Source organism: Poromitra crassiceps (assembly GCF_964638095.1).
Source record: "Poromitra crassiceps genome assembly, chromosome: 25".
Taxonomy (NCBI): domain Eukaryota; kingdom Metazoa; phylum Chordata; class Actinopteri; order Beryciformes; family Melamphaidae; genus Poromitra; species Poromitra crassiceps.
Window position 1 is genome coordinate 2,199,918 of NC_139649.1, and position 144,179 is coordinate 2,344,096.

The following is a 144,179-nucleotide window of genomic DNA, read 5'->3' on the forward strand; positions in this document are numbered from 1 at the left end:
ACAAGGTAACGGTCGCTACGGCAACTCGACCGTCTGACTTGCTGACAACCGTTGCCGGGGCAACCACAGTAAACAGGATGATGACGGGGGAAAAAAGCTTCCTTTTCATTCTGCCTTTTTTAGGCAATGTAACAACTCATGATGTGATAACACAACAACATGTCCTTCTAGGGATGCACGTTGCACCATATTGGATTATTTTGCTGATAAATGATATGTCGATATTTTCCAACTCTTTTGGCTGATTACCGATTTCCACCTAATTTCAGAGAACATCAAGTCTGTAGTGGAATGAACACATTATTATACCTCCTCTTATCGTGATCATGGCCCACTGGCATTTTCTCGTGTTACTACAGAATGCGTTGTTACAGGTTGGCCTTTTTCCCCCGCTTTCAAATCTGAGACATCTGTCGCTGTGTGTCGAGAGACTGGGGAGCAAGATGGCTGGCGGCCTCCAGACGAACCCCGGTGACCTCAACCTGTCCAGACGAACCCCGGTGACCTCAACCTGTCCAGCTGGTCTCTGCTCTGCTCTCTAAAGGAATCTGGCCTAACTTCCAACTCAGCAGTGCCTGAAAGAATGACTTGTCAGTTGGGAAGTGCGGAGTAAGGTCAGGACCCCGCCCCCGCGCGCGCCCGCGCTCGCCGTTCATCTGTGATTGTATCGACTCCTGCCATTTTGTTTTTATTATTCTGTCGTGTTTTAATTTGCTCTCCTCAAATTGAAGGAGCTCTGTGATTCGTTGAGTTGTGCCATATGTATCCCTGTGCCTACAGAAATCATAATGTTGTTTTGTATCATTGTGTTGACCGACTACAGTACAGTCTCTAACCACTAGGGCGGCCTGCCGCTGCCACACGAGCAGACGGCGAGTTAAAGGATAATGCTGGTGGGGTTTGAGGCCAAGGTCTTCTCTGTGTCACATGACACTTTTCCACCACATAGTACCATCTCATCTCACCTCGCCTCCACCCGCTTTATGTAGTACCTTGGTTTTCCACTGCAGGTAGTCTCTCCCCTCAATGTGCTCCACCCACCACAACTGCTTCAATCATGATCGCTACTTGAGGTGAGTAGAGATGAACCATGCGGTCGAAAAGTGCCAATAGTTTTTATTCTGGACCTGTAGATTGAAAATCTCAGTCTTCATCATTAGTGAAGTTCATTACGAATCGGACAGACAAACCTTTCAGCTGAGCGGCTAACTTCACTTCATGGGATGACTGATCTTCTTTCAGAAGAAAGCGTCTTTCCATCCAGTTAACCAGCCTGACTGAACTGACATCTGCAATAGGCTCTGATCTTTGGTGCCAAGTGATGATGTACAACAAGTGGTGACATCATCAGCTGATACCAAAGGTTAGCCAATAGCAGGTGTCGTTCATTCAGTCACTCACTCACTCAGTTACTCAGTCAGTCAGTCAGTGACAGACATTTGTGTTTATAGGGCTGTCCCCACTGTTGCAGTCCAGCCAAAAAACAACTCAATTGTGAGTTTCTTTCTTTTTTGGATCTCACAATTCTGCCTTTATTTCTCACAATTCTGAGTTTTCTGATCGACAAAGCCAAACTCAGAATTCTGATCAATAAAGTGAGAATTTAGTGTTTTATTGTGGCGGGGATGGGCTTACATAATGCTATCCGCCTATGATTAAAACGTGCCGTATGCTAAAGCGTTAGCATGCAGACAGAGACACAGAGAGGATGTTGGTGTCAGAGCGATGGGACAACCTCCCGATCGGACTCCTCCCACATCACAAACGGCTGATTTTTATGGCTCCGAAATTCTGTTTTAAATGACTTTGCTTTCTCCTCACAACACGTTTTTCTTTTGTTATTCAGTGCAATCGTGATCCAATCAAATGCCACCGTGTTTTCTTCTTGTTTCCTTGTTGAATGTCAGAATGTTTCTCTGCAGCACTTTATCTCTGAGGGGAAGAAGGTTCCAATCATCACTTGTTGCTGTGAGTTTGAACCATTGGCTGTATACAAGATGGCCGTCGCGTCGCCACTTCCTACCGCTATGCAAAAGTGAAGACAAAATATCTCGTTTCCGCTAGCGGCCATCTTGCTTGTGTGACATCATTTGGAGGCGGAGTCTGTGCAGTAGAGTCGGTCGGTGGTGTGACTCCCCACGGGACACGTCCCCTCAGCCATCGCGCCCGTCTGACGGAGGTTTGAGAGTGGCTGTCACGGCTGTCAATCATGATGTCACACCCCCCTTTTTATATCATCAAATACTTATCAGAAAAAATAGCACTTGAACATAATCAGCATGATAAGAATAATAATAATAATAATTATTATTATTATTAGCATGATAAGAACTACCTATAATGATAGAAACCATCTTTGGAGAGAATGTATTTGATGTGCACTTAGATTTTTTTTTTTTTTTTTGCTCATGTCCCATCCGCTAACATGGAGGGGGCGGGACATACGAGCTACACTGCAGCCAGCCACCAGGGAGCGATCAAGATATTTTGGCTTCACTTTTGAGGAGCTGTCATGACGTCCACATTTTATACAGTCAATGGTTAAAACCCCAATGGACAATAAAAAAAACGTTGGGATTAACGAGAAAATACGCAGTCTTCTATCGTGAAAAACGTGTTTTCTTTTGGAGGTACGTGGTTTTCTAACTGACGACAGTGATGAGCTCCCTGTGTTTCATTATGGTCGATCCATTGTTATTCCTACCTGCACAGACAGGAAGCAGAACCCTGCACAGACAGGAAGCAGAAACCTGCACAGACAGGAAGCAGAAACCTGCACAGACAGGAAGCAGAACCCTGCACAGACAGAGTTTGGCCATGTTGATGTTTTGGATGACATGAATCCATCTTTACAGCAATTCTCATGCTGCGTTCCACAGATGTTGGAAAGTTGGGGATTCCAACTTCCTACTAGGAAAAAAGCCTTATGAAACCAGAGGAAATATTCAAGTTGGACACTTTTTTCCTCCTTGTTTTGACTGATACTGAGGGAACTTTCCCATGCACATTTCTTTAAGTGTTCCCATGCTTTAGGCCGTAATGTAAGACACGTAGTCTTACTGAGTTTTTATAGTTTTATCTCACCTGAAGATTGTCTGTCCTGTCAGCTCTTTGAAAGACTTTTAATTGACAGAGAAATGGATGTTAGAAACCCTCCTCTTGTGGTTGGGGGACTGGTTTAAATGTTCAACCTATTTTTCATTCACAAATGTTGAGATTGAACATATCTGTGGTTTGCAGAAACACAACAAGCCAACATTTTCTTGTGGTGATGGCTGGTTTCCTGCTGAAGTGTAAACTTGGGGAACACTTTCAATTACAATTTTCTTTTGTAGGTTTAATTGATGCAGTCAGTTTGACACTAAACATAAAAGGCATATATATATATATACCATAAAAACTGTCTTTACAGGAACAAGTCCATACGAAGTTGACCGCACACTCCAGGTCAACTTCGTATGGACTTGTTCCTGTAAAGAATGTTTTTTATGGTATTTTGATCCTGCTTGCTGTGACCAGCACCTCCCTGCTTGGATTGTGCACGAGTACTTTTCCCTTGATATATATATACGGTATATATATATATATATATATTAGAAGGATTAATATCAGCTGCTGCATAGGGAACAGTATTTTACTTTAGGCAAACTAAACCTGCCATGTTCCTCTCCTGGATTTCAGAGCTGGATTGTGATCATAACCATTGAATTTCCTACTTTGAATGGAGCACAGCATCTACAGAAGATCATGCTCCAACCTGGATGAACTCTGTCTGTGTATGGACAGCCCAAAAACGTAGTTTCACAAAAGCGTTTTTAAAATTGTTACACGGTAACAACTCGCTTTGGATAAAAGTGTCTGCTAAATTACATAATGGAATGTAATAATAACCGTAGTTGTTTTCGTTGCCTGAACATAAGCAGACTTATTTTATTTGCGTCATTGTGACATTTGTTTTCAAATTTACGTTGAGACTCAAACATTTTAGAGCCGGTTCTGTGACACAACGTTTTGTGCTGTGTACCAGCGTTGCTGACACAGCTGTTTTGGAGTTGCCGTTGGTCTGGGGAACCAATGGGAGTCATGCTCATGCTGTCTGCTCTGTTGGATCCTGCACTTGGACTCCTCTATTCCAGTTTCCATCTTTTCCCGTCACCCACGCTCTGACAGAAAAAGCCTATCTGTGTTGATATAGATAGACCAGAGCAGAGGTTTTCAAATTGGGAGGCGGGCCTTCCCAGGGGAGTACAGGCAGTTTCAGGGGAGGCTCAGTGAATAGAAGTGAAAATTAGTAATCAAAATGAGATCACATAGAATAGCCTAAATGTGTATGTTTTGGTTAAAAGGATAATTCAGATATCCAGAAGTTTTGGGGAATTTTACAGTTTTCCCCACTTTCCCAGAGTCAGAAACAAATCAATGCCTTCAGACAACCCTTTTCTTATGGTGTAGTCTGAAGTATGTCAAACAATTGTTGTGTCTATGGGATCAAATAATATAATCATGATCCCATGTATGATCCCATGAATTGAGTGAGGGGGATCCAACCTTTTTCCAAGCTTTGTCTGGGGGGGAGGCCCACAGTCTCAGACTTTGAAAACCCCTGGACTAGAGTGACAGTCATGCCCTCTTTGGGGTTTCCCATGGGGCCTAGGGAGTGAACTCCCCCCATAGATATTTCTTAAAATGCTCATAAAAAGAGTTGTATTTGGTCAAACCAAGCAATTCAGCTATACTCAAAATCAGGAGAGAAACATAGAACATTTCACTCTGACCAAAACTTAAAAGAAAACGGTCCAGTTAGAGAAACTTAGAGAAAACTTAGTCCATTTTTTTTCTTTACGAATGTTTATTATTATTATTATTTTAATAGTTTTTATTTTTTATTTTTAGGTGAGATACCTTTATAACCATCCCAGGGTTGCTCTCACCTGCACAATCCGTTTCATTTGTTGCTTTGTATTTTTGATGTTTTATTGTGCAAATATATAAACGAATCGCTTGGTTTGACCAAGTACAACTTTTCATAGAGATTTTAAGAAAAGTCCATTTAAAAAAATGAATGGGGAAATTCTCTCCCGAGGCTCCATGGGTATTCTCACGATGGCCAGACTTTGGCAGTCTATTTGGTTGTTTGCACACTGTTGTCTGTTTTTAAAGGTCCATCTGAACTAGCCTGGGTAAACCCAGCCCCCACGTGACCTGCTCTCTCAGTTCCCAGTCACTAGCTACCTTGTGACTGTAAGCAGGGTGAGCCTGAGAGCAGGTCACTGGGGGCTGGGTTTACCCAGGCTACATCTGAACATCTGCAGTTTGTAAGTTCTGATGATAAGTTATGATGATGATGATGATGATGATATTATTATTAGAATTATTTTTCTCCAGAGGTGGGGACTCAAGTCACATGACTTGGACTTAAAAACCTAATTGCTCGAGTCTAGACTTGCTGCATGAAGAGAAGACTTGAGACTGGGCTTTGGTTTTGGTGACTTGGGACTTGACTCTGACTCGTACTTTGATGACTTGACTTAAGATCTTGTGTTTGTGTAAATGACTTAGATTGAAAGTGTGGAGGTTTGTTCCAGCAGACAAATTTAAATTCTGTTTTCTGAATTTGTATGGAATGATTGAATTTATTGAAGTTGAAACTGATTATAGAAATCGAACTTGTGATGCTCTTACCAAGTTTTTATCCCATTAAAACCATATTATTGCATTGAAAAGTCTTAGATATTTAGTTTTCTTTAAAATATTACATTGATACTGGACTCTTCTTGATTTGTTATGACTTGATTGCTGTTCTACAGATTTGAGACTTGGCATTAATGACTTGGACTTGACTTACAGTAATCTACATTTAGACGAGACTGACCTGGGACTGGAGAAAAGCGGACTTGGCCTCACCTCTGCATGCTCTGATCCAAACGGTCGGAGAGCTGGAGACTCTGGAGCGGACTCATGTCGAACCGGATGAGCTTGTGGAAGCTTGGGATGTTCCTTGAATGTGAATGACATAAATGTGTTGAGAGTGAGACGTCGCTGCTGCTTGCTGTCTTTGTCCAAAGTCTCAGCACAAACACTAGAGGGCGTCACTGCTTTTTCACACAGCATGAAGGATTCTGATTAAAAACATTGTGTTTGAAAAACACAAAGCGAAAAGGCTTATCTCCATTGTAGACCTCTGGGAAAGGGAGTGGGGTAGGTTACGGTGAGCCAGAGGCTCGCAGCAACAGACACTTAATTTGAATATTTCTGCATACTGGTGTCCCTATACATTCTTGGAATTACATCAGTTGGGGGGTAATCTAAGACTTGTGGATTCAATGATCCCAATTATATTAATATATGATGTTAGTCCCCATAGTAGCCATTTCATTATAGTGAGACAATTTTTTTAAACTTGACTTCACTGTATAAATTGAGCTATTGAGACCTCTAGGATAATCACAGCCTCATGAAACTTTACAAACACAAACTAGACACATTCAGGGGATATATAGCTTTCCAGGTATATAACAATAAGGGGGTTTCAGAACAATTTCCGTACAGAAATCTCCAAATGTCAAAGGTTTTTGAAACCGAATCACAGCATGATATTTTCCTATGGTGTTCCCCAAAGTCTTGGTGTCTTGATGTGGTGGTACTCCCCCCTTTTTTAATCAATTCTCGAATGGTCAAAAATGGATCAATCTTGCACGAAATCTGTCTAACAAATGGTATCAACCCCCCAAAAATTATTTTAACTTATGAGATAAAAGTGAGCATGCCATCATAGCTAGTTATAACCAGGTTATGACTAATTAATCCTAGAATCGTCTGTGCCCAAGATGACGGCCTCCGATGTCTTGTTTTGTCCACAACATAAAGATATTCAGTTTACTGTCATAGAGGAGTAAAGAAAGCAGAAAATATTCACATTTAAGAAGGTGCAATCAGAATTTTCTTGACTTAAAAATGACACCGATTAATTATCAAAAAAGTTGGTGATTAATTTAATAGTTGACAACTAATCGATTATTACTACTGTACTGTGAAGTCAAACTTTGACTTCACAGTACAGTAGTAATAATCGTTTTTTTACTGTCAAAGGAACAAAACCAACAACAATCAGGTATAAAGGGCAGATTTATATAGTGCTCATAGCGCGTTAAAATACAAGATAAGTTAACAAAATCTGGTTAAAAGGTTAATAAAAGTGAATCATCAATATATAGCTGCTGTGTGTCTGTCAGTCCAGACAGCAGCAGCAGAGCTAGGAAGCTGAAATTGAGGTCAGGCATCTATTTTAGAAATAAGTCATGCTTTTCTTTTTCTGCAAAAGAACTTGTCACAGCTACTTTTTTTAACCCGTTTTAGACTATGGTGATGCTTTATATGAATGGCTGTTCCACCTCACTACATAATATGCTGCCTTGACACTGCAGGGAGTATTTATTACAGATTATAGATCACTTACCCATAGGGGTGTCACAATATATCGTCCCACGAAATTTCGCGATAGTAAAACGTCACGATATGTATCGTTGAGATGAAATCTCATATCGTAAAAAAAAAAAAAACCTTTTTTTTTTTTTTTTTTTTTTAAATAGACAAAGAAACGTCTTTGTTTGTTGAAGTTCAATGTGTGGAAAGTAGTTCAGTTGAACAAGTCTCTGAAGAGACACATGAGAAGTTATACAGGAGAGAAACCATTCAATTGAGTTTCTGGCAAAACTGTTTACTTGACAGGAAAAATTGAAGATGCATAAAAAATAGACTAAGAAAAGTCTTGTTGTTTGAGTTTGAAGAAAAACTGAAGATGCATAATGAGAATTTATACTGCTGAGAAACCTTTTAGTTCAAAGTAAATCTAAGTGACGGTGTAACTCATTCTATTTCAAGATAAGCCTTATCTCCAATCTCATGTTTTTTCTAGTTGTTATTGTAATAACAATTTCCCACAACAGCATGTTTTGTATTTGTGCATTTCAAATAAAATACTACTTTTCCAGTCATATATTGTCATTATTCAAGTTTAAAAAAATATTGTTAAAATCGTATCGTATCGTATCGTTATCGTGAACCCAGTATCGTGATACGTATCGTATCGTGAACTGAGTGTATCGTGACACCCCTACTTACCCATCATTGCACTCTATGCTAAGGTAAACTGGCCATCCTTGACTGCCCGCAGGCTGCATCATTGGTACATCCTCACTTATAAAGCAAAGCTCCCTCTTTACATCAAACCATCCTACAGTTTAAAGTCACAGGACTATTTATGTGCTTCAGTACCCAGAACTCACACTGAGTTTGGGAAAAGGGCCTTCATGTTCTCTGCTGCCTCTGCCTGGAATGGACTTCAAAAAAACTCTGAAATTGCAGGACCTCATCACCATTTCTGATTTTAAAACTCAAATCAGACAGTTTAAAGAATGAGATGGGACAACGTCAATGCTTCTCTCTCCGTATAATGTGTCATATTTATATTTAATTTTTTATTAAGTTGACCTCTCCTCACCAACCCCTCGCAAAGTCCCCCGTTCCCTGTTCCCTCTCTCTTACCCTACCTTTTTACCCTCCAATCCAGTCCGTCCTCTGCAACTCCATCACTGTCTGCTTTGGGTCTGCCACCAAACAGAACAAGCACAGACTGCAACGGATGTTCAGGACTGCGGAAAGAATCATTGGCGCAAACCTGCCCTCCATCCAGGACGTGTACTCCTCCAGAGTCAAAGAACGGGCAGGAAAGATCATTAAAGACCACCTCACCCTGCACATGACCCTCTGGTATGGTATGGCTACGTGGACATGACCCTCTGGCATAGACGGATTATGACATGACGGGCCCCTGGGCCTGGATGCATAATGGGCCCCCCTCACAGTGCACATACGCACGATTAAGGCCAGAATAATACACTCACCTGCATCTCAACAGGATTTACAGCACAGCCACCTGAACACTCAAAGCCAACAGCACAATAACAAGAAATAAACTCATCTGTATCTAACACAGGATTTACAGTGCAGGCACACTCAATTAAAGCCAAAAGCACAATAACCCTCTAATTGTCCATAAACTTCTGGAACATTTTGTCAAAAATATAGCGTTGGCCCTAAATACTGTAACATCCCCACACATCCCCTCAGCAGTTGAAAAAACTGGTGCTGGACTAAAAGAGACTCAAAGTAAAGAAAGGAATCTCCGCATCAGTATATTGAATAACTAAGTAGCCTATTTACTGTAGTTTCGTAGTGTACAGTTATTATAAAGTGTTCCTGAAAAATATTGTTTCTCAGTAGTAAGGCACTAGAGAAATACACTGATGAGTGAACAGTGTGACCACATGCCCTGCTCTCCTACATAAAGCATCTTATTTAACCATTCAACTTCCTGTGTAATACCTTGTCACTACTGTATACAAGGTGACCATTAAGACACAGTCAGTCACAGTTTCTGGGTTGATTTGTCTTACTACCTGGTTGTGTGGCAGGGTGAGACCTAGCCAACTGAAACTACGATATGGAGACTCTTGAGACTGAGTGTGTGTGTGTGTGTGTGTGTGTGTGTGGGTGTGTGTGTCTATGTGCTATCTGTGCACACAGGCAGGCTGTGTGTGTCATAATATCCTGGGGGTGATGAGAAGTAGATAGAGGAAGGAGAAGAGGCCCCAAAGTGTCACAACTCATTTACCAAACGATCTCCTTTCTTTCTCATCCACCCTTCCTCTTTTTAATTTCAAGACTTCTGCTTGAAACTCTCCCCCGTCCGTTCATACTTGCGTTTGCTACCATCCTCTCCTCCCTTCCTCCTCTCACCTTTTCTTTTGCACCACAGCTTTCAAAATGTATTAAACATGGGTCATTTACAGCAGGGCGATGTGGGAATGTAGGACTTTAATCATGAGAGAGATAACGAGGAAAAGAGTGGAAGAGAGATACAAAGTATGGAGACAAGATAGGTGGGTTTTTATCCTCATCTAGACAGGCAGGCTGTGTGTGTCATAATATCCTGGGGGGGGGGGGGGGGGTGAGAAGTAGATAGAGGAAGAGGAAGAGGCCCCAAAGTGTCACAAGTCATTTATCAAACAATCTCCTTTCTTTGCTACTTCTTCTCATCCACCCTTCCTCTTTTTAATTTCAAGACTTCTGCTTGAAACTCTCCCCCGTCCGTTCATACTTGCGTTTGCTACCATCCTCTCCTCCCTTCCTCCTCTCACCTTTTCTTTTGCACCACAGCTGCCCCTTCTCCCAATATCCAATCAGCTAAGGACATCTGTTTCTCCTGATCTGCTGAGCCAATCACCTAAGCAGTGGTGGTGGTATATAGAGCCCTTGTTAGTATGTCATTACTCACATTTGTGCCATCATCCTCAGCTGCTGTTCATTATCACTGGAGCAGTTGAGCACAAGATGGAGAAGCTTGGCCTGGGGTTGGACAACAAGAGCAGCAATGCTGCAGCCGCGGCCACCCAGAGCCCTGGAGACTCTCGCCGCCTCAGGATCCAGCGAGGCATCCAGTACCTGGTGCACACCTGCCAGTGTCGAAACGCCAACTGCTCTCTGTCGTCCTGCCAGAAGATGAAATGCGTCGTTCAGCACACGAAAGACTGCGAAAGGAAAACCAAAGGAGGCTGCCCCATCTGCAAGGAGCTCATCGCTCTGTGCTGCTACCACGCCAAGCACTGTCAGGAGAACAAGTGCCCAGTCCCATTCTGCCTGAAAATCAAGCACAAACTCCGACAGCAGCAGCTGCAGCACCGGCTCCAACAGGCCCAGATGCTGAGGAGGAGGGTAGCCAGCATGCAGAGAGTGGGCCAGCCACCTCCTGGAGGAGCTCCTGGGGGCAACGGGGGCTTACCCTCTCCTGGAGCCAACAACAGCGGAGCAACTGGCCCCGGTACCCCTACATCTGTGGGGACGCAGACTCCCAGCCCGCAGACACCCACTGTGGGTGTGAAAGTGGTTTTCACCGTTTGGTGATCCTCAGGTTGTGGAAAATAATAATGACGCTGTAATAAGGCCTATGTGAAACCAGAATTGCTCAACCAGTTTGTTTTTGGGAAAATATGGAAAACGTGATACTATGTCAAACTGATGTTCTATGGGTCATTCCACTTGGGGATGGGCTATTAATCAAATGTGCTAATGTTCTAAATGTCCTCAATGTGTCTTGAGAAAAACATTGTTACTGGCCAAAGTCAGGGTGACCTTGGCTCATGTACAAACTGATGGAGCTGCGTTCCCCCTTGTTCCTGGTAAACACATTCCATCAGTTGTTGTGACTATAGTATATAAATGACAGCCACACCATGTAAGAGCGTTCTTTCTCTCCCTCGTCTGATGAGACGTGTCAAGCAGATGAAGCTACCAATAAAACTTGGACAAAGAGACCGGGTCATCTTGTTATTCGTTTTGTTTATTTAGGCTGCATGCGTTTTCAAGAATTGCTTTACATAGCCCCCCCCCCCCCCCCCCCCCAATGCACTCATAGTTCTGTAGCAATCATTTCAACATTTCTACACAGCAAACAAGCTGGTTTAAAGATGTGATCGAAGCTGCTGTGTAATGGTGAGGGCAGAGAGAGAGAGAGGAACTCTGTTAATTGTGACTTCATCCATAGGCTAATTAGTGTATATCTATGTTTTAATTTGTGTGTTTAATTTTGTATCGATCATCACAGTGTATGTTTTAATGCGTGGCTCTTAGAGCTAACAGAGATCAGAAAGAAAGGGGAGTTAGAAACACGCTCTTCTCTCTCTCTCCTCTTGAAGTGCCATTGAGCAAGTGTGTGTTTGTGTGTGTGTGTGTGTGTGTGTGTGTGTGTGTGTGTGTGTGTGTGTGTGTGTGTGTGTGTGTGTGTGTGTGTGTGTGTGTGTTTGTGTTAGAGAGAGAGTGGATGGAAAGCAGGTGGAGGAAAAGTAGGCACTAAGTGTTGAAAGTAGTATGAAATCAACAAGGTGTGGATCAGTTTTGGAATCTGTTGACCTGTTCCAAGTTGGTGTGTGTGACCAACTGTTTTAGTGGAGTTGCTATTGTTGCATTGTGCAGCTTCAATAAAAGTATTTTTGTCAACGTGCCTCTGTATGTATTGAATTATAGACAAAGTGTTTGTGTGTAGTGTATAGCTTGAGTTGTGTTTGTAGGTGTCATTTTGATATGAATTTTGCTCGTCCAGATATGCACAAAATAGAATCACATAAACAAACATCAAAACAAACATTGAAGCAAAGGAAGACAAAAATCTCGACCTCACTCATTTCTAAACCCTGGCTACGGCCCTGGTATTCACCATGGAATAGGTCTTAACCCAAGAGAACCAAACCCCAAAGTGGGGTCCGGGGACCCCCAGGGGTCTTTGAGGGGGTTCCAGGGGGTCCCCAGCAAAAAAGGCAGAATCATTTATTTCCACTATAATTCCACCCCCAAGTGATGACAGAATGTATGACTTTTGGCCATGCGTTTCATACACTTTCTGTAGCCCAATAAAACATCTAAAAGCAAAAATCTTATCGGATGGGGGCCCCTGGGACAAAATATAAAATGTCTAATTTGTGTAGGTGGTGGTTTACCTGAAAAGGTTTGAGAACCCCTTCAAAATACATCTATTAGGCTATTAAAATGGCAGTGGTTTGGGGGTCCCCATGTAAGATGACGCTCAGGGGTCCAACAATGTTCAGAAAGGGCCCTGCAGAGGCTGAGGAAGACGCATCATTTGGGGAGCGCACCCTCCTCCCCCCAGTTGAATTCATTGATGATTTTGGACTAATCGGTGGGAAAAGGCGAATCATTCCCGGTGCGCAGGTGATTACAGTAGCCATGCACGTCCCGCACGGAGACAGAAGTCATCAAAGTAACATAGACGGATTATGACATGACGGGCCCCTGGGCCTGGATGCATAATGGGCCCCCCTCACAGTGCACATACGCACGATTAAGGCCAGAATAATACACTCACCTGCATCTCAACAGGATTTACAGCACAGCCACCTGAACACTCAAAGCCAACAGCACAATAACAAGAAATAAACTCATCTGTATCTAACACAGGATTTACAGTGCAGGCACACTCAATTAAAGCCAAAAGCACAATAACCCTCTAATTGTCCATAAACTTCTGGAACATTTTGTCAAAAATATAGCGTTGGCCCTAAATACTGTAACATCCCCACACATCCCCTCAGCAGTTGAAAAAACTGGTGCTGGACTAAAAGAGACTCAAAGTAAAGAAAGGAATCTCCGCATCAGTATATTGAATAACTAAGGAGCCTATTTACTGTAGTTTCGTAGTGTACAGTTATTATAAAGTGTTCCTGAAAAATATTGTTTCTCAGTAGTAAGGCACTAGAGAAATACACTGAGGAGTGAACAGTGTGACCACATGCCCTGCTCTCCTACATAAAGCATCTTATTTAACCATTCAACTTCCTGTGTAATACCTTGTCACTACTGTATACAAGGTGACCATTAAGACACAGTCAGTCACAGTTTCTGGGTTGATTTGTCTTACTACCTGGTTGTGTGCCAGGGTGAGACCTAGCCAACTGAAACTACGATATGGAGACTCTTGAGACTGAGTGTGTGTGTGTGTGTGTGTGTGTCCATGTGCTATCTGTGCACACAGGCAGGCTGTGTGTGTCATAATATCCTGGGGGGGGGGGGGGGGGTGAGAAGTAGATAGAGGAAGGGGAAGAGGCCCCAAAGTGTCACAACTCATTTACCAAACAATCTCCTTTCTTTGCTACTTCTTCTCATCCACCCTTCCTCTTTTTAATTTCAAGACTTCTGCTTGAAACTCTCCCCCGTCCGTTCATACTTGCGTTTGCTACCATCCTCTCCTCCCTTCCTCCTCTCACCTTTTCTTTTGCACCACAGCTTTCAAAATGTATTAAACATGGGTAATTTACAGCAGGGCGATGTGGGAATGTAGGACTTTAATCATGAGAGAGATAACGAGGAAAAGAGTGGAAGAGAGATACAAAGTATGGAGACAAGATAGGTGGGTTTTTATCCTCATCTAGACAGGCAGGCTGTGTGTGTCATAATATCCTGGGGGGGGGGGGGGGGTGAGAAGTAGATAGAGGAAGGGGAAGAGGCCCCAAAGTGTCACAAGTCATTTATCAAACAATCTCCTTTCTTTGCTACTTCTTCTCATCCACCCTTCCTCTTTTTAATTTCAAGACTTCTGCTTGAAACTCTCCCCCGTCCGTTCATACTTGCGTTTGCTACCATCCTCTCCTCCCTTCCTCCTCTCACCTTTTCTTTTGCACCACAGCTGCCCCTTCTCCATTTCCCAATATCCAATCAGCTAAGGACATCTGTTTCTCCTGATCTGCTGAGCCAATCACCTAAGCAGTGGTGGTGGTATATAGATCCTTTGCTAGTATGTCATTACTCACATTTGTGCCATCATCCTCAGCTGCTGTTCATTATCACTGGAGCAGTTGAGCACAAGATGGAGAATCTTGGCCTGGGGTTGGACAAGAAGAGCAGCAATGCTGCAGCCGCGGCCACCCAGAGCCCTGGAGACTCTCGCCGCCTCAGGATCCAGCGCTGCATCCAGTACCTGGTGCACACCTGCCAGTGTCGAAACGCCAACTGCTCTCTGTCGTCCTGCCAGAAGATGAAATGCGTCGTTCAGCACACGAAAGACTGCGAAAGGAAAACCAAAGGAGGCTGCCCCATCTGCAAGGAGCACATCGCTCTGTGCTGCTACCACGCCAAGCACTGTCAGGAGAACAAGTGCCCAGTCCCATTCTGCCTGTACATCAAGCACAAACTCCGACAGCAGCAGCTGCAGCACCGGCTCCAACAGGCCCAGATGCTGAGGAGGAGGGTAGCCAGCATGCAGAGAGTGGGCCAGCCACCTCCTGGAGGAGCTCCTGGGGGCAACGGGGGCTTACCCTCTCCTGGAGCCAACAACAGCGGGGCAACTGGCCCCGGTACCCCTACATCTGTGGGGACGCAGACTCCCAGCCCGCAGACACCCACTGTGGGTGTGAAAGTGGTTTTCACCGTTTGCTGATCCTCAGGTTGTGGAAAATAATAATGACGCTGTAATAAGGCCTATGTGAAACCAGAATTGCTCAACCAGTTTGTTTTTGGGAAAATATGGAAAACGTGATACTATGTCAAACTGATGTTCTATGGGTCATTCCACTTGGGGATGGGCTATTAATCAAATGTGCTAATGTTCTAAATGTCCTCAATGTGTCTTGAGAAAAACATTGTTACTGGCCAAAGTCAGGGTGACCTTGGCTCATGTACAAACTGATGGAGCTGCGTTCCCCCTTGTTCCTGGTAAACACATTCCATCAGTTGTTGTGACTATAGTGTATAAATGACAGCCACACCAGGTAAGAGCGTTCTTTCTCTCCCTCGTCTGATGAGACGTGTCAAGATGAAGCTACCAATAAAACTTGGACAAAGAGACCTGGTCATCTTGTTATTCGTGTTGTTTATTTAGGCTGCATGCGTTTTCAAGAATTGCTTTACATAGCCCCCCCCCCCCCAATGCACTCATAGTTCTGTAGCAATCATTTCAACATTTCTACACAGCAAACAAGCTGGTTTAAAGATGTGATCGAAGCTGCTGTGTAATGGTGAGGGCAGAGAGAGAGAGAGGAACTCTGTTAATTGTGACTTCATCCATAGGCTAATTAGTGTATATCTATGTTTTAATTTGTGTGTTTAATTTTGTATCGATCATCACAGTGTATGTTTTAATGCGTGGCTCTTAGAGCTAACAGAGATCAGAAAGAAAGGGGAGTTAGAAACACGCTCTTCTCTCTCTCTCCTCTTGAAGTGCCATTGAGCAAGTGTGTGTTTGTGTGTGTGTTTGTGTGTGTGTGTGTGTGTTTGTGTTAGAGAGAGAGTGGATGGAAAGCAGGTGGAGGAAAAGTAGGCACTAAGTGTTGAAAGTAGTATGAAATCAACAAGGTGCGGATCAGTTTTGGAATCTGTTGACCTGTTCCAAGTTGGTGTGTGTGACCAACTGTTTTAGTGGAGTTGCTATTGTTGCATTGTGCAGCTTCAATAAAAGTATTTTTGTCAACGTGTCTCTGTATGTATTGAATTATAGATCAAGTGTTTGTGTGTAGTGTACAGCTTGAGTTGTGTTTGTAGGTGTCATTTTGATATGAATTTTGCTCGTCCAGATATGCACAAAATAGAATCACATAAACAAACATCAAAACAAACATTGAAGCAAAGGAAGACAAAAATCTCGACCTCACTCATTTCTAAACCCTGGCTACGGCCCTGGTATTCACCATGGAATAGGTCTTAACCCAAGAGAACCAAACCCCACTTTGGTTCTCAAAGTGGGGTCCGGGGACCCCCAGGGGTCTTTGAGGGGGTTCCAGGGGGTCCCCAGCAAAAAAGGCAGAATCATTTATTTCCACTATAATTCCACCCCCAAGTGATGACAGAATGTATGACTTTTGGCCATGCGTTTCATACACTTTCTGTAGCCCAATAAAACATCTAAAAGCAAAAATCTTATCGGATGGGGGCCCCTGGGACAAAATATAAAATGTCTAATTTGTGTAGGTGGTGGTTTACCTGAAAAGGTTTGAGAACCCCTTCAAAATACATCTATTAGGCTATTAAAATGGCAGTGGTTTGGGGGTCCCCATGTAAGATGACGCTCAGGGGTCCAACAATGTTCAGAAAGGGCCCTGCAGAGGCTGAAGAAGACGCATCATTTGGGGAGCGCACCCTCCTCCCCCCAGTTGAATTCATTGATGATTTTGGACTAATCGGTGGGAAAAGGCGCATCATTCCCGGTGCGCAGGTGATTACAGTAGCCATGCACATCCCGCACGGAGACAGAAGTCATCAAAGTAACATAGACGGATTATGACATGACGGGCCCCTGGGCCTGGATGCATAATGGGCCCCCCTCACAGTGCACATACGCACGATTAAGGCCAGAATAATACACTCACCTGCATCTCAACAGGATTTACAGCACAGCCACCTGAACACTCAAAGCCAACAGCACAATAACAAGGAATAAACTCATCTGTATCTAACACAGGATTTACAGTGCAGGCACACTCAATTAAAGCCAAAAGCACAATAACCCTCTAATTGTCCATAAACTTCTGGAACATTTTGTCAAAAATATAGCGTTGGCCCTAAATACTGTAACATCCCCACACATCCCCCCAGCAGTTGAAAAAACTGGTGCTGGACTAAAAGAGACTCAAAGTAAAGAAAGGAATGTCCGCATCAGTATATTGAATAACTAAGTAGCCTATTTACTGTAGTTTCGTAGTGTACAGTTATTATAAAGTGTTCCTGAAAAATATTGTTTCTCAGTAGTAAGGCACTAGAGAAATACACTGATGAGTGAACAGTGTGACCACATGCCCTGCTCTCCTACATAAAGCATCTTATTTAACCATTCAACTTCCTGTGTAATACCTTGTCACTACTGTATACAAGGTGACTATTAAGACACAGTCAGTCACAGTTTCTGGGTTGATTTGTCTTACTACCTGGTTGTGTGCCAGGGTGAGACCTAGCCAACTGAAACTACGATATGGAGACTCTTGAGACTGAGTGTGTGTGTGTGTGTCCATGTGCTATCTGTGCACACAGGCAGGCTGTGTGTGTCATAATATCCTGGGGGTGATGAGAAGTAGATAGAGGAAGGGGAAGAGGCCCCAAAGTGTCACAACTCATTTACCAAACAATCTCCTTTCTTTGCTACTTCTTCTCATCCACCCTTCCTCTTTTTAATTTCAAGACTTCTGCTTGAAACTCTCCCCCGTCCGTTCATACTTGCGTTTGCTACCATCCTCTCCTCCCTTCCTCCTCTCACCTTTTCTTTTGCACCACAGCTTTCAAAATGTATTAAACATGGGTCCTTTACAGCAGGGCGATGTGGGAATGTAGGACTTTAATCATGAGAGAGATAACGAGGAAAAGAGTGGAAGAGAGATACAAAGTATGGAGACAAGATAGGTGGGTTTTTATCCTCATCTAGACTTGGACAACTATTTGGAAAACCATATCAGTGGTGTAAAGGATCAGTTCATCCCAGGCCTGGGCAAGAGACACGGTGGCCCTGTGAAGAGGCTCTGGGTTATGGGCCCCCTGAGCTCTTGGGCCCCTGGGCCTGCCCGGTAGGCCCGTTCACTAATACATCCCTGCCCTCTGGTATGGTATGGCTACCGTGCACAAAAACAACCAGACACAAGAACAGTTTCTTCCCACAGGCCATCATCACTCTGATGAACACTTAAACCAGTCACTTGATCACTTAATTTGAACATTTCTCTGTACACTTGAATCACTTTACCTGTTACACCTACCTCATGCACATAATACCCCCCGAAACAGACACACACACACACGCGTGAGCAGAGGACAGGTCACAGATGGCGTCGCTGAGGAGTTTTGTGCGCTGTGGACGGGTACGGCTCACTTATGACATCAGTGATGTCATAAGAGCTAGGCATTGTGACATAATCAGTGATGTCATAAGAGCAATTGTGATGTCATCAGTGTCCGAGCTGCATACGAGCCCGCACATAGGCTATATAAAGGAGCAAGCCACACAGCGGTTGAGCCCACTGATGATGTTATAGGCGTTGTGCCATCACTCGAGCAATTGTGGTTTTTGGTTACACACTTGAGCAATTGTGACATCACTGATGATGTCATAGACATTGTGACATCAGTGTGATGTCATCAGTGAGTGCAGGCGAAGCCACGCAGCAGCCAAGCTGCAGGGCCAGCTTGGCAAGCTGCAGGGTAGGCACAGCGGGCGAGCCTAGGAATCATGTATGACATCACCAATGACATCATCACAACTATGACATCACCAATGAGATCACGGGTGCACCTGCCGTGATGACACGCTACAGTGACATCATCATTGGGTCGCTGGCTATAGAGACAGTCCGCATGTATGGGAACGCCCACAAAATGTTAAACGGCTGGTGCGCGAGTGGGGTAAAACCGCCGATATATCTCATGGGCTGACTCACCAAAAGACGGTGCTGCGGCTCTAAACTACATGTTTGGGGGTTCTAGAGCAGAACACAAGACGTCTGCTCAGATGTGCGTTTACTGCGGTGGTTAAATCCCCGATCGTGTCTGCCTGGGCTGGGCTATCAGCTAAATTCTAACTTTGCTGAATGGATAGAACGGGGGAATTTACCCCACCCTGACCCTGCCCCCAGGCTAACCCAGCGTCTATTGTGGGCGTTCCTAGAGCCTGTATGGGCGTTCCCAGACATGTGGACTGTCTCTCTCTCTCTATATATATGTATATATATATAGGCTATATATTCCATGTAAGAAACTCATTGAACACACTGAACTTAGGTTTCACTTTTATTTCAATTTATATTATTTGAAATTAATATTTCAAATTTTCCAAAAATGTTATTAACCACAGTCATCTTTTCCATGACAATTCCGTAAACAACAATGTCCCTGAGAGAAGTGTTAAAACCAGTCATGACGTCATGATGTCCATACAGCTTCCCAAGTCAGAAAAAAATCTGAAGCTCATTTCGTCCTTGGAGTGTTTTTTCAAAGCGTTTACACTCTTTCCGCCTACGTCACCAGAGAACCGCCGCGATTGGCTCGCCACAGTGACACGTTCAAACGGCTATCTTGATTGGCTGAAATCTCCCCCTGTCGCCAGCTAGTTCCCGCCCCCTCGCCAGACAGCACAGCAGAGGACAGGTCAAAGATGGCGTCGCTGAGGAGTTTTGTGCGCTGTGGACGGGTACGGCTCACTCTGCTATCTGTTTTAAACCCACTTCACCGTGTCAGTGTCTGTCAGTAACCTGTCTGTCTCTGCAGGAGGCCGTGTCGGTGGTCCTGAGGCGGGAAATCCACAGAAGTGCGCCGGCCTCTGTCCAGGTCTGTCTGCAGTACTACTCCCCTGTCGTTAGCATTAGCAGTGCTGGCTGGCTAACTGAGAGCTCGCTAACCTCACAGCAGCAGCTCATGCATGGTTTGACTTGTCAAGGGCAGTTTATAATGAGAGGCAGAGTGATGCGTGTTTTACTCAAGTTACAGCTGTAGTGGTTGTTTTAGGAGCGCTGGTTATTGATCACGTCAGGCTGTGAGCGCGAGCTGCGGGATCAGGTGTTCTGTCTGTGCTACTCCTCCTCCCACCCAGAGCCTGCTGCTACCTGTCCAGATGTGCGGTCTGGCGGCTCTGCGCATGCTCAGTAACAACAAGACATCATGTCTGATGCTGTAGCAGGCTCACTTTTAAAGCCAGAGTGAAGTTTGACATTTTCAAAGGGGTCCCATGACCTCTGACCTCAAGATATCTGAGTGAAAAGGGGTTCTATCGGTACCCACAAGTCTCCCTTTACAGATAAGGTAGCATTTTTCGACAGGGTAGCATAGATTGATAGCACACCGGGCTCAGATGACTACTTGTCCGGCTAGCTTCCAGTCCCCATCCAGTCTCTATTAAACCAAAACAGGTGTTATGCCGAATCCTGCATCCCGCCGAGAATTGCATCCCCACCATATATAGAGGGGCAAAGTGAACATCACTTCCTGCTTTTCTCCCTGTACCAGCGCTGAAAATATATGAATGGCGGTGAACAGAGAATAACGTTACTTTTTTGATCCCGTTTGAATTGTGCCACGGTTGCCAACGTTAATTTTGTTTATGTTGTCAAGTTAAAAACCGTCTATAAGACACTTTAGGGTCAACCACTGTTACCAGTTAATATTTTGGGCTGTTTTGACTTGACATTGAGAATATTATAAATCTATTGCCACTTCAAACCAAAGACCAAGGTCAGATCAGGGTTACTTGAGGTCAGATCAGGGTTACTTGAGTTGACCTACGCCGGTTAAATCCATCGGCTCACGTGAACTCACATTCTGTTTGGTTCTGCGAACCCGTCTGAACTCCGGCCAAGGCCAGACGTTTTCAGAACCCACAACGTGGATGGGCCAATTAGGGACCTGCGGTGTAGTTGACATTGTAACCGGCCAATCAGGAACGCCGCTGGCAAAACAGTAATGGCGGCCTCCAGGGCTCTCAGGCTCCAGCAGTAACACAGCCGTAAATGCAGTTATTGCAGAAATAGACTCAATTAAACACGAACAGGAGTATGCAACAGCTGAGATTCTCGGCGCAAAAGACGTTTTCGCCGTTCTTCCGACTGGATTTGGATTTGACTGGATCCGACGCTGATTGGCTGAAGGACTGGATACTTCCACCCACTGAAATGACTGCACAGCGCAGAGTCCAGTCCGGACGGATTCACAGAACCAAACAGAACGTGAGTTCATGGATCCGGATGGTTTTAACCAGGCTAGAGTTTACCCATGTTCAACCCTTCATTTCCTGGGAGAGATGCAGAACTATTAAATCAGGCTGGAAATGGGTGGTCCCCCATGTTGTTCAGCTGTCGCTCACCACGCCTCCTAAACACAGCGTTTCACTGTGTGGTGATCATTAGGGTGGGAACGGTCAAAACAAAGACCAAAACAATGCCGATAGCAGCACTGAACGGCTTATTGATACTGCTGGTACCGACCCATCAGGAACCGGTATCAATTAAATACCGGTGCTCGGTACCCATCCCTAGTGACATTTCTGTCACTGAAAATTAAGTGTGCGTGTGTGTGCGTGTGCGTGGGTGTGTGTGCGCGCGTGTGGGTGTGTGTGCGTGTGCGTGGGTGTGTGTGTGTGTGTGTGTGTGTGTGTGTGTAGGTGACAGTTCGCGATGCTCTGAACCAGGCGATGGATGAGGAGCTGGAGCGGGATGAGCGCGTCTTCTTGCTGGGAGAGGAGGTGGCCCAGTATGATGGAGCCTACAAGGTACACACACACACACACACACACACACACACACACACATTACGACAGAGCCTACAAGGTACACACACACACACAGTTCGAGCCTACAAGGTACACACTCACACACACACACACACACACACACACACACACACACACACACACACACAGTACAACAGAGCCTACAAGGTAGACAGACAGACTTGACACACACAGTACGAGGGAGCCAAGGTCAGCACAACCATGGTGATGAACTTTATTCATAATCGGCATTCAGCCTGAAAATACATTCATTGTGTGCGTGTGTGTGTGCGCAGGTGAGCCGGGGTCTGTGGAAGAAGTATGGAGACAAACGCGTCATGGACACTCCCATCACAGAGGTGAGAGCCCACACAGCATCTCTCACAACTCACATCCACTTCAGCTCACCACCAGCATGTCTCATGTTCATTATTTCTATTTTTATTTTAGAGCTGCAATGATTACAACTTTTTAATAATTGTTTAGACATTATTATTATTATTACGATTATTAGTATTTTATATACCGTAAATTCCGGACTATAAGACGCACCGGTGTATAAGCCGCGGGACCAAAATTGACTATTTTTTTCTTCTATAAGCCGCACCGGTCTATAAGCCGCGGGTGTTTTGATGTTTAATTACCATATGAAAGGGTTCGTGCACAGAGAGGAATGTCGGGAAAGCGATGGCTGTTTGGGGAAGCTCCCATTTATTAACATTTCAACAAAACAAAACAAAAGTCAGGTCACTAATCCCCAGACAAAATCACACAACAATAGGCTATATGTGCAGCAAACCTGTAACCAGAGAAGTCAAGTCACTAATGCTCGTCTTCCTCTTCTTCCTGCGTACTGAAACCACCAAAGTCCTCATCTTCAGTGTCGGAAACGAACAGGTTCAGGGTGGCTTCGTCAACCACTCTCCTCTCTCCTTCATTGTCACTCAAAACCAACGAACTCCTCTTCATCTATAGCTGTGTTTCCATTACAGTTTTTCGCAAAAGAATTGCGATATTTCTACAACTTCGACAATGTACAATTGCGACTTGTAGGCGTTTCCATTGAAGTTGCGTTTGAGTGATTCCCCGTTGCAGCAGCTGCCACAGTGATTACGCACGGGGATCTGCCCCATATCCCGTCCCCTGCATGCTCAAATCCAACCAATGGTCAATGGAAATCCCAACATGAAGTTACAATGCATATAAACGAGCCTGATTATCAATTCAAAAGAAAATGAGTCGCAAAATGTTGCTGGCTGCGTGAATGCAGTCAGCGCGACAGGCAGAGGAAAAAAGGTAGCCTAATAGCCTACAACTGGTCCGATTTAGAGATGGAGGGGGGAAAAGGCTGATTTGGTTCTATAATTGCACCTGAAACGTGTGCAATGTATTAGCCTACTCACAGTCACTGTATTCACTTCAGACAGCACCACCGCACCAGTGTGTGCTTTTCATCCTCTCATCTCGCCGCTGTGCCAAATGCGCGCACACAGGCGCCATTACACTTTTGCGATAAACTGCTATATCGACACGTCTGAAAAACCACCTCATGATCATCTACTGCTCGTTCTCATGCTGTCGAGAACGAGCAAAGCTTTTTTTTGGTGAAAGAATCCTCCAGGGCGCTTCTTGTTAACAGTCCGAGTGAGTGGCAGGTCGAACGTCAAAGGCACTTCATCCATATTTATGATCTGCTCCGGTTCGATGGAATATTCCTTGATCTTCCTTTGTGTGAATTCGCCGAAGTTTGTGATTTTCTCCTGGTAGTCGGGGGAGGGAGTTGATGGGCTTGTGGCCGTTTGCTTACCGTAATTACCATATGTAAGTGGTCACGCACAGAGGGGATTGTCGGGAGAGATGGCTGTTTGAGGAAGCTCCCATTTACCGTATTACCGTAACATTTCAACAAAACAACATAACACAACACCACCGTTGTTTATTTTTACAGTGCACACAGTGTCCGCGGTGTGGTGAAAAGAGGGCAAGAGAGGAAATTAAAACAGAAGTGGATTTATAGTTAGAAAGAGTGCTAAAAAAGAGAGATTTTTTTTTTTTTTTTTTTTTTTCTGAAAAAATCCATAGATAAGACGCACCGTTATATAAGCCGCAGGGGCCAAAAAACGGGAAAAAAGCCGCGGCTTATAGTCCGGAATTTACGGTATATATAATTTATCTATTTTATTTTATTTTTAATGATCACGTTACAGCTTCTTCAGTGTTTCCCATACATAAAGGAATTTGTGGCGGGCCGCCACAATAATATTTTGACCGCCACAATAAGATGTTGACCCCAAAAAAAAAAAAAAAAAAATTTTTTTTTTTTTTTTTTTTTTTTACAGTGCACCTGAACGCAACATGCAAGATATCCGCTGAATAAGTGTCCAATAAATGTTCATGTCATTCTGGCCAATACTTCTGTTATAGCATTTCAGTCTGGAATATGGAATATCTTTCAATAATCTATGATTTAGCTGCTAAATTGTCAAATACCGCCATCTGCTCACTACCCAGGCACTTATGTATGTACTTAACCCAACTAACTTCACCTAACTAACTATCCGGTGTGCACAACACTGTCAGCCTAAACTCCGGCTGACACCCCAAAAACCTACAATCCGCTACAGAAAAATGTATATTGTTTGTTTATTAACTGGCCCCTCGCCTTCTATCATTTCACCAAAGTGGCAAAGCAAGTTGAGTATCCCTGACCTATAGGGAGAAATTTAGTTTGTCATTGTAAACCCACAGCACAGTAATGATGACATGTTCTTCATAGATCTAGCCTTTTAATTTTGCTCTTAAGCTTTCTCAAAGTACACCAAATTCATGCATTTTACTTTAAAATGTTTGAAAAAAATCTCGCGGGGGGGCATGCCCCCGCACCCCCTTAGGGGGTCTGCGGTCCCCCACCACAAATTCTCAAAATCCTGTGGGAAACACTGTTCTTAAATGTGAATATTTTCTGGTTTCTTGAGTCTTTTATGGCAGTAAACTGATTATCTCTGGGTTGGTCAGGACAAAAGAAGACATTTGAGGACGTCATCTTGGGCTTAAAAAAAAATTGATCGTCATTTTTCACCACTTTGTAACATTTTATAGACCAAACAACTAATCGATCAATCGAGAAAATTTATTGATAATGAAAATAATGGTTAGTTTCAGCCCTTGTGTTCGAGCATCACACAGATCAGCTTTTCTCTTAGGTAAATACATGCATGTTCAGAATGTCTCCACCTGTCTGTCTCTCACCTGTCTGTCTCACCTGTCTCTCTCACCTGTCTGTCTGTCTCACCTGTCTGCTCTGTGTTCTGTGTAGATGGGCTTCGCTGGCATCGCCGTGGGAGCTGCCATGGTGAGTCACTGAGTCATTTTAATTTTTTTATTTTTTATGTAAACTTTATTTGGGGTTGCCCTTGAGAGCAAGCTCTCATTTTCAAGGGTGCCCTGTTAGAGTAAAACCTTTATATAAAAGTTACAAAATTACAGGCAGACAAGATATAGACAAACAATCAAAACGAGAAGATAAAACCACATCAAGGAAAACAAGAGCCCTCCCTGTGCAGGGTACCCTCTAGGAGCACGCTAAACCCGGGTTTCTCAACTGGTGGGTAGGGGACCCAAACGTGGGTCGCGGGGCCGTTTTGAGTGGGTCGTGGATGCCCGTGGGGGGAGAAAAGAAGTAGAAAATAGCTCCAAATATCCCCTATAACTGTTGTTGTCTCCACTCACTGCTCTGCCTTAATGTAGCACAGAGAAAGCACAGAGCCTCGGTGACTGAAGCAGTGGCTGCCTGTCACTACTTGAACGGCGCAAAACAAATAACGTTAACGTTTCCGGACCCGACCGTCGCTGCTGGAAAACAATCTAGAGGAAACGCTGACAATGATTATGGAGTGATCTTTACGGGGATCTGTACCAAACAAAGATATTTTCTTAAGTCTGTAGAATATGATGTGTAGGCCACGACATCTCTGTAGCACCACAATATTGACAAGGGTATTTTGACACACATTTAGCTTTTAACAAATAATTGCGATTTGGAAGTTGCAGTCGGCCATATTGCGATGTCGAGAAACTTGTGATTAATTGTTCAGCCCGAGTTCTCACCCCGAATCTGGATCCAGAAGCATCAGTGCTTTGGGAATTCTGCAGCGAGTCTATTCTCCTATGTAACTGTCATGTCTCTCTCTCTCTCTCTCTCTCTCTCTCTCCGTGTCTCCAGGCCGGCCTGAGGCCCATCTGTGAATTCATGACCTTCAACTTCTCCATGCAAGCCATCGACCAGGTGATCAACTCAGCAGCTAAGACCTGCTACATGTCAGCCGGTCTGCAGTCTGTGCCCATCGTCTTCAGAGGGCCCAACGGAGCCTCTGCCGGCGTCGCTGCCCAGCACTCGCAGTGCTTCGCTGCATGGTGGGTACAGCTTCAGCAACACTGACCTGACAACAGGCAGGCAGGCAGACAGACAGACAGACAGATGGATAGATGCATACGTAGATAGACCGATGGATAAACTAAACGTGGTTTACAGAAAACAAAATAAAATATAGCCGCAAGCGGCGATGCGGGGTCCAAGCTTCCGGTGACTTGGGGGGTATATGTCAGATAGTGCACATTTATTCAGACTTGGTATGTGCACAAGTAAACAAAGTTTGGTTGAGATCCGGTGACCTGACGGTTTCCAAGCAGTACTAGTAGTAGTAGTAGTAGCAGTAGTAGTAATAGTAGTAGTAGTAGTGTTGGTAGTAGTGGGAGTGGTAGCAATAGTAGCAGCAGAAGTACTAAGAATAGTAGTAGTAGTAGTAGCAGCAGCGGCAGTAGTAGTGGTGGTTGGCTGTTATAGCGTCACCATCTGGTGGATTGGTGTAATTTTTTCCTCTGAGTAGTGGGTGATGTCTTGAAACTATGTAGAAAGGTGGGTGATGTGGGGCGTATGGTTTCTGAGATCCACACACTTTTAGGGCAGGAAAAGAACAAAAGCAAATACACACAAGTTTAGACATTTATCATTTCAAAACAGTTTCACGTATCCAAAATCCTTTAATAACTTTAGGTCGGGGTAGTCCATAGATAACCCAGAAAAAGTTTCGTGTGATTTGGCCAAACAGTCTAGGAGGAGCTCGCGAAAGTAGGTTTTTGATAAAATTCAAAATGGCGGAAAATCTACCACACAGAAATGGGCGTGGCCTAGTGGGTTAGATACATGATGCTCCAGGGAAACCAGTAGATGTGGAATTTTGATTCTACAGCTCGCAGTTCAGAAGTTATGGACCGACAAACGTGAAATTGGCTGTTATAGCGCCACCATCTGGTGGATTGGTGTAATTTTTTTACTCTGAGTAGTCGGTGATGTCGTGAACCTGTGTGGAAAGTTTGGGTGATGGGGGGTGTATGGTTTCTGAGATCCACACACTTTTAGGGCAGGAAAAGAACAAAAGTAAATACACAAAAGTTTAAACATTTATCATTTCAAGACGGTTTCACGTATCCAAATTCTTTCTGAGATTTTTAATCAAGGAAGTCCAGAGATGACACACAAAAAGTTTGGGCTCATTCGGGCAAATGGCCTAGGACGAGTTCGTTTTTTTTTTTTTTTTGAGAAAGTCCAAGATGGCGGAACATCTAGGCACACGCAAATGGGCGTGGCCTATATGGATAGATGCGTATTGATCCAGGGAGTACAGCCGAAGTGGAATTTTGATTCTACGCCTCACGGTTCAGAAGATATGGACCATAACGCGAAATGGTCTGTTATAGCGCCACCATCTGGCCGATATGGGTATTTTTTTGTTTCTGAGTAGTGAGGCACATTTACAATCTATGTGCCCAGTCTGGCTACGCTGAGCATTACAGTTTCTGCTGTACATACAGTTTTACCGGAGAAGAAGAATAAAAAAAACAACAATAATCGGAAGAGATACAATAGGGATCCACGCACTTCGTGCTTGGACCCCTAATAATGCTATTACTACTGCCACTAATACCACTATTACTACTTGTAGCACTACTACTGCTAGTATTACTATGAAACCTTAAATCTACTAAATATTAAAGGCATAGTGTGTGAACTTTGTCTCTCCCTTCTGGCAGTGAAGGAAAGTGCGCTGCATAAATGTGGCATCCGAAAAATGTGTTCGGAACATTTCCTTTGCTCTTTTGCTTTCACGGCAAAACTGGAAACAGCTTCCATGTCAGCGTCCATGTTGTTTCCACACATTACCACTACTGTATGAGCTCATGAACACGCCGAAGTCGGAAGAACGACTTCCCAATTCAGGAAATAAGACAATCCGAGCAGCACGTGAATGCAGCATTTGTCATAGCCTCCAATGGAGCCTACTGGTTCGCTACAGTTTTGGCTGTGAAACAGAGGACAAACCGTTTTGAGCGAAATTACTCGTTTCATTTCACAATTTGATCCATTCGGTCCGATAACATTTGGAAAGTCTAGAAGAGCCGCATGACTGAATTATTTATCCCCATTCCTGTTAGCAGAAGGCTAACAGGAAGTTAGCCGGCTGGGCCGGGCAGAGGTCTCTGGTGAGCATGCTCCAGGCCAGCGCGGGAATGTCTCCACAGACAGCAGATTGACAACTCTGCTCTACTGTGGAATACAGAGAGAGTTATGTGGAGCTGATAGGGTTCATCAACATGCTGGGGACTCGTTTGGCTTGAATGTAACGGGTGTTCATTTATATGTTCAAGTTACGCGCTCCAGCTTTAAAATGTGTGTGCGTGCAGGTACGGACACTGTCCCGGTCTGAAGGTGGTGAGTCCCTGGAGCGCTGAAGACGCCAGGGGCCTCCTGAAGGCCGCCATCCGAGATGATAACCCAGGTGAGACAGACACTTCCACAGGGCACGGCTGGACTGGGCCACTTTCACAGAGAAATGTACCTAACTAGAAGGAGAGCGTAGACCTCCATCAAGGCCAATAGTCCAGTCTGCTATCATATGCAAATGTTGTGAATTGGATCGGATCCGTAAAAAAAAAAAGGGTTCTTCTTCCTGGGCCCATGCTGCACCCAGGCCCCTATCCAGGGTTTCGAAATTGGGGAGGTCCAGACATGGCAAGGGGAGGCGGGGAAAAAATTGAGTTTTTTTTTTCTCCTTTTTTAGCCATATTTAGAGTACCGTAAATTCCGGACTATAAGCCGCGGCTTTTTTCCCGTTTTTTGGCCCCTGCGGCTTATATAACGGTGCGTCTTATCTATGGATTTTTTCAGAAAAAAAAAAAAAAAAAAAAAAAAATCTCTCTTTTTTAGCACTCTTTCTAACTATAAATCCACTTCTGTTTTAATTTCCTCTCTTGCCCTCTTTTCACCACACCGCGGACACTGTGTGCACTGTAAAAATAAACAACGGTGGTGTTGTGTTATGTTGTTTTGTTGAAATGTTACGGTAATACGGTAAATGGGAGCTTCCTCAAACAGCCATCTCTTTCCCGACAATCCCCTCTGTGCGTGACCACTTACATATGGTAATTACGGTAAGCAAACGGCCACAAGCCCATCAACTCCCTCCCCCGACTACCAGGAGAAAATCACAAACTTCGGCGAATTCACACAAAGGAAGATCAAGGAATATTCCATCGAACCGGAGCAGATCATAAATATGGATGAAGTGCCTTTGACGTTCGACCTGCCACTCACTCGGACTGTTAACAAGAAGCGCCCTGGAGGATTCTTTCACCAAAAAAAAGCTTTGCTCGTTCTCGACAGCATGAGAACGAGCAGTAGATGATCATGAGGTGGTTTTTCAGACGTGTCGATATAGCAGTTTATCGCAAAAGTGTAATGGAAACACATTTTTCGCATTTGCACGTCATGTGACCCATATTATCCCTTGGAAAAGGAGCGGAAAATAAGTTTGGTAAGTAAGGTTCGATAGCCGTGTCAAAACCTCCGCAGCAAGTGGAAAACTTTGAAGCAACGCTACCTAGCAGAAAGACGAGTGTTGTGCAAAAGCGTAGCCGGGCAAATTAGATAATGTTTAATGGCAGAAATCGGTCCATGGTGACAGCAGGCTGCCTGTGTGCGCGCATTTGGCACAGCGGCGAGATGAGAGGATGAAAAGCACACACTGGTGCGGTGGTGCTGTCTGAAGTGAATACAGTGACTGTGAGTAGGCTAATACATTGCACACGTTTCAGGTGCAATTATAGAACCAAATCAGCCTTTTCCCCCCTCCATCTCTAAATCGGACCAGTTGTAGGCTATTAGGCTACCTTTTTTCCTCTGCCTGTCGCGCTGACTGCATTCACGCAGCCAGCAACATTTTGCGACTCATTTTCTTTTGAATTGATAATCAGGCTCGTTTATATGCATTGTAACTTCATGTTGGGATTTCCATTGACCATTGGTTGGATTTGAGCATGCAGGGGACGGGATATGGGGCAGATCCCCGTGCGTAATCACTGTGGCAGCTGCTGCAACGGGGAATCACTCAAACGCAACTTCAATGGAAACGCCTACAAGTCGCAATTGTACATTGTCGAAGTTGTAGAAATATCGCAATTCTTTTGCGAAAAACTGTAATGGAAACACAGCTATAGATGAAGAGGAGTTCGTTGGTTTTGAGTGACAATGAAGGAGAGAGGAGAGTGGTTGACGAAGCCACCCTGAACCTGTTCGTTTCCGACACTGAAGATGAGGACTTTGGTGGTTTCAGTACGCAGGAAGAAGAGGAAGACGAGCATTAGTGACTTGACTTCTCTGGTTACAGGTTTGCTGCACATATAGCCTATTGTTGTGTGATTTTGTCTGGGGATTAGTGACCTGACTTTTGTTTTGTTTTGTTGAAATGTTAATAAATGGGAGCTTCCCCAAACAGCCATCGCTTTCCCGACATTCCTCTCTGTGCACGAACCCTTTCATATGGTAATTAAACATCAAAACACCCGCGGCTTATAGACCGGTGCGGCTTATAGAAGAAAAAAATAGTCAATTTTGGTCCCGCGGCTTATACACCGGTGCGTCTTATAGTCCGGAATTTACGGTAATATATCATAAAAAATAAAATAAAAAAAATGTTTTTTTTTACCTTTTTTAGCCATATTTAGAGGAATATCTCATTCTAAATCAACATTAGGATTATACTGTTGTGATGTCATTATTCAGTATATTCTCTTCCATGTCACCATCTGCTCAGCTCTCCTGTCAACATAATTGTAACTAACAAACACAAACTGTTTTAGCAAAATTCATATCAAAATGACACCTACAAACACAGGTACACAACACACAAAGTCATCATCTATAATAAAAAAACATACAGAGGGAACATGCATTTATTAAGTGTCATTGACCAAAATGACCACTAGGGAGCAGCCTCTTCTTGAATATCTCACATTCTCTCCTACCCCTGTGTTAAGGTGACCAGATCTCAGCAAACCAAAATGTGGGACAAATAGTGTGTTTGTGTGGGACAACGTGGGACACATTGTGTTTGTGTGGGACAACGTGGGACACGGGACACATTGTGTTTGTGTGGGACAACGTGGGACACATTGTGTTTGTGTGGGACAACGTGGGACACATTGTGTTTGTGTGGGACAACGTGGGACACATTGTGTTTGTGTGGGACAACGTGGGACACATTGTGTTTGTGTGGGACAACGTGGGACACATTGCCATTGATGAGTAGGGCTGCAACAAACGATTACTTTCATTATCGATCAATCTGTCGATTATTTTTACACTAATCGATTCATCTTTTGGTCTATAAAATGTCACCAAATGGTGAAAAATGACCCCCCCCAAAAGCCCAAGATGACATCCTCAAATGTCCAGTGGCATGTCCAGGCCATTTTGACTGGGGTGGCCCAGGTGGGCGTGTCCAGGCCATTTTGACTGGGGTGGCCCAGGTGGGCGTGTCCAGGCCATTTTGACTGGGGTGGCCCAGGTGGGCGTGTCCAGGCCATTTTGACTGGGGTGGCCCAGGTGGGCGTGTCCAGGCTATTTTGACTGGGGTGGCCCAGGTGGGGCACAGACTCAAGCAAGGGTGGCACTGAGTACGGCATTTTGGGAGGATGTTAGACTGCTTTTTCCCCTCGCCAAAGTTGTCCCTTACTTTGGAGTTAGAATAACATGGTTGGTAGAGGGAGGTACAACGCAAGACAGGGAGGTATGAGGGAAACATAATGTCCTTGGCTATGGTGAAATTTGTAAAGAAAGTGATTGAGTGAGTGTGTGAAGAGAGGAGCTGCAGACGGAGGGAGGTCCAGTAATCATTAAGAATCAAATATCTTTTTTCCAGAGTCTTATTGTCTGCCTTCAGTCCAAAGAAGTGCTTACAGGTTCTGCGACTAGCTGGGATATTACCATTCATTCAAAATCACCACTCTCTCTGACTGTGGGAAGTCATTCTGACATCTACAGACAGGCTCTTTGAAAAGCCTTCTATGGACTCACTGGTGTTAGAGCACGATAATTAATTGAGCCTTCATGCAATTTGTTATATTAATTGAGCCTTCATGCATGATTAGCCAGTAGCTTCCCAACGTGTCACACAGGTAACGTTACTTAAGAGACAGACTAGACACTTACTTTCTTGGTTGTTGCTAAAAAATCTGTCAGTGTCACTCACTCACCTCGTCTGTCGTTCACTCACTCACTGTCTCGCAGCTCGCTCACTTTCAATTATCTCGCCAGGCAGGCACCATTTCACTGTTTCCACTGAACTGTCCTTTTACTTACGTACGTGTGTGTGTGTGTGTGTGTGTGTGTGTGTGTGTGTGTGTGTGTCTGTCTGTCTGTGTTTTGTGTGTGTGCGCAGTGGTGTTCCTGGAGAACGAGCTGATGTACGGCGTTCCCTTTGAGATGTCAGAGGAGTCCCAGAACAAAGACTTCACCATCCCCATCGGCAAGGCCAAGGTGGAGAGGCAAGGTGAGAGACCTGGGTCTAGCTTCACATGGTTCAGACAAGGTCAAGGTAGAGAGGCAAGGTGAGAGACCTGGGTCTAGCTTCACATGGTTCAGACAAGGACCAAGGTGGAGAGGCAAGGTGAGAGACCTGGGTCTAGCTTCACATGGTTCAGGCAAGGACCAAGGTGGAGAGGCAAGGTGAGAGACCTGGGTCTAGCTTCACATGGTTCAGACAAGGCCAAGGTGGAGAGGCAAGGTGAGAGACCTGGGTCTAGCTTCACATGGTTCAGACAAGGCCAAGGTGGAGAGGCAAGGTGAGAGACCTGGGTCTAGCTTCACATGGTTCAGACAAGGCCAAGGTGGAGAGGCAAGGTGAGAGACCTGGGTCTAGCTTCACATGGTTCAGACAAGGCCAAGGTGGAGAGGCAAGGTGAGAGACCTGGGTCTAGCTTCACATGGTTCAGACAAGGCCAAGGTGGAGAGGCAAGGTGAGAGACCTGGGTCTAGCTTCACATGGTTCAGACAAGGCCAAGGTGGAGAGGCAAGGTGAGAGACCTGGGTCTAGCTTCACATGGTTCAGACAAGGCCAAGGTGGAGAGGCAAGGTGAGAGACCTGGGTCTAGCTTCACATGGTTCAGACAAGGCCAAGGTGGAGAGGCAAGGTGAGAGACCTGGGTCTAGCTTCACATGGTTCAGACAAGGCCAAGGTGGAGAGGCAAGGTGAGAGACCTGGGTCTAGCTTCACATGGTTCAGACAAGGCCAAGGTAGAGAGGCAAGGTGAGAGACCTGGGTCTAGCTTCACATGGTTCAGACAAGGCCAAGGTGGAGAGGCAAGGTGAGAGACCTGGGTCTAGCTTCACATGGTTCAGGTCTGCCATCTTGTTTTTGATACAGATGACAAATCAATACTTTTTCTCGGGATGCATGATTATATCAGCACGTCATTGGTATCTGCCGATATCTGGCGGTAAATTATGTTTTTCTGCTAATTGCATCATTGGGAGGTTGATTCTGGCACTCAATATTAAGGCTGGGCAATATATCTATTTTATATCAATATTGTGATATGAGGCTAGATATGGTCTTAGATGTTGGATATGGTCATATCTTCAAAGTTGATAGAAAGTTGAGTTTCAGACAATTAAAAAGAGAGAGGCTTGAATCTCTGAACTGTGCTGTGTTATGGCAGACTGTGGCCTCTTGCCTTCTCCAACACAGCACAGCAAAACATACAGTAGACTGTATTGTGTAAGTTGAGCAATAGAGACAGACTCCTCTCCTCTGTCACAGGAAGTCACATGATGCTGGTGTCTCACTCCTCTGTGTGTCACAGGAAGTCACATGATGCTGGTGTCTCACTCCTCTGTGTGTCACAGGAAGTCACATGATGCTGGTGTCTCTCTCCTCTCCTCTGTGTGTCACAGGAAGTCACATGATGCTGGTGTCTCTCTCCTCTCCTCTGTGTGTCACAGGAAGTCACATGATGCTGGTGTCTCTCTCCTCTCCTCTGTGTGTCACAGGAAGTCACATGATGCTGGTGTCTCTCTCCTCTCCTCTGTGTGTCACAGGAAGTCACATGATGCTGGTGTCTCTCTCCTCTGTGTGTCACAGGAAGTCACATGATGCTGGTGTCTCACTCCTCTGTGTGTCACAGGAAGTCACATGATGCTGGTGTCTCTCTCCTCTGTGTGTCACAGGAAGTCACATGATGCTGGTGTCTCACTCCTCTGTGTGTCACAGGAAGTCACATGATGCTGGTGTCTCACTCCTCTGTGTGTCACAGGAAGTCACATGATGCTGGTGTCTCACTCCTCTCCTCTGTGTGTCACAGGAAGTCACATGATGCTGGTGTCTCACTCCTCTGTGTGTCACAGGAAGTCACATGATGCTGGTGTCTCTCTCCTCTGTGTGTCACAGGAAGTCACATGATGCTGGTGTCTCACTCCTCTGTGTCACAGGAAGTCACATGATGCTGGTGTCTCACTCCTCTCCTCTGTGTGTCACAGGAAGTCACATGATGCTGGTGTCTCTCTCCTCTCCTCTGTGTGTCACAGGAAGTCACATGATGCTGGTGTCTCTCCTCTCCTCTGTGTGTCACAGGAAGTCACATGATGCTGGTGTCTCTCTCCTCTGTGTGTCACAGGAAGTCACATGATGCTGGTGTCTCACTCCTCTCCTCTGTGTGTCACAGGAAGTCACATGATGCTGGTGTCTCTCTCCTCTCCTCTGTGTGTCACAGGAAGTCACATGATGCTGGTGTCTCTCTCCTCTGTGTGTCACAGGAAGTCACATGATGCTGGTGTCTCACTCCTCTGTGTCACAGGAAGTCACATGATGCTGGTGTCTCACTCCTCTCCTCTGTGTGTCACAGGAAGTCACATGATGCTGGTGTCTCACTCCTCTCCTCTCCTCTGTGTGTCACAGGAAGTCACATGATGCTGGTGTCTCACTCCTCTCCTCTGTGTGTCACAGGAAGTCACATGATGCTGGTGTCTCACTCCTCTGTGTGTCACAGGAAGTCACATGATGCTGGTGTCTCTCTCCTCTGTGTGTCACAGGAAGTCACATGATGCTGGTGTCTCTCTCCTCTGTGTGTCACAGGAAGTCACATGATGCTGGTGTCTCACTCCTCTGTGTCACAGGAAGTCACATGATGCTGGTGTCTCACTCCTCTGTGTCACAGGAAGTCACATGATGCTGGTGTCTCACTCCTCTGTGTCACAGGAAGTCACATGATGCTGGTGTCTCACTCCTCTCCTCTGTGTGTCACAGGAAGTCACATGATGCTGGTGTCTCTCTCCTCTCCTCTGTGTGTCACATGATGCTGGTGTCTCACTCCTCTGTGTGTCACAGGAAGTCACATGATGCTGGTGTCTCACTCCTCTGTGTCACAGGAAGTCACATGATGCTGGTGTCTCACTCCTCTCCTCTCCTCTGTGTGTCACAGGAAGTCACATGATGCTGGTGTCTCACTCCTCTGTGTCACAGGAAGTCACATGATGCTGGTGTCTCACTCCTCTGTGTCACAGGAAGTCACATGATGCTGGTGTCTCTCTCCTCTCCTCTGTGTGTCACAGGAAGTCACATGATGCTGGTGTCTCTCTCCTCTGTGTGTCACAGGAAGTCACATGATGCTGGTGTCTCTCTCTCCTCTCCTCTGTGTGTCACAGGAAGTCACATGATGCTGGTGTCTCTCTCCTCTGTGTGTCACAGGAAGTCACATGATGCTGGTGTCTCTCTCCTCTGTGTGTCACAGGAAGTCACATGATGCTGGTGTCTCTCTCCTCTGTGTGTCACAGGAAGTCACATGATGCTGGTGTCTCACTCCTCTGTGTCACAGGAAGTCACATGATGCTGGTGTCTCACTCCTCTGTGTCACAGGAAGTCACATGATGCTGGTGTCTCACTCCTCTGTGTCACAGGAAGTCACATGATGCTGGTGTCTCACTCCTCTCCTCTGTGTGTCACAGGAAGTCACATGATGCTGGTGTCTCTCTCCTCTCCTCTGTGTGTCACATGATGCTGGTGTCTCACTCCTCTGTGTGTCACAGGAAGTCACATGATGCTGGTGTCTCACTCCTCTGTGTCACAGGAAGTCACATGATGCTGGTGTCTCACTCCTCTCCTCTCCTCTGTGTGTCACAGGAAGTCACATGATGCTGGTGTCTCACTCCTCTGTGTCACAGGAAGTCACATGATGCTGGTGTCTCACTCCTCTGTGTCACAGGAAGTCACATGATGCTGGTGTCTCTCTCCTCTCCTCTGTGTGTCACAGGAAGTCACATGATGCTGGTGTCTCCTCTCCTCTGTGTGTCACAGGAAGTCACATGATGCTGGTGTCTCTCTCCTCTCCTCTGTGTGTCACAGGAAGTCACATGATGCTGGTGTCTCTCTCCTCTCCTCTGTGTGTCACAGGAAGTCACATGATGCTGGTGTCTCTCTCCTCTCCTCTGTGTGTCACAGGAAGTCACATGATGCTGGTGTCTCACTCCTCTCCTCTGTGTGTCACAGGAAGTCACATGATGCTGGTGTCTCTCTCCTCTCCTCTGTGTGTCACAGGAAGTCACATGATGCTGGTGTCTCTCTCCTCTCCTCTGTGTGTCACAGGAAGTCACATGATGCTGGTGTCTCACTCCTCTCCTCTGTGTGTCACAGGAAGTCACATGATGCTGGTGTCTCACTCCTCTCTCCTCTTTGTGTCACAGGAAGTCACATGATGCTGGTGTCTCACTCCTCTCTCCTCTTTGTGTCACAGGAAGTCACATGATGCTGGTGTCTCACTCCTCTTGGTGTCTCACTCCTCTCCTCTGTGTGTCACAGGAAGTCACATGATGCTGGTGTCTCCTCTCCTCTGTGTGTCACAGGAAGTCACATGATGCTGGTGTCTCACTCCTCTCCTCTGTGTGTCACAGGAACTCACATCACGCTGGTGACTCACTCGCGGTACGTCAGTCACTGTCTGGACGCAGCCGCCGTGCTCGCCAAGGAGGGCATCGAGTGTGAGGTGAGGAAGCTCCTGATGTCTGGGCTGAACATGCCCATTAACCGTCATCTCCTCCCCTCAGGCCAGTGTGAACACAGGTGAAGTTAGCTCCTCCCCTCAGGCCAGTGTGAACACAGGTGATGTTAGCTCCTCCCCTCAGGTTAGTGTAGACACAGGTGAATTTAGCTCCTCCCCCTCAGGCCAGTGTAAACACAGGTGAAGTTAGCTCCTCCCCCTCAGGCCAGCGTGAACACAGGTGAAGTTAGCTCCTCCCCTCAGGCCAGTGTAAACACAGGTGAAGTTAGCTCCTCCCCCTCAGGCTAGTGTAGACACAGGTGAAGTTAGCTCCTCCCCCTCAGGCCAGTGTAAACACAGGTGAAGCTAGTCCATGTAACACACAGGGGGGTTGCCAGTGTAAACACAAGTGAAGTTAGTCCATAAATCTATATAACACACAAGGAGGTTGTCAGTGTAAACTAGGGCTGCAAATTGTATGCAAATTCATGAATTGATCATTGGTAATGTTAACGAGCAATCAATCGATTCATTATCAATGGACTAGGGGTGTCACGGTACGTGTATTCGTCCCTTGACGTCACGGTATGGGCGTCACGGTTCAGTGCGTGTAGCTATACGACGAATACGTCAATTATTCCAACGCTCCAACTATTTACATTACATGTCAAAGCAGTTTGTTAAACATGTCTCTCTTAGCTTGCTGAGACTGCACTGAGTTAGCCTGGAACTACGGCAACACCAGAGGCCCACAAACCCTCTCTCTCTTAAAGGGCCCCCGGCAGTAAGGTGAATGTCTCTTAAGTCTGTTATGGTACGCCACAATAATTTAATAATTAGTTTAACCGACTAGTATTTTGGTGCCGACTAGCGAGGGTAGCGGATTTTTAAACGTTTAACCGACTAGTTGCCTGCATCCCCATGCAGTCGTAGAGCCAGCCCTACATAAAAATATAACCTAATCTAAGAGAGTATATGTTCACTGTTAGTGTACTGGTTTAGGTGGAGGACTAGTACTGTCTTTTCAAAATAAATGCCACAGGTTCAAAATAAATAAAAACAAACCTAACCTTATGCATTTGGGATTTTTTTGTTGGGTGAACTGTTCCTTCAATACCTAATGAAGATCAGTCAGCTGTAACTCCTCTTGTCTGTGTGTCTCTCTCTGCTTGTCTGCCTGTCTGTGTGTCTCTCTCTGCTTGTCTGCCTGTCTCTGCCTGTCTGTGTGTCTCTCTCTGTGTCAGGTGGTGAACCTGCGGACCATCCGTCCTCTGGATGTGGACTGTATTGAAGCCAGTGTGATGAAGACGAACCACCTGGTGACGGTGGAGGGAGGCTGGCCGCAGTTCGGCGTGGGAGCGGAGATCTGCGCCAGGATCATGGAGGGTAACAGCTAACGAGCTAACCAATTAACTAACCAGCTAATGAATTAACTCACCAGCTCACGAGCTAGCAATCCAACACTACACTTTGCACTTTAGGTCGTTATCTTAAATGGTTCTAGTTCACCTCCAGTCTGTATTTAAAGGTCCATATGGTGTAAAGCAGGATGAGTATTTAAACATGTTGAAAGTCAACTAAATGAAAAGCCTCTAAACGAGCTGTTTGGGCTTCACACAGGTTCACTCATTATCATTCCTGTAAGAAAGAACAGACTAACAACGAGTTTTTTCAAAGCGGTTGTTGTTTATTAGCAGAGAGTTTTCCCTCCCTGTAGCTATGGCGTTTCATGTGTCACTCTTGAAACGGTTAGTTAGGTGTTGCAACACTGTGATGTAATAACCATAGAGCCTGTCATCAGCTGTTGCCTAAACTGTCCCTTTAACATGTGTACGTGTGTGTGTGTGTGTGTGTGTGTGTGTGTTTTTCAGGGCCAGCGTTTAACTACCTGGACGCGCCGGCGCACAGAGTGACGGGCGTGGACATCCCCATGCCCTACGCCAAGATCCTGGAGGACAACAGCGTGCCTCAGATCAAAGACATCATCTTCTCTGTCAAGAAGACCCTCAACGTCTGAGTAGACAACATGGCTGCCACACACACACACACACACACACACACACACATTGAGTACCTAGGTTTAACTCTGTAATCTTTAACTAAAGTGTGGAAACACAAAACCTTTTTCTTTTCTTTTTGCTTAGGAAGGTTCCTAACTGAGTGAAATGACCTGGAAGTAGCAGCCATGCAAACACGAAGGAAAGGTGCTCCAATGCTTCCTGACTTATCTCCTTTAGCTTAGCCTTTAGGAAAGGAAAGGAGATTGTGGCAGCAAAGCGAGCAGCCGTTAACGAAGACAGTCAATCAACATAACTTGCTGTTTGTTGTGCTTGCTAAGCGCATGGTGCTCATGCAGGGAAAACATCTATTTTCTCAGCAACTGAGCAGGAAAGGGATTTCACCATTGAAATCAGAGTGACTTGTACTTGCTGGTCAGCTAGAGTTTGTCACTCAGTGGGTTTGAGAGAAATCCTTACGCTACGTGAAAATGTAGAAGGCCAGACTACGTGCAGACTTCTGTAGCCTAGCATCAGACTTCTGTAGCCTAGCATCAGACTTCTGTAGCCTAGCATCAGACTGCTGTAGCCTAGCATCAGATTCTGTAGCCTAGCATCAGACTTCTGTAGCCTAGCATCAGACTTCTGTAGCCTAGCATCAGACGTCTGTAGCCTAGCATCAGACGTCTGTAGCCTAGCATCAGACGTCTGTAGCCTAGCATCAGACTTCTGTAGCCTAGCATCAGACTTCTGTAGCCTAGCATCAGACGTCTGTAGCCTAGCATCAGACGTCTGTAGCCTAGCATCAGACTTCTGTAGCCTAGCATCAGTGCAGCAGGATTCTCTGAGCACCGCACTCATCTCTTCCCAATCGCTTATGAATTATCCTTCACATCTTTTCTTGACCTTTGCCATCCAGGTCAGGGACAAGTGAGACAAGGATTTTTATTTATTTTTTACAATTTGAACACAGCCCAGGTCTGGACAGCAACGTGCGTGTGTGTGTGTGTGTGTTTGTGTACATGTGTATGGAATAAGGTAGCCATGTTTCTGAGCTCCAGACTCTACTCCTGGCTGTGTGAAGGGAACAAAGAAAGCAAAAAATATGTTTCCTGTTCACACCAACCACAGAAGCATCAACATCTCAAAAATATCTGACATCCAGACCAACCGAAACAATGTAAAAAAGAAACTCCAGAATGTAATGTAAAGTCATGTCAAGTTGGAAAGTCGACAGCTCCAGATGAAATGCTGTGACTGTGGCTGATGTGGTGAAGGTTGATTTGGCAAAGAGCCATGGAGCCGCAGTGTGGCTCAAACATGGCCGCCATGCACCGCTCAAACCTGCAGTGGCCAAACTCTGTGTGTGAGATCTGTCCACTCTTTCCCTTCAAAAGGAACCTCTCCCTCTGCTCATTTCATTATTTTCTCTTCTAAACACCAAACCAAGTTGTGCTGCTCGGTCAGTTTGTAATGGATTGAAAAGCACTTAGAAAAAGAGCACTGACTCGGGTTGAGTTAAGGCAGCGTTCTGATCTTTGCAATAGAGATGATTTGAATATTTATTGTAGCTACGTTGTACCGACTCCATGTTATTTGTGTTTTGCTGTAAATCTAAATGGCTCTGTTACAGAAATAAAGCCTGTCCCACCCTGTTCACTGCTGTCTGGCCCCTGCTCACTGTACGCTGCATCACTCATCGTTTTGTATTTTTCATTCGTTTTTAGTTTTCAATTCAGCTTACCGTAGTTGGTTTCCAGAGTGGGTTTGATCGTTTCACACCAAACTTTTAAAGTCACACATTTACTTTTTTTTAATACATCTGATTGGTGTAAATCGCATATCCCCCCCCCCCCCCCCCCCCATAAATCTGCAGATTATGGCATTGTAGGTGATTTCCCCAACAGTCTCAGAAATTTGGGTCCTGTTTTTCTATTGTGAGAGTGCCCAGATTTGGTACTTTGTTGGTGTAGACGTCACTTCCTGTATTCTGGTGCCTTTTAACAAGTGGCTTGATACTCGTGTTATCTGGTTATAGACAGTTTTAACTTGACAACAATAACCGTCACAACCCACCTGAATATCCGGTTTACTTCCTGTATACATAGCTGAGCGCAGGCTGATATTCGGCTCATATTAAATGTTAACGTTAGGCCGTGTCTCCGACAGACACATTAACAAGGTAGCCTATTTCGGTCTTTATGTCTTGTAGTAGTTAGTAGTAGTTGTTGTTGTTGATAGTTGCCATAACAACCACCCCTGTCGGAAAGACGTGCACACGCTGGGTAGGAAGCTTGTTGTCCCGGAGGCGATATTTTTTTTCGGATGATGGCGAAGGCTATGCGAAGGCATAACCCGCCCCTCTCTGCCTCTGATTGGCCTAGCGTCAAACTTCCATCCAAACACATTCGCTTGGCTATCCTGCATTACATCTCTTTCTACAGTCTGTGGTCAGACCGTCAGACTCAGTGGGTCAGACAGACCTACAGCAGTTACGCTTGCTAGCCTGCATGAAAGACGCCAGTGTGTTTATGTTTTTAATATAGTCATATCTATGGTTTATAACGCTGCCACTAATCAGAGGCAGAGAGGGCCAGGGGTGGGTTATGCCTTCGCCATCATCCCCAAAAAATATCGCTTCCGGTAAGCTAGCTAGCTAGCTAATGTTAGCTGCTGGTTGGTTGGCTAACTAGCGAATGTCAGCCGTTAGCTAACGTTGACGCATTAACTAGACAAACACAGACATGCAGAGCTCCAAAAACAGAGCAATTCGTGATTTTGTTACTGTAGTTTCTGCAGAGTAACGTCCATGTTACGGATCTGACGGATAGTGCAGTAACAGTCAGCATCTATGATAGCGCAGCCAGGGGGGGGGGGGGGGGGGGGAGTCCATATATGGTCCATCCGGTCATTATGCACAGGACATTACGTCATCACAGGATAACAGCCAATCGGCTGGCTCAGATCTGTTCAAATCTGAGCCAGCCAATCACGTTGTCCTGCTTGTTTCGGACGTGTATAAAAGGCGACCGCAGATGGGGGTGGGTGGGGGGAACCAGAGGGGAGAGAGGGGGGAGAGGAGAGAGGGGGGACCAGAGGCGAGGAGGAACCAGAGGGGAGAGGGGGGGAGAGGAGAGCAGAGGGGGAACCAGAGGAGGAACCAGAGGGGAGAGAGGGGGAGAGGAGAGAGGGGGGACCAGAGGGGAGAGAGGGGGGACCAGAGGAGAGGAGGGGAGTGAGGGGGAGAGGAGAGAGGGGGGACCAGAGGAGAGGGGGAGAGGAGAGGAGGAACCAGAGGGGAGGAGAGCAGAGGGGGAGAGGAGAGAGAGGGAGAGGAGAGGAGGAACCAGAGGAGAGCAGAGGGGGAACCAGAGGAGAGGAGAGCAGAGGGGGAGAGGAGAGAGAGGGAGAGGAGAGGAGGAACCAGAGGAGAGCAGAGGGGGAACCAGAGGAGAGGAGAGCAGAGGGGGAGAGGAGAGGAGGAACCAGAGGAGAGCAGAGGGGGAACCATAGTGGCTGGACCCCTCCAGGGGTACTGCCATCTCTCTGGGCGGCCCTGGTAGTGGAAGCGATCATCTTGCTCTATAATGACCAGAATGGGTGTTGTTCAAACTGAACATTTATTTCTTCAACATGCTGCAGCAGAAAGGGAGATAAACAGCGGACACTATTTTCGTAGTTAAGCTATGAAGTAGCCTACTTTCCCCCGCAGCATCATGACATTGAATGAAAGTATAGGCTCGTTTGTGATGACTTCTGGCTCGCCTGGGAAGCAGGCGAGTGCAGTCAGCCAATTAGAGGCAGAGAGGGGCGGGTCATGCCTTCGCCATCATGGGAAAAAAAAGATTGCGTCCCGGAGCTAGCCTGAGAGGCTAATAAAAGCTACATGTTACAGAGTGACTATCAGTACGTTATTGCACGCATAGGCCTATCTTTACCTTTATTTATACAGGGGGAGTCTCACTAAGAGCAATGCTCTCTTTTTCAGGAGTGCCCTGTTCACATTCACACACACACATCCATACCTGGAAGCTGACCAGTACAACCACAGTCTGATCTGTTGGCCACTGATCAGCTCCACTGGAGCAGATGGGGTTAAGGGCCTTGCTCAAGGGCACCTCAGTGGTGGTAATGAGGGAGGGGCAAGCGCTGCTTTTTCACTTTCCCCACCCAGATTTATCCTGCTGGTCCCGGGGATTGAACCGACGACCTTCCGGTCACAAGCTCGCTTCTCTAACCATTGGGCCACCACTGCCCATTTAAACGTTTACATAGCAAAAATAGAAATAGAAGTAGGCTATGTCAGTGTTTTCCCCTGAATAGCTGAGAAAGTGGACACTGTCAATAGTTAGCACTGTGAAGCTGATACAATTCAGGTGGTGGTAATGCAACATTTAAGGATGCCAACCGCCATAAAACACAGAAGAAGCTGAGAAAAAGGAAGTGCTGTGGGGTTGCAGCTGGTGAAAACCGTCTATACTAGCATGAGAAAAATTATGGGTCGGCTACATTTTGTAATTTCATCCAGAGTAAAGTTGGAACCAGATCACATATTTAAAGATATTAAAAAAGCTAAAATTACATAAATTGATTTGATCATTTTTAATAACCACTCATTGTTTAAACTTAACTTGCAAAACTTTCAGGGATTTTACTATTTGCATCAGTTTTCCAGGCCTGAAAAACAGGATTTCCATGACCGTAGGAACCTTGCGTTGGGTCAGTGGGTTGTTAGGATGTGGGGATCAGGACAGACACTGAGCCAACAACACACCAGCTGAAGTCTTCAAATCAAACATTTTATTGACAAGCTGTTTTCTCAGCAGAATCACATTCACTAAATCAAAGACTTGGCAGAAAACACTGACCTCAGGTCAGTCTGAACGCCATGCGATCGCCCTCACATTGCGTCCTGTCTTGAGACCAGGTCAGAAACAGACCGCGTCAATCACCCCTAACTCTCCAACCAACAAAACCTGCTTACAAATGAAACTATATTACAGCCTCTCCTGGTTCACTCTCCAGGAGGCGCCTTTTACAGCTTGTGGCATTAATTTGGTTTAGAACAGCAAAGAATTAATACACTCTATTAACCTTACAGTCAGGCTGTGTTGGCTGGGTTAACAGACATCATTTAATAGAGAAATGCACCTTTAAGCTATAAACAATAACAGCCTGGGGAACATGAGCGCACGACGGCTCGGGTCGCTCTTTCCCGCTTTTGACATTTCCGGATTTGCTTGGAATCAACAGAAGAAGAAGGTCGTTAGCATGAGCAGCGAGAGCGAACAGAGAGAGAAATGAGCGGGGAAGTCACTTCAGGAGGAGGGACCGGCGGCTTTCACCAACACAACGAGCTTACGCCAAGCAACAGAACTCCAGAAAAACAAGAATCTGCCAGATCATTTTTAAATGGAAACTAATGTATTTTTCAACCTGGACTCTATCTTCCAAACTGTTTGTGTCTAAGTGACTCATCGGGACAACCATTTCTGAAATTGGTCCAGTATCGAGTGAGATCGCTTCAGCCGGAAGCCGCCAAACAGGCTGTGATGTAATCAGATGGGGCAAGTCCAAGCGTCAACGTACGTCCACTGAAAGTGTTTGTTTTTTGCCTGACAGGCTCAGATTGTTATTACAAGTTAGCGTAGCTTTAGCTTCTTTCTAACTGTAGCTTCCTGCAACAACTCAACTCTCGCGAGATTTGGAGCTTCCTGGTTAGACGCAACAAACACACCTGGGGCCAGTTGCACCAAGTGGTCTTACGACTGGTCTTAAGCTACGCTGGTCGTAACTTAACGACCTAACAGCTACGCCGGTGGCACCAAGAGGGCTTAAGCCTTATTTTCACTAAGCCCAGGCGTAACTCTTACGTCTGGTCAGGAGGAGGCATAGTGCCTGCCTGTAACAGAGATCTCCGTCAGCGGAGACCTTTTTGAGTCCTTACCGTCACCGTCACCGTCATCATCGTAACGTCGCCATCGAAGCATGATGTTAGATTATAACGAACTAGTTGTGTGGCTTAGCCTTCCCAAATGTTGACGTTAGTTTTTTAGAATTTAATACATAGAATTGGGAACGTTACATTCAATTTCATTCAGACTGCTTGGCACTAATCGCCGCCGCCATTTTCCCCCGGGGAGGAGGGAGGGTGTCGTGATGCACATACAGTAGTGGGTGACGGCACGAGGCACATTTTTGGCCCAATCAGGGGGCATTCCCCGGCAATTCACATGTACGCGCATTGCTACGACCAGCGTAGTTAAGACCAGATGTAAGCCCTATTGGTGCAACAGGCGTGAGTCCACTCTAAAGACTGGTCTTAACTAAGACCGACGTAGGAGTTACGACCAGGCGTAGTTAAGACCACTTGGTGCAACTGGCCCCAGATCTAGCGAAAGGTAAAGACAAGTGTTCCATGTCCCTGGTTTCCATGTCTTCAGAAACTTAGAACAACAGTCTGAGCTTGTCGGGCAAAAAAACTAAACAAGCCCTTTTAGTGGACGTACTTTGCCATACGGGCATGCGTTTGCCCCGTCGGGAGTGCATCGCAGCCCGTTTCACGGCTGGCGGCTGAAGTGATCTCGTTCAACACTGCACCAATTTCAGAAATGGTTGTCCCGATGAGTTACTTAGACACAAAAATTTGCAGGTTGAAAAATACTGGTTACCGTTTAACTGGTCATGTCTGACTGGTTTAACTGGTCATGTCTGACTGGTTTGAGTGGTGTCTGACTGGTTGAGCCGTTGTTGTCAGCCTGGTCGGGTTCAGGGGGCAGACAGGTCAGAACGGCCGACCTCAGAGTGTCCCTTCAGCAGGCCGAGTCTCACCACCACCACCCTCCTTTTCTTCTCGTCCGAGCCGGACGAGCCCTCGTCCTCCTCCTCAGAATCCCCCGCCTCCTCCTCAGGCTCTTCCCCCTCCTCAGGCTCCTCCCTCTTCCTCTTCCCTCGCTCCTTCCTCTTCTCCTCCTTCCTCCTCCTCTGCTTCTTCGCCTTCTTCTTCCTCTTCTTCCCGGCCTGAACCTCTCTCTCCGCTTCCACCGCCTCCTGAAAAGGAATGAAGTCAAATGTATTTGTAAAGAGCTTTTCACAGACCAGTCACAAAGTCAGGGCTCCCACACCTTCTTAAACATCAACCTCCAGCAGAGCTCCCACACCTTCTTAAACATCAACCTCCAGCAGAGCTCCCACACCTTCTTAAACATCAACCTCCAGGACTTTTCAAGGACTTTCCAGGCCCAGGTCCGTCAAATTCAACATGTCATACATGTAACTATAGTTCCAGTTATATTCATATGTAATCGTCACATTTTAGCAACTAACTTGCATTTTCTAACTTGAGCATAAAATGAAGTTATTTGTGAAAACTATTTGGTGAACGGTGTAACTAATCCACATTGTCAGGACATGACTTGAAAAATGACGTGAAAAATATTCAATATCTTAAAAATGACAAAATACACTGTAGGGGCCTCAGCAAATAAATGGAAATGCTTAAAAAAAACATCTTCATGGGGAAGGAAATGATTCAGTTATATATGTTAATACTACAGTATAATAAATAAATAATATACTATATTTTTATTATATTTTATATTTATATTTAGTGTGGTATTAAAGCAGCTACGAGCAACTTTTTCGATTGTTATTAAACAGTATAAATTTAATATCAATGCATCACATCTTACCTCTAATAGTCGACGAGACCAAAGCCGTGTGTATCTGAGATTGCTCCCTTAGGTGATTATTAAGTCTATAGTCTGTCTAAACTCGCGCCAACAGGGGGCTCTCTAGAGCGACCGGACCGGGTAACCCGGAAGTGAAACGCGGAAGTGAAACGCAGCTGCCTTCCTACGCCGTTTGCGCTGCCTAGCAACATAACATAAACAATGTGAACGCCACGCATACTCGCGGGAACATCTCTCGTTATATTCTAACAGGTTTTTTGGAAGTTATTTTGTGGTTATGGCCGAAGTGGCTGCTGCAAACCGTTTCATTTCACTTCCTGATCTGCCCTGGCTACAGACACACTAACACTGGCCGATTCACTCGGGGTTCAAGCGAGACTACTCTGCGTTGGTCTCGTCGACTATTAGAGGTAAGATGTGATGCATTGATATTAAATTTATACTGTTTAATAACAATCGAAAAAGTTGCTCGTAGCTGCTTTAAGTATTATTATAAACACATTTTAATACCAGGTGTAACTGGGATCAACGTGTTTACACCTGACATTAACAGAGGTTTTTCCTTATCCAGATATAGGTCACATATAAATAGCAGGTATAAACTGGAGCAGTGAAACTTCTCTCAGTGAGATCAGATGTAAACAGTCTACCTCGACCAGCTGCTCTTCCAGTTCTGCTACCGGCTCCTCCTCCACCTGCTCCTCCTCCACCACCACCTCCTCCACATGCTCCTCTTCTTCTTCTTCATCATCTTCTTCTTCTTCTTCCTCCTCGTCGTCATCCTCCTCTTCCTCGTGTGTCACCAGCTCCTTCTTTACCTTCTTCTGCCGTCCGTTCTGTGCTGTCTGAGCACAAAACAGCACAATGTCAACAAACTCGTGCAAAACTTGTGTTTTATTTCCAGTGTAAATGTTGCGTTCTCTGCATGCCACGCTCACGCCCGACCCGTATGGACTGTATGCTGGCAGGCTGGCCGGAGCAGCGGGGTCGTGTTGCCCCTGGCTTACTTCCTGTAAGGTGCCGTGTTTGCTAATACAATAGCTTGACAGGAAATACGCTAGGTTTCAAATTCTTCTCATAGCAACACAATTCAGTGAAAAGCGTCTCTATCTTGGGATCTGCTGATCTGGGTGTAGTACTACTCACGGCCTTGAGGCGGTGCAGTCGGAGCCTGACGGTGTCTTTGTTCTGGCAGAGGCCCATGGTGTTGAGGGCGTCGAGGGCGGGGCCAGAGCAGCCCTGCAGCCTTAGCTCCGCCCCCACCGCCGCCTGCAGGAAGTTGTTCCTGTAGATGTTCCTGGTGAACAGCGGCACGGACAGCGTGACCACGGTGCGCCGGGCGAGCAACATCTGAGCCTGCTCCGGACTCATCATGCTGCACAGAGAGAGAGAGAGAGAGAGAGAGAGAGAGAGAGAGAGAGAGAGAGAGAGAGAGAGAGAGAGAGAGAGAGAGAGAGAGAGAGAGAGAGAGAGAGAGGACGCTGGGTGAGACCATAGAAAATATTGGAGCACAGGAAGGAGCCAAAGAAGCTCTGGAAATGCCTAAAAGAAATCGGTTACAGCACCAAAACTAAAACCAGTGGCAGTAACATCAGCCTAGAAGTGAATGGTCAAATAACTTCCAATAAAAAGGAAGTAGCTGAACATCTTAACATCCACTTCTCCTCTGTTGCTAAACAGCTAGTTGACAAGCTTCCATTACCTTCAGGGGCCTATGGTGAGAAACATCTGACTGGTTTCTATGGGCAGCTGGGCATTGAACCAGGCTCGTTGGCATTTTCCAGAGTTTCTGAAGCTGAGGTAGGTAAACAACTTAAAAATTTGAAGCCTACGAAAGGCACAGGTCTTGATCTGATGCCGGCCAGGTTCCTCAATGATGCTGCGGAGGTGATAACTCCCTTCATCACCCGCATCATGAACCTATCCATCACGTCAGGAACTGTACCAGTGGGTTTTAAAAAAGCCAGAGTGATTCCTCTTTTTAAAAAAGGGTGTAAAAGGGACCCAAACAACTACAGGCCTGTATCGATTTTATGTTCTCTGTCTAAAGTCTTGGAAAATCTAGTGTTAAAACAAATCAATGACTTTATTACAGAGAAACAGATTTTATATGAGTGGCAGTCAGGTTTTAGGAAATCCCATTCTACTGAAACATGCCTGATGTACCTCACTGATTTAATTAGGAGGGAAGTTGATGCAGGCAAGTTTTGTGGTCTAGTGTTGCTTGATCTTCAAAAAGCGTTTGATACTGTAGACCACGGCATTTTAATTCTTAAACTCAGAGCAATGGGTTTTAGTGTTTTAGCATTACGTTGGATCGAATCATATCTTACCCACCGTCTTCAAAGGGTGGACGTTAACGGAACGCTTTCTGAAGTTCAAGAAATGGGGTGGGGGGGTGCCGCAGGGGAGTATCCTCGGACCCCTGCTTTTTCTTTTATATATTAATGATTTTAGAGCGGCGACCTCACCTGCCTGTAATTTGTTTCTTTATGCTGATGACTCTGTTTTAATGGTGTCGCACCAGGATAAATCTGCTGTAGAGAAAACTTTAAGTGCAGAGCTAGAGAGTGTTTGTGACTGGCTGTCAGACAACAGATTGTCTCTTCACTTAGGTAAGACAGAAGCCATTGTATTCGGCTCTAAAATTAAATTGTCTAAATCGCCCCGGTCTCGTCATCAAGATTGGTGACATTCAAATTAATGCCAAAGATAAGGTAAGCTACCATGGCTGCATTTTAGACAAATGCTTATCAGGTGAGTATATGGCTCTGAAAGTCCTTGGCAAAATTAACATGCATGTCAGGTTTCTGGCCAGGAAAGCTGCCTTTCTCACCAGTCCAGTCCTTCACTCTTAGGCTTCTGCACTTGTTCAGAGTCATTTTGACTATGCTGCCATCTGCTGGTATACTGGTCTCTCTCAGAAACTCAAAAACAAATTACAAACGGCTCAAAACAAGTTGATTCGAGTCATTCTTCAAGTCCATCCACGTACCCACCTGGACCAAGCTCATTTTGACAGTCTTAATTGGCTGACAGTTGAGAAGCGCACTTTATACATCAAGCTGCTGTTCACTTTTAAGATTGTTAAGAATTTTGTTCCTATGTATCTTAAAAGCTACTTTTCTTGTGTGAGTGAGCGTCACCAGTATTCTACGAGAGGCAGTTCTACTGATTTCATCCCTATCAGATTTAGGACCCTGATGGGGAGGAACTCGTTCAAATATAATGCAGCGACTCAATGGAACATGTTACCTTCGTGCTTGAAACTGAGTGAGTCTATCTGCACTTTTAAAAAAGGCTTAAAAAAATGGTTACAAACATCCGCACTTTAAACCGTTTTATCCTGTCTTTTTTAGTTCTTGAATTGGTTATTTATTTATGGTATAGCTGGTCTTTTATTTTATTGATTGATATGTTTAGTTCTAGTTTTTATTTTTTTATTTTGGTAAATTATAAACTGAGTTAGTAATTTATCTTTTAATGGAGTTGTATTAGTTTTAAATTATGCTCCCACTTGCACTTCTTTGTTACACGTATTTACGTTGTCTGTCTTGTCTCCATGGGGACCACAATGGAAATAAGCCTTCGGGCTTTATTGTGTTTTTATCCTCGGTGATATGTTGTCTTATGTCCTGTTTTTATCACCAAATAAAATCAATCAATCAATCAATCAATAGACCAGGGGTGGCCAAACTTTTTAGTTGTGGGCCACATAGAGAAAAATATAGGGAGTCGCAGGTCAGTGTTCATTTTGGCAGCTATTTTAGATTTAGTCTTTGGACAAAAACGCGTACTAGTTTTAGTCACATTTTAGTCATTTCTATCCTTGATAGGTAACGTCCAGTTTTAGTCGAGGAAAAGTCATTACATTTCAGTCAACTTTTAGTCATTACTTCTAGTCAAAATGTTTTCTGTCTTTAAACTAATTCAATATGGCTAATACAGACATTGTAAATTGGAATCAAGGTTGACAGGTTGTATCAAGTGTTGAAATTCATAAAGCAACATTTAACTCTTAACACTTTTACTTGTGTAATAACCAGATTCTTACCAGTTTGGTAGCTCTAGCCTAGACTCTCCCATCAGTGTTCATTTTAGCAGCTAGTTTAGATTTAGTTTTAGTCTTTAGACTAAAATACCTATTAGTTTTATTCACATTTTAGTCATTTGTAGCCTTCATAGTTTTAGTCTAGCTTTAGTTTTCAGTCCTGGAAAAAAGGGGGTGTTGTCAAAATGTTTTTGTCATCGTTTTCATCAACGAAATTATCACAGGACAAACAATATTAAGCGCAGCAGTTGTCAACCAGTTACACTGTGTGTGTGTGTGTGTGGGGGGGGGGGGGGGCTGTGCCATCAAAATCATTTTCTACCTCAATAAGTAATAAGTATATGGCACTTTCTTTTCTTTTTTACCAGACAGAGCCGCAGTGCCACCTGCTATTGGTTCAGCAAGAAAATCATGCTGCTCCATCCTCTCTGATGAAGTTCTCTCAAATCAATCCTAAATAATAATATGCAGCCTAATGCTACTCTTAGTCCAAAAATAGCAATGTAATTTTTTTTTGGCACTCTGCATTGGCTTCATTTTTCCAAAACAGAGGTTGCCACTTGATCAGACTGCAACACACACACATACACCGCGCGCGCGCGCACACTAGGGGTGGGAATCGCTGAGTAGCTCACGATACGATATCGTCACGATACTTGGCCCTCGATAACGATATATCACGATACTGCGATACTGCGATATATTGGAAGACGATACATCACGATACCTGTGTAACAAGTGAAAAAAATACCTCTGAAGGCAAAAAATCATGTATTATGCATTTATTAGCAGAATTGACATGAACTCTCTGAGTTCACTCACTCACTCATACCATTTTCGATACCACGGAGGAAAAGTTACACATTAAGTCTTTTTATTATTACTATTAAAACAAGAAAACCTATATAACCTACCTACCTACCTATATAATTTCTAAAAGTAGATATTAATGATCAAACATTTCCATTCATGTAGCCTACAGTAGTTATGTTTTTGTTTCAACTACAAACATAAATAAAGTCAACTTGAAACTATGTTTCAACTACCACACACAGCATAATATTTTATCCTGTTTATTAAAAAAAAAAAAAAAAAAAAAAAAAAAAAAAAAAATAATAAACATATCGATACTTGGCGCCAGTGTATCGATAACGTATCGCGGGTGGAAATATCGCGATAACGTGGGTATCGATATTTTGTCCCACCCCTAGCGCACACACACACACACACACACAGATGTAGTAGGTACCTGTTGCGTTTGCAGAGAGTGTTTGTGTCGGGGAAGAGGGCGCGCAGGCAGCTGCTGACCAGCGGGGCTTTAGTCTCCGCCCACTCCAGGCAGTGTAGCCAGGGGAACGAGGACAGCGGCTTCCTGCATGACACCTTCTGCTGGAAGGGGCTTTTGTCGTCCCAGCTCCGCGACAGAGCCTTCATCTGTCGACACAACACACACACATCACATCACAACACGTCACATCACATATCACATCACACAGTGTAGGAATTTAGCCAGGGGCAAGGGCAAAAATGCCCCCAAGAAATCGCAGAATGCCCCTAAAAACCATGACCCAGGGGCAAAAATGGCCCCCAAGATTTCTATAATTTTCTTTTCATTCAATTCCTTTAATTTCCATCTCTAACACACACTCAACACCTGCAAGCTGGGTGTCAGATGACATAGAACTCTCACAATGTGGGCAACAGTGCGATGTGGCAACTTTATGCAGTAATTACTTTATTTAAGTGCCCCCAAAGTTGTGTAAATGCCCCCATTTTTTAGACAGTAGGGGCAAAATTTTCCTCCAAATATTTTTTTAATTCCCTACCCTGACATCACAACACACACACACACACACACACACACCACACCCGCACGCCAATAGGGCAGCTATAGCTATAGGTGACTATAGCTCATAGAAGCAGCTTTGAAAAAGTGGGCGGGTCCGTCTGGACTCACCTCCTGTTGGATCAGTTTGCTCCAGAAGTCGATGATGGCGCGGCGCGCTCCCTTGGTGGCCCACAGGGTTTTGAGGGGCGGGGCCATAGCGGGACTTCCCCAGCAGCAGCGCCGCCCGGCTCTTCTTCCCCCTTCCTCTTCGTCACCACCTTCTGCCCCTTAGCTCTCACCTTCGCCTGTCACCACACACACACACGCGACTCCACACACACACGCACGCACGCACGCACACACACACACACAGCAGCTATTCAACATGTATCTGTGTAGAAATTCAAATTACAATATCCTTTTTGATTATTATTTCATCACGTGGTGAGTACACGAGTCACAACATGTACAGTACATGTGCGACTGAACAGCGGTCAGCAGCGGTACTATAAACATTTTAGTGCTAAGCTAATTAGCAGTGAGGGCTGTACCGGACTTTCTATTGCACGCACAGTGCAAATTTCAGCTAAAAGCAGGGTGTAAATGACATCTTTTCAAGTCAACTTGGGCATCTCGCGGCTTGTGTGAGACTTGGATTACGCCAGGTGAGCAGTATGGAAGCATGTTATGTATATTTTCTGTTTTTTTTTTTTTACATTTTTGCTCATGGCCTGCATTCTACTGCATGTAGTGTAGTACACTGACTGTATGCAAGTACCTCATACAACCCCACATCAAACAATCTGAACTATCCCTTTAAGTCTGACTCAAGTCCAAGTCTCAAGTCCAAGTCCCACCTCTGCCTCATACGAGCTCCAGACAGTTAGCCACAAACCAATACAAGGTCAATGGGGTCAAGCTGACTGAGGCTCACTGAAATGTCTCTACAGCCCCCCCCCCCCCCCCTCAACTATAAACCTAATGACAACTTTTCTCAATGCAATTCGTGACGTTTTGAGATTATTTTGAGCTGAAATTGCAGGAAGTGACAAGAATTGCAAACTGAAGGAACCCCTTTTGCCGAGAAATCGTGGGAATTTTGAAAAACGGCAAGCCTCCGCAAATATCGCGAGATCGGGTGAATTTGCGTTACCGTTGCGAACGCAAAAACGGCTATTTCCTGGAGGGAGTGCTGAATCCTAACGAAGAGGGGGGGCGTGCGGCCTCACCTGTTTGGCTGGCGGAGGCCTCAGCCACATGGCCCTCTTGCCGCTCTGCTTCTTCTTGGTCTTGCTGCGGAGGATCTGCACGCAGGCCTCGCACAGGAAGGACTTCTCGTGCACGCCGTGCCGTGCGTGCGCGGGAACACCCAGTGCACCGTGTCCGGCGTGGTGAACGTGCACACGGAGCGCCGGTTGAAGTGTCGGCCGCGGCGCTCAAACTCCACCTTGCAGCAGCAGCACATGCTCTTCTCGTCCCACGGGCGAGGCCGCGGGCTTCGGCTCCAGCTCACCGGCTTCCACTTTATCTGCAGATTGAGGAGAAGTTTGTTCAAAAGTGAGAATGAGGTCATCATCCCCCCCCCCCCGGTGCCGATGGAAGGACGGGTGGAGGTTTTTTTAGTCCACAAAACATTCGTGGAGTTTCACAGCAAAACACCGCTGCAGCATTCTCCTAAACTATTGAAGTGAAAGGTGACCAACTTTCAAAATTTTTGTGGCCCATTTTTTGTGGCCCTCTCTATCATCAAAGTTGCCCATCCATGGGTTACGGCATGACAATATTTGTTCGGCCCCCGGGGCAACAATCTGGGTTTCTCATGTGGCCCCCCATGAAAAAATAGTTGCCACCCCTGATCTAGAGCAGTGATTCCAACCAGGGGTACGTGTACCCCCTAGGGGTACTTGAGCAGCTTGCAGGGGGTACTTGGAAAGATTGGATTACAATGTATTTCCAAAATGATAAAAACTGATTGAAAACTGAACCAATTGAAAAGTGTCAAAATTGTATTAACACGTTCACTGCCACTGACGTATTAATACGTCAAAAAAAATCCAGCAGTTCACTGCCATTGACGTATTAATACGTCAAAAAAATAGATTTTTTTTTTTTTGACGGTGGGATGTGCAATCTAACCCTTTTACATCTCTTATATAAGTATTGGACGTGTACAACGTGTACAACCCATTCCACCGACCCACTAAGTGGCGACAAGGAAGGAGAAGGCAAGCAAAAAGCAGTGTGACGAAGCCATTCTCATGAAAATGGATTGGCGAAAACGCTTTTGTTTTCGCGCTGATTGCTGGCAGTGCGGGATTGCAAATTTGCATAATAGATCACGGATGGAACACACTTTGAAACACGCAGCATAAATATGACCAGAATCGCAAAAGCTTGATCAAAGCTCTCAACCAAAAACTCCAAGAAGCGAGCGAGTCCAACCAGACTTCCTCAAAGAGCGGCCGCTCAGACAGGCACAGCCGCACAGCAGCTGCAAAGCAGTGAGACTGGTGACAAGCTTGTGACACGGCCGCTGGCTGCAGCCAAGAGGAACGCCCACGGAGGGAGGAGTTGGAAGCAGAGGGGAGTTTCCTGCTGTTATGGAGGAAATTACTGTTCAAAACTATTGTTTAGGTCTTACTGATGCCAAAAATGAATGGTTAAAGTGACTGTTCTATCGAATTTCACAAAAAGCCGTTTATCTCTGAATAATTTTTTCTCACGCTGAAACCATGCTGTATTCAACTGCTAATGCTTACATAACTACTAACTCTACAAACTAACTCTTTTAGACAGAGAAAGCACACATTCTATTAGTTCTTTTGAGATATTGTGTGTTCACAAAATCTTAGCAGAAAAGAATCCTCGGCTCTTGTAAAATGAGCCAGAATCCTCAAAAAAAAACCTGGCAGAACCTACCTACAGCATTGAAAAAAGGGCTGGCAGTCAATGTGTTAAAGAGGAGGCATTCAAATTATTTTCATTTAATGAGATGTGTTAGAGAGGCCTACTACAAGTTTAATATAACAACTTTAGAACACACATGAGTGAGGGGGTACTATCGGCATGGTAAAACAGCTCAAGGGGTACATAACACAAAAATGGTTGGGAACCACTGATCTAGAGCATGGCTGACCAATTTGGGGCCCGCACCCCCCCCCCCCCCCCCCCCCCCCCCGCACACACTTTTCGAGCACTTTCAAGGTGCATTTTCAAGCTTTTCCAGGCCCTTATGGCTGCAGAAAAAGGAGATTTATTTACATGTGATCTCTGCTGTGGAGGCAGACTGTCCCGGGGGCGTGGCCATCTGCAGGGGAACCTCCACCTCGCTGTCAGCCGGCGGTGGGCTGGAGGGAGGCTCTGTGGCGGTGGAGGATTCGGGGTTGGTGCCAGGGTATCTGCAGGTCATTAAAAGGTATGAGAAAGAGGGTATCTGCAGGTCATTAAAAGGTATGAGAAAGCGTTAAATCCCTTTTTGTGAAAATTAAGGCTTTAAATTGGGGATGAAACGATTACCGGTTTAATGATAAAATTCCTGATGGTTAGTACTACCGTTTCACATTTTAATTGTCGTTAAAGCCGTGTTACTGTGATTACAGCCTGACATCTCAGGTGATGTGTCCCTCACCTGCCGTCCTGTCCTCCACCCACCTCCTCAACCCCAGTGTCCCCCCTGCAGCGATAAGCCACCAAAGTACTAATTTCCTTTAACTACTTCTAACAATAACAAAGAAAAGAAAAGGTCAATCAACATTTTTGAGAACCGGCTTCTTACACAAATGTGGCCGGCCGTGGGATGCTGTTCTGCAGGGACACCTCCACCTTTGTGGCGACAGAGGCGTCAGGGTATCTGTGGGGCATTAAAAGGTATAAGGAAGCATTCAATCCGTTTTTGTGAAAATTAAGGCCTCAAATGGCATTTGATTAAAAAGTCTGAAATTTGGTGCCAACTGCCAAGGTCTTAAATATCTTTAGATGAAACAAATAAGGATTGAGATATGAAGAATCTTCCCCTCTCTCTCTCTCTCTCTCCATCTCTTCCTCTCTAATCCCTCTCTTCCTCACCTACTCTTGTTTCTCGATGTCCCTGTCTGTCCCAGAATGGACGCATGGAGTGAAGTCAAAAGTAGATTACTGCACACAAAAATATACTTGAGTACTAACTAAAGAGTAGAAGTACAGTTTTTAAAAGGGAACATGAAAAGTACTCATTCCTTTAAAATATATATATATATATATATATATATATATATATATATATATATATATATATATATATATATATATATAATATACACTGTTTTGTTTACTCGTGTACACATCACCAACAGAAATATGGGTGGTTTTGTGGATAAAAAAACAATTGGGGGTTGGGTTTGATCCACAAAGCTACCCAGAATATTTTATTGCTGCATACTATTAAATATTAATAATAATAATCAGCATTATCATCATACATTCATTTATTTATCATATAAATATAGTGGCCTTTGTAGTCCTTTCAGTATGGTTCAACATGGCATCAACAATAACCCCACATCGACCACCACAAATAAATGTTGACTGCCATGTTATTTTACTTTTGTTTATGCCTACAAAGCAAATGTTACTTTGTACTTGCGTTTTCCCCTGCAAGTGATTTTGGGATAGGGCCATTGTATTTAAGCATAGGGAGGGAGACAATTATTGTTCCACCATGGTAAAGCCACAGCACAGTAAGAGGGTATTAATGTGATGTGTGTAGTTCTTCATAGATCTAGCTTCTTCAGTTTGCTCTCAAAGTGCACCAGATTGATGAATTTTAATTTAACAAATGTACAAATTACTTCCGGGGGCGGTGGCATGCGAGGTCCACCCACCACAATCTCGCCAAATCCTGTGGGAAACACTGATTCTTTGTGATTATCGTGATATTGATTGATTGAAATCACATCGCCCAGGCAAGTAGAGGCGAAACGTGCGCATCGTGTTCTTCTAGCACAATACGAGGGTTGAAAGTGTGATTAAGATGTGTTAGCGTTTAGCAGGCACTGAATCCAGTTTTCTGAGATGGTACGGGCGGTACCTGCAGGTAGGCTGGTTGGCGTAATCGTGCTCGTTGGCTCCGGGGCTTGAGCTCGGGTCGGTGTGCTCAGGCTCCATGGTGCACGGAGCGGAAACTCTCTCTCTCTCTCTCTCTCTCTCTCGGTCTGTCTCTCCCTTCTGTCCGGTGTGTCAGCAGGCCAGACGGACACAGAACACTTCCGAACCAACGTTCATAGCTAGCTCCCAGCTACAAGCTAAGAGCAGCTCCCAGCTAACAGTAACAGCAGTGCAGTACTATAATTGCCTACTTGGAGCTGAAGCCCGCCAATAATAATAATAATAAAAACAACTTCCGGTCACAGCCTTCACGATCAAACTCTTTTGAACTCGTAACGGACTCTTTATTCGGAGTATTCCACAGCAGCACAGTGCAGAAAGCGCCGTGGTTTGGAGGAATGTGCAGTAAGAAAACCATCAAGAAGAAAACACAGGCAGTCGGGCTGCCGGATGCAGCGTCACAGATAAACAAAACAGTTTCCGCAGTTCTTCTGTGGGCTGGAAGGGCTGCAGGCGCCCCCATGCGGCAAGTGGGCGACGCTACAGCCACATGTTTTGCCGCATTCAGGTGCTCCTCGGATATATCAGATTTACCAGGGGTGACGACGTGGTAATTACGACAGGAGTTGTTTCCTCGTGGCTGGTGTTTTCTTACTAAAAGCAAGTAGTGGTCATTATGGTAGCTACATAGGCCATAATGTGCAACTACTAAAAATAAATGATAGCTACTATGAACAGAATAAAAAAATATATAACTTTTTACAGTCAGTTGGTGCCACGGAGTCCATACTTCCCACCATTGTTGTAGTCCAGAATCCTCATGCAACATCACAACGTCGGAAACTCGTGTAGCATCGACATCTCAGAAATTCCCACTGGTAAATACGACATTGAAGGGCCGTTCATGTGCTCACAACTCGTAAATCCGGTAAATCCGATATATCCGAGGAGCACATGAATGCTGCACTCTCTATCACCTTCCTATCCCTAGCCCCGCCCCCTCATGCTACAAATGGACATCTCATGCTATGCTATGCTATACACTGTATGGAAGTGGCTGCACCACTTCAAAATATCTATTTTACACATAGATTCACTGCAAAATTTGGATACAAACATTTTGTGAGCAAGCAGGCTACTGAATAAAAGATGAGTGCGCATTGTGTCCTTAGCATTGGGCAAAATGAATAAATTCCAACCTGATTATTAAATTATTAAATAATTGCTTTGCTAGCTCAATCTAGTTGTAACGAGCTATGTGCTAACAAGGGTGCATTCGTAATTTGTAAATCCAAACTGACACTCTACACTAAAATGAGAGTGCGCTGTTCAAAGAAGTAGAGCATGTTTTTTTCTGTATGAATTAACGAATGGGTCAACTGTCAACTCTGAAATGGAAGGTCCAATGAAAGCACAAAAAAGGGCCGCACACTGACACAAAAATAGAGGAGGCTCTCTGGATGCAAAAAAATTACATTTATCTATCTAATAATTGGAGGAGCGTCTGTCTGTCTCTCTCTCTCTCTGTCCTTCGCGTATCTCGAGAACCATTGGTCAGATCGACTTGAAACTCGGGGGGGTGCGCTGATGGCGACCCGACGGAGGGCGGTGCCCTGTTTCCGTGCGATTCGGACGCGAAACACGTTCGATATTTGAATATTTGTCTTCAGTTCTGCTCCTTCAGCCCTAAGCCGCAGCTTTAATTAGGGCTGTTTGACACCTACTGAGAGAGTAAACAGAGGAACGACCCTGTCGTTACTAAAGGCTCTTTCACACCGGCCTTGAAAGCCGAAAAATACACGGAAAATAGGATTCGCGCCTCCGATGTGAAAGTTGTGAACGCGCGTTGGTGGATAATTGTTTTACGCCTTTTGTCCCGCCACGGTAGGTAGTAACAGCGCCGGGTTACCTGGCAACCCGCCTCCATTTGAAAGCGTCGTCGCAGCAAGCTGGAAAAGGTGCGAATGGTCAGCTCATTCATAAAAAAATTACAGGGGAAATCACCTCATGTATCAAGAAAGTGCAGGAGTGAAAGTAAAAAAAGTAGCCTATACAACCATGACTGCAGGGACGCCAGGGGGAATGCTCCTTGCGGTTAGGCTTTATGCTCAAACGATGTTGACATTAGTAGGTAAAATTAACGGATATAATAATAAGCTTCAGAGGGCTATAGCAGGGCCGGTTCCAGAACAAGATGACTAGGGGTGCATCCTAGATAGGAAGGGGTGCAGATGCCCGGCCGAAGGCCGGCCGCCCGAAAAATTTGACATGTTATTTTACTAAAAATAATGCATTTAACCATCATTTCAAGTAGAATGATACCACCCAAGCAAGAATATTTCAAGTGTTTCAAGTGCTTTACTGAAATATTTGGACCATATAATGATAATACAATTATCTCAACCTTAAAAGGTTACATATAGGTGCCAAAAAGCCATACAATCACATCAAAGAACAAAGAAAAACAACAACTATAATTCAAGTTTAAACAGTAAGTGTGCATGTAGCATTTATTAATTTTTTTTTTTTTTTTTTACTTTTCAACTGAGCATGCAGACAATTAAAATAAGGGTGCAATGCATGCTTTTGCACCCCCGTAGAACCGGGCCTGGGCTATAGCTGTCTGTGGCGAGTTGGTCTGAGGAGCAGATGCATGAGTTTTGATATTAAGGCGAGTCCGCCCACCATGCGAGTGGTGCTCGCCTTTCAATCCGGGAGCAGGGGATTTCACCTGAAAGTACACTGCAGCACGGGAATGTGGCCGTGCTGCTTGGCTCTGTGTGAAAGCAATTTCTGTGGCGAGGCTGCGGGCTTTGCGGGACTCCTAAAGCTTTTTTGTCGCGATCTGTGTGTGAAAGAGCCTTAAGTCAACATCGAGTCCTTGAGATTGAATAGAAGGGGGGGGGGGGGGGGGGGGGGGGGGTGGGCATTTGAGAACCACTGCTCCAGGGCAACACCACTTCCGGGAACCTGCATCCTGTGTAAGTAGGGTTGCCAGAGTAAAACCTGGCCATTTCCACCACTGCTTATGGATGAGCATCATCTGCTGCATGCCATCGAGAACCGTTGGTCGGATCGACTTCAAACTTTGGGAGTGTGCCCTATTGTGCAGTGCAGCACCCTGTTTTTGTGCAATTCGGCATAGGGCCACCTACTGGCAACATAGAAAATGTGGTTTATCTCAAGAACCATTCGTCAGATCGACTTCAACTTTGGGGAGTGTGCTGAGGGGAACTCGACACAGTGCAGTCACAACGCCACCTATTGGCCACACAAAAAGTGGTTTATCTTGAGAACCGTTCGTCCGATCGACTCTGTACAACATTCTGGACTCACTGTTTACATGCACTACTGAACAGTCACTAACTCTGATGCCTTTATAGAATAATGTATTTATTTATTGTATGTATTTATTATTTGTGCCGATGCACTTTACCTTGGTGTTTCACTGTACGTCTCAGGGAGATGCTTGTCTATATCTCGTTGTTGGAGCAATTTAACAATGACAATAAATATACTTGAACTTGAAACTCGAGCAGTGCGCTTAGGGGGACTCAAGGAGGTGCAGGGAGCTGAATTATGTGCAATTTGGCATAGCACCACCTACTGGCAAGACAAAAAGCACGTCCGATCGACTTCAAACTCAAGGAGTGCGCTTAGGGGGACTTAGGCACAGCCCCCCACCCCCCCCCCCCCCCCACCCCCACACACACAGACAGCCCCCCCCCCCACACACACACAGACAGCCCCCAACACCCCACCCCCCACACACACACAGACAGCCCTTCCACACACAGACAGCCCCCAACACCCCACCCCCCACACACAGACAGTCCCGCACCCCCCCACACAGAAGCCCCCCACACACAGACAGCCTCCACCCCCCCACACCCACAGACACCCCCCCACATACACACAGACATCCCCCACACATCGATATCGGTATCGATATCAAACCTTACAAATACAATACAACACAACAACAACAACACAAGGGGCAGGAGTCCCACCAAACTGCTTTGAAGGCCGTGTAGCGTTCTGATAATCGAGTTGGGTAAAAGTTCAGATAAAGTAGGGGAGACCAGCTACAGTTGTAACTTGGATCACTTGTAACACTTTCAATTTATCCAATCAGGAACAAGTTACGAATCACCTGAGTCACTCTGCACATGCTCAGTTTAGTCTTTAGACCACATGTGAGGAAGAAGTAGCCTACCCTGTGGCAGGAAAAAGGAAATAACTCATATTGAGGTTTAAAAAAGTAGTTTTTTTATTCATTTATTATTTCTGTAATAGCATTGCCTGCTTTGTAGTTAAACTCATCAAAGTTAAATAATTATGTCTATCTTTAATGGATTGTTAGTGCAATTTTTTTTGCTGTTAGCTGTAAGGTAAGCTAGTTAGTTCATGGCTATAATGGTGTGTATCCACCACTGGTATCGGTGCAGCTCTGGCCGGCTCTATATCGCTTTTTGGGCTTTCCACCGGTCAAAAAGCTGGATAACGTGGATTGAGTCTATACCTTTTGTAGTACCACCTCTGTCGAGGTTCCAGGGCTGTGAAGCTGGTATACGGTGACATGAAAACACTGCAGACGACTGAATGTCAGTAAACCGTGTTTACTGTCTGGTTTACCAGTTTAGCTTGGAGCTTACCTTCTTGTGTGTAATGTTATTTATTTCCCAAGCTCTCTGTTATTTCCAGCAGTCTTTTGTCTTGCTGCCTTCAGCCTCTGATCAAATCTCCTTGATCAGCCTTAACAAGACGGCCGTTTTCAATTGTTTTGAGAGAGAGAAAAGACTGCAGCGGGTTTTCCTGGTGAGTCGACTGGCCGGGCAGAACTTCACTGCCAGCTGCTCTCTTCTGCTACAGCCTGCTGGTCCTTAGCGGTAAGCAGGCATGTAAATAATGATGAAGAAATATCCAATTCCCTCGCTGATGGGCTCATTTGCTCATAGAGGCACCAATATTTCATAACTAGTTTAAAAGTTCTGTGTAGGGATTTAATTGTAACGTTACAAAACATGTGTCCTATTCTTTTTATAGCCTACATCCATGGTACGATCGCTGTATAACACCAAAGTCACACCCTCTTCTGCATTCAGCATACAAACCATAGCGGACGCTTCCACTCAATCCCTGAGGACAGAAAGTGTCCTGTGTGATCTGGGTGAGGTTGAAAATGAAATACACTTTTTGTTCTACTGTCCATTATAACTGTAAGGCTGCAGATTCTGACCCAGATGTAGAGACGACAGACTCAGATAGCAGATTCAGTCTTTTACTTTACTTTTCAGGCAGCAAAAATTGAACAAAAGCTATGCCTAAACTGAGGTCGGGAAGACGATAAATAAACTAAAGAATCCTACAAAGAGCAGGAACAGTCCAGGAGTGTCTCCCACAGAGCCAGAGTCTCTGAGCACGGAGGAGGAACAGCAGCTTGAAGATGAGGTGGTAGTTTAAGATCAGCAGTGAAGTCTGAAAGCACAGATAGTTATATAGGCTGCCAGACAGGTGCAGAAAATCATACTGGAATAACATAATATTAATAGATTGTCACCGCTCTCCTATAGGCTGTCTCCTCCCGCTGCTGTTGGTGTAGCGGGCTGCCTAGAACCATGGACAGCACTGCGCACTCTGGCTGGTTCAGCAACTCGGACAGCTCCGTCCCCGCAGCCAGGAGGGGAAACATTTGGCTGCGCTTCCGAGGATGTGTCAATATCACAATCTTAGACATAGGCTTTTTTGTAAAATTTCATCTGAAGAAGGTCCTGATTTGTTTTCTGTCTGATGATTGTAGACTTCAGTACCTGTTTACTGAAAAAGTTAGACTCGCTGAGAAAGCAGATCCAGCTCGCGTTCATCAGCCTCTTCCGGAAACTATCGCTCCTCGGCCCGATCGGCAATCTACAACGTGAAGGTAGCGCAGTTGGAGGCCGAAAACCTTCGCTGTCAGATCAAAGAAGAGGACGAGGCTGAGAAGAAGTACAACCGGCTAGATGAACAAGCCAGAGATCATCAGCGGGCCCAAGCAGAAACCCAGCGGGCCCAAGAAGAAGCCCAGCAGCTCCAGGCAGAGACTCTCAAAGCTAGAGGGGCGGTCACTCGCCGCATGGATAGACAGCGGCGCTTGCAGCAAGCTGAACAGAAACAGAACTATGCCCGGCTTCGTGCCCTTCTACTCAGCGAGGACCCTGCAGCTTCACCCGTGCTTCTTGGTATGTCAAGCATCCTCCAAGATAGTGATCAGGCAACACGTACCCGCCAGGTTGACGCACCCCAGTTCACCGTTCTGCCCTCAGCCTCCACTCATCAGGATCAGACACACGCTCCTGCCCCAATGCCAACGCCCCAAAAGATGGTAGCCCCTGCTCCAGTGCCAACACCTGCTGCTGGGACACGTCCGGTGACACAGCTCATCAACTCCCAGTGGCCAGTGGACCACATCCTGGACGGCTCCTCCAAGCCCGCCACAAGGATGCCCCACGTTCAGGAAGGCATGGCGAACATCGGGCCCAACAGTTCAGGGCACAGTCATCTGGCTGGGTACCACCATCCCCCTGAGATAGTGGCCGGACATGCCAGCTTGAGCCCCTCTGGCGGGCAAGAACAGACATATCAAGGACCTACTCGGGTACGTACCGGGGTACGGTGGTGCAGTGGGAAGCGCTGTCGCCTCACAGCTCGAAGGTCCTGGGTTCGATTCTCACCTGGGACGCTGTGGGCGCTGGAGTTGTGACCCCCCCATATCTTCAGTGCCTACTGCCCAGGTGGGCTATCTCGTCGAAAGGGCCTTTCTGTGTGGAGTTTGCATGTTCTCCCCGTACCCCCCAGGGGGTTCCTCCGTACATAACCCCCCACTAAAAACATGCAGAAGATCGTCATCCGACCAGTGACGACAACATCTGAAGTTGGTCCAATGATGGTCCAATGAAGGTCCCCGGGCGCTGGAAAGAAATAGCGACCACTGCTCCTGGCCTGCCCCCTGGAGGAAAGGACAAGCCTGGATGGGTCAAATGCAGAGGACATATTTCACCAGCCACCGTCAGCATGAGTGTGTGTAGTGGCCGCATGCATGTGGAGGAAAAAACCCTTTCAGAGTACAACACAAACTGTCCATTTTGCTGCAACTCGACGGTGCTGCTTATGCTACGTTCCTTTATCGCAAAATAACTGGCATGTGGAGGCTAAATGACGTCACATCCGTTTTGTTAGCGTTCCATTTGCAGAAAACTTGAGCTGGGAAGTTCACTGTTCATTGGTCAGATCCAGTCGCTAGCCAGGCTAGCCATTGTTAGCAATAACAGTTGATAACATGGCATTTCGTGGCATTTTGCGCATACAACACTGCAGCAACATGTCCGCACAGATAGAAGTTAGGCAGTGCTGTGTGGATAGCTGATTTAATGAGACACAAACAAAACAGAAGTGCTAAACAACATTACTACGATTATAACTACTGTTGTTGCACGGCGCAGCCATCTTAGATTTTTGAGGTCGGGGCTGCTGAGACTCCTACGAGTTTGGAATGGAAAATACCAGCTCTGGTGACGTCACCGTCCCAGCTCATGATGACCTTTGAAGTCGTAAGATTACCAGTTCCCAGTTATATAGGACCTTATCGTGCCTTTATCACAAAATAACTGGGATGTGGAGGCTATATGACATCACATCCGTTTTGTTAGCGTTCCATTTGCAGAAAACTTGAGCAGCCATCTTGGATTTGTGAGGTTGGGGCTGCTGAGGCTCCTACGAGTTTGGAATGGGAAATACCAGCTCTGATGACGTCACCGCCCAGCTCATGACCTTTGAAGTCGTAAGATTACCAGTCCCCAGTTATAAAGGAATGCACGATTACTTCCTGGAACTCTTGAGAGTAAACAACGGGTCCATTGGAGTGAATGGAGATGTCGGGACTCTTCTATCTAAACGGCTCTGGGCTACACATACAAGGAATTTGACTCTGGTTTATGTTGCTGTCAATGGAGAAATGAATGCAATTCACTTCCTGGAACTGCAGCCATTCAAAAGTGGACGGTCATGGTGTTGCGCTCTATTATGAATAATATAAATAATGTTTTTGGGCCACGATTAATGCTAATTTTTGTAGTCACAACCGCAAAAAAGTGCATAAGCTCCGCCCATAAGTGACATCACGGGTTATTGCATAAGCTCCGCCCATATGTGATGTCACCGGTTATGGCATAAGCTCCGCCCATATATGACGTTATGGGTTATGGAATAAACTCCGCACATTATGTGACGTCACAGGTTATTGCATAAGCTCCGCCCATATGTGACGTCATATTGTCAGATTTCTGGTTTTGGCTTCACATCCGCAAATCACTGTTGCCCCGTCAAGGACCGCAACAACAAGTTTTTCCCCATTTGAACATTCCCAGTGAATTGTATTTGACTGTGCATTTTATCTAAAGTTTTCAGTCGTACACCCCCCCCCAGCAGGCAGCACAGGCCCCGCCCCCTCTCTCTCTCGCTCTGCTCGCCTCGCTCTGTCATCCCTCTCGACTCGCACTCCGCCGCTGTTGTTGCAGCCATTTTACCGTGGAGCTCGCGTCCCGTCGGCACAGAGCATTGCGCGCTCCGGAGGATGCCGACACAGCACCGCTAAAAAGGTAACGAGGGCTTTTATTCACCGCTTTCCTTTGTGTGGGCAAAGAGCCGCCATGTTTCTCCAACGAACATGTCAGCTCACGTGAATGTGGGAGAAGCTCTCTCTCAGGGAGCTGTTCAGACAGACAGAGGGGAGAGAGAGGAGAGGTTGCTGCTTGGGGAGAGAGAGAGTGTGTGTGTGAGTGTGTGTGTGTTTGGCGAGCAGAGCTAGTAGCACTTCACATGTCCGTCTGAAAAAATGGCGACGTCTTTCACCAAAGCACTGGAAGTTGTAAATGTGGCTCTACACGGTGTTTCTCTGCGTGTTTAAAGCTGAAGGTAGGCTGCTTGCTTGTAATGCATAGATTAGACTGAGACGGCGCCACCGTAAGGGGGGCGCTCGTGAGCTACAGAACGACGTTCGACGTTCTAAAAACGCGCACGATTTTTTTTACTCGCACATGATTGGTTGATGTGTATTTGTTAAGGTTGTGCATAGATGTTTTCGAATTTGAATTCGTTTTTTTAGGTTTCTTTGTTCCCGTTAATCCAGCTAGCATATCAAGCTAGCGTGTTGTGTGTTGAACCTTGTTATTTTGAAATGTTGTTGAAAGGGGCAGGCTTGAGTTTGTTACCATGCGTTCACACCGATTGCGATAATCGCATTACGCACACATCGGGAGCGGTTTTTTTCGTGCGATTAATTCGCACATCAATAATATTTTCCGAACCTATATCAGTCAATGCAACCGTGCATACCAACGGCGAAGTTTCGCTGAGCGTTATTGCGACGTTTTTTTTCCGATTTTTCGGAAATTCGCTTCCAACGTGTACACATCTGTGGCTGTGATTGACAGGTGGGTCAAAATTCGCATCGCAATTTCGTGCTGTATATTCGCATCGCTCTTGGTGTGTAACAGCCTTTAGACTGCGAAAATTCTTAGCTCAAATTGAACAATTTCAACTCAAGTGAATATCGCATCTTCCGCGCCACGGCATTCGCCTCATCCGCGCAGCGCAAAATGGCATCTGCTAGCATGTTTGCATTGACTTTGTATTCTCGCTGTGCAAATATGCAAAATCGCGTTTGGTCTGTAGGAAGCAGTGTTTTTCCTTTTCCAATCACTTCAAAATTATTTAAATAGCGGTGTTTCTATCCAAACATTTTCGGTCTCCAATAATGGCCGGGGTGTGGTGGTCGCCACAAACAAATAAAAGCCAGGCCCAAATACAGGCCGGGGGATAAAACTAAGGAAAAAACAAGGGTGGATACGCATTATTATTATCTCACTGCTTGTTTTGTTAAGACCTGCCCTACTCTGCCTCTGAACGCCCTACTCTACCTCTGATTCGCTTACCCTGATACCTACTCTACCTCTGATTCGCTTACCCTGATATTCTTACCCTAACCATAGCCAATTGTCACTCCTCATGCCTAAACCCAACCTCCTCATGCCCAAACCCAATGAAATCAGAGGCAGAGTAGGGCGGGTCTTAACAAGAAAAGCAGTGGGAGCCATAATTACATGGTGGATACCGGTAAACTCCTGTTGCCTGCCTGTTATATAATGTAGTTTGTACTAATGTATAAGTGCCACAAGATGGCAGGAGCTACATTTGAAGTATCATACATCACACTGGTATACTAGCCTCAATGCGAGACTCTTCAGTCATTCTTCCTTCAGAGTCTCGGATGCGTGGTCCCCTCAGCCACTGCAACGCCGGCTAAGTGGCTGCACGTGATATACACGTTATCAATCACAATAAAACTGTACCTACCTCCGAGCCAATGTTGTTATCCAAGATGACACTGCGCAGGCGCTCCCAAATAGTAGTTTCCAATACCGAGCACTTTTTCACATGCCAGTGCCAAAGTTTTTAGGTGCTCCACAATGTATCGGTTCGATGCTCAGTGGTTGGGAGGATGTAGTGCAGCTTCAAATTTTGAGCATCGGCCATGTGAAAAAGTGCTCGGTCTAATATTACCGGAGTTGGAGTTGATCTCTGAGGACGTCTAGTCTCACTAACGACTAGCCTGCTATTGTCATCTCATAAGGTACGTAACATAACGTTAGCCGCTCGTTAAAAGCTGATGATGGCTGCGTGCTGAAACGCATCCATTGTTTGTGCTCGATAGCTGACCCATTTAATTGTTAATTCCATCGCTCTGCTGTTTGGTCTCCTTTCAGCCTGGACAGCCTCCTAACTGCGGTAGCCTGTCTAGCTTGTAATCACACTTCTGCAACATGTGCGCGCTCCCAGAAAGTTCCGTGTTGTGGAAGCAACGCGTTACTTCATTCCAGATCGCTTTTCTTGATGAAATGAAATTTAATGATTTTGTTTGAATTTCTCCAACCTCTTGAATTTCTCTTATGCAATTATTAACACCAGCGATTCTCCGACCAATGAGCATTTGGTCGGACTGGAGCATAACGACCAAACGATCGACCAATTGACCAGAAGCATACACAGCCCTACGTTACTGAGCCGAGCAACAAAATGGCAGCATGGAACATGCTCTGCGGATGACCATTCAAAAGAACGCGTTGTAACGTTAGCTGATAAAACCTACTTGAAACCAAACAGCAACCTGGACAATTTATCGGCCAGCTCAGCCTCGAGACGGCCAGGAAGGATTCTGGACAAATTAGCAGATGTTCTTGTGGCATGATTGCTGGTGTTTTGGTTTGCGTTGGCTGCGGAGAAGTGGATACTACAGTTAGCATGAGCCACGAGCTAACTGCCTGCTATAGGGCCTATTATGGCGTATTTCCACCGCTGGTATCAGCGCGGCCCCGCCCAGCTCGTCTCGCTTTTTTGTCTCATTCCACGGATCAAAAACCTGGCCAGCCCGGGTTGAGTCGGGGTTGAGTCGTGCTAGTTTTGGTCCCTGCTTTGTTGAGGTTCTAGCGCTGTGGACCCGGTACCATACGGCAGAGTCCTGCGCGGGTCTGATTTTCAAGACCCGGTTCCGCCCGGCCCCGCGACGTGCAGTACCGACCCCGCTCCGCAAACCCGCACATATGATCAATCAGTACCGCAACCCACCCCGCCCCGCAGACATGAGACCCGCCCCCCGACCCGGAACCGCATATATATAATAACTAGGGATGCACCGATCGATCGGCACGTGACCGGAAATGGCCGATTTTCACGTGATCGGCCTCGATCGGTGATCTGTTCCGGTCACTCTAAATAGCCGATTCTGTGAGCCGATTTTCACATGACGTGCGCGCACCCCAAAGCACCGAGACAGGCACCCAGCCACCACACCACACACGCCAGCATACCTTCCTCGTTGTGGATTTTTTTCACCGTCAGTGAAGTAGACAAAGCTCGCAGTTTGTCACACATGCAAGTCGAAAATAAGCCGTGGAGACAGAGGTGCGGCCGTGTCCCGCTCGGCTGGAGTCCAGTCAGAGCGGCTCGCTTCACCTCACTGGCCCCCCTCTCTCTGCTCTCTCTCCCCGGGAAGCGGTGCTCCAGCAACCCGCCACCGCGCACAGCTGGCTTGGCGAGTGTGTCCAGTAGAACCATTCCCCGACCTGCTTTTCCATTCCACATCAGCGCTGCTGCCTCAGCCTGTCAAGTCATGTTGTAACGTGACGTGGATACAGGAGAGACTATTTGTTTCGTATTGCAAATAGAACGACATGAGAACGACGGACATAATAATAAAAATGCATCGGACTCACAAGTGTGCAACGTTTTCTGTGCGTGACGATATTTTTTCGGATGGCAGATAAAAATACGCATACCAAACTTCGGACTGTGTGTAAACTCCGCCTGATATTCAGACTGAAGATCGTTACTGTAACTCATAAACTCATTTCCCCTCTACTCAAGAGGACTGGTCTGGAGCCAGTCTATAAACTCCTTGTCCATGGATCATTTTGATGTTCTGTTGCACCTGTTTTCTTTTGGAAAAGTAAATGCATGATAGCTGTGGGATATAGGCTATTGGATTTAATTAAATTTTTGTATTCATTGTATTTGCACAAAAAAGCTCTGTCCAGTAGCCTAACCTGGAACACTTTTATTTTGAGATGTGTTTGAGTGAGAAGGTCCTACTTCATGCAAATGATAAGAATTGTTTATTTGTTTATTTGGATCCCCATTAGATGTAAGAATTGTTCTATGAATCTTAATTTTTAAACATAGTTACAAAAACGTTTGTGTAAGCTGTCAATTGTTGTTTTTAGAAAAAAAAATCGGAATCGGCAAAAATCGGTATCGGCAAGTCAGACTATTCAAAAATCGGAAATCGGAATCGGCCAAGAAAATGGCAATCGGTGCATCCCTAATAATAACCGTTAATCTGCAGTGCAAACATTTTGTAGTGAACCTAATGAAACTGCCACCCTTTCACACGAGAGGCGAACAGCAGTCTTTCTGGCCGAGACTCGTCAGCTGATGTAGCCTACGTTAATTAGCTTTTAGCAGCTGCTAGCTCACTAACCAGCTGGATAGCTCTGCTATCAGACACACAGACAGTTACAGCAAGCAAAGTGACTTACCAGCTATTTCCAATATGTCCGGTATAATCCATACTGCCTTTATGATTGCTGTTGGAGGAACGTAAATCCACGTTGGGATGAGACCTCTCCACTTTCACGCTATCCATCCATGACATGTTGTTGCCTGTTGCTATGAAAACAGCCAGTGTGTATGTTTGACTGGAAGCTAACGTTAGCCTACTATATTATCTGTCCGACTCGTATTGTCTCCAATCAATCACCTTGACCGCAGCTGAGTTTTGAATGTTTTGTGCAGTCAATATAGCGTCACACATTGCATAGTATGCGCATACTTGAAACGATGCCGGTTATGTAGCCTAAACAAAAGCGAAAACGTGCGTCAGAAACTTTTCTCCTGTTTGAGTCAGACCAGCTGCCAGACACTCCCCCTGCCAGACACACCCCCCCCTGCCAGACACACCTCCTGCCTCCATCTGAGTGCAACAGAAAAACATACATGGCTCATACGTCGTCGTTGTTCCACCCGCCGCCCGTCCGCATTTATTAATTTTTACCCGCCGCCCGACCCACCAATTTACAGAAGTGTATTTTTTACCCGCCCCCCGCGTTTTTTTGCGGGTACCCGGCAGGGCCCCGCGGAACCCCGACCCGGTGCAGGACTCTGCCATACGGTGACGTGAAAACACTGCAGACGACTGATTGGTCAGGCAGAATCGTGTCTACTCTATCTACTGTCAATGCTGGATACCAGTTTAGTGGGGATTACCTTCTCTTCTGTTATTTCCATCAGTCTTTTGTGTTGCTGCCTTCGGCTCTGGTGAAATAAAAGCGATCTCCTTACTCAGCTTAACATGACGGTGGTTTTCAATTGTTTTGAGAGAAAAAAAATCCGCTCCTCAGGAAGCCCTTTGTAGCTGTCTGCAGCGTCGGCTCCGCTAGGCCGCAGGTGGGGCTTTGGTGAAGCTGCGGTCTTGCCTGGTGAGAGGCCGCCGGGGTAGAGGCTTCACTCTGTAGCGCAACCCCCGTCCCGCGCGCCCATCCCTCACGCAGCGCATGCATGTGAGTTTGAGTAACAACAAAGTGATATCCATTCTCCTGGCCGATTGTCACATTTGCCTATGTACACTGTAGGTCATTTAGAGGCACCAGTATTTCATAAACAGTTTAAAAGTTCTGTGTATGGATTTAATTGTAACGTTATATGTTATAACCTACTTCGGAATATGGGCGGAGGGCAGATATGCGGTCGCTATGACGACCAGGTGTGGGCGGGGGTGGGCGGGGGCAGATGACCAACGGTGGAAGCAAAACGTCCATCGGGTTGAAACAAGTAGAGCCGAGTGGTGACGAGCTGTGCAGGGCTGTAAAATGTGGTGGAAATGAGCCATTACAGTCTATGCCTGGGGCTGATGTGAGCTCGACGCACTGCAGTCAAACAATGTTCCATAAAGTTACGACTATTACATTATCCACACAAGACGGTCACATTATTAGTGGAGCTTCTGGGTAATAAATCGATTATCTATATTAGTTAGCCGCGTTAGCAAGCTAACGTTATCTAACACAACAACACCATCACATTAGCGTTAGCTTGTGTTAGCTGCTGTGAGGCTGCCTGCTTCCCCTTGGGCTGATGTGAGCTGGACGCGACCAAACGAATAGGGACTTCATCTGTTACTGCAGTCAAACAATGTTCCATAAGCATAACGGTAGTAACGTTAAGAGTATTTGCGACTGTTACATTATCCACACAAGATGGTAACGTTATTAGCAGAGCTTCCCTAGAGCTGTCACTTTTTCCAAAAATAAAGTTTGAACGAACATTAATTGACCCGCAATTTGTTTGAATATATCTGAAGTTAATTGGTTAATTTCGCAACCCCCCGCAACGTTTCATTTTGAGTAATGCATGAGGTTCTCTATGATTTACGCCAGCTCTGGGAGTATGAAGTGCTTTAAATGCGGGGATTTTGATCACAACAAGCTTGTGGAGCGCTGCCTGCTGAAGGTAGCCACAATCAGCTAGCTAACGTTAGCCATAGCCACCACAACAGCTAACGTTAACGCCAAACAAATCCGCTGCCTCCTCCCCACGTTTGGTTTAGCTTAACGCCAGCTCAGACTTCCCCCTAATCTCAGAAACCTTGCGGGACATGTATTGCAAATTGCAAAAGTGGTTGTTTTGTCATGATTTGAAACTGTCAACAGCCACACTGGAGGCGGCCATGTTTCGCCAGCTGCTGGGGACAGGTGTGTCTGACGCGGTTTGACGCGTTTGACGTATCCATGTGATTCCCCCTCCCTGAAGTGTGACAGAGCTCTCCCTTGAGAGGGAGAGCTGACAAGAGGAAACGTGAAGCGAGTCATGCCGGCGGTTTAGGTTATAAACAATGCGTGACAATTATACTCGAATGTCCGCGATACCGGTAGTCATTTCTACATCTCACGTGGCACAAGCCGCGATACATCGAGTATATTCGATATATCGCCCAGCCCTAAACTGCAATACACCACCAAACCACTGAGCACCCAGTCGATGCATCTGGCGCTGTGGAGCAGTTGAAACCCAAAGTGACACAGCCTAAGAAGGTCCCGTTTTATAACGTTGTGAGTGGCGTTGAGGCTAGTGTTGTGATTCTGTCCGCTGCTGGCTTTGTTGTTGTCTGCATCAGCATCAGCCGCCTCCATTTTGTCTTGTGTCTCTCATCAAACAACAACTTGTGTGAAGACATGCCAGGTGGTCAGGAGGATAGGTCAAGCTGTTACAGCAGAGCGCCCTCTGCTGGGTCATCAAGGAATTGCATTTAAAAAAATTAGGGATGGGGCCGATCCGGTATCGGTATTGGCACTAATTCACGGATCGGATCGGAATCTGTTTTTTTTTCTTTTCTTTTTTATTCCAGTGTGGGCCGCACAGGCCGTAATTTGCCCATGTATAATAGTATCCTTCTTTGCCTTGTATATTTTCTTAATTTTGTCTGCTTTTTACTAGGGATGGGCATTTTAAGCAATTTAAATAGTCGAGTACTCTCCTTCTATTATGAACGAGTGCTCGAGTACTCGCGCGGGGCTGTGTGATTACTATGGTAATGACTGAGCAGGGGTAATCTGCTGTGTATGGGGCTGTTCATACATAACATTTGCATTTTTGCATGGAAAAAGCGCTACCTGGAGCATTTTTTGTCAGGAGAGGGACTGACTGTGATATTAGGTGACGCTAAGCTAACATCATTCTAAAGCCTACCTTTAGACAGTATCTCCGATGGTTGGATTAACGCTTTGGAGCAGACAAGTTGTGAAACAAGCGAAGGCATTTGATTTACAATTTTACAATGTCCATTGTTGCTGAATAGTGATCACCATGATGCGACTGTCTCCCAAAAAGTGATTCTTTCTCCACATTTCTTGTGACTAACGTTATGGGAAACGACAGTGTAGTCAGTAAACTAGTGCAACGTTTTGAATGAGTTTTATCGGGTGTGCGCTATGAAGAAGCGTGCGTCTCATTCGGGAGAATATCTCCAGGCACCATTTTCGGGAAGAGCTGGAAAACTTCCGGTTAAAACTTTCAAAATAATGTTACTTAAACAAAAGTAAATAGCTTATTGATGCACGTTGGAGGAGAAAAGGTATTTCAGTGAATGAAGCAGCAAACCTTGTATCAAAATACTCGTTGTGATGTTATATGGCGTGAAACTGTGGCTGTAACGCATTACTCAAAATAAATAAGGTTACAATAAGCGTTTTATTTTGAAAGCAACAAAGCGGATGACGTACTTGTACATTCTGGTTGACTTGACGCCCGGCCGTGCAGTTTGCTGCTGGTTGCTGCCAGATCCACATGACGATGCGTGCATAGATCTTCTAGACCATTTTTAAAGGGGTGGGGAGTGGGGCGAGTACCCGAACAGCAGAAACGTTACTCGAATACTGACGTTATGAACGAGTGCTCGAGTACCCGAGTACTCGCGCCCATCCCTACTTTTTACAAGGTATATTAAAAAAAAATCTTTAATTGGCCAAATCTTTGCCTATACTGTATATTCAAGAAAAATATTGGTATCGGCATAATATCGGTATCGGCAGATATTAGGGGTGTCACAATATATCGTCCCACGAAATTTCGCGATAGTAAAACGTCACGATATGTATCGTTGAGATGAAATCTCATATCGCAATTTTTTTTTTTTTTTTTTTTTTCTCCAAAAAATAGACTAAGAAACGTCTTTGTTTGTTGCAGTTCAATGTGTGGAAAGTAGTTCAGTTGAACAAGTCTCTGAAGAGACACATGAGAAGTTATACAGGAGAGAAACCATTCAATTGAGTTTCTGGCAAAACTGTTTACTTGACAGGAAAAACTGAAGATGCATAAAAAATAGATTAAGAAAAGTCTTGTTGTTTGAGTTTGAAGAAAAACTGAAGATGCATAATGAGAATTTATACTGCTGAGAAACCTTTTAGTTCAAAGTAAATCTAAGTGACGGTGTAACTCATTCTATTTCAAGATAAGCCTTATCTCCAATCTCATGTTTTTTTCTAGTTGTTATTGTAATAACAATTTCCCACAACAGCATGTTTTGTATTTGTGCATTTCAAATAAAATACTACTTTTCCAGTCATATATTGTCATTATTCAAGTTTAAAAAAATATTGTTAAAATCGTATCGTATCGTATCGTTATCGTGAACCCAGTATCGTGATACGTATCGTATCGTGAACTGAGTGTATCGTGACACCCCTAGCAGATATCCAAATTCAGGTATCGGAAGTGGAAAAAGTGGATCGGTGCATCCCCCCCAAAAATCCCCTCGCCGCAAAAACAAAAGAATAATAATAATATATATATATATATAAAATGTGGTGACAACACAGTGCAATCTCACTCTGCTCACATGCTGCGGTTGTTCATCTGCGTCCGTGATGGCGCATTGCTCAAATTTTAGTGAATCATTTAGTGATAGTTTAGGCCAGGCGTGGCCAAACTACGGCCCGCGGGCCAACTGCGGCCCGCTGCCCGTTTCTAAGTGGCCCGCCATGTATTTAAAAAAATGTTTGTCCGTTTTTCTGTTTAAGTTTAAAACGAAAACGAAAAAAAACGAAAACGGGGGAAAAACTGAAAAACAAAAAAAATAAGAAAAAGAAACGGAAAAACAAAAAAACTGATTCCCCCCATTTTGTTTTTTCAATTTAAAACCATTGAAAATGGGGTTATACTTGAGTACCCTGACCTGGTCTATTTATTTTTAAACATTTTTAATACTGAATGAATGTTTAAAGCAGCTACGAGCAAGATTTTCGATTGTTATTAAACAGTATAATTACAATATTGATGCATCACATCTTACCTATAATAGTAGCTGAGACCAAAGCCGTGTGAATCGGAGATTGCTCTCTTGCTGATTATTAAGTCTGTGTCTGTCTAAATCCGCGTCACCATGGGGCTCTCTCTCTCTCTCTCTCTCTCTCTCTCCGGTGGACCGGATAAACCCGGAAGTGAAACCCAGAAGTGAAACGCAGCTGCCTGCCTTCCCCCGTTCGCGCTGCCTAGCAACATACCATAAACAAGGAGAATGCCATGCATACTCTCGCGAACATCTCTCGTTATATTCTAACAGGTTTTTTGGAAGTTATTTTGTGGTTATGGCCGAAGTGGCTGCTGCAAACCGTTTCATTTCACTTCCTGATCTGCCCTGGCCACAGACAGACTAACACTGGCAGAATATCAGACACTAGCGCTGTGGCCAAGTAAACAAACATGTCAGGTGTGAATTCCCCATGTTTAAAACAGTTTTGTTGGCACAAAGGCCCCCGCCCAGCCAGAAAACTAGAGACTATATGAAGCTCCACCTCACGTTAGTTGGCTGTGCAACGGAGTGGGGCGAGGAGGAACGAATTCCACCCAAACCTAGTCCGAAAAAAAAAATCCACGTGATCAAATTCATTCCTCAACGATCAATTATCGATTATCGATAATTGATGAACATCCCTAATTTGCACCATTGTAACGTTACCGGAATGGACAGACTGATCAGCGTGCCGTGCACCACCTGGGCATATTCAGTAGGGGTGGGAATCACCAGATGCCCACGATACGATAGTAAAACGATACTTGAGTCACGATACGATAGTATTGCGATATGCTAGAATTGCGATATATTGAATATTTCGATATATTGTCTAACTCCTTTTCCTACCTTTTCCTTGACCTCACCGGAAGTAAAACATGCAGTGTTTTTTTCTTTTTTGCCCCACACGTAGGCTACATTATTAAGCTTCTCTGGACTCAATACGCCACTGCAGGCACGGACTGCAACATCAGGCAGATGCCCGGTGGCCTGGCATGGCATGGCCTGCAATTTTTTATTATTATTTTTTTTCATATCGATACTTGGCGTCCAAATATCGATACAATATCATCAGGCAAAATATCGCGATACTATGGTGTATCGATTTTTTCCCCCACCCCTAACATTCAGCTAACGCTATGATGGGAAACAGCTTTCAGAAAGCGTGTGCGATGGTTATGGTTAGGTAACGTTAGCACACGTGGCATGTTATAATTAGTTGGCAGAAAGGAGAGCTAGACAGCTTTTGCGATTTATTCCAGTAGCATCTTATAACAGTCTGTCTAACATTACCGGAGTTGGAGTGTATCTCTGAGGACGTCCAGTCTCACTGATGACTGTAGTCTCCTGAGGACGGGCTAACCGCTCGTAAACAGCTTGTTAACCGGTGGGGCTAACCGCTCGTAAACAGCTTGTTAACAGGTGATGGTGGCTGCATGCTGAAACGTGTCCATTGTTTGTGCTCGATAGCTGACCAATTTAATTGTTAATTCCATCGCTCTGCTGGTTGCTCTCCTTTCAGTCTTTAGTTTACAGTTTAGGGCTGTCCTCGACTCAGGATTATGCCAGTCGACTCGGATTCGACTGTTCAATACGAATATTCGACTATTCTAAAAAAAAATAATAATAATTGTATGATTATATGAGTGATTATTTTGACCACATTAACAGTCAATTGTGGCAATTCGACATCGGGATAACAAATAAAAAATGGATTGATTGATTGATAGACAGTGTGTGCTGTGTGTTTATACTATTGTACTTTTATACTGTTATACTTCTCTAACCATTTGTTGCACTGCACAGCAAAAAAAAACTTATTTCAGAAGTGACACAATTTATGCTTTTACTCTTGAGGGCACACCAGCCCAACTTCCTGGCAGACCTTGGCACAGCTATACCTAACTTCCTGTCTGTTGTTTGCTAACTAGTATCTAGTATCTAGCTAGTATCTTGACACTGGTAACTGCGGAGGAGGAAATTATTCGGCTTCAGTCTCAGACAGAGCGAGGCTGTTAACGTTACAGTCACTCAGCGGTCCCACGTGTTGTTTTGTTGTGTCCTAAAAGCAAGATATCACCGTGCGGTGAACGTTTTCTGTGTCCTTGAAACGCATGTGTGTGTTTGTCTGTCTCGAGACTCATGTCAGCTGAGCCAGAGATCGGCTGAGCTAACTACAAGTAGCGACCTGTATGCTAATGCAGCTGGGCTCCACATCTACCGTTATATTTTCCATGTTGTTGCTTCCAGAGGAGCCGCATAGAAACAAACAGGTGGTGTTGTTTCCAGAAGACGGTGCACTAACGTCAATATAGGATTATGAATGCAGCCAGAAACCAATGAATTTGGGAACGGAGGTAACGCATTGCTGCTGCTGGCACCGTCATTCCCGGAAAAGACACACGGGCGGTCGCACTGTGTATTTCTGATAGGGGTGTGCCGATTAATCGTATAATCGATTTAATCGATTATACGATATAATCGATATAATCAATTCACAATGTTCGATTATCGATTTGCAAAAAATTGCATTTTTTTTTTCTTTTCTTTTTTTTCTTAATTTGCAAAAAATACGGTATTTCGCCCGGAAAGCAGTTCCTTAACTGTAAAACGAGACCAAAACCGAAGTACTGGAAACTGGAATCACTGAAGAAAGCATGCAGGGTAGGGGTGTGCCGAAAAATCGTTTCTTCGATGCATCGCGATAAGACACGTAACGGGCTAAAGGAAGTAGGCAGTGAAGGAGAGAGGAAGTGAAGTGGTGAAGGGCTAAAGGAAGTAGGCAGTGAAGGAGAGAGGAAGTAAAGTGGTGAAGGGCTAAAGGAAGTAGGCAGTGAAGGAGAGAGGAAGTGAAGTGGTGAAGGGCTAAAGGAAGTAGGCAGTGAAGGAGAGAGGAAGTGAAGTGGTGAAGGGCTAAAGGAAGTAGGCAGTGAAAGAGGAGGTGAAGGGCTGAAGGAAGGAGGCAGTGAAGGAGAGGGGAGGTGAAGGGGTGAATCTGTTAATTCTGTTATTTTATTCATCCGCCACTTATTTAGTTTTAAAGCTGCTTTTGGTTGTGGATAGGAAAACGTTTGCTTGTTGTGGGATGATGCTATGCTGCTCACTGGTCATTTGTAAAGGATTTTGTTTGGAAGTCTTTATTTATTATTTATGAATAAGCTATTTGTTTTGTATTAAACAAACATGCTAGTACCGAAATCTGTGAAAAAAGCAGAGGATTTTGGTTAAAAGTTTTATTTTCTATTACTGAATACAGAATAAGCTATTTTTGTATTAATCCTGCCAGTACAGAAATCTGTGAAAACAGCAGAATAAGCTATTTGTTTTTTATATTAATCCTAAATCTGTGAAAACAGCAGAGAATTTTGGTTAAAATAAAATAAGTTTCTAAAGGCACTTTATTTCAAATAATCTCACCTGTAAAGAGCAGCTTTTTGTTGTGGGAAATGTAAAATGTTTTGGATGTATTGTGTTGTGGTCTGATTGATCTAAATAAAAGATAATGGAGGTAAATTTGTTTGTTTCCTTTAATTAATGGATACTGACAAAGAAATCCTGTATGGGGAAAAAGATACTGACAAAGAAATCCTGTATGGGGAAAAGATGCATTGAAATCGTAATCGTGATTAATCGTAATCGTTTAATAATCGAATCGTAGCACCCTTAATCGTAATCGAATCGAATCGTGAGGTGCCTAAGGTGGCACACCCCTAATTTCTGATATCGTTTTGTTTAATCCTGGCTTCCTCTGTCGTGAATAGACCAGTAAAAAGTTTTCGAGTTTTAATCCTGGCTTCCTCTGATGCGCTCTTGAAGTTAAATAAATATGAAACCAACAAGTTGGTTTCAAAAAATACATTTTAATTGATGATTCAAATGTATTTTCTCCTGCACCCGTACTGTATTGCACTCTCGAGCTTGTTTGTTTTCTTGTTTGTTGTCTTGTTGTAAGTTTTACTGTTTGTTGTGTCTGAAACTATGTAGCTGCAGCCATTCTTGGCCAGGTCTCTCTTGTAAAAGAGATTTTAACTCATTCACTGCCAATATCTGACTGGCATTTTTGGCACAGGCCAAGTATTTCCATAATGTTTGGTCATCTTTCAAGACCCACAGTAAATTCTGTACTAGGACTACAGTGATGTCCAACACCTCGAAATGAAGATCTAAGTCTCTACTTTCATCCCCAAAAAGAAAGTTAGCTTTTAGCATGTTCTGTACTCTACTTATAACCCTTTTTATACACCCCATGTTCACCAAAAAAGCCTGTCTGGGAAGAGAAAAGGGAGAAAAAAGCATTTTTGTAAAAGGGCACAATCTCAGGCATAACTCACTCTCAATTCTTTTATTTTGAACTGTATTGACATCAGACATGTAAATATTATTCGTTAGGACACAAATGACAAAAAAAAAATATATATATATATATATATATATATACACACATGAAGTGCTTTTTTTTTACATTCAACAATACAGTTTACTCGGTGTGAGTGTGCAGACAGACAGACAGACAGACAGACACACCGACAGACAGACAGACAGACAGACAGACACAGACACAGACACACACACACACACACACACACACACACACACACACACACACACACACGATCCCCCTTTTAGATTTCTAACCCAACATAGGATAAGCAATAACCACGCCCTGTGGCGCTGGGATTGGCCAGGAGCAACACTGGAGGGCGAGCAGCCCAGCGATTTCATGAACCAACTGAAGAGCTCTTGAGAAGGACAGCGGGCTGCTGTGAGTGCCTTCTGCCCGCTGCTGCCTAGCTGTTCCTGTGTTTATTTTTGATTTGTTCTGGTCCTCGTCCTCGTCCCTGTCATATCAACTCTGCTATTTGATCGTTCCTGTTTTCCCCTCGGCTATTCAACACGTCCTCACCGCCCTCGCAAACTGATCGATCATTTCCTCATTCCTCCGATGATCAAACACATCTCTTGATTACTTTCTCCCGTTTTCTCATGGCTGGCACAGAGGAAGGCGACTCCAGCTCGTGCAGCGCGCCGAGGGCGTTTCAATGGCGTTTCTCCTGTCTGCACAAGGAAGCGTTACCCGTTCTCTGCTTTTCCTCCTGCTCAATTTCAAAACAACAGCTGCGGTATGTGTTTGATCGCGTGCTGTCGGCTACCCTTTGAAGGCAGGGACCTGTGTCTGTGTGACAGGCTGGGCAAGTGTTTGCTGCAGGCGCTGCACCAATAAAAACAAAAACACGTCAAACACGTCCTTGGCGGGGAAGGCCATTGCTGATAACACGTCAAAGACGTCTTTGGCGGTGAATTAGTTAATCTCAATGAGACATGCCTGGTTAAATAAAGGTTAAATAAAAAATAAATAAATAAAGTTAATTATTAAAAAATTGACTTCAATGTAGAACAGTAATTTCTTACACATACACATGAGATTACTTTTAGCCTTTTAGTCATAAAGATTATTGAAAGATATTCCATATTCCAGACTGAAATGTTATAACAGAAGTGGAGTATTGGCCAGAATTACATGAAAATTTGGACACTTATTCAGCAGGTATCTTGCATGTTGCGTTCAGGTGCACTGTAATTTTTTTTTTTTTTTTTTGTGCAATTCCAGCGCGGGCCACGCAGGGGGCGCATCCGGCCCGCGGGCTGCCAATTGAAGAGCCCTGACCTAGGCTATCTGACATACTCTAAAACTAAACCTAAACTACTAAATACTACAAACTAGGGGTGTCAAAAAATAATCGATTATAAGATGCATCGCGATGTGGACGTGCACGATTCTGCATCGATTCACAAATGTCAAAAATTGATTATTATTATTATTATTTTATTTTTTTTATAATCAAATAAAATATAATGGAAGTACATGCAGTTGTTTATTTTAATTATGGTTCATAATACAATGCAATTCCAAATGCACTTTTATTTTAAAAGTACCGGTAGCCACACAGTGAGAAAAAAGAAAGTGAGAAAAAATAAATCATGTATTGGGGGAAAAAAAGTGATGCATCGATTATCGAAATCGGGTCGAATCGTAGCCCTCTGAATCGTAATCGAATCGTGAGGCCAGTGAAGATTCACAGCCCTACTACAAACACACAACTACAATTTACACTATGTACTCTAATCAAAACGCTCCACAAATCTCTCTCTCTCTAAATCTATTCAACAATTCTCCACACTCCATAGGCCCAGCATGGTGTACAAGCACTTTTATAAACTTTGGCTGGGAGGGGCCTAAGCCATGGGCGGGCTGGCTTTGGTGACGTCACTGATTGAGCTACGTCACTGATCAACAGCTTTGCCAATAGAAAGAGAGGGAAATTTGAGTCTACAGTTGGCCTTTTTGCCTTTTTGGATTGTATGGAACTGCATAGGTATGTGAGAAGAGATGAGGAATTACTCAGATTTACAGGAAATGTCAGGACTTTGACCTGGATTCATCAAGAACACAGCTCATTTCCAATATATATTGATTTTCAGCAGAAAAAAGTGGAAAAAGTGTTGAGTATCTCTTTAACAAGCTAGAAAATGGCGTTTGTGAGGTCACAGTGACCTTGAACTTTGTCCACCAAAATCGAATCAGTTCATCCTTGAGTCCAACTGGATGTTTGAGGCAAATGAGACGAAATGCCGTGAAGGCGTTCCTGAGATATTGCGTTAACGAGCTTGAAAATGGAGTTTGTGAGGTCACAGTGACCTTGAACTTTGTCCACCAAAATCAAATCAGTTCGTCCTTGAGTCAAAGTGGACGTTTGGGACAAAAATTCCATCAAGGCATTCCTCAGATATCGCGTTAACGAACTTCGGAAGGACGTACGGACGTCCAACCTCAAACCATAATAAAGAGAGAGCACCCCAAGACGCTGCCCAAGAGGTGCGTCCCAACCGCAGAAGAGAAACAGGCCTGGCAGGTCAATGTCTCACCAGGATCATCACTGAGCACCGGAATGGAGAAAGTGATTAAAAAAACTGATTAATATGGTAGAGCAGGGGTTCCCAACCTTTTTTGTGCCAAGGACCGGTAGATACATGGGAAAAAAAGTTGCAGACCGGTTGTCAATTTTAATGATTTTAGTTACATATATATTTACTCACCAGGTGGCGACAAAGGGTAAATAACAGCCTTTTGTGTTGTAGCCTACTGTATGTAGCCTACAGTATTTATGTTTTTGTTTCAACTACAAACATAAATAAACGTCAACTTGAAACTATGTTTTAACACATTCACTGCGAGCCGTTTTTTTTTACTGTAGGTAGCTTCTGCCAGAGGTTTTTTTTTAGGATTCTGGCTCATTTTACAAGAGCCGAGGATTATTTTCTGCTTGGACTTTGTGAACACAAAGTTCACAAAAGTACTAATAGAATGTGTGCTTTCTCTGTCTAAAAGAGTTAGTTTGTAGAGTTAGTAGTTATGTAGATATTAGCCGTTGAGTACAGCATGGTTTCAGCATCTGAGACTGAAAGCTGAGATAATCGCAGTTTTGTGAAATTCAATCAAACAGGCAGAACAGTCACGTTAACCATTTATTTTTGGCATCAGTGAGAGATCAGACATCTAAACAATATAGTTCTGAACCCCGTCTCCTTCAAACTCCTCCCTCCGTGGGCGTGTCTGGTGGCTTTCAGCAGCGTTTGTCACAAGCGAGTTTCTACTGCCTGTCTGAGCAGTGAGCAGCCTCCCTCCCTGGCGGCCCCCTCGTCGGCAAGTCTGGATGGGGCTCACTCGTTTCTTGGGTTTGAGAGCTTTGATGAAGCTTTGTGCGATTCTAGGCTTTATGCTGCGTGTTTCAAAGTGTGTTTTGCACCCAGTCTATTTTTGGAATTCCCCACCGTTGTGCGCCCGTGTGCACCAGCGCGAAAGCGTTTTCGCCTACAGTATGAGAATGAGGCTAGTTCGTTTGTGGGTTTTCGGTTGAGCTCAGCTGGAATGAAGCTGCGTGCGATTCTGGGCTTTCTGCTGGTGTTTCAAAGGTGTTTCAAAGTGTGTTGCACCCATAATCTATTATGCAAATTTGCAATCCCCCACCGCCAGCTCCCAGCGCGAAAGCGAAAGCGTTTTCGCCAATCCATTTTCATGAGAATGGCTTCCTCAGGCTGCTTTTTGCTTGGCTTCCTCTAGTCTGGAGAGCACTGTCGCCACTTAGTGGGTGGGTGGAATGGGTTGTACACGTTCGGTGGCTCCCATATTTATATAGGAGACGTGGGGGGCGTTGATCCACGTCTCACCGTCAAATTTTTTTTTTTTTTTTTTTTTGAAGACTCAACTCGTCATTGGCAGTCAACCGTTGGATTTTTTTTGACGACTCAACTCGTCATTGGCAGTGAACGTGTTAACTACCACACACAGCCTATAATATTATAGCCTATGTTTATTTAAAAAAATGGACCGGGCTCACGGCCCGGTACCAAATGCGTTGCGGCCCGGTACCGGTCCCCGGCCCGGTGGTTGGGGACCACTGTTGTAGAGCATCACCCAGGATGCCTGACAGCTCAATTCCTCACAGGTCTCATCATGCAGCAGCATTGAGCACAGACACATCCAACAGGTATTGAGCACAGACCTGGAAGCTGAGATACATGCCTGTTTGTGCAGCGAAGCGAGGGAGACATTCACCCCGCACTCAGAGAGCGGATGGGGCGGGTCACACGCTCATCTTGCCCATGGGGCTGGTGCTTCCTGGTTCTCGATGTGTGGAGGTCTGGGGGGCATATTTGACGGCTGAAATGTACACTGTGTGAGGGTTCACAAAGCGGATTACTAATTTAACTGACAGGAGCCGTGATTGGTGTGCATTTACCAGCTTCTAGTGAAAGAAATCCTCCAGTGTTGAGTAACTGTCACAAGCTAAAACAGCTCCCTTCATCCGCTTTGAGGCACCAGGCTGGACGTGTTTTACTGAGCTTCCTCCATGAAGGGAGATCGATGCTGAGAACGCTCGCTGGTTTTGTGCTGCAATAACTCTGGCTTGCGGAGGAATATACGAGCATGTAGGGGTGGGAATCACCAGATGCCCACGATACGATACTGAAACGATACTTGAGTCACGATACGATAGTATTGTGATACTGCGATATTTTCGATATTGCGATATATCGATATTGCGATATATTGAATATTGCGATATTTCGATATATTGCGATTTCTTACATTTTCAACTGCAAATGATGTCCCCAAAGGAAAACTTTGTCAACATCGGGTTTATATAAGAACAATTTTTCAGTCTGTACATCTGACTTCAACCATTTTATTGCAGCAACATTGTCAAGTAGACAGACCAACAACTTTCATAAAGTCATGTCATAGTTGCATGCACCTGACAAACTGAACTTTTGTTACAGTCTACTTACAGTCCACCTTAACTGGATGTGTGTGTGGACTACTGTACTTATGTAGTTTTTGCAACTTCACTTCACTTACACAAAACATCTTGTGCAGCCCATTCAGTAACTGGGGAATTTGTAAATTACTGTTATGACAAAACTGTTACTGTTAAAACAAAATGAAAATATGCTACCGTTTGTTTACTGCTGGCCTTGGAACTAAAGTTTATAGTAGCCCGGTGGCCTGGCATGGCCTGCAAATTTTTTTTTTTTTTTTTTTTTTTTTTGCAATATCGATACTTGGCGTCCAAATATCGATACAATATCGTCAGGCAAAATATCGCGATACTGTGGTGTATCGATTTTTTCCCCCACCCCGAAAGCACTTCATAAGGTGGCCAAGAGCGCCATCTATCCCATGGCAGTGAAAAGACGGGTTGATGTCTATAGACGGCGCTAATGGCGGGGAATGAGTTAAGACCCTCGATCCTAACCCTAAATCCTATGAAGATGGAAAAAACAGAATTCAGAGAAAAATAAAGCAGATTTCATATGGCCCTTTTCACCTTATGTAGCCACGCCCATTTGATCCGCTTGTGTGGTTGTGTCACGACTTCCGGCTAAAAAAAAAAAACGCCGGCTGCTCCAATATCATCTAACTCTGAATTGACTAATAATTTAGCAAATTGTATGTAACATCAGGGCTGGTTACTTAGCATTTTCAGAAGGCACACAAAGAATTTTAGGGGCATGTAAAAAATGTATTAAATAATGCGTTTCTCCTTAATAAAGGAATATTAGGAGACATTTTTAAACAAAATAACATTTATTTGAATATGAAACGTACACTACGTTTTAAAGTGAATTCATGTGCAACTGAGGTATATTTTCAAAACGGCAAGTTACATTTCCTCAAATTAAATTCACAAACCTGTAGAACAAGAGTGCAGAGAGAATACAAATAAAATAAAATAATCAATCCTAGACGTGTGCGGGCTGCAGAGAGTGCAGAGAGCGTAATCTAGAGAGGAGAGTACATGTGGCTTCAGTCAGTGACTACGTTTACATGCACACAATATTCCGCTTTTTGCCCATATTCGGAAAATGACAATATTCCGACTAAATGAATAATCCACTAATATTCCCATTTACATGCAGCCGTAGCTCGCCCTCCCCGACACGTGAGGGAGGGGGGAGAGAGAGAGATGCAGGTAGGCGGAGCCGTGGAGTTTTTCTGTTGAGAATAAACAGCAGCACTATTCTTACGAGCATCACTTGGTCCATTTCAGGAGCTTGCTGCTGAAAAGTTTGGTGTTGCGCATCCAAGTCTTTCATAAAAAAGTAGGCTAGTAGCCTACGTTATTACCTCGCAGGCTCGCAAGCATTGTGGACTTCCGTGGGCACTGGGCACTATGACTACTCTCTCTCTCTCTTTAAATTAGGGCTGCCACAAACGATTATTTTGATAGTCGACTAGTCACCGATTATTTTAACGATTAGTCGACTAATCGGATCATATCGCACAATTACTCAATCGCTCTGATTTAGCTATCATCAGCTTCTAAATGTAGCTTCAAGTTGTTTTAAGCATGTGCCAAATAAAAATAAAGACAATTAACTCATTCATGGCCAGTTTAGGACTGCCAATATTTAGCACAGGCCAAAGATTTTCATAATTGTTGGTCATCTTTCAAGACCCACAGTAAATTATCTATTAGCACCAAAGTGATTTGCAATACCTCAAAATGAAGATGTACGTCTCTGGGTTCACCAGGAAAAAAAAGTGAGCTTTTAGCATGTTCTGTACTCTACTTATAGCCATACACCCTGTTTTCACCAAAAAGGTCTCTCGGAGAAGAGAAACAGCAGAAAAGGCAATTTTTGTAAAAGACACAATCTCAGGCAGAACTCGCTCTCAATTCTTTTATTTTGAACTGTATTGACATCAGACATGTAAATATTATTCATTATGACACAAATGACAAAAAAAAAAATATATATATATATATATATATATATATATACATGAAGTGCTTTTTTTACATTCAACAATACAGTTTACTCAGTGTGAGTGAGTGTGCAGACAGACACACAGACAGACAGACAGACAGACAGACAGACACACAGACAGACACACAGACACACACACACACACACACACACACACAGAGAGAGAGTTCTGTCCACAGCTGCTGCTGGATCGCACCTCCTTCCCCCACAAATTAGCATAGGAGGGGAACACCAAACTGGTTTGAGATCAGCGTCTAGCCTCCTCTGCCTCTGCTGCATCGTTTTCCTCCTCTCGTTCGGGCTGGGACGAATGCTGCGACATACAATCCATGGCTGCGACACAGGAACGGGTCCGGCTTGGCTTTGGGACCAGGCGCTGGAACCGGATCGATCATGTTCGTCACGGGTTTGACTACTGCGAACAACTCAATCCAGGTTCGCCCTGCAGCAAGGCGAGCAGTGCAGCGCGCCGAGGGGCGTTTCAATGGCGTTTCTCCTCTCTACAAGGAAGCGCGTTTCTCTGTTTTTCCTCCTGCTCATTTCAAAACAACAGCTGCGGTATGTGTTTGTTCACGTGTTGTCGGCTTGTCTCTGAGGGCAGGGACCTGATAACATGTCACAGGCTGGGGAAGTGTTTGAACTACGCGCTGCACTAATAAAAACAAAAACACGTCAAACACGTCATTGGCTGGGAGGGCTATTCCTGATAACACGTCAAAGACGTCTTTGGCCATGAATGAGTTAAGATGATAATTCACTCAAAAATAATATTTTCATGAACTTTAAAGTTTAGAGCATGTAGCAGAATATTTATTTCTGGCATCAAGTACTTGCATGTAATAAATGTAATATAGTGCAAATTGCAAAACTGCAAAATAGTACACATTGAAATTGAAAACATAATATAGTGCAATGAAATATGCATTGAATGAATAATCATGCAAAATAAAATTAGGGCACTACTACGTGGAATGGAAATGGAACCAAAAACTATTCACTATGTATGCAACCAAAATATCAACAAAAATAAATTGTTTCAGACTTCTCAGGCATCAAACACATTTTTAAATGTAAGTACCCAGCAAGCAAAATTACGTCATGATAACGTTGTGATGACGTGTTCCAGTGACGTTCAGGACTAGGCCAGATGACATGGTGATTTGGGGATGATTTAGACGTCTACGCGGGAACGTCAAGCTGACGTCGAAATATGACCGTTTGAATGGGCATGTTCAGTTATTCTGCTATGTACACAGTGTATATTCAGCAACTTTATACATAAAGCTATAATTATGTCCAGATTAACAGTTTTATGCTACATTTTCAAAAAATATAATACCACCCCGTGTGGGATTTGAACTCGGGATCTACAACTTACAGGCCGGCTATTCTACCGCTACGCTAACTGTTCGCTGAAATATTCTGCTGTAGGTTGGAGTAATATAGCCTACTGTTTCAAAACATGGAACCCTTGTTATTTTTATACCGGTATAACATCCATGGAGTCGGGACAGTTTTATTAAAAACGATAGCTAATTTAATTCAAAACTGAATCTGGAAGAATCATTGAGGGTCCCCTCAGTCAAAATTTACAAGTGTCACCAGCCTATAACGTTTGTTTGCCAGTGCTCCTGCACACACAAACAGGCTATGAGACACGGATAATACATAGCCTACCGTATACAATAGGATTATGGCTGTAGGATTCCCCCGCAATTCATCTCCTCGTAGTCCCACCTCCACGAATAAACAGTTTGTTAATCAGCAGATGTCCACACGTGCTGATCACTCGGATTTTGGATAAAAAATAGCCCAGGCTGAGAAATACTTGATTGATTGCAACCATTTAGTTATCCTCATGGATATTTCAGTGGTGAGTGAAATTAGTTGGATAGTGATACTTGGGCCAGATCTGACCCGTCATGATATGACTTGAGCTGGCCCCGATTGGGCTCTCTTGATTCGTCCGGGTCCGTCCGTGCTTGCTGGGTAGAGAGTGCAAACTGCACAGTAAAATGAGGTTTCCAGTATTCCCGTCACATGAGCTTAACGTTGCTATGACAACGTTACAGCAGGCTTTTAACATTAATATCGTTAGCCAATAGCTAAAGTTATCAGCTAAAACGTAACGTTGCGGTTGGCAGTGAGCTAACAAGCTAATTAGCCTTCATCTGCATTCCCCACAACGTGCTTCCTTTTGAGATGCTCGTGCATCATACTCGTTCTGCCATGATAAGCGAGTTCAGCTTATTTAGCAGATTTTGCACTTCACATTATTTTTCCGCTGACGAGAGATCACATGCTTTTTTCACCAGTCACCATTGGTTCAAGGCAACGCTGTGTTGCCTTCAAGTGAACTGGGACACAGGCTCTCAACTTTCATTTATTTCATTTATTTATTTGTTCCGATCATGATATTTCATACACCAATAATTGCAATTCAATGTTTCCACATTCCATGGTCGGAAAGGAGCAGGAAGAAGAAAAACTTATATTACCTGCCCCCTATTCTTAACTTAAATTAACAAAAACAAAAATGGACTGCCGAATCCTACTACAACATTTCAATAAGACAGCACATTTATACTCACATGGGAAGAAATACAAATAAGGTTATGATCCATGAGTATGAGAAAAAAATGTACCTCAAAAGTTTGAAACAAAATTTACCTCGAAAGAACTATGATCAGACATTATCATATTGCCTAAATACTCTTTGTTTATACAATTTTTTGAACTGAAAAACACTTAAATCAGCCTTTAAATCATTTGATAAGGAATTCCACAGTTTGACACCAGTAACTGAAACACACATCTGTTTTAAAGTGGTCCGTGCGAACTGATGCTTAAAATTATATTTTCTTCTACTGTCCTCGTCCCCTGAACAAAAAACAAACAACCTTTGCAAATTTGCCGGCAGAACTCTGTTTTTTGCTTTGTACAAGACTAACAGTGTCTGTAAATCAATTAAATCTTTAAATTTGATTAATCCAGAATTAATGAACAGTCTGTTAGTATGTTCTCTTGAGTCTACATTATGGATGATTCTTAATGCCCTTTTCTGTAAAATAAACAATGGCTTGATGTTACTTGAATATGTATTGCCCCACACTTCCACACCATAAGAAAAATAAGGCAAAATAATTGAACAGTACAAAATTCTCATTGATTTATAATCCAACACGTATTTTGCTCTGTTCAATACAGAAATATTCCTGGACAACTTTGTTTTAATGTATGCAATGTGAGATTTCCAGGTTAATTTATCATCCATTATGACACCCAAAAATCGAAATTCCGACACTCTTTCAATGTGAGCTCCATTTATGGTCAAAGAAACATTTTCATATTTTTTTCTCTTTAATGCCGTTCTGATTTTTAACGCTCTGAAAACATTTATATACATATTGAAGGTCGAATTCTGTACTCGCACACGTGCCCCAAAAGGCATTTTACAATTCGCACTGTTCTATTTTTAGTCGCATATGCGAGTAAAACGGGCGCAGTCACCAGCCCTGTGTAGCATACCAAATAAAAGCAAATGGCAATGTCTAAGAATGCAACGCCATGTAACTGGCTCGTTAATTCTCGCATTCAAGGGAATTACGTTAACGTCTGCGGGTCTTATAGGCGTAAGTGGCTCGCACTGCGCTCGGTGGAGACTGAAAACCATCTGAAGCTTTCTATGTTGGGGTCCAGGTATGTTTTGTACAAGGACGTCTCTGTGTGTTGCTGTTAACTGCCCATTTCGTTGTTTTCTTGTTGTTGATCTCATCTTTTTCCTCTTCGACTTGATTTGTATCACTCAGACCGCAGCTGCGGGCGATGTTCAACGCATTCCTGCTGTAAAAACAACGTTCTTCTTCTGACGTTCTTTTGTATTTCGCGCCGTGACCACCAGAAGTGTTAACACAACCCGGAAGAATTTGGCCCACGCCCACGTATGAACAGAAGGTGAATAATATGGCGAAAAACTGAGGTCACAGTGACCTTGACCTTTGACCATCAAACTGTAATCAGTTAATCTTGAGTCCAAGTGGATGTTTGTGCCAGATAGGGGTGTGCTACATCGTATCGTTATCGATATATCGTCACAGTTCATTATCATATAGTAGGGGTGTAACGGTACACAATAATCACGGTTCGGTATGTACCTCGGCTTTGAAGTCACGGTTCGGTTCATTTTCGGTACAGTAAGGGAAAAAAATGCAAAACGTAAAATTGCTTGTAAAATGCGCCAGCTGCAACAATCAGTCATGTTGGAATATAGCGTTGCTTGGGTTATCCAGGGCACTACACTCTCAGGGCACTACACTCTGAGCGCACTCGTCAGAACGCCAAGAGATGATGAACTGCTGGTTAAAAAACACAGGGGAAGAGAAGAGGAGAGGAGAGGAGCTGAGAGCAGATAAGAGGTATGTGTAGTAATTAGCTAACTGCTAGCCAGTAGCATGTGTTTCTAAAATTCGTTCATGAATTCACACAGAAAGAGCACGCAGATCACTGTTTGTGGCTGCTGCTTGGGTGCGTTCGTTTGTGCGCACGGCGGGTGCCGTTGTGAGTTCTCCGTGTTAAAAACAGGGTTGCCCCGAAGGACCCCCCGCCCAGCCAGATAGGATAGAGACTCTCACAAAGCTACACCTAGCCAGCTGTGCACCAAAACACAAAGCTACACCTAGCCAGCTGTGCACCAAAACACAAAGCTACACCTAGCCAGCTGTGCACCAAAACACAAAGCTACACCTAGCCAGCTGTGCACCAAAACACAAAGCTACACCTAGCCAGCTGTGCACCAAAACACGTTTTTATTTCACATGACTATTTTTGGACTAAGAGTAGCATTAGGCTACATATTATTATTTAGGATTGATTTTAGAGAACTTCATCACAGAGGATAGGGCAGCATGATTTTCTTGCTTATAGGCGCTCCAGTCGGCATCCTTCTCCTCTGCTCTGTAGCCTACTGTTTTTTCTTTTCTGCGGTTAACCGCCAAACCGCGGTAAAACTGACCGTGGTGACCGCGGTGGTGAATAATCCATACCACCACAGCGCTAGCATGGTTAGGGAAAATGGGCCGTAGCTAGGGATAGGAATGTCGTAGAGCAGGGGTTTCCCAAACTTTTCAGACCAACTAGCACTATGTACCAAACCAAATTTCACAGGGACCACTTCCACTGCAGATACCAGCATTTCCCCCCCCATAAACTAATATTGGATTACCGGTGCAATAGTATCAGAAAAGCTAAATAACACACACACACACACACACACACACACACACACACACACACACACACACACACACACACACACACACATCTGCCAATATTAGGCTGTGAAAAAGAGGACCCATTTGAAAATGTTTTTTCCCTCGCCAAAATGTAGCCTAACTTTGGAGCGTCATTTAGCTACCTTCCTGACAAGCTAGCATTACATGGTTGGTACCAGAGCCGTGTAGATAGAAGAGTCCCGACATCTCCATTCACTCCAATGGACCAGTTTTTTACTCTCAAGAGTTCCAGGAAGTAAGGTCCTGGATTAAGCAGCACTGTCGAGTTGCAGCAAAATAGACAGTTTGCGTTGTACTCTGAAAGGGTTTTTCCCCCCTTGAATCTAATTGTACATTATCAGCTTTATTTTAGCATGCAAAAGTAACCCATTCCTGGCTGTTCATTGGCTAATGAGTCTCATATTTTGGTCCTCCGCTGACGCCACTCTCTCTCTAGAGGACACTAATTGGTACTAGTGATGTCACGGTACCAATAATTCAGTAGTCGGTACCGGTACTAGTGAATTTCCACGGTGCTCTGTACCAATTTCGGTACCACGGTAAAAAAACAGACTGATATTTCTTCAACATATTCTCCTTTATTAACACATTGAGTGCCACAGCGCTTCAGTAAAATTGTCTGGAGCCTGTGCCAGATTCACTTCCATTCAGTTGAAAACAGCTATAGAATTTTTTCTATTAGGGCTATATGGACAGGGCTGGACTTTAATGAAACATTGGACACTTCTGCTTCTTTCAAAGAAGAAATTTTGTTTCTAGACAGTTTCATTATGAAATGACAGCCTCTGAAAGAAGAGCACTTTAAAGGGTTTTCTGCTGTCTTTTTTTACTTTTCAAGATAAAGTCACTTTTATGAATACTTTTTGCACTCTAATTTCAAGCGCATTCACTGACTCTGGCTGGTGTTTTCTGATGTGGTGGCGTGGTGTGGTTCTGTGCAGCCTGCCTGCCCCACCCCCCTCCCCCCCCCCTCTCCACCCCTGAGCTGCGGGCTCCTCCCCACACGCACACAGTCAATTTTCGCAGCCTCAGTTTTTACCCAGGGCGGATCCCAGCCCGACGAGGAAGTGGCAAACGGGACTGCGGGAGGGGGTTTGGCCATTCTGCTTCGGGTGCTGCCTTTCTGGCGGGTGGTCGTGTGGAGAGACTATGTGCAGGCGGATAGACAGAGGCGGAGGAGCTCAGTTGTGGGCGCGGATCGTAGCCAACTGTCAGCTGCAGACAGAGCAATCTATATGGCTCTGGCTGCAGCATGCATCGGTGTCTGAATTGGATCACGGCTTTCACGGCTTTCTCCTGCACAAAGTAAAGGATCTGAGGTGGGTGGCGCAGCTCCCGTGTAGATTTTTAAGGTGGCGCCGTGTGATCCCTTGAAGGGATTCATGCTCACTGGCTGGGTACGACCTTAAACAGCAGAATTATGGAATAATATGAATTATGATTTTAGGACGTCCACAGACGTCCTTGGCACTTCTCGTTACTTTTTTTTAGGACGTCCACAGACGTCCTTGGCACTCAATGTGTTAAAGTATGCAACCATTTCCAAATGAACAAATGGCATGTAGCCTTCAACTTTAAAACAAAACAATGTGCTTCTGCTTACTTCTTACATTCAACTCTGTATGGCAGTGAGTGCAGACAGTGCAACACCAGTGGCATGTAGCCCTCAAGTATTTAAAACAAAAACAATATTGTGCTTCTGCTTACTTAGCCTACATTCAACTTTTTATGGCAAGGGTAACACATCCAATCTCGCCAAGCACCTGAAAGACAGGCACCCAGACCTGTTCAAAGAATTCAAGGTGGGTAAATTCTTTCAAACGGTGTAAAATAACACGTTTAACAACATATCAAACGGACCTTATCCTGTCACATTAGTCTTTGAGATAGCTGGCAATGCATTGTGTAACCAAAAAACGTCTGGCTAACGTTAACGTGTTTTGTAATGGAATCTTTATGGGACACGGCTAATACCTGGCACAGCGTTAGCTAGCATAGTGTAGCACGTGTGCAATGCAATGTTTGTAATGGAATCATTATGGAACTATGGCTAAGTTCGGATATTAGCCGTGTTGTTTTTTCATTTTCTTTCAAGGCAATGTCCAGGAGATACAGGTATTGTCCAGGAGATACAGGTATTGTCCAGGAGATACAGGTATTGTCCAGGAGATACAGGTATTGTCCAGGAGATGCAGGTATTGTCCAGGAGATACAGGTATTGTCCAGGAGATACAGGTATTGTCCAGGAGATACAGGTATTGTCCAGGAGATACAGGTATTGTCCAGGAGATACAGGTATTGTCCAGGAGATGCAGGTATTGTCCAGGAGATGCAGGTATTGTCCAGGAGATACAGGTATTGTCCAGGAGATACAGGTATTGTCCAGGAGATACAGGTATTGTCCAGGATATACAGGTATTGTCCAGGAGATACAGGTATTGGCTCATAAGTGATTCATAAGACCCATGTGGAATTGACCCTCAGGACCGTCTGAGTCTCTGGTGCTGCTGCTCACTAGAGACGTCCCTGGGTTGGCTGGCATTAGGTCCCTCTGTCTCGAGGCAGAGTAGGGATAACGTTGGGCCCTCCCCCCCCCCCCCCTCTGTATGGGTGATGGGTGTGGGCAGGTCCTGTCCTGGCTGACCTTATAACGCTATCAGGTGTGACACGGAATTGTTGTTTGTGCTGGTGTCGCGGCATGGGTGGAGTTTGCTGGCTCCGCCCTTTGAGCATAAGCACATGTCAAGGAGCTCTGCTTGTGATCATGGAACTAGAGTTACAATGCTTATTGTTATTGCATGTGGGCCCGATGGGATAGGAATGTTTGACCAACTGCTGGTAGCCATTTTGAAAAATGGCCACCATTGAGTGAGTTTGTGATGATGGCCAAAGATCCTGTTTTCTTCCCAATATATCTATCAACACATCTGCCAACATTTGCACTTTTATCACAAAATGAACAATTGTTATGATATGCTGCTGACTGCTGAGCTATGCCGCCCCACTATACGGTTTAATCCAGTTATCACTATAACATGTAGACAATCTCACCATTTTGGTGCATTTTCTTTCATTTATTATCGCCTTACTTGTTAATAAAACAAATATAATATTATGTAAATAATATTTGTGGTGCTGAAAACATGCAAACAGCAGCTTGGGGGTGAATAAAGTGTAGATACCACTAACGGCTAGCGGCCATTTTGGAAAATGGTCATCAGGATGCTAATCTGCAATGGCCCAATATCCAGATGTCTTCTTCATATATTAAGCTATATCTATATATATAAGCTATATATATATATTAAGCTATATCTGTGCCAAATTTGGTGCTTTGATCACAAAATGAATGATAGGGTAGCTATGCTGCCCCACTACCCTCCCTAACTCTGCTGCAGCCTGCTGCCTGCTCTGAGTGGCCATTACATTACATTACATTACTGCTCTAGAAATATTTAGTTATATTTAAAATATGGAATACATTCTAATAATGTTCGTATTTTATTTTATTTTATTTTATTTTTTATAATATATTTTTTAAAGCAATTATTATTATTATTATTTAAGAACCAATAAGAGAACCGAATGAGGGAGGGATGTAAATTGCTTCGTCGCACAACCTGGACACCAGTAAAAAAAAAAAAAAAAAATACAAATCTTTTATTAAATTCCTTCAAAATCTTCACTCCATATAGTTTATCAGTTGGCGGAGGCATACAGCTGCGGCGGTTATTTCTGTTCTAGTTTTTACCTGATCCCCTAGCCGACCATGTGGTGTGTTCTCCCCGGCAGTGACATGGCTGACATGGCTGACAGAGGTCCCGTGGTCAGACCCTCGGCCTACGCCTGTGAGGAGCGCCGGGCGATCCACCAGTGGTCACGGAGGTCGTCCGCGGGCCAAGACGTCCTGCAGGGGGCGCTGCAGATCCTCAGCCCCATGTCCCACCACGACCTGTCCCAGACACACCAGCTGCTCAGCTTCCTGCAGGTCGGTCCAATTTGTTAAATAACTTTTCATAACACACAAGTGTTTAAATTCATTTTTTGACTTGACAGTGCGCACAAAATTTCAGGTGACGTGGCGCAACCTTGTATTTGTGTGTGTGTATATATATATATATATATTAGGGATGTCACAGTGTACACGTAGTCGTACATATATATACATATACATATATATGTATATGTATATATATATATATATATTTTAGGGATGTCACAGTGTATACGACTACGTGTACACGGATATTAAATCATATCCGTTTAGAAAAATCAATAACCATTTACACGTCTTTTTTGTGTGTCCTTTTAAATAAAGTTTTGACTTTGAATGATTTTACTGTGTTCTGGAGTCGCAATCATTCATTTCTCATCAAAAAGAAACTGTGCGTGTGTCCGGTAGGCGTATTCCTGTCAGTTGGGCGCTGGGGGTGTGCTGGGGTGCGGTGGTCCCAGTGGACAGTGTGCGGGGAAGGAGATTAAAATAACGTTAACTCAGCAGTGGCTTCAGAAAGGCGCTGGTGCGCGCGCTCGTTTTCAGGCAACTAATCATATGGAGAAAATATCACTACAGAGACAGAAAGGCTCAATTGTGGGAGCAGATTGGCTAGACTGGTGAGTGCTGCGCTTTTTATCACAGTATGTGTTGTTAGCTGTTAGCTATCAAGCTAGCTAGCTACCGCTGCTAATGTTGTTTTCAATCTGCGTCCTTGCATGTTGTGTGGTGTGCTGGGATCGGCGTTCCTCAGCGCTCTTCCAGCGTTTAACTGTCAGAAAAAGAAGTTTAGTGGACATCTACTTGCCTGTAAGCTACAGATGATAACTTTATCGTAAAGGTTTTCATACAAGTGCAGTATGTTGCACGTAAGGACGCAAATGCGCTCCAAAAAACAACATCCGGTTAACCGGTTACACTCTGCCAGAATGTCCAGTGTACACGTTTAGAAAATGTTGTAACCATTGACATCCCTAATATATATTTAGAACACGGCTCTCTCGAATACTCGATTCTGATTGGTCAATCAACAATATTCACCGGTCATTATTTCTCGACAACCGACCGCTGCTCTGCCACACCTGGATTAATCAGTTGGTAAGAGCATTTTGTCCGCAGACGCTACTAATTAGGCCAACCAGTTGCAGCTGTGGTGTCTTGTGTGCCAATTACGAATGAAACCGCTTTGTGTTGAAAACGCTATTAAAAAATCTATTTGAATAATTATTTTTGTCAGATTATTGAATGATTTAGTTGTAGGCCGTGTTCTAAGCGGGATAATGTATACTGAGCCGGTGATTACTGGAAATAATGACCTTCAGGTGAATATTAAGCCCTCCGCTGCGCGTCGGGCTAAATCATTCACCTGTCGGTCATTATTTCCACAGTAATCACCGGCTCAGTATACATTATCCCTTATATATATATATATATGATTTCAAAAGAGAAAAGCAAAGCACACATATTACTTTCACTTTTGTTACTTTCGTTTTCGTGTGGCATGAGGTGTCTTTGGCACTCTATTGTCGGCTGCCAGACCTGAGCCAGACTACGTTAGCATCGTTAGCATAGCTTCCTGAACGGAGCTGATATGACCCAGGAGACAGTAGACAGAATATCAGCTTTTCTTCATGCAGTAATGAGCCTTGAAACTTTTCCTTGTGGCTGAGTGTTGCTGTAATAATATAGACCGTTTAACACCATTTCTACTACGTTTCTACCAAGGAGCTGCTGGGTGCTGCTGTCACTATGACAGGCTGAGCCCTTCTGCTCCATGCGTGAGTGAGTGCGCAGCAGCTAAGGCAACATCACATGGGCAAACTGGTTGCTCTTTAAAGAGACAGGCGCCGATAAAAAACAATGGAAAACGTACTTTTTAAGACAAGATTGTCAAACGATCTTCGACTTTCAATAATCAGTCGATTTTGATAATAAAAATGATTATTTGAACATTCAAAATGTAATTTGCCCATCTCTAGAAATAATGCACTCGGGCACAAAACTATGCATGTCCTGTCATTGACCCCAGGAGCTGAGCGAGGAGGGTCACCGGCCCACCGTGCTGCGCAGTAAAGACGTCTATGCCTACCGCTCCTGTATGACCCGCCCACTGACACAGGACCAGATGAGGCCGCCAGAGAAGACCCAGAGACCCTCCCACAAGAGGAGGGGCAGGGGGAGGGGGGTCAAGAAGAGGGAGGTGGGTAACAGTCACAAATATGTAGGGATGCACCGATATGAAAATTTTGGCCGATACCGATAACCGATATTAACATTGCTGTTATGGCCGATAACCGATATTTACCGATGCCAATATGATCTGTATAAAAACACATTTCTATGATAATAACATTTTGTACATACTGAAAAACACATGTAAACACTGTGAATTTGAAAAAGTAATGCATTTCTTTATTTCAAAAACATTTGTAAAAGCCCATAAATCATAGCTTTACTGCATTATTTCATCTCAATGTGAAGAATTTGGCTGATAATGATAACCGATATTAACATTGCAACATCGGGCCGATACCGATATGTTAAAAAATGACTAACATCGGCCGATACCGATATGATTGCCGATATATCGTGCATCCCTACAAATATCATTATTATGCTTTTGGAACATTGTTTGTTTGCAGTAACAGAAGTCATTGGGTGGCGCTTCTTGTTTATACCATTTAGACCAGAACTGGGCCATCCTGATGGTTCTGTCTGGCCTGAGAGGTCTTAAGTCAAACCAAATACCATTTGACTTATGTAGCTAAAACAAAATCTAATGACAGGGTTCGTACGTACGGTCAGGGAAAACCTGGAAAAGTCAATACAATTTCCAGGTCTTGGAATAGTCATGGGGAAAAAATAAAATCCCCCAAACTCATGGAAAAGTCATGGAAATGTGTTTAAATAAATATTTTCATGCCGTTCATTTACACCGAGTCTAAAATAATGTGCGTGCTTTTCAAGAAACAACGTAACGTTATGACGGCGGGGGTAGTGTGTTTGTTTACGCTTCGACTCCCAGCCGTGGGCATCGTGCCCCCTCCCCCTCCTCATGCCCCTCCCCCTCCTCTCTCTCTCAGTCACTCAGTGCTGCTGTGTGAGGAGAACCTAGATGAGCCTGATGCAGCAGCTGAGCTGTGTTTGGGGTGTGACTGAGGCGTGATTTCTAACCCCACATAGGATAAGCAATAACCACGCCCTGTGGCGCCGGGATTGGCCAGGAGCAACACTGGAGGGCACGCAGCCCAGCGATTTCATGAACCAACTGAATAGCTCTTGAGAACGGACAGCGATTTCGAGAGCGGACATTGAGAGCGGACATTTAAATGAATTATGGTCACCTACCTTCCTTAGCATAGTAATAATAATAATAATAAGTATAAAAATTGTAATCTACACAATGTACACAATCTACAAAAACATGCAATAATATAAACGGTGTTGTGTTCACGTTCATAGCTCATATAATATAATGTATCATATCGTTAATTTCAAGCTCAATTCTTACCCAAAGAAAAGGTACAGCACTGAAAATGTAACAAGCAATAGTTTTTTTAAACATCTTTATTTTAAAAGATGAAAAACCCCAGGTGCTTTAGTCCCAAGCTTCAATGCTCCTGGCCAATCCCGGCGCCACAGGGCGTGGTTATTGCTTATCCTATGTGGGGTTAGAAATCGCGCGTGACTGAGTCGTACTACGGCAACATGTCTGGCAGGAAATGCTGCTTCAACAACATGTGGCTTTTGAAAGAGAATGGTCAATCATGGCTGGTGAAAGACACGGACACAGAACGCACCAAGTGTAAACTGCTGTAAGACCTTCGACATTTCCACTATGGGCGAGGGTGGACTCCTGAGCCATGTGAAGGGGAAGAAGTCCGAAAACGCTGCTGTTCCTGCAAGCAGAGGGATTCCCATCAGTGATTTTATGAAGAATTATTACGCTTCCGCAGCAAAGAAACCGACAGCCACCGACGCTATCGTTCCTGCGGCGACATTAACGAGCCACGCGCAAAGGAGGCAAACATCCAAAGCGCCGCTGCTCGCCAAGCTAACGTTACTGCGGCTCCCACCCCCGGCCGGGGTTTCTCACCACAGCGAGGGAACTGCTATCGTTAACACCGAGCAGCACGTCTCTCTCATCGGCTACCAAGCAGGCGGCGATAACCAATGCTGTCAAATGAAGTCTGAACTGTGGAGGTAACATTAAAGAGCAAATTACGCTCGAGCGAAATCGCCGGCGCTGACCGCGCTGAGGGGATCACCGCAGCTGGGCGTAGGGGGCGTGCAGCTCCTCGAAAATGTGGCTCCACGGCGTCAACTCCTTGTTGTGAGGAATGAGGAAATGCCATTTCCTCATTTAACAGTGCTTGTCCCTCATCTAGCAAAGCCTTCTGCAGGCTCACCGGAATGAGTTTTGAAATGGAGGGACAATAAAATGTTCCCCCACCGACATGATTGTTCTTGGTAAACGACACGATAACGTTTTGGACGAGTTACGTTCGAGTACGCACAGTCTCGCTGTCGCCGCTCGGCGGCAGCAAGGCTCCAAGTCGAGGCTGCGCAGAACCTTGTCAGCGCCTTTAGGCAACGCAACATCGGGCACTAATATTATCATTATTCTTTCACTCGTTTGAAGATGCCAACCTGCTACGCTCTGTGTGTGTGTGTGTGTGTGTGTGTGTGTGTGTGTGTGTGTGTGTCTGCGTGTGTGCGTGCATATATACTAGGGATGGGCATTTCTAGCAAAAACACTATTCGAAATTCGCTGGCCAAAGTCGACTTTTAATCGAAATTCGAAAATAAAAATAAAAATGTAAAAAAAATTAAAAATGTAATTTTTTTTTTTTTTTTTTTTTTTGTGAGTGAAATGTTGCATTGTCTCCCCTGATTCTAAGTCTACGGCTTTATTAATTAATATAAAAAGCTTCTGCTGTGGATTTTTAGCTCAAACAAGCATTGCACCACTGAAGTAAAGAACATGTTACATGACATTGACATTTTCGAAAATAAAAAACAGTTTTGACAATCATGAGTGGTTCATTAAATATTTAGTAGGCTCAGGTCTGAGTGCCAAAGGGGTGCCAAAGTCACCCCCTCTCCCTCTTCATGGGATTTCATCCGCCATTCATTTTTCCATAAACCTTGCTTAAAATGCTTATAAAAATTGTTTTACTTGCTCAAACCAAGCGATTCGACTATACTTAGAATCAGGGGAGACAATGCAACATTTCACACAAAAAAAAAAAAATTCCCCCCGAATTTCGAATTTCAATAATAAAAGTCGACCTTGATAATAACAACGATTATTCGAAAATTCGAAATTCGATGCCCATCTCTAATATATACAGTCAATGGCGTCAAAAGGAAAAAAATACAGAGATAATATTTTTGGTCCGTATCGCCCAGCCTTACTCAAGATCTTTGTTGTCGTCAGTGTTGGGGGCTGGCTTTAAACAGTGAAACCTTTACGCAACTTTAGTTGGATGAAACAGATGAAACATTACCAATCTAGCTCGCTGGTTTAGTGAAACAAGTGTTACATGAGACCTTGATTTTATTTATTTTTTGCTAAATGTCAAGCTCCATGAAAATGATATTTCATGCAATTTGCAACCTGCAACTATTTGCCAGAAAGTTTCACAGTGTAAAGCCAGCCTTAGAGTACTAACTGACCATGTTAGTTTTTCAATTATTGTAATCTGTCAATATGTGACATTTAAAATTTTGAATGTCATACTCATTACTCACGTTTTCATGTATACGCAGAGAAAATGTTTTGGTCATGGAAATTGGGTTTAAAGTCATGGAAAAGTTATGGAAATTCATTGGTCAAAATGTGTATGAACCCTGGAATGAGATGATCTAAATTGGCTGTTTGGAGTGATTTTCAATATAATAAATGCTGAAGAATAAGTGCACAGTATGTTTTCTATCATTTAATCTAGTGACACAATTAGAGGTTAGGGCATACATTCTTTTTGGCCCCCGGCAACAATTTGGGGTTCTCATGTGGCCCCCCAGGAAAAATAATTGCCCACCCCTGATTTAGACTGTATAAAGAGATGGATGGAGCGAGTGTCACGTCACGTCACGTCACGTCACGTCACGTCACGTCATGGGTTTGTGCACTCGCGTTTTGGCCACTGCCATCTTGGTCACGAGACCAGGGTTTCCCACAGAGCCGTAGAGCTCCGCCTGCTATTGGTCAGTAATCAGCGAGTGGCACGATCACAGGACAGGCAACTTGTCAATGTCGCCCAAAACAGTCTTTTTTATCGTCTATTTTACTCTAAACAGGCGAGTTATATAAAAATGCACTCCCTGTATAGTTGGTACAGTTGTTGTGAAAGGTATAATTGGTTATAGAGACCAAAAGCGTCTTTTTGAAACGGGCTGTAAACATGTTTATTTCTGCTGTAAACTCAATGTGAAGATGGGCATTTTAACATGGGGGTGAATGGGGATTCACTCCCTTTTTGTAGCCAGCCTCAAGTGGCCATTTGAGGAACTGCAGTTTTTTGCATTTCCGGATTGGCCTTAATACGACCAACTGAAACTGCCTTTAGTTTAGTTCATTTGACAAAGATTAAGAAAGCAAATAGACAAAATAAATCACAACTTTCAAATGAGAAGAAATAAGTCACAGCTTTCAAATTTGTCAAGGAAGACACAATAAAGTCACAGAGTTATTTCCATTGTGATCCTTGATATCTTGACAGCAATAAACACAAACATAAGCTTTCAATAATAACAATGTGGCCAATGCAAAAACAACAACACTATTAGGACTGACATTTTGTTATTTGCAGACTGCCATTCCTGTGCTTGTAAATTGTCCACAAGCCTGGTTTTGACCTTTTTTTAAAGATGTTGATTACCTTTGCTTTTTATTTACAAGGGCAACTTGTTCCATTTCACAGCTCCACAAAATTTGAAAAATCATTTACCCATGTTGGTTTTCAACCTTGGCGCAGGCACAGGTCAGCACTTCTAGCCAGGGTTCGCACAAGGTCCATGAAGTGCTTGGATTTTGAGAAAAGAATTTCAAGTCCTGGAGTGTGTGTGAGAAATCCCAGTGCTGCCGTCGTCTGGCTCTGTCATGCTATGTTATAAGGAGCAGCCTACTTCTCTAAAGCTATTGTAAGCTAACAAACGACCAAACCGGTTGCAGGTGCACCCGTCCTGGAAAATCTCTGAGAGAAGGGCCCCCCGGATCCAGGGGGTCCGCCCTCCCGAGCTGCTGGCGGCCCACCGTGCCCTCGTCAGCGGCAGGACACCCATCCGCGCCGTGGCGCCGTGGGCGCCGCAGGTAGGGATGGGAGGAGTTTATCTTTTATCGTGATTAAAAACACAAATAATTGTATCATCAATTTCCATTCGTCGTGCTGTACCTGTCTGTGTGATCTGAAAACAAAACAAGTTATTCATTTACTGTGCATTTACAACACGTAGCTAATTGACATGTGAATGCATGGATATCACGTTGATGGTTCGATGATTTCTTTAATAGATTTTTCTCCCTCATTGTGATTCCTGCTGGGTGTTGGTGGGAGTCTGAATCTGTTTCACAAAAAAGTGTCCTATGATGCAATAAAAGTGTGTTTAACAAAATGTAAGGTAAAGTGATTGCCGTTAGTATGTTTTAGTGCCATTCCAAGAGTCTTAAGTGCACTTTTATGATTATCGGGATATCCTGTATCTCAGTTATTTTGGCCTAGCCTTGTAAAATCATCCCAATCACGTGAACTCACATTGTGTTTGGTTCTAAGGATCAGTCTGGCCACAGAAATCACAAAGTGCACGACGGGCAAATCAGGAACCGGCCTCGTCGTTGACAGCCAACAACAATAATATTAGGAAGCTAGCTAACGAGCTAACAACACATGTTCTGTGATAAAAGCACAACACTCCCTAGAAATATTCAGTGTCCAGCCAATCTGCTCCCACAATTGAGCCTTTCTATCTCTGTTGTGATTGTTTCTCGATATGATTAGTTGCATGAAACGGTGCGCCCGACACCGGCGTCTTGCTGAAAAGTGAAAATATTTTCAGCTGGAAACGCTGGGAGTCGGGCGCACAAAAAAGCCGGGGCGCTCTGAAAATAGACGCTGGGCTCAGCGCACTTTCTCTAGACGGCCGTATGCGCCCGCATACGCTCTCTCCTCATTGGAAATAACTGAAAAAAGACACGGGAGGAAATGAAGCCATATGGACACACGGCCTAACCGGTCAATCAGGCGGGCAAAACGGTATGGCGGCTCCCGACGCAGCGAACGTTAAAGTTAGAGTAAGCACAGCCCTAAGTGCAGTTATTGCACAAATAGACTGAATTTGGATTGGATTTGGCGACACTGATTGGCTGAAGGAGTTGTCTGTCAAGGCAAGTTTTAAAATGGCTGTGGACAGTTTGGAGTCCAGACTGATACGTAGAGTCAAACAGAATGTTCAGGATGGTTTTTACCAGGATCATTTTGGCCAGGATAATCCTGAGTTGAAATGTTGATCTCGTCCCATGCCTAGCCACAGGTACTGCCGTGTATCAGACTGACCAACATCGAGGGCACGCCTCCCGGCCACACAGCACGGCTGCAGATCCACACCACCTGGGACCCCTCAGCGCCCCCTACTGTCTGCTCGCCACAGCAGGCCCCTCCCTCTGTGACGCTTTCAGGAATACCGCCTCAGCCTTCTCAGAACGGCGCCCCGCCCACCTCAGCCGTGGCCTTGTTCAGCCAGAAGAGCCTGTCCTGCCCCGTGCGCCTGGACGCCGGCGCGCTCATCGGAGACTCCGCGCCGGTCTTGTTCTCCAACGGCCGGGTGTTCCCGCAGACTCACACAGAACTGACCAGCAATGGCTGGAGGGGCAACGGGCTGCACGCACCCCGCACCCGGAGCCCCAAGGACGGCCCCAAGCAGCCGGCCAGCGACTCGGCCGCACAGAGGAACGGCTGGAAGGACCGGAACGGACTCAGGTGCAAGGTCATCAAGGTGGACGAGTCGCGCTCGGTGGCCGAGGCTCGCACCAAAGCCCAGAAGATCCTCCAGGTCAACCTGTCCCCCGTCATCCAGATTCAGCCCTTCCAGCCCTTCATGTTCACAGACTTCAGACACCACAGCAAGTGACCACGCCCCCTCCTCTAGTGAGCACGCCCCCCCCTCCTCTAGTGGCCACGCCCCTCTAGCACATGGCAGTGTTTCACATGCATACGCCACTTCCTGGATCGCCCCTGCGCTCACAGCAGACATAAGTGTTTTTGTCGTGTGGGTGGTGGTATGGGCCGAAGGTTCACGGTGAACAAATGTTTTGGTTCTTGGTGAAGGCGATTATGTCGGGAGTGGAAGGGATTGGTGGCTCTTAGGTGCTTTTCCTAGCAGGCTGGGAAACGACTGTCAGCAGATGCTGGTAGATTCTGACTGTGTGGTAAGTGAGCGGCGAACTGCTAGCCAAACCACCAGACCAGATGCTGGTAGATTCTGACTCTGTGGTAAGTGAGCGGCTAACTGTTAGCCAAACCACCAGACCAGATGCTGGTAGATTCTGACTCTGTGGTAAGTGAGCGGCTAACTGTTAGCCAAACCACCAGACCAGATGCTGGTAGATTCTGACTCTGTGGTAAGTGAGCGGCTAACTGTTAGCCAAACCACCAGACCAACCGCCAGCCCATCATCTGAAGGTCCTTCCTGTCCTGAACATCACCTCGTCTGGTGGCTCGGGAATGTTGCCAGGCATCACATTCCCAAACCACTTTTGTCAGGTTTCACACCGGTCTGCTCTGTTTTAGCTAGTTAAACTGACAGTTTAGCTAGCAGCGCGAATCCGACGGTAGAAGCACCTGGCTGTTTGGACACTATTGAAATCTGTTCAAAGCATAGTGCTCTTCTGCTAAAAGATGAAACATTTGAATAGGGATGCACAATATTGGATTTTTGCCGATATTTTCCAACTCTTTTGGCAGATTGCCGATATCAATATATTATGCACGCATTTTTCTCCACTTAACTTCAGAGAACATCAAGTCTCTCGTGTAGTGGAATGAACACATTATTATTAGGCCTACTGGCAGATGCAGACATGAATACAATGCTTTTCAAAATGGACACATTCAAAAATAAGGGGAAAAATAAGGAAACTACTTCAGCTTATGTTAGAAACATTTTCTTTCAAACAAAACTGTGATTCATTGAAGCATTTAGTCGAGCATCGAGTTTTTGGTTTATAATGAAAGTGTAATTTTATCGGCCTGTCTGTCATATCGGCAGAAATGTTCGTTTTGGCTCGATGCAGATGTTTCACTCTAAAGCCGATATTGTGCATCCCTCAGTTTCGAACGCGCTCTGCTGTAAAAACAGCCTCTTCCTTTGGGAACGAGGAGAGGAGAGATGGTCCTGGTGGAAACCCAAACCGTTTTTTTGATGGCTAATAAGAAAGAAGTAATGTTGTTTTGAGGAGGGAAAAGAAAGCAAAAAGTTTCAGTTTGTCTTCCTCCTTTGTATTTTCTCTGCATTTCCACTGGAGATCAGAAAGGGTTAACCTCTGGGATAGAGCACAGGACGGGCAGCGCTGCGGCAGAGAATCGAACCCGCGACACAGAGATCCGTACAACTCGGCCAAAGGACTTCACAAAGTGTTACTTTATTTGAGTTGATCCACACAGCGACGACGCAGTGTCTGGCTTTAGAGCAGTGAGACTGTTGGGAAAGTTTGTCTTACAAATGTCTTGTCACCAAACGCAAAATTTACTTTGACCCACACCCGTTTGATCGCGCAAATTCTCAGCTCAATTTGAAAAATTTCAACTCGAGCGAATATGTGTTTTGCGTCGACTTTGTGTGTAATCTCGCCGCGCAAATTTGCGTTTGGTGTCTGTCAACATAGCTTTAGGCCGGAGATCTAAATGAGTTGCTTTTTAACCATGCATTTGCGTTTGCGTAGCATTAATTTGTGAGTACGTACACAACAAGGCTCTAAACAGACGCAGGACAGGCGAGGCAGCCAACATGCACACACAAGCGCGTAGTTAAAAGCACATAATCTCTCCGGCCTCACAGTGAGAACTTCCTCAGTCCGTCACGGTCAGTCGGAGGCGTTTTCCTCCACAACATGGCTGACTCATATCAGAAGTTAGCATTGAGCTGGTTTCCCTCCTCTGGAAGTCGATGTTTCTTTTTGTATGGGGATTTTGGTTAGATGCCTGAACTAAGGTCTGTGGTTAACGAAAGTGTATGATAGTGAGACCCTTGTGAAGATAATCTTCACGATGGATCACCAAATCGCGATCGCCAAAAAAAAATCTAGATTTTCTGAAAATGCTTCAAAGTCATAAAAGTGGTCCTCATTTGTGAAGATCACCTTGCTGAACAGAAAGGTCTCAGTTTCACAAACTGTTGTTCTCCACAGACCTTATTTCAGGCATCTAACCAAAATCCCCATACAAACAACCCATTGACTCCGACGAGGGGAACCGGAGATGCTAACTTCCGGGTTTTAGGACTCATTCCTGCGTTACTCTAGGCTGGTGAAGTGCGTCAAACACCACGGCGCCGTTGTAGTTCCAGCAGAACGTGCGGTTCCACGGGCCGTTTGTTGTCGTTCCAAGCAGAACGTGCGGTTCCCCCTCATTCCTTGGGCTCTCGTTCCCGTTGACTCGGCTGGTTCTCCGGGAGGTTTGCCTAACATTAGCTAATCAACTTGTCTGTCTCCTCAGTTTCTCAGCTGTCGATCATGCAATTACAGCTGAACTTACAAACCTGTGACGCTGTAAAGTACTTTAAGACAGTTTGCCAGCGCTTTATCGTAGCCTGTTTCTGAACCTGAAAGTCTTTCATATTTTCTTATTTTCCGCCATTACGTAGAATATCATTTTTAAATTATCTTTTTGGCTTTGTGTCTTGAAGTAATTTCAGAGGTGGACTTGTTTTTCCTACCGGTGCTAACTTTGCAGTGTTGGTGCTGACTTTAAATTTGCACAAGAAATGTCATCATTTTCTTATTTTTAGTTCATATTGGAATAGTTTTTTTGTTCCCAGCAGTTGAAAACAGCTGATAGTGCTGGCTGCTGCCCACTGCAGGTTGGGATGAGCGTGCCAAACTGCCTTGTGTGCTTTCCAAATGTTCCTTTTCTCCACAGCGAGGAACCACAGTTACTGTGTGTGTCAGAAATTCCTGTGTACTATTTTTGCTAAAATTGTTGTGTTGAGATATTTGGGTAAAAAACACATTCCAAGAAAGAAAAACAAAACAAAAATTTGTCTTTTCATAGAACCGTTTCAAGTTTCTGGTTCACTGGAGAAACTATTTGGACAGTCTTGCTAACTTCACAGCCAGATCTCCAGCTCTAAGCTAGAACTAGCGAGTCCGGAGCCAAAGTTGGTCTTGTGTTCCAGAATTGAAAATCATTTTAAGAAAACATCGCAGGTTCATATTCTATTCCCTTGTCTTGGTCTGTTCTTGCCCGCCTACAATCCCTTTTTCTAGTTTTTCTTTCTGTTAGTCTGTTTGTGCAACACTTGTATAATATTGTATTTCCTACATGATCTTTCAAAAAACCTTTTTTTTTTTTTTTGCTCAATAAAAGTTATCTGAAAAATGTATTTGTACGACTGCATTTCAGAACCTGTTGACGGAGACACCTACAGGAGGGGTAAAGTTTTCGAATGCAGGTTCTCTGTTTTTACCTGCCTTTGAAACCAAATAGTCAAAATCGAGATATTTCCTGACTATCGCGATATTTCCAAAAATCGGCCCAAGCCTCCTTCTCAGGTTTAATGTACTAGGCATCTCGCACGCTCAATTCCTAGGCTCGCCCGCTGTGTGGGCTCGCCCGCCCTGCAGCTCACCGTGCTGGCCCTCAACATACGCAGCTCGGCTGCTGAGTGGCCTCGCCTGCCCTATTGGCGCGCACAGTGTCTCCCTTTCTCTGTCCCTCAGTCTCTCTCCCCCTTTTTTGCTCTCCTCTCTCTCCCTCTCCCTCAGTCTCGTGTGTGTATGACAATCACTGATGACATCACTGACACTGATGCATCATCAATGAACTATAGCCTCAGCCTTAGGGCAATTAATCTGCCCTAATTAAAAAATCTGGCTCCGTCAGGTCACCCACACGGGTGCTCTTTACACCCTCGCCTCGCCTGCTCTATTGGCATGTGCTGCACACAATCGCACACTGATGACATTACAATGCCTATGACATCAGTGCCTATAACATCAGTGATGTCATAAGATGATTTTTGTCAATAAATATTTGTTTCCAGACTAGCATATTGGCTATTTGTGACTGACTTACTATTCGTTTTTTTAATAATAAAATTCAGAATTTAGAAAAAATAAATTGATAATACCAAATGTTTTATCAGAATGTAACCTATATGTTAACAGTTGAATTTTAAAACCATTTAGTTACATAATAAACATCTAGCTGTATTCCCAAACCAACCCGGTCTCACTCCCAGGGTATCAAAATATGCAGATTTGTCATGCCCCCATTATTGCCAACGTGAAAGGTATGCCAAAGAAGGTCGCTTCACGGTGACCTGCAGTAGTCTTGAATCTAATAAGTCTTGAGGTTTAAGTAGGTCAAAGTCGCACTAGGGAGGAGAGGTGGGAGTGGCGGGTCTGTTTGAATCCCCGACCCAAACCATAACTGATGTGGAAAATGTAACCATGATGACGCTCCTCTTGAGATGAGAGAGGAGGGCGTCAGTGATGTTATAGGATAGAGAATCCTCCCCATAGGGAATTCTTCAGGAGTCGGGAAAGCGGGTGACAACCATAGGAGAGTAACACATAGTAAAACACGGGGCCTCTAATATGCTGAAAGGCTTAGGTGGTAATGGCTTGAGCTGATTGCTATTGCCGGAGATGGTAAGTAAGCATGGGAGACTGTGAATGGAGCATGAATGAAAGGGGCGTGCCTAGCAATGAATGTAGTTATGCAATCTGAATAAAAGGGGCGTGCCCAGCATGGGGGTGAACCTGAAACTGGGCGTTAGCTGCAGCTATAGTCTTCATGCTTGAAATTTAGTCTTAAAGAACATGGTGCAGGTTAAAAAAAATCTGAATTTACATTTTGGGCTCATGATTACAGTGAAAATACTAAAAAAAGACAGATTCCACCCCACAGGCCCCCAGGGTATAAATATGGAGGAAAAGGTAGCATTTTATAAATGGGTGTGTGACATAATGACATCACAAGAGAATGTTCTGCTGGGGCCGACACAGGGATGCAAAGTCATGGAGAGTGAAAAAAGGTGACAGATACCAGGGCAGACTTAAAACCACTCAGAAATCCTCATATTTTGGGCTGAAAAATGTGACTGTCACCTAAAGGTGACTAGTTTGCACCCCTATGACATCACAAGTGGTAGTTCCATGAAATGGACCAGTGCCCCCTGCTGGTTACAAAAACTAGTCTAAGCGCAGCTATGTGTGATTGAAAAAAAGAATTTCCCCCAAATCCCATTGCTACAGTATATACATACCCCTTCCACATATTAATGCAATGTGGTCTCCAACCTGCACCATGCTCTTTAAGACATCACTTCAATCATGAGAGACTAAGAAGGTTCAATCAACTTTAATGATCAAATACACAAATTAAGTTTGGCATATGACTCCATGATATGATGACGTAGTCTTGAGATGAGAGAGGAGGGCGTCAGTGATGTACTGTATAGAGAGACTATATCTGCCATGCTCAGTTTCAGGTTATATCACCCCATGCTGTGCATGCCCCTTTTCATTCAGGTTGCATAACTCCATTGCTAGGCACGCCCCTTTCTTTCATGCTCCATTCACAGTCTCCTACTCTTACTCTCTCTGGCAATAGCCAATCAGCTCAACCCATTCATTTCCCTCCAACCACCTAAGCCTTTCAGCATACTAGAGGCCCTGTGTGTTTCTCTCCTATGCCTGTCACCTGCAGTTGTTGTGATCTTCATCGCTGAAGCAGTTGTTTCGCCCCACCTCCACCCCTGCCACCACCACCGATGTCATGACTCCTGAAGAATTCCCTATGGGGGATTCTCTATCCTATACATCAGTGACGCCATTAACCTTGCGTCACCAGGCTGTTCCCAAGGAGAAGAGCCTGGTACCCATTACTACAGGGTACTCATTACTACAGGCAGGATGACCTGCCCTGTGTTCCGGTCTGCAGTGTTTTCATTCCCCCATAGAAATGCAGCAGTAGGCAGCCTAACCTCACCAGTCGCTACGAGTTAGAGAAAAAATAAGAAGCATGGACATACTGTACCAAACAAAGTATTCAAATAAGTACTTGAAGAAGCTTGCCTGCCGGATCCATAACATTACATCTTTGAAGCACTTTGGTTCCTACGTTCCGCCTATAGCCCAAGGTTTTTCCCCCGACTAGACGCCATCCTCTCTCGCACATCTTTCCTTAACATTCTCTTAGATGATGTCACCACTGATGATGATGTCAACAGTGACGATGGATGCCACAGTGATGTCATAATTATGCCTCCGCCGGCGATAGCCACGCCAGAGGGATTTTGGATTCAGGTTGTCCGTCCAATGTTCGTTAACGTGATATCTGAGGAACGCCTTGACGGAATTTCATCAAATTTGCCTCCAATGTCGACTTGGACTCATGGATGAACTGATTTGATTTTGGTGGTCAAAGTTCAAGGTCACTGTGACCTCACGAATGCCATTCCCAAGTTCGTCAACACGGTATCTCAGGAACGCCTTCACGGAATTTCTTCCAATTTGGGTCAGACATCAAGTTGCACGCAAGGATGAAGTGATTACATTTTGGTGATCAAAGGTCAAGGTCACTGTGACCTCTTGAACGTCATTTTCAAGCTTGTTAACGCGATATCTCAGGACCACCTTGATGGAATTTCTTCGAACTTGCCTCAAATGGCTACTTGGACTCAAGGATGAACTGATTAGATTTTGGTGGTCAAAGGTCAAAGTTCAAGGTCACTGTGACCTCACGACCGCTCGTTTCATGCTTGTTAGCGCGATATCTCAGGAAAGCCTTGACGGAATTTCTTCCAATTTGGCTCAAACTTCGACTTGGACTCAAGGATGAACTAATTAGAATTTGGTGGTAAATGGACAAAAGTTAAGGTCACTGACCTCACAAATCCCATTTTCAAGCTCGTTAACGCGATATCTCAGCAACGCCTTGGTGGTCAAAGTTCAAGGTTACTGTGACATCACCGCTCATTTCATGCTCATTAACATGATATCTCGGGAACGCCTTGACGGAATATCATCTAATTTGCCTCAAACATCCACTTGGACTCAAGGATGAACTCATTACATTTCGGTGGTCAAAGGTCAAGGTCACTGTGACCTCACGAATGCCATTTTCACCGGCAGGACGTAGCACGTGGGAGGATCATGCTATTCCATATACCAGTTCCCTTCCACCCCGAACACCCCGAACAGGCACCCGACTGACCAGAGGAGGCGCTAGTGCACCAAGACACATACCCTCATTCAAGCTTCCAACATGCAGACACAGCCAATCCTGCCTGTATGGATGCCCGACCAAGCCGGAGGTTACACGGGGGAGCGAACCTGCGACCCTCGTGTTGGTAGGCCCAGAATCTACCGCTACACTACCCGGACGCCCACCGAAGTCCCCATACTAAAAGCCCATTCACTTTTCCCCTTACGAACTGAAGTGCTACTTCCTGACTCATTTCTATGGTACATATAGTCTGAAAAAACTACAGGGAAGTCTGGAAATTTGAGTCTGGAAAAGTATGGAATTTTGAAATGGAAAATGTGTAGGACCCCTGGCAGTGGAAATTAATATTATGATTGCAGAAGATCTGCCCCGAGGGAAGCATATAAATAGAAAATAATAGGACCAAGAATTGAACCTTGGGGAAATGGGGGCTGAGGATAAGGAGACTTCTCCCATTACAACAGAGAAGGGCCTGTCTGATTGTCTTTAATGCCCCAAAGTTTTCCAGGCATTTGTTTATTTAGATCAAAAATACATCTAAATAAACAGGTTTTATTAGGATACCGTGGTCGACTGTATCAAATCCATTGCTCAAGTCAAGTAGGATAAAAATAGAACAACCCCCCGAGTCAGCTGTGAGCAGCAAGTCATTTGAGACGTGATAAATAAAATACACGTGATTGACCGACAATTTTATCGGCAATGATATACACCGTGCATCCCTAAATAAAACAAAAAGGATTTCAGTGGGAGGTGACAGAATGAGCGCCCGGGTAAAGAAGGAATTGTTTTCACCTTTAACACATATTGAAAACATGGCTGGTAGAGTTGAGGAAGCTAGCCTGCTCGTGTCTCGTCGTCAAACCCAGCCTGTCTCTTTGTGTTGGAGTCACCCCTCTGTATGATAGATATTTATGTTTCATATTTATTGGCTGTCTATCAAAGGAGGTGACGTCAGCTCGTATATGGAAGTCTTTGTCCATGTAGGCTTCTGTAGTTGGTCTGTATAGGCTCCCTAGTGATGTGGGCAGCCCTCTCTCTGTCTGCCCATACTGAAGATGGTGGCCCGAGCCGCAGCCTATAGGTTGAGGTGATGTCTCGTCATAGACGCTGGGTTAGCTGGCTCAGCCTGGCTGGGGGCGTGGTCAGGGTGGGGTAAATCCCCCCTTCTATCCATTCAGCAAAGTTAGAATTTAGCTGCTAGCCCAGCCCAGGCAGACACGATCGGGGATTTAACCACAGCAGTAAACGCACATCTGAGCAGACGTCTTGTGTTCTGCTCTAGAACCCCCAAACCTGTAGTTTAGAGCTGCAGCACCGTCCTTTGGTGAGTCAGCCCATTGAGATATATCGGCGGTTTTACCCCACTCGCGCGCCAGCCGTTTAACATTTTGTGGGCGTTCCCACACATGCCGACTGTCTCTATTGTAGCTTATTTCCTTGTAGCGTTTGTTTTGTCCTGTCTTTGTGTACCGAACGCTTGAGTTGAAGATGATCTTCACGGAGCCTCACGCACCCAAATCGACAGAGCTGCTCGAGAGGACGCAGATGCATCGCTTGGGCTATCCCAAGAAGACAAGGAAGACGGGGGGATTTCCTCTGACTTCCACCGCAGGAAGTGATGATGTAAGATGTTGGGTCAGCTCCACCCAGCTCAGCCCCGCCTCCCTGATGTGTCAGCAGTCTATTTCAATATCAGACTGTCGTTACTTTAAAGGCCGTTAGAGGGCGCTGCTACTTGCAGTTAACGCCCCTACACGTGATCCGCGGTAAAACAGCTCTGTGCCCGCTGTGCTGTTTTCTATGGGGAGAGCGGTGCCTCCCAACTATACATTCATGCAAAGTCTCGTAATAGATGCGTGGTCAGCATGGGGGGAAATCCCCCACGGCCCTAAACGGAAGTAACATTTTGTGGGCGTTCCCCCACACAGACCCACTGTATCTATCCAGTAGCAGTACCCTTGGCGTGGCACACCGCTCGAATTTGCCACCGCGCGCCGTGCTCAAAGTCCAAATTGTTTCAACTTTGACCTGCTTACCGCTAACCTTTCTCCGCTCTACATGGCGGTAAGAGAAGAGAAAATCGCTTATCATGTATATTGTGAAGGCAGCTTTACTCACATGACCGCATGAGATCGTAAATGACAATGGTCGTGTTAACACACCCTGGAAAATAGACCTAATGTTGTTTTTCTTGTGAGGATGGTCTATTGTAACATAAATTGTGCAAGAGAAATATGGCAGAGAGGAAAAAGTGTGCCAATCAACCAGCCCCGGGCCAACCAGCCCCGGGCCAACCAGCCCCGGCCCCCCCTATGGTTTGACATGAGTGTGTTGTGGCGGCATGAAGCCAGCCAGCCTCCAGCAGCTGAGGTCACGCTCTGCTCTCTCCTACCCCCCCCAGGCGAAACCGTCTCCAAGCTGCTCCCTCTCTCTCTCTCTCTCTGTCTCTCTCTCTCTCAACCAGGCAGGCAGCACGGCAGCTCACTCGCTCACTCCTTTGTGTGTTGGGGGAAGGGAGAGAGCAGCAGAGAGAGACCGGCTGGACGCTGCATGCCTTCTTCTGTCAGTCTGGATTATCTGCTGTTAAACAGATCCTTCAGACCTGATCAGCGTGAAGGATCACTAGTGGTTTGAATGTATCAACTGCCTTTTGTTGGTTTTACAAAATGAAGGCTTTGGCCATGTTGTTTCTCAAGCCAAGGAAGTCACCGGACTCAACCCACAGCCAGGCAGACAGCATGGGAGGAGGGGAGGGGTGGTGTTAGGGGTGGGGCTTGTTTTTGTTTTTTTTGCTTCTCAAATATGGGAAGCTCAGAGGGAGCTATTTAAAGTTGAGGGTTTGACAGGAAGCGTTAGGGCCAGAAAAACGATCTGTTGGTGCTGAAGACTAGCTATCTAAATAATATGGAGTAGGTTTCGTGATGTCACCCACTGTCTTGTGGACTCCCATTTTGAAGCCTCCAGTTTGAAATTTTGACCATTGCCATCTTGGACTTTTGGAGCCGGACGTAAAACCACATAACGGACAGATGTAAAACCACGTAAGAGCCGGATGTAAAACCACGTAAGAGCCGGACGTAAAGCCACGTAATAAAGCCACGTAAGAGCCGGACGTAAAGCCATGTAAGAGCCAGGTCTAAACCCATGTAAGAGCCAGGTCTAAAGCCATGTAAGAGCCAGACGTAAAGCCATGTAAGAGCCAGACGTAAAGCCACGTAAGAGCCGGACGTAAAGCCAGATAAGAGCCAGACGTAAAGCCAGATAAGAGCCAGACGTAAAGCCACGTAAGAGCCAGACGTAAAGCCACGTTAAGAGCCAGGTCTAAAGCCACGTAAGAGCCAGATGTAAAGCCACGTAAGAGCCAGACGTAAAGCCACGTAAGAGCCAGACGTAAAGCCACGTAAGAGCCAGACGTAAAGCCATGTAAGAGCCAGGTCTAAAACCACGTTAAGAGCCAGGTCTAAAGCCACGTAAGAGCCAGGTCTAAAGCCACGTAAGAGCCAGATGTAAAGCCACGTAAGAGCCAGGTCTAAAGCCACGTTAAGAGCCAGGTCTAAAGCCACGTAAGAGCCAGATGTAAAGCCACGTAAGAGCCAGACGTAAAGCCACGTAAGAGCCAGACGTAAAGCCATGTAAGAGCCAGGTCTAAAACCACGTTAAGAGCCAGGTCTAAAGCCACGTAAGAGCCAGGTCTAAAGCCACGTAAGAGCCAGACGTAAAGCCACGTAAGAGCCAGACGTAAAGCCAGGTAAGAGCCAGACGTAAAGCCACGTAAGAGCCAGACGTAAAGCCATGTAAGAGCCAGACGTAAAGCCAGGTAAGAGCCAGACGTAAAGCCACCTAAGAGCCAGGTCTAAAGCCACGTAAGAGCCAGACGTAAAGCCACGTAAGAGCCAGACGTAAAGCTACGTAAGAGCCGGACGTAAAGCCACGTAAGAGCCAGGTCTAAAGCCACGTAAGAGCCAGACGTAAAGCCAGGTAAGAGCCAGACGTAAAGCCACGTAAGAGCCAGACGTAAAGCCACGTAAGAGCCAGACGTAAAGCCAGACGTAAAGCCACGTAAGAGCCAGACGTAAAGCCACGTAAGAGCCAGACGTAAAGCCACGTAAGAGCATCTGTAAACGATATTTCAAAGCTGCAGGCGAAGGGAGCCAATCATGTCCAGCTTGGCCAAACATCTCGCCAATAAATATCTGTTGTGTGAAACAGTGCTGAAACAGAGTTCAACATGGCTGCTAAGTTCTCACTGTGCTGAAACAAGGTTCAACATGGCCGCTGAGTTCTCACTGTGGTGAAACAGCAGAACAACATGGCTGCTAAGTTCTCACTGTGGTTAAACAGCAGAAGAACATGGCTGCTGAGTTCTCACTGTGGTTAAACAGCAGAACAACATGGCTGCTGAGTTCTCACTGTGGTGAAACAGCAGAACAACATGGCTGCTGAGTTCTCACTGTGGTTAAACAGCAGAACAACATGGCTGCTGAGTTCTCACTGTGGTTAAACAGCAGAACAACATGGCTGCTGAGTTCTCACTGTGGTGAAACAGCAGAACAACATGGCTGCTGAGTTCTCACTGTTGTGAAACAGCAGAACAACATTGCTGCTGAGTTCTCACTGTTGTGAAACAGCAGAACAAACAACATGGCTGCTGAGTTCTCACTGTGGTGAAACAGCAGAACAACATGGCTGCTGAGTTCTCACTGTGGTGAAACAGCAGAACAACATGGCTGCTGAGTTCTCACTGTGGTGAAACAGCAGAACAACATTGCTGCTGAGTTCTCACTGTTGTGAAACAGCAGAACAAACAACATGGCTGCTGAGTTCTCACTGTGGTGAAACAGCAGAACAACATGGCTGCTGAGTTCTCACTGTGGTGAAACAGCAGAACAACATGGCTGCTGAGTTCTCACTGTTGTGAAACAGCAGAACAAACAACATGGCTGCTGAGTTCTCACTGTGGTGAAACAGCAGAACAACATGGCTGCTGAGTTCTCACTGTGGTGAAACAGCAGAACAACATGGCTGCTGAGTTCTCACTGTTGTTAAACAGCAGAACAACATGGCTGCTGAGTTCTCACTGTTGTTAAACAGGGTTCAACATGGCTGCTGAGTTCTCACTGTTGTTAAACAGCAGAACAACATGGCTGCTGAGTTCTCACTGTGGTGAAACAGCAGAACAACATGGCTGCTGAGTTCTCACTGTGGTGAAACAGCAGAACAACATGGCTGCTGAGTTCTCACTGTGGTGAAACAGCAGAACAACATGGCTGCTGAGTTCTCACTGTGGTGAAACAGCAGAACAACATGGCTGCTGAGTTCTCACTGTGGTGAAACAGCAGAACAACATGGCTGCTGAGTTCTCACTGTGGTGAAACAGCAGAACAACATGGCTGCTGAGTTCTCACTGTGGTGAAACAGCAGAACAACATGGCTGCTGAGTTCTCACTGTGGTGAAACAGCAGAACAACATGGCTGCTGAGTTCTCACTGTGGTGAAACAGCAGAACAACATGGCTGCTGAGTTCTCACTGTGGTGAAACAGCAGAACAACATGGCTGCTGAGTTCTCACTGTGGTGAAACAGCAGAACAACATGGCTGCTGAGTTCTCACTGTGGTGAAACAGCAGAACAACATGGCTGCTGAGTTCTCACTGTGGTTAAACAGCAGAACAACATGGCTGCTGAGTTCTCACTGTGGTTAAACAGCAGAACAACATGGCTGCTGAGTTCTCACTGTGGTGAAACAGCAGAACAACATGGCTGCTGAGTTCTCACTGTTGTGAAACAGGGTTCAACATTGCTGCTGAGTTCTCACTGTTGTTAAACAGCAGAACAACATTGCTGCTGAGTTTTCACTGTTGTTTAAACAGCAGAACAACATGGCTGCTGAGTTCTCACTGTTGTGAAACAGCAGAACAACATGGCTGCTGAGTTCTCACTGTGGTGAAACAGGGTTCAACATGGCCGCTGAATTCTCACTGTGGTGAAACAGGGTTCAATATAGATGAAGATTGTTCTTCACAGCCACAAATATCAGAATATGTGAGATGATCGGCAGGGTTCCTACACACTTTCCATTTCATCCTATCATCATCAGTATATAAATGAGAGCTAGGGCTCTGTCTGTTTCTCTGTCTGTCCCACATCATCAGTGATGTCATCAGTGACATTATCAGTGACGTCATCAGTGATGATGTCATCAGTGATGTCATCAGCCTGAGGCTCACGAGAGAGACTGAGGGAGAGAGAGCAGAGGGAGAGAGAGGAGAGGGGGGAGAGACTGAGGGAGAGAGAGAGAGACTGGGAGAGAGAGAGGGAGACATTGTGTGCAGGGCAGGCAAGGCCACACAGCAGCGGCCAAGCTGTAAATGCGAGCTGCAGGGCCAGCTCAGCGAGCTGCAGGACAGGCGAGGCCGCGTAGCATCAAGGGCAAGGTGGGAAGGTGGGTGCGACAGCACCCCCTGGTGGCAAGAGATGGAATTTCCGAAATTGCTGGATTTGGCTCTAGTACTGTGTTTCTGTGCATGAGTCTGTGATGTGTAGTGGATATCTTGTCCATAGACGATCTTTGCTCAACGCAGTGGTTCTTTGGTAAAAATAGGATCCACACAATATGAAGCGTGCACCCGGGAAATGCTGAAGTTTTGTTTACTTAGTCTCACGTTGAAACTAGTGTTTACATAGCTGTGTTTACTTTGTTCACGGAGTCGGAGACAAAAATTACGACTCTGCCAGTCAAATCCCAGCTTTGTGAAGAGAAAGAGATACGAGATGACAAGACTGACAAAAAAAAGAAAGAGAAGTTGGGAGGAATAGCAGGTAGGCTATCACTGTCCCTGATTCCTGAAGGTAAATTGAGTAATGCTGCAGAGGAGAAGAGAAGATACTGAATAATGACATCACAACAGTATAATCCTAATGTTAATTTAAAATTAAATATTCCTCTAAATATGGGTAAAAGTCCAAAAAACATCAAATTTTCTTTGGCGAGAGTCCTTGCTGTCCTTCTTTACAGAACCCCTTACTTAAAAGTAGTTCCAGCGCAACTGCCAGTATGTGTATGAGATCCCATGTCACTTTGAGAAATCTCATTGTTTTTCATGGAGTCGAAACCTGATGGAGGTTCTCTAGTCTCATTCCAATCATCACTGTCTTCAGTCTCAGGTTCAGAAGAGACTGGAGTCTTGCCAGCACTAGTTGGTTGTAAATAACTCGCTGGATCTAGGTTCCTGGCTGGTTGTGATACTCCACAGTCCTCTCCATTAGCTTCTGTTTTCATCTGTTCTGTTGAGCTGGTGGCTAGAGGCTCTGCATCTCTGTTCTCCTCAGTTTGGCTTTGATGAAGCTGTGAGGACTGAGGTTTCTCTTCCTCATCTTCACTCTTCACAGTGACCAAAGTGAATGGGAACTGGATGATATGGGCCTCCTGTGGCCCTTGAAGCTGCTCTCCCTCCTGACTGGTCCAGAGTCCTTCCTGTTCCTCTTTAATGTGTGGGGGGCCTGGGGGCTCTGGGTTCTCCTGGTCCAGACTGGTGCTCAGGGGGAACTTCTTCTTTGCAGACCAACAGCTGCTGGACGTCTGGAGATAAAACTGAAATACAAAGACACAGACATCAAAGAGAATGTCACGCCAAACTTCATTTCATGTTAACTAGAAAATTTACCAACTCTTGATAGGCAATAGGGGGGAACGGCTGTTCAAAACGCTCAGCAACAGCCATTCCCCCCAATTGCCTATTGGAACGCTATGTGACCCTAAATACTGCACGAGTGCACCATATATTATATATACACAAAGTACAGTAGTTAGGGTCACTTTGGGGCTAGCTCTCTACAGGTATAGGGTTGGGTTTTTTTAAACTTAGCTGCAGCCTACCAAGCAGTGTGCAATGTAAGCTATTGTTAACAATCCAGTTTAAAAAATATATGTACAATGGAGAAAAAAAAGAAAATAAGCCAATAAAGTCAAAGCTGATTGCTATTTTGTGTTGCACTGTTTTATTTCTCCTGGCTCATGCTGAGAACTTACCAGCCACAAACACAGCTGGTAAGTTTGTCTTCTCTTCATAGCACGTTGGCAGATAAACAGCCAGTGCAGGTGCAGGCAGATAAACAGCCAGTGCAGGTGCAGGCAGATAAACAGCCAGTGCAGGTGCAGGCAGATAAACAGCCAGTGCAGGTGCAGGCAGATAAACAGCCAGTGCAGGTGCAGACAAAACACTAATGAGGGTTTGCAACTTTCAAAGAGAAGTCTGAGCCAGTAGCTCAGAGAGTTGGTTGTGAGTTTGAGTCACAGTCAGTTTTGAGGTCAAGGGTTCGAGCCTCAGTGAAAGCTTTTATTTTTGAAGAACAACTTCAAGTTCTCTGTCCCCTCTTTTTTTTTTACACACTAACAACTTAACCAAAACAAAAACACAGGGGAGTATCCACCTTATTTTTGAATGCCCCACTGTAAAAAAATAATTGTGGGTACAAGGTCCGGTTTAACGTGACTTATTGTTGCAGCTTGCCATTTCCTTTGTTATACTCGGCTGCAGACCCAAATTATAAACTGGATACTGGAGTACGTTATAAAAGTTATAAATATAGTCACGTTATAAACAACTAACCAACGCTGGAGGTCCGTATGGAAACAGAGTCCATACTCGGAGTACTCGGAGTCCAATAGCTTCTATTTAGCAATTTATACTGAATAAGCTGAGACTGCGCTTCACGTGAACATGTATGCCAAGAGGCAACAAGCTCCCTCCATCTGCCTTCTTCAATGTTTTCACCCACATCTTTTCCCCCCAACACAATCTCAAACCTTCCAGTGGGTCATTGTGCATCTTGAATAAGCCCATAGGACATGGAGGCTCCACCCTTTTTATCCCAAAGTATGTGGAACAGCTCCTGAATCCCAGTTTGAGGGTCCAAATTGTCTTTCCTACTGGCCAGAATACAATGCTTTATTTGTATATATTTCAAAAAATCCTCTTGACCAAGATTGTAATCCCTCTTAATTTCATCAAATTACATTATTCCATTTTCCCCAAACAAGTCCCAGAGAAGATAGATTCCAGATCTGGCCCATTTCTCCCAAATAATAGTTTTCTTACCTATCAATATCTTCTTCTACCAGACAGAGGCTTTAGGGCTTTAGGGCTGAGCTTTTATCATTTGGTCCATCCTTGTCCAAGTTTCTTGGACAAAACATAACACGGGATTCTTAAAGGGAAAGACTGAAGAGCTTTGACAGAAATGATTTGATCATGTAAGACTCAGTGGCGTGCAGAGAATGACAACTGTGTGGAAGTCTAGAGGTTGTGTGTTTGATCCCCAGTCACTCAAATTTTGAAGGTTGACACCCTATAGACCATACATGGGCAACATACGGCGTATGCCTTAGATGGTAAATCATCTCTTAGTCCTCTGTGACAGTATTCTCCTGTGTGTACCCTCTAACACAGGGGTGGGCAACTATTTTTCATGGGGGGCCACATGAGAAATCCAGATTGTTGCCGGGGGCCGAACAAATATTGTCATGCTGTAACCCAGGGATGGGCAACTTTGATGATAGAGAGGGCCACAAAAAAAGTCCTCGCTACCAGGTTTTGCTGAGGGCTGAACGGCGCCAGCGCGAAAAAATTGGGGCATTTGAAGCCAGGTTTAGAGGAATAACTCATTTTAAATTAACAGTTGTGATGTCATTATTCAGTCTTAACCACCAATATTTGATCCTTTTCTCACTCACTCCTATGACACCACACTCTCCCTGCAGGGCTTGAAATTAACTTTTTTCACCACCTGCCAATATGGCTGCTAGATTTTAAAGTTACCAGCCAATTAGAATTTCCACTATCCAAAATGTTTTTCTTGAAATAAACCAGAATATGAGTGGGTTAATTTAAGCATAAGTATCAGTAAGTGGCCGGGATTCTCAAAGCCTGTGTTGAGGGTCACACGAACATGCACTCTTGAAGCTAAATAAATCCAAAACCAACAAGTTAATTATTTAAATTTCTACCTCAATGTAGAACAGCCATTTCTTACACATGAGATTACTTTTGGCCTTTTAGTCATAAAGATTATTGAAAGATATTCCATATTCCAGACTGAAATGCTATAACAGAAGAATATTGGCCAGAATGACATGAACATTTGGACACTTATTCAGCGGGTATCTTGCATGTTGCATTCAGGTGCACTGTAAAAATAAATTAAAAAATTATTATTAATAAATTATAATTAAGCCCATAGTTAATGAACTAATCATGTACAAAACACACACACAGTCACATATTTTATATACTGTATATGTTGTAAGCCTAATTTTTGCCATCACAGCTGCTTTTTACATGTATGGGATAATACAGGCATTAATATACAAGGTGTCCCAAGCTCTGAGTCATTATAAACTCAATTAGCTACAGAAGCTGTTCACATTCAGTCCTTGTATATTTCTCTCATGTGTTCATCATTCCTTTCCTCCTCTGTGTGTGTGTGATTGAGAAATGAGATGCAGGTGGTGTTCATCCTAATTGGCCTGGTCAGGTGTCAGATTGCTGCTGGCTGATTGGCTGGTGGAGAGCATTTAAGCCAGCTGATGCCATCCTGTCGCCCCTTGCTCTCCTCATTCCCGACGATGATGGCTGCTGTGCTGACTGCTGTGTTCTGTCAGGTAGGAACTGTGTGTAGACCTACTTTAGTAGTTCTGCAGAACTTTATTAAGATGTGTCTTTATCTTGGTAGACCTGTGCAGTCTAAACTGTAAATAGTTACCTTCCAGATCTACACTTTTGTACACTGTAAATAACACTTACCCAAGTAGCAGAAAGTAGGGGGAGAAGCCCTTTAGTTTTTTGGAACACTTTCTGATGTTTATTTTGTAGGAGCTTATAGGTAAGAGCTGTGTCTCTTATTTAATCCATCATTTTCTTTTCTTAGGTAAATTTAAGGTTGGGGATTAGTTTGATTGGTTAGTTGTGTTGGGGCCATGCTGTGCTCTGAAACTAAACCTGCTACTTGTGAACTTGTGATGGTGGTTTGGCTGATCATCCTTGGGAGTGGGAAGAGTGGGGGCACTTTTCGTGTTGCGGTCCGGTTCCCCAAGGCCGGTTCCTAACATAATTGGGTGCTCGTCTGCTTTTCTCATTCGTCAGCACGTCGTGTGTGTATATATATATATATATATTTTATGTTTGTCTGGTGGGCAGTCTTTGTGCAGGTGGTAAATGGTGTTAGTCAAGGTGCCTTTGCATGGAGCTGAGGAAGCTCATGGTGGTAAAGCTGGTGGAGCTGTTTGTTGGAGGAGGAGCCGGTCAGAGGGGACCAGTAAGACTGAGGAGGGGCGTGACAAGGCAGGGCCGTCAGTAGCACCGTTTCTCCTCTTTCTGTGTAGACTGCTACCCTACAAGAGTCTCCGTACATAGACTTGCCTGTCACTCTGATTACCAAGCCGTCTAAATCAGCGATACAGACATATTTACAAGTGTCACAGAAACATTTCAAAGCCACATATTGAGAAGAAGAGTTCATAGCTTCGCGACGTCGGGGTTAGAAAGCTCGTCGCTGCTCATAAATGCCTCTTTTCATCTGAAGTCTGTGCTGGTGATATTTTTTACCGAGCTTTCGGCCAGAGTGGCGCTGTTGAGCGCTCTGACGGCTGAGAGCTCTAACCTGGAAAAAATATCACCAGCACAGACTTCAGATGAAAAGAGGCATTTATGAGCAGCGTCGAGCTTTCTAACCCCGACGTCGAGAAGCTATGAACCCTTCTCAATATGTGGCTTTGAAATGTTTCTGTGACACTTGTAAATACGTCTGTATCACTGATTTAGACGGCTTGGGAGTCAGAGTGACAGGCAAGTCTATGTACGGAGACTCTTGTAGGGTAGCAGTCTACACAGAAAGAGGAGAAAGGGTGCTACTGACGGCCCTGCCTTGTCACGCCCCTCCTCAGTCTTACTGGTCCCCTCTGACCGGCTCCTCCTCCAACAAACATCTCCACCAGCTTTACCACCATGAGCTTCCTCAGCTCCATGCAAAGGCACCTTGACTAACACCATTTACCACCTGCACAAAGACTGCCCAGTGGCAAACATATAATATAAAATATATATATATATATATATATATATATATATATATATACTCACTCAGACGACGTGCTGGCTAACGAGAAAAGCGGGCGACCCCCTAATTATGTTAGGAACCGGCCTCGGGGAAGGGGACGGCAACACAAAAGTGCCACCACTCTTCCCACTCCCAAACATGATCAGCCAAACCACCATCACAAGTTCACAAGTAGCAGGTTTAGTTTCAGAGCACAGCATGGCCCCAACACAACTAACCAATCAAACTAATCCCCAACCTTAAATTTACCTAAGAAAAGGATGGATTAAAAAAAATAGACACAGCTCTCACCTATAAGCTCCTACAAAATAAACATGAGAAAATGTTACAAAACTAAATGGCTTCGCCATCCTACTTTCTGCTACTTGGGTAAGTGTTATTTAGTGTAAAAAAGTATAGCTCTGGAAGGTAGCTATTTACATTTTAGACTGCACAAGTCTACTAGGCAAGGACAGATCTTAAGGTTCTAAAGAACTACCAAAGTAGGCCTACACACAGTTCCTACTTGACAGAACAAAGACTCAGCCATCATCGTTGGCAATGACAGCATCCCCAAACCATTCAACAGTGCAGAAACAGGATGAAATAAAATGATTAGGCTTTCATTCAAAAGTAAGTTAGCTACAGAATTAAACAGTTTGGAGTCTATGTTATGTGTGCACATCCTTTCCTCAGTGTGTGATTGAGCGATGAGTCCACTCATTGTACTTCTAATTCCCAACTATGATGGCGCGCTGTTGACTCTGCGCTGTGTTCTGTCCGGTAGGAACGGTGTAGGCCTACTTAGTTCTTCAGAACTTGAAGATGTGTTATCTTGGTGGACCTGTGCAGTTTAAACTGTAAATAGCTACTTCCAGCGCTACACTTTTGTACACAACATCTTACCCAAGTAAAGTAGGAGGGAGAAGCCCTTTAGTTTTTTGTAACATTCTCATGTTTATTTTGTAGGAGCTTATAGGTGAGCGATATCTTATTTAATCCATCCTTTTCGGTAAGTTTAAGGTTGGGGATTAGTTTGTTGTTGGGGCCATGCTGTGCTCTGAAACTAAACCTGCTACTTGTGAACTTGTGATGGTGGTTTGGCTGATCATCCTTGGGAGTGGGAAGAGTGGGGGCACTTTTGTGTTGCGGTCCCGTTCCCCGAGGCCGGTTCCTAACATAATTGGGGGCTCGTCCGCTTTTCTCGTTCGTCAGCACGTCGTCTGAGTATATATATATATTTTATATGTTTGTCTGGTGGGCAGTCTTTGTGCAGGTGGTAAATGGTGTACATGGAGCTGAGGAAGCTCATGGTGGTAAAGCTGGTTGAGAGAGAGGTTTGTTGGAGGAGGAGCCGGTCAGAGGGGACCAGTAAGACTGAGGACGGGCGTGACAAGGCAGGGCCGTCAGTAGCACCGTTTCTCCTCTTTCTGTGTAGACTATGCTACCCTACAAGAGTCCCATCTCCGTACATAGACTTGCCTGTGACTGACTCCCAAGCCGTCTAAATCAGTGATACAGACGTATTTACAAGTGTCACAGAAACATTTCAAAGCCACATATTGAGAAGGGTTCATCGCTTCTCGACGTCGGGGTTAGAAAGCTCGACGCTGCTCATAAATGCCTCTTTTCATCTGAAGTCTGTGCTGGTGATATTTTTTCCAGGTTAGAGCTCCCAGCCGTCAGAGCGCTCAACAGCGCCACTCTGGCCGAAAGCTCGGTAAAAAATATCACCAGCACAGACTTCAGATGAAAAGAGGCATTTATGAGCGGCGACGAGCTTTCTAACCCCGACGTCGAGAAGCTATGAACCCTTCTTCTCAATATGTGGCTTTGAAATGTTTCTGTGACACTTGTAAATACGTCTGTATCGCTGATTTAGACGGCTTGGGAGTCAGAGTGACAGGCAAGTCTATGTACGGAGACTCTTGTAGGGTAGCAGTCTACACAGAAAGAGGAGAAACGGTGCTACTGACGGCCCTGCCTTGTCACGCCCCTCCTCAGTCTTACTGGTCCCCTCTGACCGGCTCCTCCTCCAACAAACATCTCCACCAGCTTTACCACCATGAGCTTCCTCAGCTTCATGCAAAGGCACCTTGACTAACACCATTTACCACCTGCACAAAAACTGCCCACCAGACAAACACATAAAATATATATATACACACACACGACGTGCTGACGAATGAGAAAAGCAGATGAGCACCCAATTATGTTAGGAACCGGCCTCGGGGAACCGGACCGCAACACAAGTGCCCCCACTCTTCCCACTCCCAAGGATGATCAGCCAAACCACCATCACAAGTTCACAAGTAGCAGGTTTAGTTTCAGAGCACAGCATGGCCCCAACACAACTAACCAATCAAACTAATCCCCAACCTTAAATTTACCTAAGAAAAGAAAATGATGGATTAAATAAGAGACACAGCTCTTACCTATAAGCTCCTACAAAATAAACATGAGAAAATGTTACACAAAACTAAAGGGCTTCTCCCCCTACTTTCTGCTACTTGGGTAAGTGTTATTTACAGTGTACAAAAGTGTAGATCTGGAAGGTAACTATTTACAGTTTAGACTGCACAGGTCTACCAAGATAAAGACACATCTTAATAAAGTTCTGCAGAACTACTAAAGTAGGTCTACACACAGTTCCTACCTGACAGAACACAGCAGTCAGCACAGCAGCCATCATCTTTGGGAATGAGGAGAGCAAGGGGCGACAGGATGGCATCAGCTGGCTTAAATGCTCTCCACCAGCCAATCAGCCAGCAGCAATCTGACACCTGACCAGGCCAATTAGGATGAACACCACCTGCATCTCATTTCTCAATCACACACACACACACAGAGGAGGAAAGGAATGATGAACACATGAGAGAAATATACAAGGACTGAATGTGAACATTAGCTTCTCTAGCTAATTGAGTTTATAATGACTCAGAGCTTGGGACACCTTGTATATTAGCCTGTATTATCCCATACATGTAAAAAGCAGCTGTGATGGCAAAAATTAGGCTTACAACATATACAGTATATAAAATATGTGACTGTGTGTGTGTTTTGTACATGATTAGTTTAGATACTTATGCTTAAATTAACCCACTCATATTCTGGTTTATTTCAAGAAAAACATTTCGGATAGTGGAAATTCTAATTGGCTGGTAACTTTAAAATCTAGCAGCCATATTGGCAGGTGGTGAAAAAAGTTAATTTCAAGCCCTGCAGGGAGAGTGTGGTGACATAGGAGTGAGTGAGAAAAGGATCAAATATTGGTGGTTAAGACTGAATAATGACATCACAACTGTTAATTTAAAATTAGTTATTCCTCTAAACCTGGCTTCAAATGCCCCAATTTTTTCGCGCTGGCGCCGTTCAGCCCTCAGCAAAATTTGGTAGCGAGGACTTTTTTTGTGGCCCTCTCTATCATCAAAGTTGCCCATCCATGGGTTACGGCATGACAATATTTGTTCGGCCCCCGGCAACAATCTGGATTTCTCATGTGGCCCCCCATGAAAAATAGTTGCCCACCCCTGCTATAGACGAAAGACGGAAAGCTGTGAGAAAAGCTGTCTGAAGAGGAGTGATCTGGGAGCTCAAACAGTTGGTCGTGGGTTTGAGCCAGTTAGTTTTGAGGTTGTGGGTTCGAGCCTCAGTGAAAGCTTGTTCTTTGAAGAACAACTTCCCAGGTGAAGACCGTAAAGCTTTGACAGGAACAACTTGCTTTTTAGGACTCAGTGGTGCACAGAGAGACAACTGTGTGAAAGTCTAGAAGTTCTGTGTTTGATCCCCAAATTGTGAAGGTTGACACCCAGATGAAAGACTGACAAACTCTGGGAAAACCTGTCAGTAGAAGTCTGACCTGGTAGCTCAAACAGTTGGTCATGGGTTTGAGGTGTAGTCAGATTCGGCCCGTGTGCCGCCAGTTGAATAGCCCTGCTATGGGATCATGAGTATGCAAAGGCGCGGGAAGGTAGGTGCTGAGGGTGGCAAGAGATGGAATGATCTAAATTGTTGTATTTGACTGTGTTACTTTGTAACGTTCTGGTCAAAGCCTTCTGACCGTAGTCAGACGGCCCAGGGAATGTTGACAGATCATCATTTCTTCATACAGCAACAAAGTTTGAAACGTTTGCATTGAGGCTCTGTTGTTTTATTACCACTCCGACAGTAACAGCATCTTTGTTTACACTCAAGTTATGTCTGACTCTCTCATTTCACGTCTTTTCCGTGTCAAGCTAGCCAGTCTTAACACACCACTTCCAAAGTAAAATGCCTTTGGCGTTTCTTTTAACCATAAATAATACCAAAGCTAAAATAATTAGTACAGTGACATGTAACAGCTGTCCTGTGTTTATAACACCAATAGAATGCATTAAAAAACAGTTTGTGCTTCCCGGCTCTAATTTTATTTCATACAAAAGTGTTTGATTTTCATCATAATCTGGTTTACCATAATAATAATAATACGTTCAGTTTTTTTCATTTTGAATACTTTTCACAACTGAAATCAGATCTGAGAACAAAGAAATGAAGACATAATTGACTGGACAAACCAGCATCACTTCAGTGTTTTATTGAAACAGCAGCAAGATTCCAGACAGAGACATGACATTGCAGTCTTTGGCTTAACAGTTACAGTCGCTATAAAACAAAAACCTCATTCTGATATTTCCACTTCAGTCAAGAAGTTGGGGGTGCTACTGGCTCCGATTGGTTCCCTCACACAAGACAAGCTCAATCAAGCACTGATTCAGTGTTTGAAAGGATTCATACTCCCATTTGACCTGTTGTTGGACATCTTTTAGGGCTGCAACCAATGATTATTGTTATTGTCGATTAAGCTTGTTGATTATTTTCTTGATTATTAGTTGTTTTCTTGTATAAAATATCAGAAAATTGTGAAAAACATCAATCAGTGTTTCCCAAAGCCCAAGATGAAATCCTCAAATGTCTTGTTTTGTCCACAACCCACAGATATTCAGATTACTGTCACAGTGTAAAGAAACCAGAAAATATTCACATGGAATCAGAGAATTCTGATATTTATTTATTTATGATGTCACTGCTTTGAGTGACATCACTGGTCCACAACTTAGCTCAAATCAATTGTCAACTGTCAAACTAAATGAATACATGCAAAACTGTTCAGTTTTTGGATGTGAGATCATGTGCAAAATAAAGCAGCATCGTTTTTCAGTAAGTTCTCATTTGAGTTTGTAGAATATGATGTGTGCCAGGCCATCTCTGCAGCACTACAATATCTTAAATGGTATTTTGACACATTTCACCTTTAACAAATATTGTGCCTCTTGTGATTTGAAATTTGCAGTAGGCCGTATTGCGATTTAGATTTTGCTTTAATTATTAATTGTTCAGCCCTACCCGCTGCCTTTTTCACATTTTCAAAATGACTGCTAGCTGTTAGCTACGTTAGCTAAAATTAAAAGACCCACTGTTTGTTCCAGACTGATTGGTCCAGATGGTGGAAGATGTTCATATTTGTTTATTGTTGATTTGATCACCTGTGTACTATGGAAATGGATTTTAAATGCATTCTGTGATAATGCTGTTAGTACAGCTTGTGTTGTCACAGCTGTATCTCCTTCTCTTCCACAGATTCAAACAGATTAAAGCCACAGCGAAGTGAAGTGTTACCCAGCTGTTTACTGGCAGCCATTTTGTATTTCTCCCAGAGATAGTTTGGTTTAATGAGACTGTTAGTTGGTTTATTTATGGATACAGATGAGCCTGAATGAGGCCTAAACCGGAAACGGAGCCACAGTCTGAACTCTGCTGGTGTCAGTCCAGCTCCAGGATCTTCACAGGTTCTGCCGCCTCCTCTGGCATCACTCCCTCATCTGGCTCCTGGAGGAAGGAGAGATGGTGACGTCAAACCACCAAGCAACAGAGAAATAAGAGCTGAAGGGAATGGCCAATGCTAGAATGGATCGGCCGGAGGGACATGAGTGATGATTGGTTGGGTTTAGGCATTGGGAGGACATAGGTGTCATTGTCCTCGACGCTGCATTACATGTTCGCTGTCCCGCCCTCTGTCACGGTCACATTCTGGACCAGAGGGTGACTACTCAAGCCTTTTGAATCAAGGATGCCATACATAGAGCAGAGAGTAAATATCAAATACCGCTTGATAATCAGTTTAGGGGTTCGGTTTAGGCATGGAGAGTGATGATTGGTTGGGTTTAGGCATGGCGAATGATGATTGGTTGGGTTTAGGCATGGCGAATGATGATTGGTTGGGTTTAGGCATGGAGAGTGATGATTGGTTGGGTTTAGGCATGGAGAGTGATGATTGGTTGGGTTTAGGCATGGAGAGTGATGATTGGTTGGGTTTAGGCATGGGGAGTCATCGCAGGTCATCTTCAGAAGACGAAGTCTTTCATCAATATTATCATTATATAATATCAGTATTCATCTTTTATTTGGTCCACGTTGCTGTAGACAGATCTTCGGACTCACCGTGCTGAAGGGCTCAGTGAAGGCCCGGGCGCCGCTGTACAGTGGGTTGGGGATAGACACCAGCGCCGGCTTGGCTCCGCCCTCCGAGGCCACGCCCTCGTCCTCGTTCTGCCACACACAAACACCACGGTCAAGACATCATGAAAAAGGATGGCCAATATTTAGCCTATCAGTGGGTCACATAATTTCTGCCTGGCTACCGTACTCACGCATGTAGCAACGGTCACTTCAAACTCTTCTCATTGAGTAGATAGATAGCAGCCTAAAAAGGCTTTTGAAAGTTATTTTTCATATATCCTAAATGTGTGTGATTTGGTTAAAGAGATAGTTCAGAGATACAGTCGTTTTTGGAGAATTTTACTGTTTTTCCCTTTTTTAATGTAGGCTGGTGTAGTCTGAAGTATGTCAACAGCAATATCAGGCTATCTTGGCTATCTTTGTTTATAATGAAGATTTTAGAACAATATATTTTTTATACAGCACTTTTCTTAACAGTTGTAACAAAGTGCTTAGACAAAGAGTCGAATAGAATAACAATAAAGACTCAAAACTATGAAATAACACAAATGGAATTATGCAGCGACCAACAAATCGGTTGACTTCCAAATCAAAACAAAACAAAACAAAACAAAACATTCTTTTCCTCTTTCCTGTACATTAGTGCTACTTATCTATCTAGATCTCTCAATACAGTGGAACTGGATGGCACTCGGCTTGTGCTGCTCAAAGCACACACAAAAAGAACAACAGCAACAGCAATGTCTCTTTCCAGAAATCCTGACCCGGTTACTCAAGATAATCCACAGACATTGTTGTGAGCAGTTTCATGTAGCAACTATTTTCTTTTGTAGTTTGGTTGAAAGGAAATAGTTCCTCCAGAATTGTTGTCATTGCAATGACACTGACTGAGATTTCTTTAGAGCCATAGTGCTGTAATTCCACACAGGTTTTAATCGCGCGGCGCTACGTGCACACACGCAATACATGTGCATGTATCCAAGGCAGCCCCCAGCTCCCCCTGCTGAAAATACGTTCCCACGTGCCTGGCTGGTAGCATCCTCGTGTAGCCAATATTATGAATGAGTTACGGTTGCAAATCAATCAATGTGGCGGGAAACAATCCCAGAATGCAATGCGCAATCTTGCATTCTGGGATTGATTCCCGAGCCTAATGGATAAGTAGCACTACCGGTAAGAGGTAAAGTATGTATGTTTGATTTGATTTGAGGGTGAACTATCCCTTTAAAGATCAAAATCACAATGAACTTCCTCTGGAGATAAGATGGTCACAATCCCGGCTCCTGATTGGCCTACAGCAGCGGCTCCTCTAACTCAAATGAGCTGAGCCTGCTGACTGGACGCTTTCAATTCAAATGCTGCAAACTGGATCCTAATTGGACATATTTTAGTCATTCTTCAGTGAGCCAATCAGGAGTGAGTCCAGCTATGTGTGTGTGTGTCTCACCCTGAAGTAGTGGAAGCTGAAGGGGCGGGCTCTGTGTCTGAGCACATAGCAGCCCATGCCGCCACACACACACAGCAGCAGCACACACACCAAGATGGCCGACATCGAGCCGCTGGAGATGGCGCGGCCACGGAAGGGATGGGGGACCTGAGGGAACACACACACACACGCACACACACACACGCACACACACACACACCCACACACACACACACACACACACACACGTGTTACTACACATATAAACACATTCTATTGACTTCCATTCATTTATCATCCAACTTCTTGATCATCACCACCAGGGGCCGGTTGCACCAAGTGGTCTTACGACTGGTCTTAAGCTAAGTTGGTCGTAACTTTACGACCTAACAGCTACGCCGGTTGCACCAAGAGGGCTTAAGCCTTCTTGTCACTACGCCCAGGCGCAACTCTTACGCCTGGGAGGAGGCGTAAGGGTCTAAGGGTAAGGGTGCCTGCCTGTAACAGAGATCTCCGTGTCTATCAGCGGAGACCTGCTGTAATTGAGTCCTTACCGTCCTCATCGTCGTAACGTCGCCATCGAAGCATGATGTTAGATTATAACGAACTAGTTGTGTGGCTTAGCCTTCCCAAATGTTGAGGGTCGTTTTTTAGAATTTAATACATAGAATTGGGAATGTTACATTCAATTTCTTTCAGACTGCTTGGCACTAATCGCCACCATTTTCCCCCGGAGCTTCCACAGGAGGAGGGGGGTGGGAGGAGGGAGGGTGTAGTGACGCACATACAGTAGTGGGTGACGGCACGAGGCACATTTTTGGGCCAATCGGGGCACATTCCCCGGCAATTCACATGGACGCACATTGCTACCACCAGCGTAGTTAAGACCAGATGTAAGCCCTATTCGTGCAACAGGCGTAAATCCACTCTAAAGACTGGTCTTAACTAAGACCGACGTAGGAGTTACGACCAGGCATAGTTAAGACCACTTGGTGCAACCGGCCCCAGGTGTCTGAAACCAACACAGTTGCCAGAATAAAACGTGACATTTTTACATTTTTAAAACATCTGCATTTTACGTTTCTGCAAACCTACAATCTCAAGGTAAATTTGAAACAAAACTGTGGTTAATTTAAAAACCTGCTACCTGTCCAATGTTAAACATAAATAAAACAACTTTGGTTATATTTAGGCAACGATATGGTTTTGGGTTAGGCTTAAAGCCCCATTATGTAGCCTAACTATTTTACTTAATATAACAGCTTTTTAATCATTTTGATGGTACAGTGACTTCTAGTAGGGAGAATAGCTCTGTCATTCCCACAGCGCCCTCTGAAGGCCTGTTCCTGCATTGTGCATTTTGGAGCCGCTTAACAGTGTCAAGTTGCCTGGGACTTTTAAGTCCATTTCCTGCACGGCTCCTTCAAATTAAAAGCTTTCCGCTGACAAACTAACAGGATGCTTTCATTTGTGAAGTACGTATAGGAAGTGAAACGTGTTTGCTAGCTTGATTAGCGGTGCAATTAGCGGCTTCTCTCACTGAAACAAGTCGAGACAAGAACAATTGGGGATATTTGGAGCAATTTGTTTTCCCAGCGAATCAGTTACCGGTATGTATGTACACTGCAGAAATGTAAGCAAAGTAGAGAGTATAAGCAGAAACTGTCAAATAAGGCTGATATTTCCACCCCGACCACAACACCCTTACTGGCCACCACGCTCTTCAATAGCAGACTCTACAACGTTGATACACACGTATCTAGAAATGTGATATACAACATATATTTTGCCAATGTTTTATTCTGGCGACCAGGCTGCTGAAACAGATGCACACAACACACACAGACTTTATCAGGCCAACTCTAATAACCATGGCAACAGCTACAATCTACTGCCTCATCGCCGTGGAGACGAGACTGCGTTTCAGCTGGGTCGACAGCAGCAGCTTTATTTCCCCTGAGGATGATAAAACTCAGCCAATCAAAATCAATCATTGAGGTGAAACACCCAATCAGAAGCCTCCACCCTGTCCTGAGGCGGTAAGTCCCACAGTTAAAGATGTAAACGTCACTGCCCACATACTTCCATGCGTCTTTCACGTTGGTATCATGTTAAGCAATAGATCCACTAGTGGGCAGTAGAGAGTCAGATGTGTGCGTGTGTGTGGTAGGCTACTGCTCCGTTTCATCCGTATCCATAAGCTTTCAGAAAACGTGCAGAATTACGCAAGAAATGAACGCAGAGTACGGACAGAAAACTTTGTCCGTATGCATATCCGTATTTAACGTTGAGCATAATTGGGCCATAAACTCACATTTCAGGAATAATCTCTGTCCATACTAAAGACGCCTGAAACTGCATATCACATGACCATTCACCTACACCGGGCATGCGCACAGGGTGGGGGGAGTAACGGTCCTAACGGAATAAATGTATTCAGAATACAGTATTTAAAATACAAAATATGACTAACTTTTCTCTGATTGGATAGTTTGAGGTTGGCGCCAATTTTTATCCAATCAGAGAAAAGTTTACATTTTCTGGGAAACGGAAGGTCGGATTGCGATGCCTATAAAGGACTATGTATTTTTTCACCCCGAATCCAATGCTGCCATCCGCGAGTCAAGTTCTCTCTACTATTTCAGTGATTGCTGTCAGAATATAGAGCCATTTAACATTGATTTTAACACAAAAACATCACCTTTAACATAAGGTAATTAGTGCTTTTTTGCACAAATCCCAGGAAGTGCAAAAATGATACTTGTTGGCTGTAAACGGTCAAATATTGCAGTGTATTTTAAAAAAAAGTGCAGATTTTGGACTTCCAGCCATTTCCCCCCAAAAAAATCATGAATTCCCTGATGTTGGGCATCCATCCTGGAGGTAAGAATTCAACTTTGTAGTTTTTACTGTGTTTGACTATTTTCCTTGTTTTGGCATGGGGGGGGGGGGGGGTCACCTGGTGGTAACATGTCAACTGCATGAAATGTATCCCTATGGGTCCCTATGCCAAAATGGTGGATACACTATAAAACCAAATTTGAAATCAAGTTTGAAGCCTTACCTCCAGGATGAATGCTTAACATGAGGTAATTCATGTTTTTGGCTGGAAGTCCAAGAAAAGGCACTTTTTTGCTGTTTTGCATGTCAAAAGGCCTTTTTACATGCTTTTCAATGGGGATCATTGATTTCAATCTAAAGGTCCTTACACACCGAGGTCCTTACACACCGAGCACGTATTTTTCGTGCGATTAATTCGCACGTCAATAATATTTTCCGAACCTATATCAGTCAATGCAACAACAATACCAACGGCGAAGTTTCGCTGAGCGTTATTGCGGTGTTTATTTTTCGAACCACGGTCGATTTTTCAGAAATTCGCTTCCGACGTGTACACATCTGTGGCTGTGATTGACAGGTGGGTCAAAACTCGCATCGCAATTTCGTGCCGTATATTCGCATCGCTCCCGATGTGTAAGGACCTTAACACTGCAAAAAAAACTGTTCCAGCCATCTGTGCTATGAGCATTGTGTTAAGGAGAGAGAACGGAGAGCTTGGGGCGGGTCTCCATGGTGACTCACCGGCGGTGGGGGCGGGGGCGCCGTCAGCGGAGCGGCGAGGACGTGGATGATGCCGTTGACGGCAGGAATGTCCCAGTCCAACAACAGCTGCAGGTTCACCAGCTTACGACTCTGAAGAAGAAGAATCAGCCACTTTTCTTATTTTAAATGTCGGCCATGTTGTTGTGGTTGAAGTGACCTTTCCTATGTCCCACCCATTTTCGCTCTGTGCTCCAATAGAGTCAAAGTCACGCCCACTTCCGGTTTAGGCATATGAACCAAGAGCTTTCACCTGCATTGTTTTTTCCATAGACATTGCGTAAAATGCTTATACAAAATAGTTTTACCTGGTCAAACCACGCGATTCAGCTATATTTAGAATCAGGCGAGACCATAGAACATTTCACTCGGACCAAAACTTAAAAACAAAACAAACGTCTATTTATTCATTTTTAATCCGTTATTTTTTCTTAAGTTTTGGTCCGAGTAAAATGTTCTATGGTCTCTCGTAATTGCAAATAGCTGAATCGCTTGGTTTGCCGAAGTAAAGCTAAAGTAAAGTTTATAAGCATTTTATGAAATGTCTATGGAAAAAAGAATGGCAGATTAAATATCTTGGTGGATATGCCTAAACCGGAAGTGACTTTGACTCTCTATAACAGTTGAGCAAGCTTGGTACCAGCAGAACCTCGCTTAACTTTCCTGTTATACTTATAGGTTCAAAGGTAACATTACTAAGTCATGTTACATTGGTATCACAATCTTCAGTTCACGGATACATGAATGTACATTGTAGTCAAATCTTAAGTTAGCTTGCAAAATGCTAGCTAACTAGCTAGCTAACCTATAGTTACATCAAGATGAGTTAGACTAATATCAGACCACCAACTTCCTAACGATAATTCATGCAATCTTAAAAATATGTCAGTAACCAACCTACAGAATCTGTCCTTTTCCAATTCCCTTTAACGTTACCACAGAAATAAGGAGGTTGGTGACCTCACATTAGTCTAACTCCTCTTGATGTAACTATATGTTGGCTTAGCCTGGGTAAACCCAGCCTCCACATGACGTCTATCTATGTGCTATCGGTCACTAGCTTTTTTGTGACTTTTTGTGTCTTGTGACTGATAGCACATAGATAGAGGTCACGTGGAGGCTGGGTTTACCCAGGCTAATGCTCGTTAGCTCGTTAGCTAGCATTTTGCAAACATTAGCTAACTTAAACCTCCCATTCTACTTAGAGCACATGTGTCAAACTCAAGACCTGCGGGCCAAATCCGGCCCGGCACCTCATTTTATGTGGCCTGCGAGAACTAGCAAAGAATACAATTTGCGCAATACAATTCTAATTCTAATTAGTTCTAATAGTTGTAGGGTACTAGTTGTCTGTCTGCCATTATTTTTCCTATACTTTTGCTTTCAGAGCTAGTTATTAATTGTTAAGTTATTACTAAAAAACAATAATAATCTAATCAGAGGCAATTATGTAATATGATAACATGTAGGCCAGATACATTTATATCATGTTACATTTACAACCGGCCCTTTGAGGGCAAACAATGCTGATGTGGCCCAGAATGAAGTTGAGTTAGACACCCTGTAGAGTTTTGGCTGTTAGAGCGTAAAGCGGCTGGACTTAGGAAAGGTTTTGTGTGTGTGTGTGTGTGTGTGTGTGTGTGTGTGTGTGTGTGTGTGTGTGTGTGTGTGTGTGTGCGTGCGTGCGTGCGTGCGTGCGTGCTGTGTGTGTGTGTGTGTGCGTGCGTGCGTGCGTGTGTGTGTGTGTGTGTGTGTGTGTGCTGTGTGTGTGTGTGTGTGTGTGTGTGTGTGTGTGTGTGTGTGTGTGTGTGTGTGTGTGTGTGTGTGTGTGTGTGTGTGTGTGTGTGTGCGTTCCTGACCTGGTTGTTGCCATGGGTAACGGTCAGGTTGAAGCCCAGCATGGATGTGATGACTTCCTGTTGTCTCAGGTCCTGGTAGAGTCGTCTGCCGTGATTGGCCAAGATGTGGTATTCTAGATCTCTACCAGAGAGAGTCTACACACACACACACACACACACACACACACACACACACACACACACACACACACACACACACACACACACACACACAAAGAGAACATAACATAATCTCGATGACTCCACATATTTTGGACAGAATCTATTAGCAGCACTTTAAAGGGTAGCCGATGTATGAACACTTTCCCCGCCATTGACGTGATTTCCAAGTTAGGAGTGTTTTGAATCTACCAGATGTTTCTGTCCACATACCAATTTGTTTCAATCATTCTTTTTCACCTTCACGGCCAGGCAAAACCTACCATGCCTGGAGTGAGAAGGGGCTGGTTTCCATCAGAGACCTATACATAGATGGTCAATTCATATCCTTTGATCTTCTGAAGAGGAAATTTGAGTTGCACGCACTTGTACAGATACCTACAAATCAGAGATTATGTTCGATCCAAGATTCATGACTTTGTAGTGCTCCCAAATGAACATGCATTTTTCGACGTTTTGCTGAGCCCTCCTCACTCCAAGCATCTCATTTCTAGATTTGTATGTCTGTTTGACAACTGCACCATGGCCTCTACTGAGAGGATTAGAGAAATGTGGCAGGGGGAACTTAATATAGATTTATCTGACATGATATGGGACAGGAGTCTGTCTGTGATACAACTCTGCTCAGTTAATAGCAGACACCAGCTGATCCAATTTAAAGTCGCTCATGGTCTTCACTATTCTAAGCATAAGTTGCATAAAATCTACCCTTCTGTCTCTCCACTGTGTGACAGGTGTCAGAGGGCACTCTGTCTCATGCCTTTTGGTTCTGCCCTTCACTAATGGGATTCTGGGCCAGAATGTTTGATTGGCACTCTAAGGCCTACAAAATAACCCTCCAGCCGGAGGCAGAACCCGCCTGGTTCTGGGACTGGTTCTAAGTGTCCGGACGTCTGGAGCTCATCTGACGGCTGAAATGTACACAGTGTTATAGAGCTCATGATCTGGATGACTAAAGTACCTGAGAGGAGAAGTAACTTGTGTACTTGTGTTTGCCAGCGCCTGGTGGAAAAAAGGTTTGATCGACTGTCACAAATCCGTGTTATCACCATGTCAGCTGGGTCAAAGCGCTGTTTGAGTAGCACGCTGGAGCTTTTCCTCTGCCTGCTGGTTTTGGCCGACCATCACAGTCGTTTCTGTGTTACTGTGGAAGTGCTGTAGTGTTTCACAAGGTGAGTAGCACAGACCCATCGGTCATATAACAGTGAAAACACAGATTGACGTGGTATCATGTCATTGGCGGGGAAGCGTTGTCTCATAAATGACGTAAAAACACGCCAATGGCGGGGAAAGAGTTAGTGAGGTGTGACCTGGTTGGTTAGTGAGGTGTGACATCAGACCTGAGGTGTGACCTGGTTGGTTAGTGAGGTGTGACATCAGACCTGGTTAATGAGGTGTGACCTGGTTGGTTAGTGAGGTGTGACATCAGACCTGGTTTAAAGAGTTAATGAGGTGTGACCTGGTTGGTTAGTGAGGTGTAACATCAGACCTGAGGTGTGACTTGGTTGGTTAGTGAGGTGTGACATCAGACCTGAGGTGTGACCTGGTTGGTTAGTGAGGTGTGACATCAGACCTGGTTAATGAGGTGTGACCTGGTTGGTTAGTGAGGTGTGACATCAGACCTGGTTTAAAGAGTTAATGAGGTGTGACCTGGTTGGTTAGTGAGGTGTGACATCAGACCTGAGGTGTGACCTGGTTGGTTAGTGAGGTGTGACATCAGACCTGAGGTGTGACCTGGTTGGTTAGTGAGGTGTGACATCAGACCTGGTTAATGAGGTGTGACCTGGTTGGTTAGTGAGGTGTGACATCAGACCTGGTTTAAAGAGTTAATGAGGTGTGACCTGGTTGGTTAGTGAGGTGTGACATCAGACCTGAGGTGTGACTTGGTTGGTTAGTGAGGTGTGACATCAGACCTGAGGTGTGACCTGGTTGGTTAGTGAGGTGTGACATCAGACCTGGTTTTGGCTGAAGCCGGCGTTGTGAGGAACAAACAGCGTGACCTCCGACCTCCTGTGGGACAACAAGTCCACGAGCTGCCGGCCTGCTGAGGACGAGTCACTATAGTCTAACAAGAACTAGAGAGAGAGAGAGAGAGAGAGAGAGAGAGAGAGAGAGAGAGAGAGAGAGAGAGAGAGAGAGAGAGAGAGAGAAAGAGAGAGAGAGAGAGAGAGAAAGAGAGAGAGAGAGAGAGAGAGAGAGAGAGGGGGGGGGGGGGGGGGGGTTAATTATCATGTGACCAGAAGGGAGGCAGAGCCTCTTTATCTGTGTGTTTTCTTGCAGGTCATTAAAGGAGCAGAGTCATCTTTACTTCTGGTTTCCCACAGCTCAGATGATCTACTGTAGGAGAGGCAAGGAGATGGACTCCGCCCCTTTCTGTGACATATTTGTGACGGTAAAGTTATTGCATGAATTAACGGAGCTTCTGGGTGGTCAATCGCTATATTAGTCGTGTTACCAAGCAAGCTAAACGCCAGCCAAAAGTCAAAATATTTTTTCCACAGTCATTTTGTGCATCGCTTTTTGCTCCAACTCGACGTATATTCTGGTAGCCACGCAGAGCTATCAGGTCTTCTGCAGTAAGTTTCGTGGTAAACGGCAGCTAACATAACAAGCTAATACAACAAGCTAATGCTAACGTAAAAGGTCCCTCCATGAAGCAAAAAACACAGCCCAACTCTAGTTTCCCCATGACACATGGGCTTCACTAGAAAAATATGTTTGTCTTTTTCTGCTTAGGTGGACTTGTTACTGGACTCGGTGTTGTTGCAGGTTGTTTGTTGATGTTCGTTGACTGCATTAGCTAACGTTAGCCTGCGTGTATCTTCTTCTTCGCTGGTGGATTTACTGGCTGAAGCGCTAAGAGGCAGGCTCGGGAGCGCACAGAAACATCACATCCACCCGATTTTCCGCGAAATCTCAACCCAAGTCCTCCCAAACAATTCACCACAGCATAGGAACGGCTGGACGCAGAGAGACGCCGCGGGTGGTCTAATTTTTTAAGTTATGTTACGGAGCATTCACTCATTGGTAATAAAAAACACTTAATGCACACTAATTTCTTCCCAAATCTTATATTATAGGACCTTTAAAACACAAACTACACACACTCACCTTGTAGAAGACAGAGAAGTTGGCGTATGTTGCGAGGACGCTGGTCAGGACGCCGTTACAGAACTCTCCATCTCCCACATAACCAGAGGGACACACACACGACACATCTACACACACACACACATGCACACACACACACGCAGGCACGCACACACACACACACACACACACGCACGCACACGCACGCAGGCACGCACACACACACACACACACACACGCACGCACGCACGCGCACACGCACACACACACACACACACACACAGCACACACACACACACACACACAGTTATCCATTTCATATCTCTATGTAAGCATTGCTACACACGGATCTAATGTTATTTTCAATACACTTCTACACACAGACACACACACATGAGTTGTATTTAGCCAATTCCTCCTGCTGTCCCGGGCGTTGCTCCGCCCCCTCTGCTGATCTGGGGAGAGTTGTAGACTAGCACCTGCCTCCTCCGATACATGTGCAGTCGCCAGCCGCTTCTTTTCACCTGAGGTGTCACAGCTGCTAACTGACCTGTGAGCCGGTAGCAGTAGGCGTCGTAGCGGCTGGTGCGGTCGACCGGCTCTTTGTAGAGGACCACGCCCACATGGTTCTCTCCGCACTTCACAGACGGAAAACGAGTGGGATATCCCACCTGCCCGCCCTCCAGCCAGCCCGCCACACACAGGTGCATCCCCAACTGGAACAGACAGGAAGCCATGTCAGAATGATTAATTGACAAATTGAATGGGTTAATACTCATAATATCACTATAAATATAACTACAAATACAGTACCTCTATAATATCTATATCCCTATAATTGACCTTTCCGTTTTTTGCTCTGTGCTCCAATAACAGTTGAGGCAAGCTTGGTACCCGGCAGAACCCCGGTCAACGTTCCCTTGTCCTGTTATAATAGATATCACCAAGGACATGTCTGTTCAAAGGTAACATTAGTCATTCATATTACATTGTATCACAATCTTCACAAACTTATATTGTATATAGTCACATCTTAAGCTAGTTTAACAAAACGCTATAGCTACAACTAGCTAGCTAACGTATCGCTACATCAAGAGGAATTAGCCTAATGTCAGATCACCAACTTTCTCCTTATTCCTGGCTAACGATAATTCATGTCATCTTAACTCATTGAATGCCAAGGACGGACATGTTCGTCATTTCAAATAGTAACGTAGAGTGCCAAGGACGGACATGTTCGTCAATTGCGTTTTTTGACGGTGGGGCGTCGATCAAAGCCTTCTGCCTCTGATGTACAAATATTATAGCTATTGGATGTGTCTAACCTATTTTACAGAACCCTTAGGTGGCGACAGTGCTCTCCACATAACAGAAAGGCAAGGAAAAAACAAAGAAGAAGTCGTTATGGAAACGGAAATCGCATCGCATCCGTATGCATCGATATGCTGAAGCACGTTACTGCAGCTGTGCCTGCAGCAGCCAATCTGCTCCCACAATTGAGCCGCTCCGTGTCGGTTGCGACAGCACATCTGCACATCCACACCGTGGAGTTGTTATTATTCTCAACTGGAAGCATCGTTGCCGGTGACAAACACACGCGGAACGCTGTAAAAAAGCCTGGCTGTTCCGCACCCTTCACTGTGCGCACAGCAAACTCAGCAGAGAGCCACCACAGACAGGAGGAGGAGTGTGCAGTTGAGGCGAGGCGGGGCGGGGCGGGGCGGGGCGGGGGGGGGGGGGGGGGGCACGCAGAGCAGCACGCAACACCCAGACAGACCCAGGCAGCAGGACAGGATTGACAAACGCAAGCCAGAATATCCGATACCCACCAGCAGCAAATCAAAACCAGCAAGAAGCTGCAACCAGCAGCGCACGCAGGGGCCAGCGCTGCTGGTTGTAGCTAAAAATATTATTCTGCCAAACAAAATTCCCTGGCCTAAACTGTTTTATTGAAGGAAATTATTTTTGAGGTGTGACTACATTAGAAAAGATTAGCTTCAGAGTCAGTGATGTGCTTGAAATGATTAATTTCACAAAAGGCCAATTATCTCAGCTTCTAGAAAAAAATTGCTTTTTTTGGATGAATCAAGCTATCTTCTCCGGCTCATAACTAAAGAACGGAAAATGGGATCAATAAACTTTTTTTT

General features: G+C 44.8%; 6 protein-coding genes and 1 long non-coding RNA gene across 9 annotated transcripts in view; 3 read left to right on the top strand and 4 right to left on the bottom strand.

The window, feature by feature from the left end:
- The window catches only part of pxk (PX domain containing serine/threonine kinase), a 32,964-nt gene extending 31,000 nt beyond the window's left edge, over positions 1–1,964 (top strand). Inside the window, exon 18 of the mRNA XM_083660665.1 lies at positions 1–1,964. This exon is cut by the window's left edge and continues 218 nt beyond it. The gene's annotated coding sequence lies outside the window, so the exon portion shown is untranslated.
- A 138-nt stretch (positions 1,965–2,102) lies between these two features.
- On the bottom strand, positions 2,103–3,370 carry LOC310798188. Its single transcript, XR_014553756.1, has 2 exons — positions 2,774–3,370; positions 2,103–2,727 (listed from the first exon to the last, which is right to left on the bottom strand). It is a non-coding gene; the product is annotated as an uncharacterized lncRNA (long non-coding RNA).
- A 16,295-nt stretch (positions 3,371–19,665) lies between these two features.
- pdhb (pyruvate dehydrogenase E1 subunit beta) lies at positions 19,666–40,810 on the top strand. The gene is made up of 11 exons (XM_083660675.1): positions 19,666–19,729; positions 19,807–19,866; positions 21,692–21,799; positions 22,096–22,158; positions 25,116–25,151; positions 26,022–26,212; positions 28,541–28,635; positions 32,575–32,685; positions 37,077–37,168; positions 38,407–38,548; positions 39,034–40,810. The coding sequence occupies exons 1-11, from the start codon at positions 19,694–19,696 to the stop codon at positions 39,177–39,179; spliced, it is 1,080 nt and encodes a 359-aa protein (XP_083516801.1). The 5' UTR covers positions 19,666–19,693; the 3' UTR covers positions 39,180–40,810.
- Positions 40,811–43,943: 3,133 nt separating this feature from the next.
- Positions 43,944–54,102, bottom strand: LOC310798087 (uncharacterized protein). The gene is made up of 6 exons (XM_083660580.1): positions 53,959–54,102; positions 52,859–53,034; positions 52,151–52,335; positions 47,997–48,225; positions 47,501–47,695; positions 43,944–46,209 (listed from the first exon to the last, which is right to left on the bottom strand). The coding sequence occupies exons 2-6, from the start codon at positions 52,943–52,945 to the stop codon at positions 45,928–45,930; spliced, it is 978 nt and encodes a 325-aa protein (XP_083516706.1). The 5' UTR covers positions 52,946–53,034; positions 53,959–54,102; the 3' UTR covers positions 43,944–45,927.
- Positions 54,103–54,119: 17 nt separating this feature from the next.
- LOC310798088 (uncharacterized protein) lies at positions 54,120–58,225 on the bottom strand. 2 transcript variants are annotated; one of them, XM_083660581.1, is made up of 4 exons: positions 57,795–58,225; positions 56,505–56,579; positions 55,991–56,127; positions 54,120–54,257 (listed from the first exon to the last, which is right to left on the bottom strand). In XM_083660581.1, exons 1-4 carry the CDS (start codon positions 57,869–57,871, stop codon positions 54,166–54,168), a joined length of 381 nt encoding a protein of 126 aa, XP_083516707.1. In that variant the 5' UTR covers positions 57,872–58,225; the 3' UTR covers positions 54,120–54,165. The 2 variants fall into 2 exon arrangements, with proteins under 2 accessions (XP_083516707.1, XP_083516708.1); XM_083660582.1 differs by lacking the exon at positions 56,505–56,579.
- An 8,122-nt stretch (positions 58,226–66,347) lies between these two features.
- On the top strand, positions 66,348–107,591 carry ccdc71 (coiled-coil domain containing 71). 2 transcript variants are annotated; one of them, XM_083660590.1, is made up of 5 exons: positions 66,348–66,444; positions 96,659–96,854; positions 98,890–99,060; positions 104,038–104,175; positions 105,387–107,591. In XM_083660590.1, exons 2-5 carry the CDS (start codon positions 96,663–96,665, stop codon positions 105,987–105,989), a joined length of 1,104 nt encoding a protein of 367 aa, XP_083516716.1. In that variant the 5' UTR covers positions 66,348–66,444; positions 96,659–96,662; the 3' UTR covers positions 105,990–107,591. The 2 variants fall into 2 exon arrangements, with proteins under 2 accessions (XP_083516716.1, XP_083516717.1); XM_083660591.1 differs by having other exon boundaries at positions 105,393–107,591.
- A 23,558-nt stretch (positions 107,592–131,149) lies between these two features.
- Positions 131,150–144,179, bottom strand: part of stab1 (stabilin 1) — a 118,758-nt gene continuing 105,728 nt past the window's right edge. Inside the window, exons 70-77 of the mRNA XM_083660983.1 lie at positions 142,583–142,748; positions 142,054–142,160; positions 140,898–141,017; positions 138,784–138,918; positions 136,907–137,017; positions 133,346–133,492; positions 131,881–131,988; positions 131,150–131,268 (exon numbers count right to left, since the gene is read on the bottom strand). Coding sequence (XP_083517109.1) covers positions 131,203–131,268; positions 131,881–131,988; positions 133,346–133,492; positions 136,907–137,017; positions 138,784–138,918; positions 140,898–141,017; positions 142,054–142,160; positions 142,583–142,748 — 960 coding nt within the window. The 3' untranslated portion in view covers positions 131,150–131,202. The remainder of the gene's footprint in view (positions 131,269–131,880; positions 131,989–133,345; positions 133,493–136,906; positions 137,018–138,783; positions 138,919–140,897; positions 141,018–142,053; positions 142,161–142,582; positions 142,749–144,179) is intronic.

Coding starts and splice junctions, on each gene's coding strand:
- pdhb (XM_083660675.1), top strand. CDS start 19,694: ATGGCGTCGCTGAGGAGTTTTGTGCGCTGTGGACGG. Junction 21,800..22,095: donor AGTATGATGGAGCCTACAAG/GTACACACACAC, acceptor GTGTGTGCGCAG/GTGAGCCGGGGTCTGTGGAA. Junction 38,549..39,033: donor CTGCGCCAGGATCATGGAGG/GTAACAGCTAAC, acceptor TGTGTTTTTCAG/GGCCAGCGTTTAACTACCTG.
- LOC310798087 (XM_083660580.1), bottom strand. CDS start 52,945: ATGGCCCCGCCCCTCAAAACCCTGTGGGCCACCAAGGGAGCGCGCCGC. Junction 48,226..52,150: donor ACTCTCTGCAAACGCAACAG/GTACCTACTACA, acceptor CTCTCTGTGCAG/CATGATGAGTCCGGAGCAGG. Junction 47,696..47,996: donor GACTGCACCGCCTCAAGGCC/GTGAGTAGTACT, acceptor TTTTGTGCTCAG/ACAGCACAGAACGGACGGCA.
- LOC310798088 (XM_083660581.1), bottom strand. CDS start 57,871: ATGGAGCCTGAGCACACCGACCCGAGCTCAAGCCCCGGAGCCAACGAG. Junction 56,580..57,794: donor GCCAACCAGCCTACCTGCAG/GTACCGCCCGTA, acceptor AATGCCCCACAG/ATACCCTGACGCCTCTGTCG. Junction 56,128..56,504: donor CCACGGCCGGCCACATTTGT/GTAAGAAGCCGG, acceptor AATGACCTGCAG/ATACCCTGGCACCAACCCCG.
- ccdc71 (XM_083660590.1), top strand. CDS start 96,663: ATGGCTGACATGGCTGACAGAGGTCCCGTGGTCAGACCCTCGGCCTAC. Junction 96,855..98,889: donor AGCTGCTCAGCTTCCTGCAG/GTCGGTCCAATT, acceptor CATTGACCCCAG/GAGCTGAGCGAGGAGGGTCA. Junction 99,061..104,037: donor GGGGGGTCAAGAAGAGGGAG/GTGGGTAACAGT, acceptor AACCGGTTGCAG/GTGCACCCGTCCTGGAAAAT.